Source organism: Anguilla rostrata, chromosome 6 (genome assembly GCF_018555375.3).
Source record: "Anguilla rostrata isolate EN2019 chromosome 6, ASM1855537v3, whole genome shotgun sequence".
NCBI lineage: Eukaryota > Metazoa > Chordata > Actinopteri > Anguilliformes > Anguillidae > Anguilla > Anguilla rostrata.
The window spans coordinates 57,243,465-57,382,044 of NC_057938.1; the positions used below are offsets into that span (position 1 = coordinate 57,243,465).

General features: G+C 46.5%; 2 protein-coding genes and 2 long non-coding RNA genes across 7 annotated transcripts in view; 2 read left to right on the forward strand and 2 right to left on the reverse strand.

The window, feature by feature from the left end:
* The first annotated feature begins 505 nt into the window (after positions 1–505).
* Positions 506–64,149, forward strand: LOC135257775 (uncharacterized). Of its 2 annotated transcripts, none has more exons than XR_010330741.1 (3): positions 506–1,042; positions 21,955–22,012; positions 33,358–33,820. It is a non-coding gene; the product is annotated as an uncharacterized LOC135257775 (long non-coding RNA). The 2 variants fall into 2 exon arrangements; XR_010330740.1 differs by lacking the exon at positions 33,358–33,820 and adding an exon at positions 63,134–64,149 and having other exon boundaries at positions 512–1,042.
* A 42,188-nt stretch (positions 64,150–106,337) lies between these two features.
* tfap2b (transcription factor AP-2 beta) lies at positions 106,338–123,839 on the reverse strand. 2 transcript variants are annotated; one of them, XM_064340883.1, is made up of 8 exons: positions 123,731–123,801; positions 121,243–121,281; positions 120,186–120,641; positions 117,568–117,622; positions 114,422–114,641; positions 113,756–113,874; positions 112,690–112,831; positions 106,338–109,756 (listed from the first exon to the last, which is right to left on the reverse strand). In XM_064340883.1, exons 1-8 carry the CDS (start codon positions 123,776–123,778, stop codon positions 109,459–109,461), a joined length of 1,377 nt encoding a protein of 458 aa, XP_064196953.1. In that variant the 5' UTR covers positions 123,779–123,801; the 3' UTR covers positions 106,338–109,458. The 2 variants fall into 2 exon arrangements, with proteins under 2 accessions (XP_064196953.1, XP_064196954.1); XM_064340884.1 differs by lacking the exon at positions 121,243–121,281 and having other exon boundaries at positions 123,731–123,839.
* Positions 123,840–128,821: 4,982 nt separating this feature from the next.
* LOC135257776 (uncharacterized) overlaps positions 128,822–138,580 on the forward strand; it is a 25,026-nt gene continuing 15,267 nt past the window's right edge. Inside the window, exon 1 of the long non-coding RNA XR_010330742.1 lies at positions 128,822–129,121. This is a non-coding gene — a long non-coding RNA (uncharacterized LOC135257776). The remainder of the gene's footprint in view (positions 129,122–138,580) is intronic.
* The window catches only part of tfap2d (transcription factor AP-2 delta (activating enhancer binding protein 2 delta)), a 15,356-nt gene continuing 7,712 nt past the window's right edge, over positions 130,937–138,580 (reverse strand). For both annotated transcript variants that reach the window (XM_064340886.1, XM_064340885.1), the window contains exons 5-8: positions 136,822–136,940; positions 135,280–135,421; positions 133,852–133,965; positions 130,937–132,554 (exon numbers count right to left, since the gene is read on the reverse strand). In XM_064340886.1, coding sequence (XP_064196956.1) covers positions 132,335–132,554; positions 133,852–133,965; positions 135,280–135,421; positions 136,822–136,940 — 595 coding nt within the window. In that variant the 3' untranslated portion in view covers positions 130,937–132,334. The remainder of the gene's footprint in view (positions 132,555–133,851; positions 133,966–135,279; positions 135,422–136,821; positions 136,941–138,580) is intronic.

Below are 138,580 nucleotides of genomic sequence, written 5' to 3' on the forward strand. Positions count from 1 at the left end.
TACCTGTCCCAATTAAGCAACAACTCCTGGAGGGTTCAAGCACAGACTCATCACTAAAGACTAGACATAACCTGTGTTGTTTGTGTGCGTTTGTGTGTGTGTGTGTGTATGTGTGTGTGTGTGTGTGTGTGTGATGCAGAGGTAGGTGACACTTCCAAACCTCCACTGCTTTGGGAGTTCCCATTACAGACACATCGACAGGGTCAGGGGTTGACTTTCCCTAAACTGGGACTGGCTTACTTCGTCTTTCAGATCTCTGAATAAATCACAGCACATATAGCGCTACTCACACCATGACGTACGACACAAACGGGCACAGGTCCGCTAACAGCTTTGGGCTCATACATGAGAGCGTTTATAAACCCCCAGGTAATTTACCTGGCAAGTTTTTTTTTTTTTTTTTTTTTTTTAAATTAAATGCCCTCCCGCGAACAAGTTTTTTCTTGCAACTGACCTACTGAACTTCTTCCACCTTTAATGAAACTTGTGAACAAAATGTTATGGTCTTTAAATTATGTTAGGCTAGATTAGCCCAGGGACGGTGATGAAGGGCTGAGTTGGTTTCGGTATTCATGCCAGCAACTGTTTCTAAATAATCAATTCACCAAGCCATTCATAGCTGCACAGAAACCCACTCTTGCCCTCGGGAGAACCACAAGTGGTCGCCACAATTATCTGAATAATTACAGCGGGTGTGATTACGCCGGTAACTCCCCCCACCTGCGTTCTTGGGTCTGAACTACAAGCCGAATTTAAGTTGGGAGGGAAAAAACAAAACAACAGACGATTCTCCAAGGAAAAGAGCAAATTCCAGCGCCGCAGAGTCGTCATATGGCTGCTTAAGATGGCTAACACGCCAGGCTGTTGTAAGAGTTGGAGCGGCTTATTTAAATTGAGCTAATTAAATTGAGGTAACTCACTACCTCGTTTTCGCTCACTTAACGTTCACCAAACACACGCGGCAACGGTAGCTGTACGGCAAGTCCTCCAGGCGGCTTCTCTCTCGGTTTCATCTGGCAAGCGGATGACCTGAGCTAAAGTGGTAAGAAGCTACATTATCTAACACTACATTAATCTTAACTGCTGTAAGAAACCAGGTTTATCTTGGCCTGCCTGGCGTTTAGCAAACCAGCAGGCCACCATGTTGTGTGGGCTAGTGGCTGGAAATGACAACTGTAGATGACAAATCAAACAAGCCAGACATTAACAGTTTATTCGCATTATGTTCTCTTGGGGCTGAACGGCCACACTGCTAGTTGTGCGAAGCCTACTGCAATCTACGCGGAGATTAATCGTCTTGACAGGGCAGTTCTCTGGTGGAATATTTCCGCGCCTTGCAGTTTGAATTGATTTGATGCAGCACTTGGGTAATTGGCTACACCGCCATCTGTAATCCCTCGGCTCTTGTTATTCGCAATCTCCCTTCATTCTTGGCCGCGTTTCCCGAGCGCTGGCTGGATTACGCGCGTGAAGGCCTTGTCATTTCATTCAGAAGTACATTAACCAGGCAAGCGCACGTGACACGCAATGACAAAAACCGTCCATGTACAATTTCTGATTACATCAATTGAGTGCTGGAGACGAGGAATTTAAATGATTTCGGAAAATATGAGATGATAAAAGATTATATTCGGCTATAGTCTGTCCTGGTATTTTGGTAATTCATTTGACTCTGTCGCACATGGTGGTTGAAACTGCTTTCCTGAGCAGGTTATTCCGATGGGTATTCCCTTGCTGTTCCAGTATTTTCTTTCTTTCGTCACGAACCAGGATGCGCAGCCTCGCAGGCAGTGTTGCCCTTGTGAACGCGCGTTCAGTGGCATTGTGGGTACGGCATCAAAGATTTGTGGAACATTTGAAATGGGGCAATATTTCGTTTTTGAATATTCTGAATAGGGGTATATATTTGCAACATTTGGAGTTGTGAAATGTATTTGGGACATTTGGGGTAGGGGATATATTTGGAACATTGGGGTATTGGAATATAAATTTGCAGAATGTGCATTTGTTTGGATACAGAAATGTTTTATCTTTGTAGAAGATACCCTGCCCTTCCTATAGTGACAGTTCAGGGCAGTTTATTTTTTTAATGTATATTTTCTTTCTTGAATAAACATGTGAATGTTCAGTAAGGTGGAGTGTGTGGTGCAGCCCATCTGCTCTCACTCTTAGCACTCAGACTGAATCGGTCTGGATGATTCCTCTGAGGACTGACCAATCGGGTGCCAGGATCAGATCCATCACGATCCAGCCGCCAGAAATCTTCAATAATGTCTTGTCTTCGCTACGGAAAATAAATACCCTCTCCTATTATTCAGTTTACTTGCATTTAGTGTTTTATACCGGTCTGCGTGTATTGGTCATTGGTTTGCCCTGGATCCAGTTGACATTTGTCCTTTGTTTGAATTTCATTGTGAATCATTGTAATTTTAATTTCCGACACAATTCGGTGACTTCTACTTTCGCTGAAATTGTATTGACTGACTGTTCAGTATTCACTTACCAGTCAGCTGAACATTTTTAAAGAAATATCTGCACTCCTACGGTACAGCCACACGATGGCAGCACTCAACCATGTATAAAAGGATTTCATACATTTAAAAAAAAACTAAAATATTGACTAGATACAATTTCCACTTGTTTCAGAGCCTCTTTTCCAGGAGACATTTCAGATATTTCGAGAAATAAGACATCTGCTGCAATATTGAATAATCCGATAATTTGTGAAAGCAGCCGGCTCCTGGTCGCTCATGATGTGCGTGCGCCCGGTCTGTCCGATAAGGACGGGACCAGAGGGCGGAAATGGCCCGGGGCTCCTGATAACCGAGACCGGAGTGACCGATCTGTCCCCGGCAGAGCCTGTCTGCCCGTCGGGTGGGTTCCGGTCCCGTCCGCGCCGCTGTGCATCACGTGACGGTGGAAAGCTGTACCGACGGTCTGGGGGCCCCTTTCGGGAAAAGTCGTTTATTTTTGTTGATAGCGGGGATTTGGATGTTGGCACCAGACAATTGTTTCTTTTGAATACGGAGATTACGCGCGATTTATGTTTTTAAAATTGTAATTCGTTTTTTTCCATATTTTATGAAAGACCAGATGTATTCCTGGCAGATGCTACTCTGAAATCGTAGGCCTAACTGTCACCAAGTGTTTTAAATATAAATGAACACTGGATTTCTAATCCTCCGCTCCACATTAAAGTGTGTCCTTGTAATTGAGAATTACCATTACAATCTGGAATGTGTGAAAGCCACACACTGTGACTTTACCGTGTCTGAATTGGCTGTCTGACATTCAGCCAACAAATTATTTTATGATGATTTGCGACAGTCTAATTACTCACTGCATTGTGTCTGGGCATTGTTTTTTTTTTTTTTTTTTTTTTTTTTAACCCCATTCACATATTTAAGGACCGCTTTCCTGGCAGAGGTAAAAACAAAAACAGCTTTAAGCAGACGAACCAAATAAAACAAAAAGCTGGATTGCAATTCTGTCGCATACTGTCTTCTCAAATCTAAACTTATTTCTGAAGGCTTTTTCCTGTTTTCTTTGCTCTCGTGTATTGCGTATTTTAGAAATGCCAAAAGTTGGAACTGGTTCGTGATGAACTTAAAAAAGCATCTTTAGAATGTTTTATAATGTAGCTCTTGTGCATAGATACACTGTGCCATTGTACACAGTGTTTTAGCAGAGTAACGTATTGTCATCAATTCCCCTTTAATATATAGCAAACGCATGGCTTGGTAGTAAGACATCATTCTGATCAGTGGTACATAAAATGGTATAGGATTATCAAATTGGTAAAATGAATTTCTTTTCAAAACGGTACATTGTTTTCAACACTATAGGGGAAATTGGTTAAAAATCTAATGTAAATCTTAAAACAAGTGCTTTTTCTCTTGCCCAACAAAACCCATTTTTCTATATTTGAAGATCCCGTATATCGGCAGTCTTGATCTGAGTTTTTTTCGTCCAGCGGAAATCTGTTAAGCTGCGTCTACAACTGAGATGGACTTATTTACAATAGATTGCAACTTGCGTTCAGAAATTTTTCATATCTAGAAATCATGCACAAAATACGCCAATGATTGTTACTTCAGCCTAAGTAGGATATTTGAATCTAATCACGTATGTATTGTATTATGCAAAAAGATGTTAAATTTAATTTAAAATACATTTTTAGTACCTCAAATGTATTCAGCATATTATGGTATACTTATCCATAAGACGGTACGTTTTATTGCGTGATGGTTATTTCAAGCTTTTGCGTTCAGTATAGAAGTTCATAAATAAAAATAATACAGTGACTGCAGTTATAAAATCGTCTGTTAAGGTTTTTTTGTTTAAGATGAGGCTAGAGATTTGGCATATTCCGTTCATCAGTGAAGCTGCGTTTTGCCGGTCTTATGTACTGAACTCTGAAAGATCGTCACCGGTGTCTAAGGCCGTTTCTTTGATATGAGCACTTATTCTGAAATATTTGGCCTCCTCTTTACCGAAGAGCATGGAGTGCAAATTTTCTGAAGAACTGGACAACATGACAGCCTGTGGGCCAGGTTGGGGCATTCGGTCATGTATAAGATTATGGAAAGTACTAATATTAATACAGATAATATTAATACAGATTTTTATTAATACAGATATGAAATGGCATACTTAGCAGTGGAGATGTTCTGTATCTTTACAACCCGCCCCCCCCACTTTATGCATGCGGTGTTCACTCAAAACTTTCCTTGGGGTGAACTCATCCCCCCCCCCCACCCCCATAGAGATTGGGTCTGACTTCACTGCTTTTTGTGTCCGGTAGAGAAATGGCCATCTTGGGGTTACGCCTGGGTTGGGTCCTCTGAGGGTAGAGGTCAGGGGTCACTGAGGTGTCACAGATAATCACATGATCGCTAGCGGGGTGTGAGGTTCGCTAACCGGATATCAGTGTGCGGTAGGCGCACGGTTAGCGCACAGAAGTCACCGCTAACAAAGGGCGTGGTCTCTGGGGGAGGCAGGGGGGGGGCATACAATACAATAATCACAACTGGGCAGCACCCCCCCACCCACCCAATAAAATGTTATGATGAATATAACACACTTAAATATTTGCCTTTCTGAGTTTTCGGCACAGATGTGTTCTGCCATGTCATCGCCCCCTCCACTTGGAAACCGAAAGCACTTGGCTCTCTCTAAACACTGAGTACGCCCGCGTGGCTCGCTGTCCTCCCCACATTCTAACCCTGAGTACGCCCGTGTGGCTCGCTGTCCTCCCCACATTCTAACCCTGAGTACGCCCGTGTGGCTCGCTGTCCTCCCCACCTTCTAACCCTGAGTACGCCCGCGTGGCTCGCTGTCCTCCCCACATTCTAACCCTGGGTGTGGCTGTCTGTCCTCCCCACATTCTAACCCTGAGTACGCCCGTGTGGCTCGCTGTCCTCCCCACATTCTAACCCTGAGTACGCCCGCGTGGCTCGCTGTCCTCCCCACATTCTAACCCTGAGTACGCCCGTGTGGCTCGCTGTCCTCCCCACATTCTAACCCTGAGTACGCCCGCGTGGCTCGCTGTCCTCCCCACATTCTAACCCTGAGTACGCCCGCGTGGCTCGCTGTCCTCCCCACATTCTAACCCTGAGTACGCCCGTGTGGCTCGCTGTCCTCCCACATTCTAACCCTGAGTAGCCGCGTGGCTCGCTGTCCTCCCCACATTCTAACCCTGAGTACGCCCGTGTGGCTCGCTGTCCTCCCCACATTCTAACCCTGAGTACGCCCGTGTGGCTCGCTGTCCTCCCCACATTCTAACCCTGGGTACGCCCGTGTGGCTCGCTGTCCTCCCCACATTCTAACCCTGAGTGTGGCTGTCTGTCCTCCCCACATTCTAACCCTGGGTACGCCCGCGTGGCTCGCTGTCCTCCCCACATTCTAACCCTGAGTACGCCCGTGTGGCTCGCTGTCCTCCCCACATTCTAACCCTGGGTGTGGCTGTCTGTCCTCCCCACATTCTAACCCTGAGTGTGGCTGTCTGTCCTCCCCACATTCTAACCCTGGGTACCCCCGTGTGGCTGTCTGTCCTCCCCACATTCTAACCCTGGGTACGCCCGTGTGGCTCGCTGTCCTCCCCACATTCTAACCCTGGGTACGCCCGTGTGGCTGGCTGTCCTCCCCACATTCTAACCTTGGGTACGCCCGTGTGGCTCGCTGTCCTCCCCACATTCTAACCCTGAGTACGCCCGTGTGGCTGTCTGTCCTCCCCACATTCTAACCCTGGGTGTGGCTCGCTGTCCTCCCCACATTCTAACCCTGGGTGTGGCTGTCTGTCCTCCCCACATTCTAACCCTGAGTATGCCCGTGTGAGCACCTTTGAGAACGGAGACGGAGAGACGTTTCCACTGTAGCGGCCGTTGTCGTCGTCGTTGGTGCAGACAGGGAGAGAGATGAAATGAATAAACCTTTGAATGTGTGCAGTTCATTGATCTGGTCACGTGTGGCTGTAATAATGCACACCAGCTCTGATGAGGCTTCCCTCTCGGTGCTTTAGTGTGTGCGTGTGCGTGTGCGTGTGCGTGTGCGTGTGCGTGTGCGTGTGCGTGTGCGTGTGCGTGTGCGTGTGCGTGTGCGTGTGCACAGGCGAGCAGTGATTGTTTGTGTTCAGCCCAAAGTTATGCCCTGTGCCCTAACGGTGCGATGTGCTAGCCGCCCGCAGAGCAGGCTCTGGCCGTCCGGTTGCCTTAATGAGATTGTGTTAAATCCAAATCCAGTTTGGCTCAAGCCAGGATGCTTTTAAATCTCATTTGGAGTGCAGGCTAACTCTTCTCTGACGACTCCAAACCGATAAATCTTCATTCCCCCCCCTCCCTGCACGGGAGAGGGGGGTAGAGGAGGAACTTGAAATTGCAGTGAAATTGTGCTGAATGTATTTTAATCAAAGTTTTAAAAACAGTGCTGTAGATCATGTCAGGCCGGCCCTGTGCGTGTGAATGTGGCGCAGCCTGTCGCATCCTCTCTGCGTGGAGTTTGCGTGTCCTCCCCGCGCGTCCTTTAGCCTGAGTGGGGCTGCCCTCTGTCCTGCCTGCTCTGGAAATGCTGGGCCTTTAGACTGAGTGGGGCATCTTCCCTACCTGCAGAATTCCATGGTTGCCAGGATACCCAGGTTAAAGATGGTCGCACAGTCGACAGTAACATTTTTTTGTTGCCATTATCAGTGTGAGACTTAAACTTATTTTGACAGTGCCGCGCACTCACACTCATGCACTCACTCGAACTTGCTCACTCATACGTGCACTCACAGGTGTTTTAAATAAGGTGTTTTCATCAGCTGCTCCATCAGTATGAAAATGAATGGCACTTGGACACTCGTGCACCCCACATCTCAGATAATGTTTAAGGGCAAAAGTATACCCTGTTTGGCCCCGCCCGGCCCCGCCCTGCCCCAGCTCCTCCCCACCCCACCCCGCCCCGCCCGCCCCACCCTGCCCGCCCCGCCCCGCCCCTCCCCTCCTCGCCTGTCTGCGTTTGTATAGGCCGCTAACGGTCTCTCGGTGCGCGGGGTGAAGCGGTCTCTCGGTGCGCGGGGTGAAGCGGTCTCTCGGTGCGCGGGGTGGGTCCGTGGCGGGGGAAGCGTTTAATTTCCGCGCACCGCAGACACGAGCGGAGCAGAAGGCACAAACAAGGCGAGGGAAGAGGAAACAAAATGACAGAAATTTGCAAAGTTTGACGGATGGAGGCGCAGAGTCGCCAGCAGCTAATGCCTCTCAGTGATTAATAAGCGCTGAAATAATTGCATTTCATTAAGATGGATGACACCCCATTTAACCTCCCCATTTCAGCCCTACAGTGGAAAAGCATGAAGCCCTCATCTATAACGGCTTGCGTAGCATCGCTATGGCAACGTGGGCAATGATGGAGAGGCGCTTTGGTCCAACATCGGGCTGAAGATTACCGACACGCCGACCGGCAGCCTGCCGCTACCTGGATTAGCACGTTACCGCCCCCCCCCCCCCCCAGTCTGATGGAAGGGAATACGTAATGAGCTCTTGAGTAAAGCAATTAGACTGTTAAAGGAGAATCGCTGCGAGTGACATTCGCTTTCCTCCTCTTTAAGCATATGCTAACATCGGGCATTAATAAAAGTTTACCCTGCAGGGAAAGCAGCCCCCCATCCATTTAGTGTACGAGTGCCCGGGAGCCTTTAAGGGCTGTTAGCGTGCGTTACGCTGTAAGGGCTGTTAGTGTGCGTTACGCTGTAAGGGCTGTTAGCGTGCGTTACGCTGTAAGGGCTGTTAGTGTGCGTTACGCTGTAAGGGCTGTTAGCGTGCATTACGCTGTAAGGGCTGTTAGTGTGCGTTACGCTGTAAGGGCTGTTACGCTGTAAGGGCTGTTAGCGTGCGTTACGCTGTAAGGGCTGTTACGCTGTAAGGACTGTTAGTGTGTGTTACGCTGTAAGGGCTGTTAGCGTGCGTTACGCTGTAAGGGCTGTTAGCGTGCGTTACGCTGTAAGGGCTGTTAGTGTGCGTTACGCTGTAAGGGCTGTTAGTGTGCGTTACGCTGTAAGGGCTGTTACGCTGTAAGGGCTGTTAGTGTGCGTTACGCTGTAAGGGCTGTTAGCGTGCGTTACGCTGTAAGGGCTGTTACGCTGTAAGGGCTGTTAGCGTGCGTTACGCTGTAAGGGCTGTTAGCGTGCGTTACGCTGTAAGGGCTGTTAGTGTGCGTTACGCTGTAAGGGCTGTTAGCGTGCGTTACGCTGTAAGGGCTGTTAGCGTGCGTTACGCTGTAAGGGCTGTTAGTGTGCGTTACGCTGTAAGGGCTGTTAGTGTGCGTTACGCTGTAAGGGCTGTTAGTGTGCGTTACGCTGTAAGGGCTGTTAGCGTGCGTTACGCTGTAAGGGCTGTTAGTGTGCGTTACGCTGTAAGGGCTGTTAGTGTGCGTTACGCTGTAAGGGCTGTTAGTGTGTGTTACACTGTAAAGGCTGTTAGTGTGCGTTACGCTGTAAGGGCTGTTAGTGTGCGTTACGCTGTAAGGGCTGTTAGTGTGTGTTACGCTGTAAGGGCTGTTACACTATAACAGCTGTTAGTGTGCGTTACGCTGTAAAGGCTTTTGCTCACTCTTGTTCACTGGCTCGATCGCTCTCTCACTGGCTCACTCGCTTGCTCACTGTCATGCTGAATAGCTGATCAGAGCTTTTCCCCCTCAGTGCTGAACGTGTTGAGCTCAGCTTGCTGGGTTGGTGCTGCAGTGCTTTAGAGGGGGTTACTGAAGAGGATTTTAAAGCCCGCATGCGGTCCATGGGTGGCTCATCACTGTGTGGATACCTGCTGCTGCTGTCTGTACACTTAACAACCAACCCACAGACCCCTGGCCATGTTTGAGCGAACAGTGTTAGACTTGGTTAATTTGGGGGAAAGACTACCTTGTATGTGACCTTTAACTTGCTGAAATATAAAAAAAATATATATATATATTTTATATGTGAAATTCTGTGGGTGCAAATTTCATTCTGCTTGTATGTATGCTTTAAGCACTGAGTCACACAGATCTTGTGTGTCTCTTACCAGTGAGACATTAGTCAAAGCATTCAGGAACAAACACTGACTCAGTAAAAACATTGACCAGCAAGAACCCCACTGAGCTGTGGAAATTGCCCTAACTGCCCCCCCCACCCCCCTCGTACATCTGCACCCGACTGAGCCCCCCTGTACGTCTGCACCCGACCGAGCCCCCCTGTACGTCTGCACCCGGCAGAGCCCCCCTGTACGTCTGCACCCGGCAGAGCCCCCCTGTACGTCTGCACCCGGCAGAGCCCCCCTGTACGTCTGCACCCGACCGCGCCCCCTGTACGCCTGCACCCGACCGCGCCCCCCTGTACGCCTGCACCCGACCGCGCCCCCCTGTACGCCTGCACCCGACCGAGCCCCCCTGTACGTCTGCACCCGACCGCGCCCCCCTGTACGTCTGCACCCGACTGAGCCCCCCTGTACGTCTGGGGGAATCTGCACCCTGTTGTTTGGTGGGCGGGGCATCCGGACGGCGAGCCCCAATCGGACGTCGGCGAATCCTGTGAGGTCCTAACGCGCTGGGCGTGGCGAGTGGGACCAGGGGACACTTATCGCGGATTAAGATGGTATCGGCTCTGCAGAGGAACATCGCCAAGGTTATTAAAGAGGGTGTAGCGGGAGGCGAGATGGCCGGGGCGGTAACCAGCGGCAACGGCGGGAGATAAATGGCTGACCCGGGCGAGTGTCAAGCCAGGATTGATGCCGCTATCAGCCCCAGTGCTCTCCCAATGATTTCGCAGACCTCTGATAGAGTGTGTTATCTAGTTACAGCCACAAGGGCAAGAGCCTGGGGCCCAATGCAAGGTCAATCTGTGAGGACAATCTTTGTTGGACTAAATGAGAAAAAAGGCCGTACAAAAAAAAAAAAACGAGAGAGAGAGATAGAGGGAGAGGGGGAAAGAAAGCAGCTGCTCGGTTGCTGGGATAGGATAAGCTAAATGACTTCACTTTAGTGGGATCGGCCTCAGGCAGAGTTGACAAATTTTCAACAGAAGCGTCTGAAGTACAATGACTGAGTGTACCTGGAGCCCCCCGCCACCTCACACACACACACACTCGCGCACACACGCACGCACGCACACACACACAAACGCACACGCACATACACGTACATGCACACACAAACCCCTACGTCCACACGCACACACATGCAAGCTCACACACGTACATGTACGGAAACACGCACGCACGCGCGCACACGCGCACACGCGCACACACACACACACACACACAGACACATTTTTGAATAAAAAAAATCATTCAGCCCATTTTTTTATTTTAATTTTTTTAGGTTAAATTGCCGGAGCATCTCTGGCAAAATTCCCTGTTCAGGAATCAAACCTATAACCCTCTGGATAAAAGCTAAGTTCCTGAACACTACACACTGCCCCTGACTGTCAGGAGGTGTTTTCCCAGGAAAGTGGGGGTGTGCTTGCGGTGGCCGTCGTAAATTTTATAACCCCGCCCCCCCCCCCCCGAAGACCCTGCCAGTCACTGGAGAAGCAAGAAGACGGGCAATAAAATGAGATGAATTTCATCACCTGGACGATTTAATTTTATACAGCCTCTTCTGGACACCGTCTGATTCCCCCCACCCTCAGCCCCCACAGACTGCTAAATCTCACCTCCTGCTCGACCTGTCTCCTTCCTGTCCGGTACCCACAGACTGCTAAATCTCACCTCCTGCTCGACCTGTCCCCTTCCTGTCCGGTACCCACAGACTGATAAATCTCACCTCCTGCTCGACCTGTCCCCTTCCTGTTCGGTACCCACAGACTGCTAAATCTCACCTCCTGCTCGACCTGTCCGGTACCCACAGACTGCTAAATCTCACCTCCGGCTCGACCTGTCCCCTTCCTGTCCGGTACCCACAGACTGCTAAATCTCACCTCCTGCTCGACCTGTCCCCTTCCTGTCCGGTACCCACAGACTGCTAAATCTCACCTCCTGCTCGACCTGTCCCCTTCCTGTCCGGTACCCACAGACTGCTAAATCTCACCTCCTGCTCGACCTGTCCCCTTCCTGTCCGGTACCCACAGACTGCTAAATCTCACCTCCTGCTCGACCTGTCCGGTACCCACAGACTGCTAAATCTCACCTCCTGCTCGACCTGTCCCCTTCCTGTCCGGTACCCACAGACTGCTAAATCTCACCTCCTGCTCGACCTGTCCCCTTCCTGTCCGGTACCCACAGATGCTAAATCTCACCTCCTGCTCGACCTGTCCCCTTCCTGTCCGGTACCCACAGACTGATAAATCTCACCTCCTGCTCGACCTGTCCCTTCCTGTCCGGTACCCACAGACTGCTAAATCTCACCTCTGCTCGACCTGTCCCCTTCCTGTCCGGTACCCACAGACTGCTAAATCTCACCTCCTGCTCGACCTGTCCCCTTCCTGTCCGGTACCCACAGACTGCCAAATCTCACCTCCTGCTCGACCTGTCCCCTTCCTGTCCGGTACCCACAGACTGCTAAATCTCACCTCCTGCTCGACCTGTCCCCTTCCTGTCCGGTACAGCTGTGTGCTGCAGCCGTTATGGCCCAGTAGTGCAGGTATCACCCCTCGGCCCTGCTGCAGTGATGATGATGATGATGATGATGATGATCTTGTTCTCCTCTTCCTCTTTAACCCATCCTGCTTAAAGGTGCTCTGACTCTCTGCCCAGCGTTTGGCAGAGCTCCTCCTGTGTTGGTCCTTTTCCGTTTTAAACATCCTGAATGCTGTTAAAGTCTTCTGTGCTGCTGTGCAGTCCTCCCTCACGCTGGGCTCTGTCTCAGGACTCTGGAACTTCATTTCTTCACAGTGCTGGCAGCGTTATTTATGCTTTTTCCAAGTGATTTTAATGTACAGATGACAGCAGATTGTGCCGAAAAAGAACCAGTTACAGTAGAACCTCTATTATCCGGCATTCTACTTTCCGGAATGTTGTACTTCCTGGATTTTGGGCTGAGGGTTTTTTGTTTTTTGTTTTTTGTTTTGGTGTGCATTTTTCCTCCTCCTCAGCGGCCGATGTCATCAGCCCTGCCAAACCTAGGAAAGCTCTGTTGTTGAAGAGGGACTTTCTGCTGAATAGAGGAAATGTTTTTAACACTGATCTAGCTCTGCCTGTTGCATTACTCCATGGTCCTTTAGTAAAATTAATGGGTGTGGGTGAGGAGAGCCCCCTGGTGGCCAGCATGGGGTACTGTTCTCTCAGTTTGAAGCTTTACTCCTGATGTATGACTGCAGACATTTTACAGACGCGTGTTGTAATGAAGTGCGCCGTGTGCTTAAATATGGATCACCCTGACGCTGGCAGGTTCGGGCTCTGTAATTAATACCGGCTTTAACCAGGACGTGCCGAGGCTGGGCCAAACCGGCCGGGGAGGGCTCATTAAATGTTTATTCATGAAAACCCCACATTTGCATGAATGAAATTACAATTATTTAGAGACAGGCCTTCAGCCTGCAGCAAGCAATTATTATTTTTTCATTGACAAGTGTGTCAAGCTGTTCGGTTGGCTCAGGGTGCTCGGAGACGGTCGGTAAGTCCGTTTGAGTTGTCAGGACGACAGACGGAGAGAAGGCCTGGTGCCAGTAAGACTCTATACATGCCGCAGAAGACATGAAGTTCTGTTTTTAAGTTTTGAGAACTTGAATTGAATTAATTTTTAAGACTAGGCGAGCGTTTTTCTGTTTGATGTTTATTCTAAGTTTATTCTAAACTTGTTGACACAGCTCTGTGGCCCTCCTCCAGTTTTAGGGGTACAACGCTGGCCTTTTCACAGCGACGGTGTTCAGAGTTATAGACTGTGATCCATATCTGCAGTGTCCAGGGACTGGTGCTGTTACTGAAACGTGTCACAGCAGTCTCTGTCAGGCACACGGCCAGACATTTTACATTCTGTACGCCAGACAAACAGGGAATCTCATCAATACCAGATTTCACATCCCAGAGGAACACCTGCAAGGGCAGACCTTTGTTTAGGTTACTTTACAACTAAATATGATACAAGTCACACAGCCGTTATAACCTCACGCAATCATTATAATCTTATCCAGCTGTTATAACCTCATGCAGCAGTTATAACCCTCAGGCCAAAGTTATAACATTGCTAAAAGAGGCTCTCCTCTTCCTTGAGTTGTTTTTTGAATTTTTTATTTACTTATTGCTCTTGTGTTTTTTGTGGGGCTCGCTCTCCGCCTCCTGCATTGATTGGCGGGTGAACTGGCCTGTGCACAGCGGTGCATTAAACGCTGACCCGTCAGACGGGGGGAAACGCTGACCCTGTCAGGCTGGAGACGGAGCTGTGACCCGGAGCGCACCGGGGCGAGGGGGTTCTGTCCGAAACGGGAGAACCTCATTATCCGCCCGCTCCTTCCGTCCGAGCTCTTACCTCCTGTGTTCTCTTCTGTCGGAGCAGCCGGAGTGCGGTTTGATTGCTCTCGGTGTGGAGCTGTCCGGGGAGAGGCGATCTGTCAGGAGCGCGCGGCAGCGCTGGCCGCGGCTAGATCACTCACCGTGCCGATATTTCTCACGTAATTTGACAAATAATTGAACAAGTCTGCGAGCTGTTGGTCTCATGCGTTCTGTTTTTAATGAGTCTGTTAGGAGGAATAATGCCTTCGTAGTTAGGGGCCTGTAAGATTAGAAATGGCTGACAACACAAATGCCTCCATTGAAGTTAATGAATCCGGAGACAATGGGCCTCGTTCACTGGAACTAAAACAATTAATGGACACCAGAAAAAAAGAAAAATGCAAAAAGTTTTTTTTATTGCTACTCCATTAACCCCCCCACGCTCCACCCCCGCCCAATGTCATTAGCCTGTAAACTATTCCTCGTTAGGTGATGTCCCCCACAAACCAGATTAATTTTGCGTCTGATATTAATGAACTATTCGATTAAATCAATTCCAGTTCAACAGATTCCATAAGCTGTTAAGTGTTTTCAGTTTGGAAACAAAACAACAGAAACTCTGCTAAGTACAGCGGGATTGTGGGATTACAAAAGCAGGAAAAACTTTAAACTCCCATCAACGAGCCGGGATAGTGAACTGCCCCCAGTAACCCAGGGTCACTTTAACTGCCCCCAGTAACCCAGGGTCACTTTAACTGCCCCCCACCAGCCTGCGGGCGTGGGCAGCTCACGCATGCAGGGCTTACGGAAGACGGAATGTCAGAAATGTGAACCTGGCGTGCGGACGGGTTTCTGACGCCCTGCACGTGCGGCTGTGCTGTAGTCCAGGAAGAGGAGCGCGCTGACGCTGTGACCAGCGCGTTTTTGCGTTTTTGGTGCATTTCCTGCGGTGTCGCAGTACTGCGCCCGCACAGTCCTGCTCCACACACGACCGGGCAGCCCAACACATTCAGGAAGGGGGGCAGGCGGGGGTTTGGGTGGGGGTTTCAGCAGGGGAGGGGGGCGAGGGTGTGGGATATGAAAGGGGGTTTTGCTGAAGGCACTGAAGACGGCGCAGACACAACACAGAGAGAGAAAGATCCTCAAAAACAAGTTAAATGAGGCAGGGAAGTGGGGGGGGGTGGAGCGCGGGGGGGGGGGGGTGTGACGCGGCTGCGGTAATGAGCTCCCCACAGCGGGGACAGCGGACGGGTAAAATAAAGGAAACTGCGGGACTCTGTATTTATACTCCATAATGAACCTGCCTTCATTAGACCCATCTCTTAATTACCAGTGTCGGGGGCGGGAGGCAGGAGGGGGGGGGCAGTGTTCAAACGGCTGTACTGCCCAGGAGCATCATGGGAGTGAGCAGGCGTTGTCCGATTATAGCTGTCCCAGCAGAAACATCTAACTGAAGAGAATTCATCATTATGAGGATTGCAACGAAAACTTTAATGTTACTGCAAACCAGAGTGTTGAATGTATTCTGTGTGTGTGCATGTGTGTGTGCGTGCATGCGTACGTGAGCGCGTGTGTGTGTGTGTGTGTGTGTGTGTGCGAGCTGCTGTAAGTGGTATTTAACAGGTGTATTGAGTCTACTTGGCGTGCTTGTCTGGTGTTTTGCCACAAGATGGCGGTAAAGCTACAATGGTCCAAAAAACAGGAAGAAAAGAGAGAAGAGAAGAGAACCCTGAAAGAGCCCGGCTGTGTCGGAGTGGAGCTCCTGTGGACTTCGCTCTGTGACAGGAAGTGCCTCACTCCGTCTGAGCGCGTGCAGACAGGTTTCCTGCAGTCATGGCCCATCCAGCAGAAGGCTGATCACTCGGTGAGCTAGGGTATCAGTGACATGGTAACACAGGGCAGAAGCTTTCCCAGAGCCCAAGAGGGCCCAATGATAACCGTGACGACCCTGGCGGGCGAGGGCAAGGTGGCGACTGTGCGTCGCGGGTGAAGGGCGTCACAGGTTGGAATAGCGGTAGGAGATGGAATAGCGGTAGGAGATGGAATAGCGGTAGGAGATGGAATAGCGGTAGGACGTGGAATAGCGGTAGGAGATGGAATGGCGGTAGGAGATGGCGTTTTGCCCCTGGTCCTCAGACAGATGGCCTCCCGCAGGCCAGACGCTGCCAGTGGCTCCGGGCCGTCACGGCGAGGCCTAGTTACACCCCAGCGTCCTGCATTCCTCCCCGCCCCCCCTGAGCCCCCCCCCCCCCCCCCCGAGACTCCCCCTCCCTGAGCCACAGGCTGAGACTGGGTGACTTTTTACCGCCACACACAGCCTGAGGACGAGACGCTCCAGCCTTGTTCCATTTGTCAGCCATTTTCTGTTTTCCTGCACTGTGTGTGTAGCCCACAGACCCCGCCCACAGACCACTCCCACAGACCATGCCCACCGACCCCACCGACAGACCTCGTCCGCAGACTCGATGTTCAAAAAAACAAAAAAAAAAGTCCACTAGGCAAGGTCGTATCTCGTGGGGATCTGGGGAACTTCATAGCCTTATAGACCTTCGGTAATTTATATTTATATTCATTTAAAAACCGATTTTAAAAGCTTGATTTTTACAGCTGCCTTAGCTTTGTTCAGAGTTGCTCTCTGGAATCACAATATGTTACATTACTATCTTTGTGAACACGTTTGTTATGATTTATCATGGACTTAGACGGCAGTTTGTAGCTGGTAATCTAACGCCAGCTGGAGATTATCACCCACAGTGCGGGCAGCTTGGCTGTCCTACTGCAGTCTCCCGTCTGTGGTTAAATGGGAAGAAGTAGAGTTTACGGGGATTATGGGATAGCAGTCCTCCTTGCTCTCATTTGCGGTTTCACGTGGGACATCTGTCTGGCATTACCAGGGTATAATTTGTGTTCTTTTGCCTGAATGTTGTTTGTTTAAGCGGAATTGCGGGATCACTCTTGCCCCCCACTCTAGCCCCCTGCTCAGTAATTGCCCTAAATAAATCCGCTTAGTTTTATTACCCAACAGCCTGGCCGAACGCTGTCTTCCTCAGAGGGGTCCTGCAGCCTTTCAGTGGTTTTACAGTAATAAGACTATTACAATGTAAGACTAATGTGTTTCCTCAGACTATTAAATCAGTGGAAGCCAGAGGAAGAGGAAGGGGGAGGAAGGTCTGAGAAATCTGTGATTCCATTTGTCTCTGACTTCAGGATCGGCTCCCTGGTCAATCTAACCACATCCCTATCTGTATGCTAGCCACATCCCTATCTGTATGCTAGCCACATCCCTATCTGTATCCTAGCCACATCCCTATCTGTATGCTAGCCACATCCCTATCTGTATGCTAGCCACATCCCTATCTGTATCCTAGCCACATCCCTACCTGTATCCTAGCCACATCCATATCTGTATGCTAGCACATCCTATCTGTATGCTAGCCACATCCCTATCTGTATGCTAGCCACATCCCTACCTGTATCCTAGCCACATCCTATCTGTATGCTAGCCACATCCCTATCTGTATCCTAGCCACATCCTATCTGTATGCTAGCCACATCCCTACCTGTATCCTAGCCACATCCATCTGATGCTAGCCCCTCCTGTATCCTAGCCACATCCCTATCTGTATCCTAGCCATTGTATCCTAGCCACATCCCTACCTGTATCCTAGCCACATCCCTATCTGTATGCTAGCCACATCCCTATCTGTATCCTAGCCACATCCCTACCTGTATCCTAGCCACATCCCTACCTGTATCCTAGCCACATCCCTATCTGTATCCTAGCCACATCCCTACCTGTATCTAGCCACATCCTACTGTATCTAGCCACATCTCACTATCTGCATCCTATGTCCACACATCCCTACCTGTATCCTAGCCACATCCCTATCTGTATGCTAGCCACATCCCTACCTGTATCCTAGCCACATCCCTACCTGTATCCTAGCCACATATCTACCTGTATGCTAGCCACATCCCTATCTGTATCCTAGCCACATCCCTGTCTATATCCTAGCCATTCCCATTTTGCGATGATGTGAAAGCTGACCCTCTGCCAGAGCTCCTGGCCGGAGATGTGTTCTGAATAAGGGCCTGGTTTCGGAAACTAGCTCTACTCTTCAGATGGTTATACAGAGTGCATCTTTTCTTTTTCTGGAGAAGTGAAAGCAATTAACTGGATGTAGACAACACAAGCCACTGGTTCATATCGCAATTAACCAGACGGTGAGCATTACTTGGGAGATAATATAGTTGAGAAAATGCATCCATATTTAGAAGGATCCCTTTATCACATATTCCCAAAATGTCTTGATTCATTAAGGGCTAATTAAATTCAGCCCAAGTTAGATTAAGAGTGACTCTAATTAAAGCAAGTCTGCGTTAAGCACTCCATCTCCACGTATCCTGCGCCTTGATCACAGACTCAGTCATGAAGACATCACAGCGTGACACACTTTTTTTCCTTCTCTCTTTCTTGCCCAGTGGTGGCAGTCCAGTGAAAGTTTTGGCCTGGCTGATCAGACAAAACCGGCCCTTACCCCCCCAAAAAAAGAGAACCCCCCCCCCACAAATCCCTGACATCACACTGCAGATTTGTTTTGAAGTTAGTGGTGGCTTGAATTAAATTATCTCCTGTGGCAAGAACAGCTTAGAATTGTTTTCCATGAGAAGAGAGTATTAATTATTAATCCATTGGACCAGGCTAAGCAACGAAAGAAAGCACTTGGACACAATATTCTCATTTGGATGAACGGAGGTTTGAGATTAAAGAGAATGTGCGCTCTGTAAACTTGCTCTTCCTTTAGCAGCTTTCTGTTGGCATCCTGCAGCAACAGTACGTTAGCATATGTGGCAATATGTTAGCATATGTGACAATATGTTAGTATAAACGGCATACGTTAGCATAAGTGGCAGTACCGTTGGCATAAGTGGCATTATGTTAGCATAAGCGGCAGTACCTTAGCATATGTGGCAATACGTTAGCATAAACGGCGTACGTTAGCATAAGTGTCAGTACCGTTAGCATATGTGGCAGTACATTAGCATATGTGGCAATATGTTAACATAAATGGCGTATGTTAGCATAAGCGGCAGCACGTTAGCATAAGCGGCAGCACGTTAGCATAAGCGGCAGCACGTTAGCATAAGCGGCAGCACGTTAGCATAAGCGGCAGTACCGTTGGCATAAGCGGCAGTACCGTTAGCATATGTGGCAATATGTTAACATAAATGGCGTATGTTAGCATAAGCGGCAGCACGTTAGCATAAGCGGCAGTACCGTTGGCATAAGTGGCAGTACCGTTAGCATATGTGGCAGTACCGTTAGCATGTGTGGTAGTACTGTTAGCATATGCAGCAGTACGTTAGCATGTATATGCTGTTCCTGTCCACATTAGAGAGCTCATCACACGGACTGTGTGTGTGTGCGTGCGAGTGCGTGTGTGTGTGTGCGCGTGCGCGTGTGCGAGTCGTCAGTGAGCCTCATAGCCAGAGAACTGTTGACGTGATTCTTCGGCCACCCTGTTTCTAAATAAACTCACCAATTTGGCTGAGGTGCATAAAACAATGGGGGAGGGGGGGCAGGGGGGTGCTGCTGTAACACTTTACAGAGACAGGACCCTGTGAACACTGGTCTCTGGGCTGGGACAGGACACAGGCACCCCCCACCCCCCACACCCTCAGGGCTTACAGGGTGGGCCCACATGACTGTGTCGTTCCCCCCCCATCGGCCCCCCCCCCCCTCAGTGTGGAGGTCTGAAGTTTCAGGGTTTTGAGGGGCTGCGTTTGGTGGGTAAGGGGGAGTTGGAGTGTTGGTTAAAATACTTTTATTTTATTCTTCGCTCAGTCGTTGCACATTTGAAAGTCATTCAGAAAAGTCTGGACCCTGGAGGGGGCGGAGGTTAATTGGCGGGGTAATTAAGATAAGTAATCATTTTACTGTTCTCCCTCAAACATCAAATAGCCCCCGTGTGCTTCTCCTTTGGTCTGCGGGGCTTTGCTGTTAAAGCCCCTCCCGCTCTCTAATGATTACAGTCCGCTTTGCTCTGGTTACCCATTACCTACGCAGGGTCAAGGTCTTGTGCCTGGTGTCGGGGTCAGTGGAAGGTCATGTCTTTCTCTCTCCACCCCGCCAAACGAGTCGCTGTCGGTCTCGAGCCGGAGAACCTTCGGCGTCTGGTTATTCGGAGTGAGCGTGTGCGGACAGCGAGCGGTCTGCACACAGTTGTGTTGACACCGTGTGCAGGCCTCTGTGTACACAGGTTGTTGAAAATGAAATGTCTGGCATTTGGCCAACACCTGTACTCTCAAAACATGCTGTTGATCTTCATGTTAAGGACATTCTCCAGCAAACTTTGACAGTTTTGGTGAAGAGCAAATATTAAAATGTTCTTGTCTTATTAGCTTTTTCTCTTTGTCGGTCACGGCTGTTACTGCTGCAGACTGGCTGATTAAATGCTTTTATCCTCCTTAACCTGCTGTTAGTTTCTGAGTTCTCACGCATGCACTCTCACTCACTCACACACATGCACGCACACACACACTCTCTCTCTCGCGTGCACACACACCCTGCAGTGTGTCTCTCTGTGACACAGAGCACTTCGTTGCTAACACAGAGAGAATTCTGGTTTCCGTGGGGTATTTATTGACTTGGTGTCCCCGGTGGCTTTGCATGTTTTGAGAGGTAATTTTGTGTATAAATGCAGGGGAAACGCGGAGGCCGTGTGACCTCTGAGCTGATTGGCTGGGCCGAGGGGCTGTGGATGGGTGGTCCTCCCTGTCCCAGGGAGAGATGGCAGGGGGAGATAGCACATCTCCGCTCATTGCTAAATAAAACATCACCCGTGTAAGATTAGATCTGCTTATCATCCTGTCAACGAGCTGTGCAAATTGACAACGGGAAAGTCAGGAGCTCTGGGTCACATTGCGTATTCCATGTGTCCTCCCGCTTTCCCACAATCCTCTGCTCCTTCACACTGTCCTCCCGCTTTCCCACAATCCTCTGCTCCTTCACACTGTCCTCCCGCTTTCCCACAATCCTCTGCTCCTTCACACTGTCCTCCCGCTTTCCCACAATCCTCTGCTTCACCACCACACTGGCCTCCCACAGTCCCAGAATCCTCTGCTCCTCCACACTGTTCTCCTACTTTCCCACAATCCTTCGCCTCACCACGGTGTCCTCCCACAGTCCCAGAATCCTCTGCTTCAAACATATCGCCTGTTTTGAGCGTGTCCCAGGTTTCGATGTTTGCACGCACACCTGGAGTTTAGTCGGACCTCCAGTAATCTGCTGCTTCCTGTGTCCTGTAGTTTGATCTCTCGGTCGAGCCCTGCTTTTGGTGTTTTTTCCAGGCACATATAACTTTTCTGTAAAAACAGTGCCTTGGGTGGAATGCTTCTTTTTTTGTTCCCTTTTCTTTTCATTGCATTCAGGCATTTAGCAGATGCTCTTATCCAGAGCAACTTGCATGCAATTATAATTTTAAATGTACAATCCATTTATACAGCTGGTTATTTACTGAAGCAGTGCAGGTTAAGCACCTTGCTCAAGGGTACAAAGGCAGTGCCCCTCTGGGGAATGGAACCTGCAGCCCCTCGGCTGCTCTCGGCTGCTCTCGGCTGCTCTCGGCTGCTCTCGGCTGCTCTCGGCTGCTCTCGGCTGCTCTTGCTGTGCGTAAACGGCAGGGCGCTGCCTCTTTAAGGCCGAACAGCGTGATATCCCACAATGCCACAGAGCACCTTTCTGTACCTGCACTGTGGACTTCAGAACTTTAGTTTTCTCATTGATTAATGGGTGTTTCTGAGGGGTGATGGATGGTTTTATACCTCCATACTGACACCCCACCCCCCCGAGGGGCTGCACTAACCCTGTCTGCCTCGTCGGGAATAACCCCCCCGGGTTCTGGTCCTGCCGGGGTGGGGGTAGGGGTGGGGCAGCGGGGGGTGGGGGTGCTGGAAGTAATCCTCTCAGGTTCCGGCTGGTTCTGCCGGTCCTGCCGGTATGTAGGAGGGTGTATGTTTATATGTATGTTTGCATGCCTGTACATACTGTATATATTATTTTTTATTTCTCTTATTTTACCAGGTGAGACCCACTGAGATTTCCATCTCTTTTTCACGGGAGCCCAGAGAAGCAACAAGCGGTAAGTTTACTGCCTAAAACACCACACAGGAGAAACGTCAACAAAACCACAAATTCATACATGATCCATTTCAGGTAAAGCAATTACAAATGTCCGTTTTTAAGGTCTCCAGTAACCTCTTAAGATGAAGTCCAGCTTCATGCCCTTCTGCAGCTGATTGCAGGACCATGGGACATAATGACTAAAACATCTTTCCTAATTCTGTGGATGCAGAGGTACCATTTATAAACTTTTTGAGACCTTGTGTATCAGTTAGGAAGGCAGTTTAAATGGCTAGGGAGTTCCCTGTTGATTGAGTCCAGGTCAGTGGATTTATTTGAGTGTGGACAGGAAGTTATAGGTGGTCTTTATGATGTCTTTGCTAAGATGTGCTGCTGCCGTGTTAAAGCAGCTCTATGGAGACAGGAACTGCCTCTCTGGTGTAAACCTGCTCCTGGGTGACCAGTCTCCTGCGCTGCAGAACAATCTGGAAGCTTGTCAGAAACGTGTTTTCTGCAGATCCAATTCCTTTGAAAAGGACAGAGTGGACATTTGTGACGGGATGGGGGGGGGCGGGGGGCGGTCTCAGACGGGGGGGTTGACGGCGAGCGCTCGACGTTGATAAATTTCCCGCCTCGCACGGTCGATGGGTCTGGGGCCCGTGGGCTGCAGCCCCGGCTCGCACCCGTGACACGGTGTCATAATTACACTGTCAAAATAAGTTCTTTTGTGGATTGACTGCAGCAGCCCTCTCCCTCGCTGTTAAAGTGCCGTTTGACGGACAGGTCGTTTATGAGCTGCTGCGGGTGACTGGCAGCCCTGCCGGCTGAGGGGGCGGGAGACAGGGTGGGGGTGGACTGCCCCCCCCTCCCCCCCTGGGCGATGGTGTCAGGCGGTGTTTGCGCTGGGACCCCACCGTCACCTGAACACAGCCGTCTGACAGGACACGCTGAACAGTCTTAGCTCCGCTGTGGCTCTGCAGCGTTTCTGAAAGGGTCAAAGGTCGTCTTCTGGATTGGATTTATCGGGAAACAGCCAGGCCTGAGAACTCGGGTCCCAGCGCCGTGTTGCTAACTAGAGAAATGACTTGATGGAAATTTATTAAGGATGTTGACAAACCGCACGGTTTTGGAGGGTTTGGAGAGCAGCACGTTTCCGCTTTGCCAGATGCGCTGACCCTGGAATGAAGGGAACGTGCGTTACTGCTCACGCCGCGTTCCGCGCGGTCCGGTCACGTGTCAGACGGACATCCTGGTGTCAGGTGGGAAAGGTCATTTCAGCTGGAGCAGAACCCCATTTCACAGAAAAACTCTTTCAGAGCAGAGTCCGACAGGGCCGAGGTCCCCGAGCGCATAATGCCCTTACAGGTGAGCGTGGGACGAGTTCCGCAAATTAAAGGTCCCAGTGGGATTCTGGGAGAACAGGTGGCAATGCATCATGGGTTGGAATAATGGCGTATAGGAAGTACCCTTTCAGAGTGGTGTTCTAACATGCATCCAGGTTGCTTTGGACAAATTGAAATAAAAAAGTAGGTATGTTTATCAAAAATGCACATAATGAAGTTGCTTTAATCTCTCTGGCCTCATGTATAAACTTTTACACCAGGGGAGTTCATTGTGGATCTGGAAATTCAACATTAGTTCAAGATGTGAACTCGGAAGGTTTTTGCTTTTTCATGTTTGCAATGTGATTTACATACATACATTTTTATAGTGTATTTCTGCGTGAATTTACTTGTGAAAACCTTCATAGCCATTTTATCTTCATAGAACAAACTGTCTGTTTTAAGCTTGGTAAAGGAGCTGTAAATTACACATTCGAGAGTCGCCAGCCCCGGCTGAATCGTGGCTGTTGTGCGCGTGTGTGCGGCTGAATCAGGGCTATTGTGCGCGTGTGTGCGGCTGAATCAGGGCTATTGTGCGCGTGTGTGCGGCTGAATCAGGGCTATTGTGCGCGTGTGTGCGGCTGAATCAGGGCTATTGTGCGCGTGTGTGCGGCTGAATCGTGGCTGTTGTGCGCGTGTGTGCGGCTGAATCGTGGCTGTTGTGCGCGTGTGTGCGGCTGAATCGTGGCTGTTGTGCGCGTGTGTGCGGCTGAATCGTGGCTGTTGTGCGCGTGTGTGCGGCTGAATCGTGGCTGTTGTGCGTGTGTGTGCGGCTGAATCATGGCAACTAAAGCCAGGTCTGAAACGTTTTCTTGAAACATACACCAGACAGGAGGTTTATCATATGTTTGTGACCTATTTAAATAGGAGCATTAACCTCCAAATGCTTATTTGTTGAGCAATTAAATATGTTAGTCTGAATCAGTGTCTGTAGTTAGGGTTAGGGTTAGGGTTAAGGTTAAGGTTAAGGCTAAGGTTAAGATTAGGGGTTAGGGTTAGGGTTAGTTTAGGGTTAGGGTTAGAGTGTATCTGTGAGCTCATCTGAGCAGCAGCATGCCGTTTTCATCCTGAGCTTCTCCGTAATGACACCTCTACTCACCTGTATTAACGCTGATTAACGATGTGTATTAATGTTGCATAATGCTGTTATTAATCCGTTATGAAGCCTTTATAACTGCTTCATGTCCTAAAGTGTGACCCAGAAGACTGAACCTTCTTCCTGGACATGTGCGGTGTCTGAAAATATTTTTTATGGCGTATAACATGCAGCGTTTGTGCTGAGTTTTACTAACCCTTTTGGCAAGTTGTTCAAAAACATAATTGGGTATTTAGGGTGGGTGAATAAACTTTCGTACGTGGTGAAAAACGGCACACACATTGGCCGTATGCTACAGTGGGAGCGATACCATGTTTAACATCCACAGACTTTGTAAATCTTGGGACTGGATCGATTGTTTTTCTTCCAACCGAGATTTCACAGAAATCCTGCCTCCATATTTTAGGTAAAATTTTGTGTTTCACAGAAAATGACACGAGCCGTTCCTATCCAGGGGTTATTTAAAAATCCCCAGAGTAAATAATCTCAGCGTGACAGCTGTAAATGGGAAAGCTCTTCCAGTATTTGTTTTGAGATTAGGGCTTTCTGTCAGACAGACAGAGGTCCCACAGAGAGTGTGTTGTTCTGGTTCTGTGTGTTTTACTGGAGTAAAACATAATCACTGCAGTTCTGCTGCAGCCCTGGCTTTGGGGGAAATGGACAGTGAAACAGAGACGGTGGGTGAGACTGAAGGGATGCTGCATTCATACAGGCTCTAAGCTAAAAGTGCTACAAATGTGCAGCTGTTAAATTCAGTGTCATTTGGGATTTTTATTTCAAAAACATTATCCAAAAAAAAAGTGTGTCTTCCACTGAGCTGCTATAAAATATTGTGTTATGGTAATTGTAAGTTAAAATGCTCCAATATTAAGTTGGGGACAAAGGGGGAAGTGGGGGGTTCAAATGTTTTAATAATAATAATAATAATAATAATAATAATAATAATAATAATGTTATCATTATTATTATTATCTTTTAAATTATTGTTAGTATTAGTATTATTAATATTCTCTGCACTGTGAATAACATAAAGTGGACATGATCTTTAATGAAGAGCTGATGACCGTCCCCCCCCCCCTCCCCGTCCCCCCCCCCCGGTGGCCTTGGTGCTCTGCTGGCTGCTGATGTAGATTTATTGCTGCTAATGTACAGTTTAATGCACTCTGGGAGCCAGCCCCTGCCCCCCCTCCCCCGGTCCCAGTGTGGCACAATAGGGAGGGTCAGGGTACCCTGACCCCGGGCAGAATGTACCATTATCTGGGGGGTTTGTGGGGGGGTGGGGGCAGGCAGCTGATTCGGAGCCCTCCTGCAGGGTTCTTTTGGGGTATCAGAAGGGGGGGGGTGCTGTCTCAACCCCAACATGAATAATATCATGGGTGACCAGGCGCACGGTCCACAATCACCCCCCCGCCACAAAACCAGGCAGCTGCTCCGATTGTTTCCCCAACACCCCCCCCTCCCCCCCCCATCGTCAGGGAGACCGCCACCCAGCCCACCCCCTCACAAGTGGGCGATTGTTCCACTGAAGAGCCGAGAGATCTCATGCTAGTGCGAGTGTCCCAGCTGCCCCCGGAGCCCGCCAACATGCCAAGCGCCCCCCCCCCCCCCCCCCGCCACCACGCACGACACGCACCCCGACAACACCACCCCCCCCCCGAACACGCACCCCAACCAGCCACCCTGACATTCCAGACCTTCTGCAGAAGTCAAGTGGGAACAAATGGCACCCCATCAGGGAAGGGAGGGGGGAAGGGGGGGGGGTGAAATATTGTCTCAGAACATCCCTCTTTGCTATGGATGATTTTGGCCAAAGTGTGGTGATGGCATCCTCATCACCACCCCCCCCACAAAAAAATAAAAGACTGAAGAAAAGAGCTGCAGGAGCTAACGACCCCCCCCCCCCCACTGTACCCCCCTGATCCCTCTTCTAAGGGGTAAAAGACCATTTTGTACGAAGGTCTAAATTTGGAAGCGTTTGTGAGACTTCCTTGTGTGTGTGTGTCGGACGGGCGGGGAGAGCGTGTAATTCAGAATTACGCAGCGAGGAAGGCCTGGTGTGCGCAGCTGACTGCCCTGTGCTCCCACCAACCCCCAGCCCCCACCCAGCCCCCCACCCCGCACACCCGCCCCACGCCCGCCCCACCCCCCCCCCCCCCCCCCACACACCCCCTCACCCCCCACCCGGTTGGCAAGTGGTTTGTAATGTCTTCAAAGTTTCGAGAGGAAAAATATGTTGTATGTTCTGTGTTTTGCTGGTAGACAGAATGTTTACAACTCAGCTGCAGTTAAAACTAAAAATGCTCAGTGCCAAACCGTTATCCTAAACAGACAGTTACATCACTCCCCTCTGAGAACAGAACCCTGACTATTCACCTCTATATAACACCCTGACCATTCACCATCCATATAGCACCCTGACTATTCACCTCTATATAAACCCTGACCATTCACCCCTATATAATCCTGACCATTCACCATCTATATAACACCCTGACTATTCACCCCTATATAATCCTGACCATTCACCATCTATATAACACCCTGACTATTCACCCCCTATATAACACCCTGACCATTCACCCCTATATAACACCCTGACCATTCACCCTCTATATAACACCCTGACCATTCACCCCCTATATAACACTCTGACCAGTGTTTTTGTACAACATTGCTCTCAGTAATAGTATTAAAATAGTGATGAATAAACTGTAGGATAAAATAGAGTAGAATATATTAGGCAAGCCAAATCAGAAACTTTGCTTGAAATGTTACTCATTTAGGAGGAGCTGAAAATAAAGGGAAAGAGGAGCTGCACTGTGTGCAGTGGCTGGTTTGCTGCATATACCTCACTAGTGCTGAAGCATTCTGAATTAGAGTATTGCAACTGCATTTTCTCTCCTTTTAAATCAACAGAATATTGAGTGTATTGTGTAATATTTCATTATTTTAAAAAAACAATCATTGTTTTCACCTGAGGACAAAGCCGGGGTATTTTTACTTTATGATCCATTATTTAAGTGTTATTGTTTTTTTGCTAAAATGCAGTAATGTGTCCTTAATGGCGGCTCATTGGGTGGATTTAATTAAGATGATTCTGTATTAATCTGTAATGGAAGCGGCGCCGGCTGTGTTTGTCCTGGCGTGGCGAACGGCCCGCAAACGAGCTCGCAGCTCCTCGGTGGCGGGAAATGTTCGGCGTAGCGGGCGGGAGAATTACCGCCGCTCTGCGCGCTCCCCTGAACGCCGCTCTGCGCGCTCCCCTGAACGCCGCTCTGCGCGCTCCCCTGAACGCCGCTCTGCGCGCTCCCCTGCACGCCGCTCTGCGCGCTCCCCTGAGCGCCGCTCTGCGCGCTCCCCTGCGCCGCTCTGCGCCCTCGCCGTCTGCGCCCTAGCCGCTCTGCGCTCCCCTGAACGCCGCTCTGCGCGCTCCCTGCACGCCGCTCTGCGCGCTCCCCTGCACGCCGCTCTGCGCGCTCCCTGAGCGCTCTGGCGCTCCTGCACGCGCTCTGCGCGCTCCCCTGAACGCCGCTCTGCGCGCTCCCTGAGCGCCGCTCTGCGCGCTCCCCTGAACGCCGCTCTGCGCTCCCCTGAGCGCCGCTCTGCGCGCTCCCCTGAGCGCCGCTCTGCGCGCTCCCCTGAACGCCGCTCTGCGCGCTCCCCTGAACGCCGCTCTGCGCGCTCCCCTGAACGCCGCTCTGCGCGCTCCCCTGAGCGCCGCTCTGCGCTCCCCTGAACGCCGCTCTGCGCTCCCTGAACGCCGCTCTGCGCGCTCCCCTGAACGCCGCTCTGCGCGCTCCCCTGCGCGCCGCTCTGCGCGCTCCCCTGGCGCCGCTCTGCGCTCCCCTGAGCGCCGCTCTGCGCGCTCCCTGAACGCCGCTCTGCGCGCTCCCCTGAGCGCCGCTCTGCGCGCTCCCCTGCGCGCCGCTCTGCGCGCTCCCCTGCGCTCCCCTGAACGCCGCTCTGCGCGCTCCCCTGAACGCCGCTCTGCGCGCTCCCCTGAACGCCGCTCTGCGCGCTCCCCTGCACGCCGCTCTGCGCGCTCCCCTGCACGCCGCTCTGCGCGCTCCCCTGAACGCCGCTCTGCGCTCCCCTGAACGCCGCTCTGCGCGCTCCCCTGAACGCTCTTTTGTTGCTCCATTTTTATTTTTAGACAATCTTGATTCAGAATGAAATGCTTTCTGTACAAACACCTCTGGTGCTGCATACTGTATTTTTATATTCTTTGTAGGTGGAACAGGCAGGTATGGTGATGTGTATTTTTATTTTAAGGAGAAGAGGTCGGATCTGATTGGTTCATTCCTGAGCTGAAGTGCTGGTAGCCTTTGCAGACATGGCAGTATGGAGTCAGGGCGTCTGCGTGAGGAAGGCCCTCTGGTGTTCCTCATTAAAGCTTCGCTTTGGCCTTCTTTATCCTTCAGAGAAAAAGTTAAAAACTCATTTGGCTTTTGAGCCCTTAAACGTTTAAATAATTTAGTTTTAAAGATCTATAACTGCATCTTTCAAAAACAATGACAACAACAACAACAAAAAAAGCCCTTTTCACAGCAACTTTAGATTGCTCCCAGCATTGGCCAGGAAACCTGTCCTCTTAAGAGCAGTTCTGAAGAGGACTTTGATGATCGGGGCTTTGATAAGTTTGGTGCCAACGAGTTTGCAAGGAGGAAATCTCCATAAATGGCAAAATAGACATCTGTCCTGTGAAACAATCAAATACACAAACCGAATGCATTGTGGTACTGAAGTGTGCTGTTTCGGTGCTAAAGGGTGAGTTTGTTTAGTCTTGTTTAGCTGGCTAGCAAAGCAGGAAGCTGAAGGTTCGGTGCATCTCAGCAGATTACCATGGTGACGTTCGGAAATGATTCATATACAGTATCGTAGTATAGACGGGTGAAATTATGCACTTATTGTACGTTGCTTTGGGTAAAAGTGTCTGGCAAATAAAAAGTAATGCAATTAATGTTATTATTACTATTGTTATTATTATTCTATCCATCCATTATCTATACCTGCTTATCCTGGTCAGGGTGTGTAGGGGGGGAGGAGTGCTGGAGCCTATCCTAGCGTGCATTGGGTGAGAGGCAGGAATACACCCTGAACAGGCTGCCAATTTATCACTGGTGCAACACACCCTTCACTGCTATAATGCATATGAGGTAATATCTTTTTTTTTCAGCAGGACTGCGGTGTGTGTATCACGACTTCGTAGCTCTGGGCCAGACTAATAAATTGTTAAACTTAAAGAAATGAGAAATTGCAGGAGCCCAGCTGTGGACAGGTGGGGTGTGTTCTGTTTAAGTCCGCCTGTCTGTGGCTGGCAGGTGAGAAAGGTCAGCCCTCTCTGCGTGAAACAGTCCGTGTTTTTAAATGTGTGGCTTTCACCCTGCAGTCAGACGTGTAACACGCTGCGCCTGTGTTTGATTGGAGGACTCAGAGTAAATCTGCGTGGAGCGCGTTCGCAGCGGGGCGGGTTCTTCGGTCCCTAGGACTCTGGTCCAGTGCCAGCGGGTTACGACCATCTGCTTCGGGAACACTGCTCTCCATGGTGTCGGAGCGCTGCTCTCCATGGTGTCGGAGCGCTGCTCTCCGTGGTGTCGGAACGCTGCTCTCCGTGGTGTCAGAGCGCCCAGTTCCTGCATGGCGAGGTCAGTGCTTCTACGCTCTGGAGAGAGAAACAGATCTTCACCTGAGAGTGAGACTGCATGGTACCTGGACAACTTCACCTGAGAGTGAGTGAGACTGCGTGGTACCTGGACACTTCACCTGAGACTGAGACTGCGTGGTACCTGGACACTTCACCTGAGAGTGAGACTGCGTGGTACCTGGACACTTCACCTGAGAGTGAGACTGCGTGGTACCTGGACAGGCCTAAACGGTCCTGTTTTAATAAACATATCTGGCGGGATTTAGGGCTCCTCACCGCAGTATTTCCTGCATCAAAGCGGTAAATTCAGTCTTCCTTTAAATTGAGAGGGAGACTGAGCGGTAAGAATGGAGACGGGCTTTTCTCATCCCTCATATATTAGTATTTAATCAAATGCACATTTCCTCTAAATCTGGGGGAATGGCTGAATCGCCAGGGTTTTGAAATGTTCCTTTTCAGTTTGTTTTCTTTTCATCCATTCTATTTTGTCTTTTGACTTTTTCCAAATCCCTTTTTTTCCCCCTTGTGCGCACGAGCATGAGAACCGTTTTCTGAAGATTGGGGGGGGGGCAGGAATATTAGGGAGAGGTAGAGGTCTGTCATTTGAAACCATTTTACTTGGCTTTCATTAGACTCTGTGATTTAAACTGATTTTTTTTCATAATCCACGCAAGGTTTTTGGCATTAAAGCCATAATGCAATGTATGAATAGATATTCAAAGGGCTTTGTGACATCTATATAATAATCTGACAGTTTTAAAAACTTTACTTTTTCTTTCCTATTGCTTGCAGAGTGATGCTGCCGCAGGTCTGGTAGTATTTCCTGTGCCCACATCCTCCATGGTCTCAGTCGCTTTGTCTAAATATTAAAGAAACGGGGAAACAGAAATTTGTTTTTATATGAAAACAGCCAGTTCACGTCTGAGGCGGTGTGTCTGAGGCCCTGTGTCTGAGGCCCTGTGTCTGAGGCCGTGCGTCTGTGTGTCTGAGGCCGTGTCTGAGGTTGTGTGTCTGAGGCCGTGTATCTGAGGCCGTGTGTCTGAGGCCCTGTGTCTGAGGCCCTGTGTCTGAGGCCGTGTGTCTGAGGCCCTGTGTCTGAGGCCTGTGTCTGTGTGTCTGAGGCCGTGTGTCTGAGGCCCTGTGTCTGAGGCCGTGCGTCTGTGTGTCTGAGCCGTGTTAGGTTGTGTCTGAGGCCGTGTATCTGAGGCCGTGTGTCTGAGGCCCTGTGTCTGAGGCCCTGTGTCTGAGGCCGTGTGTCTGAGGCCCTGTGTCTGAGGCCCTGTGTCTGAGGCCCTGTGTCTGAGGCCGTGCGTCTGTGTGTCTGAGGCCGTGTGTCTGAGGCCGTGTGTCTGAGGCCCTGTGTCTGAGGCCCTGTGTCTGAGGCCAAGTCGTAGGGCCCGTCTGAGGCCCCAGATGTGAACACGTTGCGCTGAACACGCGTTATCGGTGATGGTTATGATGTCGGCTGTCAGCTGGGCTTATTTGTGTGAGTGCACCGAGCCGCCCGAGGCCCTGGGGCGGGGCTGGGGAACGGCGCGGGGTCAGCAGGGAGTTCTGGGAAAAAAAGGCATGCACCAGTTATGTGAAAGAAAGTGACACAGGAAGTGTGTGCATATGGCTCAGATTTACTGCGGCCTCGGCTTCCTGTTCAGATCTCATTATGTCTGCGTCTCTGAGCGTCTGTGTGACGGAGCTGCACAGTCTGGGCTCGGGGGGGGGGGTCGGGGGCAGAGCCGGGCGTGTGTGAGGGAGATGGGCTGATGTGGGGGGGGTGGGGGGCACTGGCCTGCTTTCTGGGAGAAGCATTATGAACCTGCCTTAAATAAGCTCCCTGTGTCTTACTGAGACCACGTCTAATTTCACAGCAGCACATTGAGTGTGTGTAATACAGATATGCATTTTTATTCATTATTTTTATCCTATTGTTTTAGCATTCATTAGTCTTTATTGCATTGCTGTGCTTTCCTCCCGTTGTTTTTGGGGGAAAAAAAAAGTACCACTGCTGGTGAAATGACAGAAGTACTGTAAGCATGCTCTAGTGCAGTTCTGTGAGATTTTTAGTTTTGGCTCTACTGACATCTCTATCTGACTGAAAGCTTAGTTATGGCTGTACTGTGACATCACCATCTGATATAAAGCATTTAGGTTCTGGCTGTACTGTGACATCACCATCTGATTGAATGCTTCTTATTTATAGTTCTACTGTGACATCACGGTCTGTTTGGAAGCTTTTAGGTTCTGTCAGTTCTGTGACATCATTGTTTGATTAAAAGCTTCATTGTTCTGGCTGTGATTGGTTGCCATCAGTGACATATGAACTGTGGGCCCTTCTGATTTGCATGGCCATTTACCCTCAGGACCTGTGGTCAGGAATGGGCGGGGCAGGGCAGCGACCTTATGCTGCCTGTCAATCATGCTCCCCAGCGTGTTATGAGAGCTGGCTGTGTGGCTGAACCCCCTTTCCTACCTCCTCTGAGGTGTCCCATGCACTATTGGGGTGGGGGTGTGGGGGGGACCCTCATACAGGAATAATCTAATTAAGTCTCCTTTGGTTCACATTGCACCCCATAACCCCCACCTCCCTTCACTCAGTTACTAATAGAATAAATGTGTTTTGTGGTTAAATCATATTATGTTGACTAAAGGTCAACAGGTTTTATTTCAAAGTTGCCGTGGAAACATCTATTTCTGGGGTTTTCTGGCACATGAAGGGAGAGTTTAATGGGAATTCTGGATCTCCTGTCGAAGATGCAAACTGCAGTTAAGTTTATGTATATAGTAGTAAAAGTTTGAGTCATTCATTTGGTGCCTTTTCCCAAAGATGTACACTTACTGGTCTCACAACTACATTGGCATTGTCTTACTTAACTAAATTGATATTGTCTTAGTTAACTAAATTGATATTGTCTTACTTAACTAAATTGGTAGATCTATTGTTCCTGTCTCCCTGCAGCTGTAGTTGATGATAATGTCTACATTTTTAAAAAGAGGGAGGGAAAAATGCTTTAATTATGCTATTAAAGTGTAATTTCAGAAACTCTGTCTTTAGTGTAATGAAGCCCATGGGTTTGTGTGTGTGGGTGTGTGGGGTGTGTGTGGGTGTGTGTGTGTGGGTGCATGTGCGCGTGTGTGTGTCTGGGATGGGGGGCAGGGGCGGGGGGGGGGGGGGGGGGGGGGGACATGTCTGCTCCTCTCCTCACTTCTGCTCTTCTCACTTTACTTCATTTTATTATTTCTTTTAGGATCTGCGCTCCCCCGTCCCAGGCTGGGGGCGGTGCTCCTTCCTCTCCCCCTGTGCCTAATCGTGTTGCAAACGATCCCTAAACTGGCTTTTGATTGTGTTTCCCATTTGCCGATCATCGCTGAATAAGTGAGATGGGGTCAGAGCGCCTCATTGGCTACGTAATCCCCCCCATGGAAGCCCCCCCCCCACGCTCAGGACGCTTTCTAAATTAATTCTGTTTTTTTTTTGCTGCTGTAATGGACTCCAAGTGAAGTGAGATGGTCCTTCCCCCAGTGCATGCTGGGTGATTCAGTGGGGCGATGGTATATCCTTTTTTTAAACATGTCACATGCAGAGTACTTAAGGAGTTGTGGCATGGGGAGAGTTTAGTGTGTTTGTTGAGCACTAAACTTGAGGAAACGGTAGAACTGATGATTGCATATCTCTTCAAATGCTGCAATAAATACTGAAAGTATAAAATACAGTTTTCTTGTGAAGTGATCTTTATTTTTCTTTACATGAAATTAGCAATCCTGTGTGTTGGTTTTATTTGTACAGATATTCTGCATAGACTTTTAAAGCCCGTTTTGTTACTTTGATTCAGTTAGAGCTGTTAGACATGACTCCCCGTTACAGTCTGTGGTGCACCGAGCTCTTAGTCTGAGAGGAGAACACATCCAGTGCTCTGTGAAATGCAGCCATGAACGGCCACAGCGAGAGGAAGTCCGAGGTCTGAGCGCCGTCTGTGTCTTCCCCAGTACTGGTGTGTGATGAGCAGTCCGTTCTTCATCATGCCCGTTGTCGTCGTCACCCTCAGTTTTTGAGTTGAAGTTGAGATTTGTGTGCATGCACTCGCACTTCCTGCCCTGTGACTGCATCACAGAATCCCGGGTAGGGCGTTCTAGAATCAGGTGCACATTAATCTGTGATGTCACAGTAGTGTGGAGTCACATGACTATATGCTAATTTATCATGAAAGAAAAAAAATGTAGGAGTGACTTTCATATAGCTTCATGTATTAATGGAATTAAAATTGATTAGTTCACTACTGTCATAACTACTACTAGTTGTAATGATGATGCTAATTATAATAGTAATAACACTCATAATTTAATCCTCATGAAGGAAAAAACATTGCAACACTGAATGTTTCTGCTTAACTTTACAGCTCAGAGGAAGTTTAATCTGTGTGATAAAATATGAGCAGAGGTAGAATTGCACAGAGAAGCCGGAACAAACATCCTCAGTTGCTGTCTAATTCATCAGATGCTGCAAAGTAATATCTGTATAATTTGGGGGTGTTTGGCGGGGGGCGGGTGTTCTCTAATGCAGTTTTGGGCTGAGTTATGGCGGCCGCGTGGCGCTGGAACACGCGTGTGCGGTGGTGGTCCGTGGCACAGGTGCTCCACGCTCCCCGTGTCGCTGAGCCCAGGGGCCACAGCCTGCATTAGGGGCTGCTGATTGGATAATGAAGGCACAATGACAAATCCCTGTTGTGTGCAATAAAGGCCTCTCACCCCCTCTTTAATATGGGAGCGCGCTGTAATGACGTTTGGACATCCCCTCCCGTTACCTAGCGCCCCGTCTGCGCCCGCGACCCAACCGTGCAATCACCTCCGAGAGACAGGTCAGGTGGTTCTCATTACCGCGGCAACAGACCCAGGAATCTAATATTTCCCCCCCGTCCCTCCCCGGACCCAATAAGGTGCGGATTGTGTAAGCTCGCCATCACCGCCTGGGCGGCTTGACTCAATTAGCGCTAATTCCAGCGATGTCATGATGTATCGCGATCCTCCCACTCTGCGGCGAGGGGGGGGGGAATCCCCATAATTCAGCCTAAATGAGGGTGTCGGCGAGGCTGCGGCATTAATTGGATGTCCATATTAAATGGGAAACGAGGGGGACAGAGAGGGAAGGTGGATGAGTGACTCTCTCGGCTGCGATTGACCTATGAGGGAAGAGGCTGCCCTTTTCCCAGCGCGCGCTCTCTCACCGCTTTCTCTAGCGCCCGTCAGCGTGATTGATTTTTAAAAATTCATTTGCTGACCTTTCACCCCCGAGCAGATTAAACAATTTCACTGAACAGTGCCATTAAGCAGGCCTCCCTGCCATTTTATGGTGATTTCTGGAGAAGGCCAGGGAGATTAGATTTTAAGCTAACAGATTTATTGCGCTGCTACAACACATTGTGAAAAGATTACATGCCCTGGGGGGGGGGGCCTTTGGGGCGGGCGCTGGGGGAGGGGTAAATGGAAAGTTTAAAACGGAAAGTCCACTTTTTTAAACCGTTTTTCAGCAGAACTCTGATGTGAAATGACAAGCAGCCATAACACAACTCCGAGTGTAAATATCTGCAATGTCACTGTGTGTGTGTGTGTGTGTGTGTGTGTGCGCTTATGATCGCATAAACTTTGAACAGACATGGAGGTTTTTCAACAAATTGCTTTCCTGTCTGTTAAAAGAAGCCAGAGTAACAGAAGAAACTCTTTAGCTCCAGTCATCTGTAACACAGTTCAGTCTCATGTATGCATGAATGGTGTTTCCCAGCATGCATCAGTTCCCTCTGTGCCAGTGTGATTGGTGGAGAGGAGGACACTGAAGGAGTGAGAAGCTCTCGTCCGCGGTGTTTTCCCCGTCTGGCCCAGTGGTCCTGTGACCTGTTCATCCTTTTCATAGATCCCAGAGTCAGGCTGAAGATTTTCTTAACTAATGTACTATATATCTATCTACAGGGAGAGGGAGAGAGAGGGAGAGGAAGAAGAGTGTGAGACACTCAGAGGGAGGGGGAGAAAGGGGGTGAGCGAAAGGGAGGGGGTTTGGAGGTGTGAGGTTTTTTTGGGGGGGTGGGGGAGGGGGTGTAGATACAGGTCTCAGACAGATCTGGGGGCTGACCCCCTACAGCTCATCCTTCAGCTCATCTCTCCAAATCTGCTGTGTCAGTGTTGAGCTGTGCGTGCATATATACAGAATCTGCGTTGGGTGCGTAGAAGAGGTCTTGTCCTCTCCTCTCCTCTTCTCTCCTCTCCTCTCCCCTCCTCCCTGGTAATGAGGTTAAGGAAGAGCATCTGAAGAATCCAAACCATGTGGAGGGGAGTGGGGGAGGAGGGGGGGCAGGCAGGTGGTTTGGTTTACAAAAAAAGGACTTTCTTTTTTTTTCTTCTACATGTTTAGCTATACGTTGCCGGAGCTTGCCAGAATTCAGCGGCCTAAGGACATGTATCTGTAGTAAATTAATTTACATTTTGACGATTTTCTTAAGATCCAAGCTTCCTGTGGCGGGTTCGAGATCAAAGGGAGTCATTCTGTCTGATGTTTGCTTTGAGTTTTAATGTGTGCTGACTTAGCTGGGCGTGAGAGGCCTCTGCGGGACGTCCGCCTGCCCCCCCCCCCCTCTCCTTCACGGCGGCTTCTCTGTCTGACGCTCAGCTGATTGCTGCTCTGTGATAAATAATAAATACCGCCGTCCTTCTGGGGGAAAAAAATCATCTTTTTTTGTCTATGTTGTGGTGAAACTAGCAAACCAAACTGAGTGGGATTGTGAGTTTGGATTCAGAGAAAACCAAAACCAAACGAGGGGACGTCATCGCGGTGAGCTCCCCCCCCCCCCCCCCCCCCCACCTCCATCCTTACTCACGCACAGTACCCTGGGCCTCATGCGCATTCTCAGAGCGGTTTGGGACGACCCCACTCTGTACCCCCCCACAGTCCCAAACGGTCTCCGCTTTTGCCTTTTCTGAAAAAGAGCAGTTTTTTGGAGTTGAGAGAAAGCAGAAGCTGCGTGTACTTTGAGCTGAACGGGTCTGGAGCCGAGCCCTCAGTCTGCGTGTGAACGACAGGAAGTGGTGTGACAGGAAGGAGACGCGCTATAACTGCGGAGCGCAGTCAGCATGCCCGCTTCAAAACTGGGGAACTGGAGTCTGTTACCACGGTGAATGGGAGTTTGGAACCGGAATTTGGAACCTGCACGGAATCGGTTGGTTGCCAGGACACCAGGGACACAGACTGAGCTGAACCAGATGGAGAGAATGCTGTCCTCCTGTCCACAGAAACTAACCACAGGGCTGTCTGACACTCTGATGGCTAGAAGACCCCAGGGCTGTGTTGGGGCAGTTTGTCAGTGTTGAGCTGGCTGTGTTGGGGCAGTTTGTCAGTGTTGAGCTGGCTGTGTTGGGGCAGTTTGTCAGTGTTGAGCGGGCTGTGTGTAGGAGGGGGTGTGTGTGTGTGTGTGTAGGGGTGGTGTGTGCGTGTGTGTAGGGGAGTGTGTGTGTGTGTGTGTGTAGGGGTGGTGTGTGGGTGGAGTGGGATGGGGTGGTGTGTGTGTGTGTGTGTGTGTGTGTGTGTGTGTGTGTGGGGGTGGTGTGTGTGTGTGTGTGTAGGGGTGGTGTGTGGGTGGAGTGGGATGTGGTGGTGTGTGTGTGTGTAGGGGAGTGTGTGTGTGTGTGTGTGTGTGTGTGTGTGTGTGTGTGTGCACGTGTGTGTGTGGGGAATGGGGTGGTGCTGGATGGTATATTGCTGGTGTCAGTGGCTTCCTGGCTTGAGTAGTTCCGTTTCTGATTGTGACTGACATGCAGCAGGGCTGGTGTCTATCAGGAGGAGGGAGAGAGTAAATCAGGAGGAAGGAGAGAGTAAATCAGGAGGAGGGAGAGAGTAAATCTGATTACATTTCTCTGTCAGGTCTGTTCATTAATCCTGTTTCTGCAAACCCTGCACTGCAAATCCATCTCTGTCTGTCCCACACCCTGAGCTACAGCCCTCCAGTCATTCATTCATCTTCTTCTTTCTGTCGAGCAAATGAATAGCAAATTACACAAAACAGTCAAAATGCTCTGTGTGTATTTTCCTGATGTAACAGTGGGAATGGGAAAGCTGTACAGAGATATTGGTTTGAGAAAGGATTGAGGATTGGCTGATTGGTTTGAGAGAGGATTGAGGATTGGCTGATTGGTTTGAGAGGGGATTGAGGATTGGCTGATTGGTGTGAGAGGATTGATGATTGGCTGATTGGTTTGAGAGAGGATTGATGATTGGCTGATTGGTTTGAGCTGGGATTGATGATTGGCTGATTGGTTTGAGAGGGGTCATCAAGTACTATTCCACACCAAGGTGAACTGCAAAATAAGGAGATTCATTTGCTAGCTAGCTGTAAGTTCAAAGAAGGTGACCAATTAGTCTCTCTCACACACACATGCTCTCTCTCTCTCTCTATCTCTCTCTCGTGAATGTGTAGTTCTCATTAAACAGGAGAACTGGGCTTCAGTTCTTGAAAGGAGAACGTACTGCCGCAGCATCAGAGCTGTGATCGTGTTTGTTTAGTTTTTCGTTTCTGTGGTGCAGACTTCACCGAGCCTTGTTCTGAGAGGGGATCCTGAATCCCCCCCCCTGTCCCACGCGTCAGATTCCACCTGTTCCGCTTTCAAAGCTGAGAGCTCCTCCCCATCAGGTGGCGGCTGAGAAGCTGCTGCAGACTGCTGGCAGGACTGAGGGCCTCCTGCAGCATGTCATGTCTTTTCACTCTTAAAAAAATAAATGATCTGTTTTTACAGCTTCAGAAATCAAACTTTCCTCATTTACGATGTCCTAGAACAGGGAAAGTGTTTTTTTCCTGTATTTGATGACTGGACGTGCTGGCAGTAAGATGCCATTTAATTGGTCCCTTCAGCCCTTTAAAGAATTTGACCCCAATTACAGCACACAAAACTGGGGTCTGGTGAAATGGTTTTGTAGAGATTTTACAGTGCTCTGCTGAGCAACGTTTGAACCACTCCAATGGATCTGGAGCAGTTCGACATTTAGTTGAATGCGTACGCTGTCAGATAAAGAAACGCACATTTGCAAAGGCCCCATAAATACATGAAATGCTACCGTAACAGGTGTACGTGTATTCATTATTCACCATGATTGTGGCTTCTGCCGTTCAGTGTCTCCTGTGCTTTCTCAGAAAGAGCTTGGCTGTTAGGCAGTAACTTCACTGTACAAATAGCTGCACTATACATGTGTATATCTGTTTGCATGTAGAACATTATCTGCCAAAATATGGACTGACCCTCCTGCTGGGTAACTGCCCTGTCCCGCCCCCTGTCCCGCCCCCTGACCCGCCCCTCAGGCTCTCCCCAGTGAAGGGGTGTGTAAGCACCGCTGTGATTCGCTGTGAGTGAATTTGCATATAATGAGGCGGGGCTTGAGGAAGGCATGTTGCCGTGGCACCTGTCCCGGTGATGAATGAGCTGCCTAGAGAGAGAGGGATGCTTTCTTTGTCTTTGACCACGGAAACGCATCAGCATTTTAATTTAGCGTCCCCTGCACACGCTGGGCCCCCCCGTGCCCCCACCCCCCACCCCCCAGCTCAGGGGGACCGGTGCTAAGTGGGAGTGACTGAATGTGATGGCTGCAGGTGACAGCAGGACTCTGCGCCGTTTCATATGTCTGTGCGCCACCGCTAATCGCATCGCCCGATGAATTCATGTCACCGAGCCGATCCTCCTACACGAGAACCCGCCTCTGCTGCCGCCTGGCACAGTCAAACACAGGCCCTGATCCCAGGACAGGTACAGCACAGTCAAACACAGGCCCTGATCCCAGGACAGTCAAACACAGGCCCTATTCCCAGGGTGGGTATAGCACAGTCAAACACGGGCCCTGGTCCCTGCACAGTCAAACACAGGCCCTGGTCCCTGCGCAGGTATGCAGGCATGGCTTGGTCATTAACGTTAGTCTTGTGTGCAGTAAGGGGTGGTTTTATCATTCTCAGCCTGACAGAGAGCCTTCCTGTCCCTCCAAAAACAAATAAAAAATGTTGTATCCGGTGCTGTTTCCTATTAGTAGATTACATTGGGTTATGTATATAACCCCCCCAAAGCCCTGTTCCTCCAAGGCAGCCCCTCCCCCAAAGCCCTGTTTCTCCCAGCCCCACCCCCCGTCCTCTCTCTATGCAGATTGCATGCAGGGCAGGCTGGGGCCTGTTGTTCCGAGCGGCTGCAGCAGTTATTGCTGCTAATCTTATTTCCCAAAGTCGCCCCAGGGGCTGAGAAAGAGGCTTCCTAACATCCCCCTCAGACGGGCAAGCCTACGGAGGCCACTGCCCCTGTTAACTGGCGCTCTCTCTCTCTCTTTCTCTCTCTCATCTTCCTTCTCTCTCTCCCCTATCTCTCATCTCTTCTTTCTCTCCCATCCCTTCCTTCTCTCTCCTCTCTCCCCTTTCTCTCCTCTCTCTCTCATCCCTTCCTTCTCTCTCTTCTCTCTCCCCTCTCTCATCCCTTCCTTCTCTCCTCTCTCTCTCTCTCTCTTTCTATCACTCCCTCTTTCTCTTTCCTCCCCAACAGCCCTCTGTCACTTCCTGAGAACAGAATAAAAGCCAAAGGGTCATAATGAAAATGAAAGCGGGTCAGGTTCTGAGGAGCAGAAGGGTTGTAATGAAATGAGTGGGTCAGGTTCTGAGGAGCAGAAGGGTCATAATGAAATGAGAGCGGGTCAGGTTCTGAGGAGCAGAAGGGTCATAATGAAATGAGACTGGGTCAGGTTCTGAGGAGCAGAAGGGTCATAATGAAATGAAAGCGGGTCAGGTTCTGAGGAGCAGAAGGGTTGTAATGAAATGAGTGGGTCAGGTTCTGAGGAGCAGAAGGGTCATAATGAAATGAGAGCGGGTCAGGTTCTGAGGAGCAGAAGGGTCATAATGAAATGAGACTGGGTCAGGTTCTGAGGAGCAGAAGGGTTGTAATGAAATGAGAGTGGGTCAGGTTCTGAGGAGTAGAAGGAGGCGTCTGTCAGCTGTCAGAATGCATCTGATTGGCTGAAACACAGGCAGCTTTAGTCAGCCGCATCTCATTATATAAAAGCCTTCTGGGTGTCTCAGATCTGCTCTTCTGTGCATTCTTTTTCTTGTTTCCTTTTCTGGAACATGTCCATTGTGGAAAGAATATTTGGTATTTAAAAAAGTGTTTCTCATTCTATTGCTCCTGATCAGTATTTTGAAACTATACATGGCTTTTGTTGCTTGCCAGGCCGCCATTGTAAATAAGAATTTGTTCTTAATGACTTGCCTGGTGAAATAAAGGTGAAATAAAAATAAAATAAATAAAACTACCAAGAGAGGGAGAGGGAAAGAGAGAGAGTAGTTCATATTGAGAGGTATAGAGTGTAGTCAGTCAGCAGCTGCTGTTTAAATGTGTCAGAGTGATGCCACCTAGTGACACGTCCCCCCTCCACACTGCCCCCCCCACGCTGCCGCTCTGCCCCCCACCCCCTCCCGCTGCCACTCTGCCCCCCACCCTACACTGCTGCTCTGCCCCCCCCCACGCTGCTGCCCTGCCCCCCCCACGCTGCTGCTCTGCCCCCCAACGCTGCTGCTCTGCCCCCCCCCACACTGCTGCTCTGCCCCCCCCCCCCCCACGCTGCTGCTCTGCCCCCCCCCACGCTGCCTGCTCTGCCCCCCCCCCACGCTGCTGCCTGCCCCCCCCCCCACACGCTGCTGCTCTGCCCCCCCCCCCCCACGCTGCGCTGCCCCCACCCCCCCCCCACACTGCTGCTCTGCCCCCCCCCCTCCACGCTGCTGCTCTGCCCCCCCACTCTGCCCCCACCCCCTCCACACTGCGCTCTGCCCCCCCCCACCCCCTGCTGCCCACCCCCCCCTACACTGCACTCTGCCCCACACCCCCTCCACGCTGCTGCTCTGCCCCCCCCCACTCTGCCCCCACCCCCCTCCACACTGCTGCTCTGCCCCCACCCCACTCTGCCCCACCCCCACATTTCTGTTTGCCCCCAACACTGTTCTGGTTCTGCTCAAAGTGCAGCGTCCGGCACAAATGCTTTTTAAAAAAAAGAAGGGATAGCCTCCTCTCCTCTTTCTCCTCCTCTCTTTTTCATCATCTCTTCAGGAACCCTGAGAGGATCTCTGCATGTGCCCCCCCCCCTTTTCTTTTTTCTCTTTTCTTTGTGATCCTTCTGGGCTCCTTGTTTTTAAATGTATCCTGTTTCATCTTGTTTCTTTTTTCTCTTGTTTTCCTTCATTACTGTATTGAAAATAAAGATCTGAGCAGGTCTAAACCAATTCCCTGTTTTTGGGGAATGTTTTGAATTTTGATGTTTGCAAAAATCACAAGCCCTAAGGATCGGAAATGTGTGTGTGTGTGTGTGTGTGCACGTGTGTGTGTGTGTCTGCATATGTGTGTACAGACTCGGGGTTCACACTGCGTGTGTGCGTGTGTGTGTGTGTGTGTGTGTGTGTGTGACCGTGTGTGTCCGTGTGTGTGTGTCCGTGTGTGTGTGACCGTGTGTGTCCGTGTGTGTGTGACGTGTAGTGTGTTGTGAGAGAGTGTGTGTGTGTGTGTGTGTGTGTGTGTGTGTGTGTGTGTGAGAGAGAGAGTGTGTGTGTGTGTGTGTGTGTGAGTGTGTGAGTGTGAGAGTGTGTGGGTCTTCTGTTAATCAGTCTCTCTCTCTTAGCAGCAGGGTGCAGTAGAACTCTGAGTGTGAGCAGCTCTCCCACCCACACTGCTTCAGAGAAAAACACACTCACACACACTCACTTACTCACACACGCACACACACACACACACACACTCACTCACTCACACACACACACACTCACTCACTCACTCACTCACTCACACACGCACGCGCACACACTCACACACTCACTCTCGCTCGCACGCACGCACACACTCACTCACTCAGCTTTTTTTTCTTTTTGCAAATTTAGGTGCGGTCTTTCAATATTGATAGTTCAAAGTCACATGACATTTGCCAGTTATGTTCTAATCATGTTCCTTGGTGCTTGATAGACACAGCTTGGGAATCAGATATTTATTTAGAATTAGTTCTACGGAACAAAATGGAAGCCAAAGACGGATAACGTGTAGCACAGGAGCACAGGCACAGGGGATAGCTGTGTCAGACTGCAGGGAAGACTGCGCGTCCATGAGGGACTGCAGTCACTGTGTGAGCTGCACAGCATGTGGGTCACTGGAACTGTGATTAACTCTCAGTCCCAGACTACTTTAAAAATACACTTTGTCCATAGATTTCAGTCACAGGGTCTCAGCATACGAGCTCTTAACATGAACTCTCAACATAAACTGAACTCTTAGCGTGAACTCTCCAGGTGAACTCTCCAGGTGAACTGCTGTTTTTGGTACTTGGCCCAGACGGTTTGTTTATGGGATGAGGAGGACAGCCTGTTGCTGTTAGATTGAACCTTCCCTTTGCGTTTGCGTTCTGATGTCTGCTCTCCGCTGCAGTTCGGTATCCAGACTGCTGAGTGTGTGCATCCCTTAACTGCTGCTCGGTTATTTAAAAACAGGAAACCGCTGCAGTTGCTTCCGTTCAGATGATGAAGGTGTGTGGCCTCATAGACATCCCACTGCTGTTTTCAGATTTAGTACATTTTAGTATAAAATGGATTCTAAAAAACTGACTCTGTAGAGCTGAATAAACTCTGTTTGTATTGTTTACATTTCAGCAGCAGAAGGTGGTAATTGTGAAAGGTTTCTTTTTTCAGATTCTGTTAGAAAAAGTTCTATTAACTAGATTTTAGTTTATAAGCAGAAACACGTGTACACACAGGCACAGACGCGCGCACACACACACACAGATACACACACACAGGCACACACAGATACACACACACAGGCACACACAGATACACACACACACACACAGGCACACACAGATACACACACACACACAGGCACACACAGATACACACACACACACAGGCACAGACGCGCGCACACACAGATACACACACACACAGGCACAGACGCGCGCACACACAGATACACACACACAAACACAGGCACACACAGACACACACACACACACAGGCACAGACGCGCGCACACACACAGATACACACACACACACACACACACAGGCACACACAGATACACACACACACACACACACAAACACACACACACATGAGTTATCCCGTGCATTATCTGACCTATAAGGCTAAGTCCTCTGAGAAGTCCTCCCAGTGCTGTCTGAAGTCTGTACTTGTACGATTATGGCATGTTGGCCCTGTAGTAGCTCATCCACGGTACCCTGCTTATATGCGTCTGAAGTTACTGTCAGTTATAAAATAAAAAGTTGAATGAGGGTGAGCCTGGGTCTGCTGCAGGAATCTGCCAGTGTGATCCGGTGCCGTCGAACGTCAGTATTCCCTGGAATCATCCCGATATCCGGTATTAGTGCCAACATTCCAGGCCATCATTCCTGTAGCCTTCCTGTGATGCACAGAGCCAGCGATGCACAGAGCCAGTTTTGCTGAAGGAAAGAGGCTTTAAAGGGTTTTACCTGTAATCAGCACGAGCCATAATTACTGACGGATGGAGCACGCACCGAGGATTTTCTTTAATTAAACGTAAACATGAATTAACGTTTGCAGCGTGCTCATACTTTGCGGTAATTCTGTCATCCGCTAACTGTTGCTCTTTTACACGAGGGGAGAAAACAGGCCTGGCGTCAGGTGTTTGTGTCGATGTTATCTCCCAGTTAAAGGCTTATCTCCCTGATCTTCCTCAGATCTCCTACAGGAGTAACAGGGTCTGCATTAACGCCCGAAAGCGTTCCCTCCTCCTCTTCTCCAGGGTTCCTTCTGCCTGCCCTGTGGCTCGAAAACAAGACGCACACACAGACACACCTTCATTAAAAAAACACTCTTTTGGCTGCTTCTACGAAAAAGTAAAAAGTGTTTGTTTGGGTGAGCTAAGAAATGTTTAACTGAGCCAGTAGCTTGTGTGCTCCACCTTCCCCCTGCTGAACGTTGCTCAGGTTTACATTAACACTGGTCTTTTCCAGGTGAAAAGATCTCATCCATGACACACTTCTGTTAGGTGTTTGCATTAAATAATTATGAGGTTAAACTTGTTGGCCTTCAGGCTGTTGGCTCTGAAAGCCCGAATGGAAATGGCTGCTTTTGACTGGAGTAATACTGTCTATGGAGCAGTGCATTCTGGGGGATGCGCAAGTGTTTTATTGCCTGAAGTGGGCCAAAACAAAAATAATTTTAAATTAGCACCTGACCTACCTGCACACACACACACACGCACACGCAGACACACCACCTGACCTACTGCGCACACATACACACACGCACAGCACCTGAGCGTACTGCAAGCTTGGATGTGTATTTGTTTTTGTGTGAGCATGCGTGCATGCTTGTTTGTGCACGCACACGCACATGTACATGTGTGTTGGGTAGATGTGATTTCAGTGTGAAAAATCCCCCCCACGTGTTTGATAAATTGTGCCTTATGATTTTGGGATTTTCATGAAAGGCCCGTTTTAATAATGCAAGTGAAACAAAGATCAGACAGATGTGCTTGATGGGGAAAAAGGCATGATTTTTTAAAAAAGCTGTATGATTTACAGCAGCATGAATAAAACCGCAGATTTCCCTCTCATAAAGTATGTACACATCCTCTCTGACTGCTGTGCTCACATTAATATTTTGCCTAATATGTATCTCATATGCCTGTTCAATATTTCCTCTGAGAGGCTTGCAGTCGTTCTTTTATTTAGTTTTTTGGGAATGTAATTTTTACGATCCTTGTTCAAACGCGGACGATTATTTTGCATGAATTTGAATTCATGTTGGAAGCATTTGTGACGGTGGCTCTTCTCTAAGAAATGAAAAGAAAAACCAGCGTGGAATGAGGTGGGAGTGATGGAGTGACTTGCTATGCCCCATGTTCTACAGCGTGTGTGTGTATGTATGCGCGCGTGCGTGTGTGTGCGCGCTTGTGTGCGTACTTGTTTGCGTGTGTGTGTGTGTGTGTATGCGTGCGTGCTTGTTTGCATGTGTGTGTGTGTGTGTGTGTGTGTGTGTGTGTGAGAGTCGATATGGCTGTATGGAGACTGCAGCAGCTGCAGGGCTCAGCAGGGACACTGTGCCGGCAGATGTCTATGCAGCCCAGCTGTTCAGTGCCTGCTCTTCTCAGAGTGGACACTGCCTATATCTGCGCTAACCAAACGCACCTCTTACCGCTAACCAAACGCACCTCTTACCGCTAACCAAACGCACCTCTTACTGCTAACCAAACGCACCTCTCACCGCTAACCAAACGCACCTCTCACCGCTAACCAAACGCACCTCTCACCGCTAACCAAACGCACCTCTCACCGCTAACCAAACGCACCTCTCACCGCTAACCAAACGCACCTCTCACCGCTAACCAAACGCACCTCTCACCGCTAACCAAACGCACCTCTCACCGCTAACCAAACGCACCTCTCACCGCTAACCAAACGCACCTCTTACCGCTAACCAAAAGCACCTCTCATCGCTAACCAAACGCACCTCTCACCGCTAACCAAACGCACCTCTTACCGCTAACCAAAAGCACCTCTTACCGCTAACCAAAAGCACCTCTTACCGCTAATTAAACGCACCTCTTACCGCTAACTAAACGCACCTCTTACCGCTAACCAAACGCACCTCTTACCGCTAACCAAACGCAGTCGGCTGCCTTCCTTCTGTCTTCCTGGAGGAAGAGGCAGAGGAAGTGAGTGATGAGTGTTGCCTCTGCTCTAAGACAGATCAGTGAGGAGCCCGGCTGGCTCGATAAGACGCGGCTAACCGTGCTAACCGTGTAAACCGCTGTGTTAGCCGAGCAGGCGTTTGATGGACAGGTGTTCGGAGCAGTAAAATGGGAGTTTGGCCTGCAGCTAGCGCTGGTCCTCGGGTTGAGTTAATTGGTAGAGTGTGGGCAATCAGTGGCGGCGTTCGGGGGAGCTGAAATCGTACAGTAAACGCCGTGAACATCAAAAACTATCAAACCGTAAACGGGATGCAGGGGCGAGCCAATTGTCGCTGGAGAGATGAGCACTGATAAGGAGAGGGCTTTATTTAGCGTTTATTACTTTATCAGACCCGCTGAAAATGCGCTACACTCGAGCGGCAGTGCTGATGGCATGTTTGGTGATGCTGAGTTGGGACGGGGAATTGTGTGTGAATCATTTTCTGGAAGATTGTGCGTTGGGTTTTGTGGCAGGGTGGTCCTCTGGTCCCTCCATGGGAATAGTGTGAATATATGTAGTAGTGTATAGTGTTTATATATATAGTCTATAGTGTGAGTGTGTATTGTATAGTGTGTGTGTGTATATATATAGTATATAGTGTGTAGTCTATAGTATGTATATATGTAGTGTTTAGTGTGTAGTGTATAGTGTGTATACATGTTGTGTATAGTGTGTTGTGTATAGTATGTAGTGTATAGTGTGTATGGTATATTAATGTGGCGGTGCTGGTCCATGTGGCAGAGTGCACTTGTTATCCATGCCCTGCAGATCTGCATGTTTGTCAGATGGGTCTGAGAGAAACAGGCTGCTAACATCAGATCCTCGTCTTCATCTTCATCTTCATCCTGAGCCAAAACAGATCAGCCAACATGTGCTGGGAAATCCCCCCCCCGCCCCGCCCCCCCGCACAGCGCTCCTGCTGCCACTCCTGCCCACGCCAACGCCCCCACTACTGCTAATGCCAACGCCCATCACAGCCAACACCCATGAGCACCAATGCCCACACTCATAACCAGCTCATTCATGCTCATGCCCACACTCATAACCAGCTCATTCATGCTCATGCCCACACTCATAACCAGCTCATTCATGCTCATGCCCACACTGATAACCAGCTCATTCATGCTCATGCCCACACTGATAACCAGCTCATTCATGCTCATGCCCACACTCATAACCAGCTCATTCATGCTCATGCCCACACTCATAACCAGCTCATTCATGCTCATGCCCACACTCATAACCAGCTCATTCATACTCATGCCCACACTCATAACCAGCTCATTCATGCTCATGCCCACACTCATAACCAGCTCATTCATACTCATGCCCACACTCATAACCAGCTCATTCATACTCATGCCCACACTCATAACCAGCTCATTCATACTCATGCCCACACTCATAACCAGCTCATTCATGCTCATGCCCACACTCATAACCAGCTCATTCATGCTCACACAAGGTGTTTTTATTGTGTTGAACATAATGGGTGTGATATGGGCAGGACACAGCTCGCCCTGGCTCAGTGTGTTACGCTCTTCCTCAGGAGGGGCGGTGCTGACCCTGGATCAGTGGGTTATGCTCTTCCTCAGGAGGGGCGGTGCTGACCCTGGATCAGTGGGTTATGCTCTTCCTCGGGAGGGGCAGTGCTGACCCTGGATCAGTGGGTTATGCTCTTCCTCGGGAGGGGCAGTGCTGACCCTGGATCAGTGGGTTATGCTCTTCCTCGGGAGGGGGGTCAATGGGTTATGCTCTTCCTCAGGAGGGGCAGTGCTGACCTTGGATCAGTGTGTTATGCTCTTCCTCAGGAGGGGCAGTGCTGACCCTGGATCAGTGGGTTATGCTCTTCCTCAGGAGGGGCGGTGCTGACCCTGGATCAGTGTGTTATGCTCTTCCTCAGGAGGGGCGGTGCTGACCCTGGATCAGTGGGTTATGCTCTTCCTCGGGAGGGGCAGTGCTGACCCTGGATCAGTGGGTTATGCTCTTCCTCGGGAGGGGCAGTGCTGACCCTGGATCAGTGGGTTATGCTCTTCCTCGGGAGGGGGGTCAATGGGTTATGCTCTTCCTCAGGAGGGGCAGTGCTGACCTTGGATCAGTGTGTTATGCTCTTCCTCAGGAGGGGCAGTGCTGACCCTGGATCAGTGGGTTATGCTCTTCTCAGGAGGGCGGTGCGACCCTGGATCAGTGTGTTATGCTCTTCCTCAGGAGGGGCGGTGCTGACCCTGGGTCAGTGGGTTATGCTCTTCCTCGGGAGGGGCAGTGCTGACCCTGGATCAGTGTGTTACGCTCTTCCTCAGGAGGGGCAGTGCTGACCCTGGATCAGTGGGTTATGCTCTTCCTCAGGAGGGGCAGTGCTGACCTTGGATCAGTGTGTTATGCTCTTCCTCAGGAGGGGCAGTGCTGACCCTGGATCAGTGGGTTATGCTCTTCCTCAGGAGGGGCGGTGCTGACCCTGGATCAGTGTGTTATGCTCTTCCTCAGGAGGGGCGGTGCTGACCCTGGGTCAGTGGGTTATGCTCTTCCTCGGGAGGGGCAGTGCTGACCCTGGATCAGTGTGTTACGCTCTTCCTCAGGAGGGGCGGTGCTGACCCTGGGTCAGTGGGTTACGCTCTTCCTCAGGAGGGGCGGTGCTGACCCTGGATCAGTGGGTTATGCTCTTCCTCAGGAGGGTTTCCTCAGCGATGGCCCTGTCGTGGTGTGTGGGTGAATAGCGTATCTGTGCTCTCGCTGGTCCGCATCGTAACGCACGTGTGATGTCCCGTGCGTAATGCCCCCTGTAACGAACAGTCTAACGTTACTCAAGGTTCAGTTCTGTATAATTAGTTCTTAGCAATGCCTGCATTAATCCTGCTCACAGCAGGTGTGGATTCACAGAATCTGTGCGTTTACGGAAACCGGTCCCTGTAGGCTGGAGTACTAACTGCAGTGCTAATGGCTGCTGCACTGGGCATGCTCAGAGAGAGGAAAGAGTATTCTCTCTGAATGGACACACAGCACAGACTGCACTGGGTTTGCAGTTTTTGGGAGGTTCGTGGTGTGGGGGTATTAAAAAATATACTTTTTTTTTTTTAAGCCGGAATTGGAAGTTATCCAGCAGCTTGGTTTAGTTCTGTGAACCTCAGACAGAATTTTTTTGTTGTCTCCAAGGGATGTATAATTTTTTTTGAAAGTACCAGAAGTGCATGCGTGTGAATGACAGAGCGAGAGAGAGAGAGGGAGGGGAGCAGACAAAAAACCAAAATAATTAACCGCTGGTTCCCTTTCCTGTGTGTGTGTGTGTGTGTGTGTGAATCTATAAACTTTCCTATCTTCACCATTTTCTTTGATAGTTATTAAGATTCAAGATTAGAGCATTTATATTTCAGCAGGATGTGTTGCAATGTGGGCATCTCTTTCCGCTGAAGCATCTTGTTTGTCGGCCTGTATTTTCAGTTGTACCTGAAACATCAGCACTTTGGGCTGATTGGTAATTATCTGCCGTTAAAACTCTCTCCTGCAGATGATGGGGAATTAATGAAATATTACCTGTGAAATCGGCTGCCTCCGTTAAACTGAATGCAGCTTTAAATGACGTGATTTGAGTCTTCTTTAGCAATGGAAAGGGAGAAAGCCCTGAGGAGCTATTCTAAACTGAATTCCTTTTTCTAACGCGCTCATTAACCATCATTATCATGTGTGTACAGGCACGTTAGAGAGGCAGGATGATTGGCTCTGCAGTTCTTAAATAGTTGGGGAATCAGTGGGGTAATGGCTTTAAGGAGACAGTGTGACTGTACTTAAGCCTCAAATGAACTCTTCCTCTGTGGACCCGGGCCTTCCTGAGCAGACCGTGTGTGTGCCTCTGCTGTAGGTTTTCCGCTGTTTTAATGCTTTCTCCTGCACAGGAGACCTTTATAATTACATTTGTGTTAGCGTAGATTACAGTTCATTTTCATTAAATCAACATTAACAGATTTTCACAGACTATTACAAGTGAGTAAGATTAACAAAAAAAAAAACAAATCTAATTTTCTCTGTTTAGTGACACATACGGAAATCAAAGTAAAATGTCAGTTCATTAGCATCAGTGACACGATAAGCGCAGGTGTGACATCACACCGTGTGCGTTTGTTTCCTTTGATTATTTCTCCCCCAAAATAAAATAACTAAGAAAAAAGCCATTGATGTTTATATTTAGTCGCACTTTAATTTAAACTGATTGAGCTGCGGCCTCGTCTATCGCTGACCTGAAAGCCAACAATCAATTTTTTTCCAGCCTTATCTTTCCTCATTTTTCCTCTTTTCACACTTTTACCTGGGGCAAAGTCTTATGTAAAACACATTTATTTTTAATGGATTTTTTAATGAATTTTTTAGGTAGGCTATTAATAATGCCATTAATTATAGGCAAACCCCGCATTAAAGTGCAGGCCTGGCCTACTAATCCTGACCCCCAGCTATTGGCTGGCAGCTAATCCAGGCCGCGGCTGCAGAGGGAAGAGCAGGCCTCAGTGTGGGGGGGTTGGGCGGGGGGGGGCGCTGCCAGAGGGCTGGAGTTTAAAGCCAGATGATACGTGGGTGTTGTGGGTCTAGTCCAGAAGACGGGCTTCACGCACTCAAAAGTAGCTCCCTACAATCCTGCTCCCTCCCCCAAAACACACAACAGCACCCAGCCCCAAAACCACACAGGACTATTGGCCTCCCGCAGGCCGGCCTTGCTTGGGGAATCCCCGCTTGTGTGGCAAACGCCCCGCAGCGTTCGGCAGTGGGGGGACCGCTCTACTTGAGATTTGGGCCCCAGCAGCTCGAGGAGAAGAGAAAGGGTAACGCTGCTTAAAACTTAATGTTTCACTTACAGCTTGGGTTGGCAAAGGGTGTTAATTGTGTGAGGTTAACGGGGAATTAAATGTTTCCACAAGGATTACCTTTTTGCTCAAGTCTGCGTGTGTGTGTGTGTGTGTGTGGGATCACGGTTTCCGCAGCAGGTACGCTTCTGTCGCTGTGTGTGTGTGTGTGTGTGTGTGTGCGCACGTCTACGTGTGTGTGTGTGTGTGTGTGTGTGTGTTGTGGCGCCTACGTGTGTGTGTGTGTGTGTGTGTGTGTGCGCGTGCGTCTACGTGTGTGTGCGTGCGTGCGTGCGTCTACGTGTGTGTGTGTGTGTGAGTGTGCGTGTATGGAGAGTGTGTGAGTGTGAGTGTGTGTGTGTGTGCGCATGTGTGTGTATGGAGTGTGTGTGTGAGTGTGCGTGTGCGAGGCAGGCTGGTGGATTCATTCATAAGGAATGTTTTGGCCCCTGCAGAGTGCAGCTGACAGAAGGCAGTGAAATCTCCGTCTTGGGCAGAGTCCACGCCCCTGAATCAGCCAGAGATTTCAGAGCAGACTGTCTTTCCAGAGTGTGTGTGTGTGTGTGTGTGTGTGTGCACGCGCGCTTTGTGTGGGTGTGTAGCTGGGTGTGTGTGTGTGTGTGTGAGTGTGGGGGGGGGGGCAGTTCTGGGAACAGCAGTAAAATAGGGTGACTTATGGCTTTCTGGAAATCCTCCCAGTCTGAAGATAATCATTGACTTGCACAGAAAACTCATTTACACAAACGCCCCACACACACACACACACAAAGCGCGCAGACACACACACACACACAAAGCGTGCAGACACACACACTCATGCACACACACAGTGTGGCCCTGTATCTATGACATGGTTGTGTATGTTCAGGCTACTGCATATATTTAAGCTCTGCTTTGCAGACAGATGCTAGTGGAGTGTCAGTTGTAGAAATGTCAACCTCAAACCAAACAGGCATGTGTCTTCCTGCAGAAGTTTCCGAAATGTTTATGTGGGTGGAGCAGTTTTGGGTTATTGATTGGTGAGGTAAAAACACAAACACCTACCATGTTTTTCCTGCAGTAGATGAATGACCTCTCCCCATCTTATGTAAAAAGGAGCTTGTGTGGGTCCAGGTTCCAGTTCTAGCCCTGCACCAAAATACCTGTGTGAACTACTCAGCTTCCTGACTGTGAAACCACAGTAACTTCCCTCTTGGCATGAAGTGTTCGGCTGCAAAAGACTGCAGACTTTAAATCACACACATTCCAGCTTTTGAGTTTTCCATTATCATCTAGTTTTACCGCGGATGTTAAGCATTTTCTGGAACATTGAGAAAAAAATATTTGTTTTTGTTTCGGTAGTAGTCTGTAACCAAACAGTGAAGTTCAATTATGTGTAAAACTTATCACAGTCATTTTCAAACTGTACCATTACATTGCAAGGACTATCATCATCTTTTCATAAAATTAATAAATATGTTTCAGCTGCTGAAGCTTAAACGCATCATGCAGAATGTATGATATGATGCAAAAGTCTTGTGTGGCACTGCAATAAGCATGGCATTAATAACCCATTATTAATAACCCTTTATGCAGCTCATTTACAGCGTCTGCAGCCACACACGCTTCCCTCTGCAGACCCCGCCTCCAGGAGAGGACGATTCTGACCCTCGATTGCTTTAGTGAACTGTCAATCAAACAGCCAAGTAAACAGCTCATTCATTTTCTAAGTTTTTTGTTATTTTTGATGCTGAAACACCATTAATCTGTCACTGGGTATGGTTGTGTAATACTCCAGTGGAACACTGGAACGCTGACTGAAGTTTGATGCTCAGAACGAAGTGCACCTATATAATATACACTAGGACGTGCTAATATACTGTAGTGACTACTTTAGTCCATAATGTAACGCACTACCTGCACTAATATACTGTAGTGGGTAGAGTAGCGCATAACGTAATGTACTACCTACACTAATATATTATACTCTGCACTCTGTCAGTGCACAATAGTGGAAGCTCTCCTCCTGTGTTAAGGAAGGCTGCCTAATTAGGTTGGTCATGCTTTTTATACAGAATTTACAGAGCTTCTCTTAAAAATAAAGTGGTTAATAATTCATCTGGAAAAATATGATCTGTGAGGAAAAGACTTTTCTGAGCGGGAAAAGCAGGCTGTTCTGTAAACCTGCTGTACTCAGTGATCCTGTAAACCTGCGGTACTCAGGGATCCTGTAAACCTGCTGTACTCAGTGATCCTGTAAACCTGCTGTACTCAGTGATCCTGTAAACCTGCTGTACTCAGTGATCCTGTAAACCTGCTGTACTCAGTGATCCTGTAAACCTGCAGTACTCAGTGATCCTATAAACCTGCTGTACTCAGTGATCCTGTAAACCTGCTGTACTCAGTGTGCCTGTAAACCTGCGATACTCAGGGATCCTGTAAACCTGCTGTACTCTGATCCTGTAAACCTGCGGTACTCAGGGATCCTGTAAACCTGCAGTACTCAGGGATCCTGTAAACGTGCTGTACTCAGTGATCCTATAACCTGCGGTACTCAGTGATCCTGTAAACCTGCAGTACTCAGGGATCCTGTAAACGTGCTGTACTCAGTGATCCTGTAAACCTGCTGTACTCAGTGATCCTGTAAACGTGCGGTACTCAGGGATCCTGTAAACGTGCTGTACTCAGTGATCCTGTAAACCTGCTGTACTCAGTGATCCTGTAAACGTGCTGTACTCAGTGATCCTATAACCTGCGGTACTCAGTGATCCTGTAAACCTGCGGTACTCAGTGATCCTGTAAACCTGCGGTACTCAGTGATCCTGTAAGCGTGCTGTACTCAGTGATCCTATAACCTGCGGTACTCAGTGATCCTGTAAACCTGCTGTACTCAGTGATCCTGTAAACGTGCTGTACTCAGTGATCCTGTAAACGTGCTGTACTGGGTAATCCTGTAAACGTGCTGTACTCAGGCAGGTTTATGTGTCTCTAGCAGGTAAAGCTGTACTGAGGCTCTGTAAAAAGGCGGGATCTGTTCTCACAGTCAGTGACAGATTAGCGTCACCTGAAATGGAGTGTGGAGATGACTTATATCTGCCTGAATATGCTAATCAGGCGATGGCGCTGCGCTAACAGCAGTCCCCTTTGGCGGGGGGGGGGGGGGGGTCAGCGTCTGGCGCTCCAGAGCCCCCGGCTCGTGTCACTTTTACTGACAGGCAGGTGCCTGGAGCAGAGTCCCGCTCAACAGGCAGGAATTATGACAGGGCTACGCTAACGCTAACGCTAACACTGCTCCGCCCCACACCCACATACATCACAGCTAAGGCCAGCACAGGATCAACGGCTAGTAATCTCTCTCTCTCTCTCTCTCTCTCTCTCTCTCTCTCTTCCTCTCTCCCCACTCTACCTCACTCTCTCATATCCTGTTTTCCTCTTCCTCCCTGCCCCCCCCCCCCCCACTCTATATTGTGTCAGGCTCTGGGGAGGCTCCTCCTCTTCAGGCTGTTTATAGACTGAGCGCCCGCATGCCACACTGTTTTCACACTGATGGAAACGACTGAAAGGAACGTGTTAACCATCTTAACCAAGACTAAAAAGAAAACTAGAAAAATGATTGATTTGTTTTTTTCAATACTCAGTACGAACAAATGTTTTTGCTTTTCGCTGACCATGCAGGTGTTTTACTGGCAGTCCGTGGGTTGAGTTTTTGGTCTCTACCTGATGTTTCCTTATTCACCTTAACCTCTCAAACTGCAAAAAAAGCATTGAGTGGGATTTATAAATGTATTGTTGATGTTATTTTATTTTAAGAGAATTAGAGTATTTTAGAGAATTTACATTTTATTTTAGTAGTTTCTCAAATATAAAATAACCGAGTAGAGAGAATTTGAATATGAGAGTGAGTGTGCATGTATACAGTTTAGATTTGTCAGTGACTTGCATTAAAAAAAATACATGATTATGTATAAATACAGCATTCACTCATCTCTTGTGAAAAACATTTTCTGAAGGAAATGTGTATTCATTTGACGTTTTCCGCCTGTGATACTCATAGTATTGCGGTGTAGCCTGCGAGCTATGCGGAGCTCGTGCTGCCCTACGTATATCCTGTGATAACCCAGCAGCTCGTGCTGCCCCACGTATATCCTGTAATAACCCAGCAGCTCGTGCTGCCCCACGTATATCCTGTAATAACCCAGCAGCTCGTGCTGCCCCACGTATATCCTGTAATAACCCAGCAGCTCGTGCTGCCCCACGTATATCCTGTAATAACCCAGGAGCCCGTGCTGCCCCACGTATGTCCTGTAATAACCCAGCAGCCCGTGCTGCCCCACGTATGTCCTGTGATAACCCAGCAGCTCGTGCTGCCCCACGTATATCCTGTGATAACCCAGCAGCCCGTGCTGCCCCACGTATATCCTGTAATAACCCAGCAGCTCGTGCTGCCCCACGTATATCCTGTAATAACCCAGCAGCTCAAGCAGACATGTTCTGTTCTGGCCCCCAGAAATAATATCTGAGCTCGGCGGGTGTTATTGAGATGAAGCTGGTAATAACTCTGGCAGATGTGTGGCGAGGGCAGGTAAACATCTCAACCCGTCTCTCTGCTTATTGAGCCCTTCTGGGTCCCAGGCGGGGATGCACTTGCTGTGGTACTGCTGGCATCTGAAGGTCTGTGTGTGAGACTGTAAATACAGTATGAGACAGTACACATACAAACAGGTACACGTACAAACAGGAAACCTGCTCTCCATAAGGGAACACACCCACGCCCACACACACACACACATGCACGTGCACACACGCTCGCTCACACACAGACACACACAGATTCATGCACGCCCACAGACACATGCACACACGCTCACACTGATTGGTTGATTTTGTTGTGGTTTCAGCCTGTTACCCAACGGTTACCCATGATTCCGCAGGGGCAGGGACTCTTAGTAAACCATCAGTCATGGAGGTCTCTCTGGTTAAGAGTGGTGCATGCGTGTGTGTGTATACGTGGACGTGGGTGTAGGTGTGTGTGTGTATGCATGCGTGTAAACATTACTGACAAGGTCTGACCAGCCAGGTCAAACCCCTAATCCTGCCTTATCCTTACACCTAACCACTAACCCCTAACCCCTAACTGTAACCCTGCCTAGTCCCTCCCTCCCATCCTGCTCATTAAAATCCCATATTCTCCCTTTAAAAACAAACTTCACTCTTTATAATAAAAGCTAGCACCTACGCACATCTTTGGTGCGGTTGTTCGACATTCCGTTTTGGGCGATTTAAGGGAACATGCATTATCGGATTTTGGGTGAATTTGAGAGACCATACTTTATCGGTTTTGGGCGAATTGCATTATCGGTTTTGGGTGAATTAATTTTGGTTTGATTTCTGTGACACATTTAAATGACTCGGCCCCCACCCCCCCACACCTCGCAGCTTTTGTCAGATCAATTGCGTCTTCATTTCCGCGGTATGAAGACGGATGGCGCCCGGCCCGTTCTCCATCACCCCTACAGAAGCGTTCCCCCGGCACTGTTTTGGGACGGAGCTAATTAATGACTCATCTGCCCCGCGCACAGCCCATACATCACCCTGGCAGCTGCAGCTCCGCGGCGGTTTCCCTGCAATAGCATCCTGTGACCACAGGTGGCGCTCCGTAATTAGACTGTTCAAAAAAAAAAACATTTTTTTCTTGTTTAATTTAATTTTTCTTCTCATTCTCGGTATATTAACAATTAGGAATAACAGTTAATATGCTTGTGTGACGTGTGCAGTGGAGACTGTTTTCTCTCCTTCCCTGTGAACCCCAGAGAAAGGACCCAGGGGCGCTCTCTTACCTTAAACAGCCAGAGTTACAGCCGTTTTACCCAAAGAGCCGGGCGCTCTGCTGTAACTCTCAGGTTTGCTCTGCTTCAGGTACAGCTCATAGTTGGGGAATTGCGTTTGGGCTCTGGGAGGGTGCGGCTGTATTTCTGTGTTGGGGGGGCGTTGGGCCCCCCCTCCAGCGGGCCTCCACGGGGGTCTGTTAAATAAGTCATCCCCACGCTGCCGAAGCCTGCGAATCGGCGTGATGCGCCAGCGGCGTCGTCTGCCGCGAGGCGCAGCGAGGCATGCTGGGATAGAATGCATCCCTGACGGTCTCTTAGTGACAGCGTTAGCCAGGTTAGGGGAGTGGGGGTCCATTCTCATTGTCCGAGAGCACAGAATATCATGTCATCTCGTTGCAGAATGAATGATCTTTGTTTAATGTGAGTGGGGCTGCAGAGGTCTTAACACCCAGTAGGGTGCACAGGAAACACAGTCCTGCTGTTCTGCCATCTCGGTCATCAAAATGCAGAATCAGACCTTTGAGTTTCCCACGGTCATGTGACTGCTCTGCAGCAAACCTTTTCCCATCCTGGATTTACCTCCGTGTCTATCTGTCAGGCAGAAACACTGTCTGAGTCATGTTTGTAGGGGAACAGATGCAGAGTAGTGGACCTGGGGGATCAGGAATGCTAGGGGTGGGGAACGGGAACGCCGGGGAATCGGGAACACTGGTGGGACGGGAATTCTGGGGGATGGAAAACCTGATCGCTGCGGTTCCTGCCGGGTTCACCCAGGTTTATCTATGAAAGCTTCATCCAGCTGTGGGGCCTGAGTCATCAGCCAAGGCTGGCCCGACCAGCTTTTAGAAATAAGAGTATATGAATATGGTATAATGTGTGTGTCTGTGTGTGTGCAGGCATGTGTTTTGGGGGTGACATGAGGAAATGAAGCTCTAAAGTTTGGCAAAGTGTTGTGTGTGCGTGTGTTGGCGTGTGTTGGGGGTAAAGTGTGGCATTGTGTTGAAAGTGCCTGAAAGGGACTTGTGTGACAAAAGAAAAGCGTGAGAGGGAGAGAAAGCGAAAGAACGAGAGAGAAAGAGAGACATTAATTTTTTAGTCAGAACTGGCTTCACCCTCACACAAGCTGTTGAGTCTACACGAGCCTCATTCATTTTTCATTCTCCCACCATATGCGCTTCCATAGCGATGAGGTCGGCATGATGTCTGCCCGCTGATTTACATACAAGCGCTTGTAAACATTCATAATTCATCCACTCGGGCTTCTCTGTGTAGCTCGTGGAACTGTGTGTGCCAGAAGCCAAACCCACAGAACACAGGAGTGGGTGAAGGTAAATGTAAACATGAACGTGTATTAAATATTTTCGGTAAATGCATTCAGTATATGTGCAGTAAGTGCACTGTTAACGTTTGGTAAATGTGTTGGGTAAATGTACTTGTTAATTGTTTTAAATAACAGCTGTTATTTTTCATGGTTTCCATTACAAGGGCTTGAAGACAAATTATGAATTTATGTGAAACTTTGCAGCAGAGGAATCCTGCTGCATACTGGAGCGGGTTTAACGTCTGCACGTTTAAGTCAGAGAGGCCTGCTGTTTCAGTATGAGGGGCCTGCTGTTTCAGTCAGAGAGACCTGCTGTTTCAGTCAGAGAGGCCTGCTGTTCAGAGCTGGCTAGTTACAGCTTTCGAGGGGCTGCTGTTCAGTTGAGGCTCGTCAGTCAGAGAGGCCTGCTGTTTCAGTATGAGGGGCCTGCTGTTTCAGTCAAAGAGGCCTGCTGTTTCAGTCAGAGGGGCCTGCTGTTTCAGTATGAGGGGCCTGCTGTTTCAGTCAGAGGGGCTTGCTGTTTCAGTCAAAGAGGCCTGCTGTTTCAGTCAGAGGGGCCTGCTGTTTCAGTGATGGCTAGTTAAAACGGCTGCAAGGGTTGCTGTTTCATCAAGAGGCCTGCTGTTTCAGTCAGAGGGCCTGCTGTTTCAGTATGAGGGCCTGCTGTTTCAGTCAGAGAGGCCTGCTGTTTCACAAAGGCTCTGTTCGAGGGCCTGCTGTTTCAGTCAGAGGGGCCGCTGTTTCAGTCAGAGAGGCCTGCTGTTTCGTCGAGGCCCGCTTCAGTAGAGAGGCCTGCTGTTTCAGTCAGAGGGGCCTGCTGTTTCAGTCAGAGAGGCCTGCTGTTTCAGTCAGAGAGGCCTGCTGTTTCAGTATGAGGGGCCTGCTGTTTCAGTCAGAGAGGCCTGCTGTTTCAGTCAGAGGGGCCTGCTGTTTCAGTCAGAGGGGCCTGCTGTTTCAGTCAGAGGGGCCTGCTGTTTCAGTCAGAGAGGCCTGCTGTTTCAGTATGAGGGGCCTGCTGTTTCAGTATGAGGGGCCTGCTGTTTCAGTCAGAGGGGTCTGCTGTTTCAGTCAGAGGGGCCTGCTGTTTCAGTCAGAGGGGCCTGCTCTTTTAGTCAGAGAGGCCTGCTGTTTCAGTATGGGGGCCTGCTGTTTCAGTGAGCTGGCTTTGCATGGCTCAGGTATGAACCTCTTTTTCTTTTCTCCTCATGTCTCCAAGGGTATTTCTCTGTTGATTCATGCTTCATCATTAGCCTGTCCAATAAAAATGCACACATTTAAAGGATTAAATCACTGGTAATTATTCACGGTTTCTGAGAGGAAAAATAAAAGAAAGGAATGTTTGGATTCAGACAGAAATGGCCCTTCTGACATCTGAGTGTATGTAATGTTTCCAGGTAATTGTCACAGCACAGAATGCTTTTCTTTTTCCCTGAGTGGCAGTTAAAGAGCTTTGTTCTTAAATATCTATTGAAATAAATGTATTATCCCAACGCTGTGCGCTGCCCCCAGGGGGCAGAGATGAAAACTGCGGCCTTTGGGCCCATCAAAACCTGGAGCCCACAGAACAAAGAGCTCCTTCCACTGTGCGCAGACTTGGATTCACACAGCAGTCACTAATGCAGGCTTTCTGCTGCTGAATACATTTTTCACAAAAATTATTGGATTTCTTTCTTTAGTTCTTTATTCTTTTCTGTGTTTTGCATTTTGCTGAAGTACTGGCTCAAGAAGTGCTCTAATTAAAAACAGAAATGCAAAAAAAATGCTTTGAAGTGATTTGTTTACAAATGAAAAGAACAATAGATTTAATCAGAAATGTAATATGTTTGTGAAACCATGTCCCTTTCCCCCCCCCCCCCCGTCTTGGAGCTCGTGTGCATTCTGCTCTTCAGCAGCGAGAGAAAAACACATTCAGAGATTCTGATTCAAACAACCTGTTTTCATTGCTTCACAAAGCAGAAACACATTTTTGTAACGTTAGACACCTAAACACAACTAACACCCTTAAAAATCGCATATAAATGTTAGTTTTAGCACTTCAGAATATAAGACTAACTTTAAACTGTAATGACTGTCCCATGCACTTTATTCTCCAGAATGGAAAGGTAAATAAATGGGGTTTGTGTGAAGCGTGGGGAAGGGCTGACCTGTTGTGCTGAGGAGCTCTGCTGTATTTAAGCAGTCCTGACGCTCATGGAAGTTGGAGATCCTCAGTTTGTGAGTTTGTTGGGGTTTCATAGTTTGTATTCCAGCTTATTGCTTTGGGAATAAGAGGTAAAGAGATTCATTTAGAGTCAAAGGCCCTCTATCTAATTTGCTTTCCTGGGGGTAGTTAAACATCGAGCTTTCAGTAACGGACGAGCCGCCACTCCAGACGGAAATGAACGAGCCTCTGAAAGGTCAGATCGGCCCCCACTTCCCCGCTGCAGGAAAATTAATTCCCTCCACTTCGCCTTTAATGTTTCCGCGGAAACGTCTCGAGACCCGCCACTGGGGGTGGGGGGGGGGGCTACATTACATTTCGCCCCCATTTACATAACAAATGGAAAAATCTTTGGAGAAATAATTAATTGCAGCTGGAGCGTTTGGTCTTTATACTTTTTCCCCTGGATTCTGTTGAAGATCCGACTGTCCAATCGGGCCTCGACTCCAGCAGCCATACCCTGTGTGCTAACGTGCTAACGCGCTAACGCACCATGTTTAATTTATTAGCCTTTTCGTTATTATTAATTGTGTATTGTTTTATTTGTCTAACACAGACGTCCTTCGTGCATTGTAATGTATCTGACAGTGCCTCCCTGTCGAACCCGGGGCTTGGGAAAAGCGTGTAGGGCGCGTCTGGCTGTGAGCCAGCCTGCTGCTGTGGCCTCAGCACGGCGCTGTGGCTGTTACAAATTTCCCCACTTCTCAACTCGACAGCCTCCATGGGATGGGCGGCACCTGCGAACACTCGACGCATTCAGGACTCATCGCCTCATGCCGTCGCCAACCATGCGACGTATCATACCCTGCGACTCCCACTCCTCGACCACCTCCCACCCTGCGACTCACTCTCGACCCCGCCCCTACCCTGCGACTCACTCTCGACCCCGCCCCTACCCTGCGACTCACTCTCGACCCCGCCCCTACCCTGCGACTCACTCTCGACCCCGCCCCTAAGCGCTCGTCCCCTGTGAGCTCTGATGCGTTAGCCCAGCTGCTGTGAAGAGGAACAGGTCGGCAGCCAGGACAATTCTGTATAAAAATAACCCCTTAACCCGGAGGAGGAGGAGAGCTGGAACACACAGAGCTCCACAGATATTTAACACCTTTAAGAAGCAGAGTAGGGTCAGATGAAGCTGCCATTTCAACACCTTTTACATCTTCCTCAGAGTCAAGCGTGTTCAGCCCACAAAGCGTGCCGTCTGCACTTAAAAAATGATTCTCTTCCCAAAACAAACCCCCCCCCCCAATCAAACCTCATTTATCACCCCCTGCCCTACCCCTCATGAATTAGCCGCTGATGTGTCAGGGCTGTAGACACACTGCCCCAGCTGTTAATGACACCGTGCTGCTGAGTCACCGCAGCACAGTGGCCTGTGTAACTGAGGCTCCTGTAAATAAAGGGTACTGGGGGGGGGAGCTGGTGCTGCCCGGTTGGTTTTTGTTGTTGTGGATGATGGGGATACTGGACACGCGCGGTCCTTCCCCATCATCCACAACATTACGCTTTCATTACGCTGCACCCAGAAACCAGAAGAGTGTTCAGAGTCAGCTCAATCTGACCCTGTTTAAACCCTAATACTATACCTGTGGAGTGGGCCTGTTTTTAATCCTGCGAAGCCTCTCTTATTCACCTGTGTGTGCGCGTTGTGTTTGTGATGCTGCTGTTATAACTGTTATAATGTGAGGCCTCTCTTGAAAAAGACACATCAGTCCCAATGGGGGTTTTCTGGTAAAATAAAGCATTACTAAAGTAAAGTACAATGTAAACCATGTTCTAGCAAGGCACTGTAATGTGCACTATTCGTTTTTTTTAAAGGGACTTATTACCAAATGGTTGATTCTGAAATGTTTAAAATAGTTTCTTACTGTACTGTGTCCCTGAGGCTGTTTCAGAGCTGAAATTTACAGCGAATTCTTTCTGTTTAACACGCGGTAAAGTGTAGGATAGTTAGCCTTACGGGAGCCCCGACAAAACATCGCGTGTTTCTCCGCTCTACCATCATCACCATCATCATCATCTCTCTCTCTTTTTATATTGTTTATAGAAACACATTTCTCATCTCTTTCTATCTCTCGCTCTCATCTCTTTCTCTCTCTCTCTTGCTCTCTCTCTCTCTTTTTCAGCTTCTCTATCTCGTTCCTTTCTTCCAGACACAGCAGTTTTCTGCGGTTGGACCCAGCGATTGGTGGGCCAGGCTCCTGTGAGGCTGAGTGGGACAGATCAAAGTCATATGGAGGACAACAGGGGGTTTCATTAAAATCTCCCCCCTTTCCGCCCCAGGAAAGAGAAGCAAACACCGGGTGAAAAATCATCTGGCCTAAACTAGTTTAAAAAAATAAAAAAAAGAGCAACCCACCTGTGGTCTCCCTGGAAACCGGCTGCCACCCCCTCCAGCCACCTTTTAATGAAACCCCAGAGCCCCCTCATTAATTTATTAAGGAATCTATTTTGTGATGATTCATAAACTGCGCGCGGCGCGGCTAGCGCCCTGACACGCCGCCGCTATGCTAATATGAAATAAAAGCCATGAATAATAAATAATTTAATTAGTAACAATTAGCCGTTCCGATGGGTCAACATGCCGGAGCTGACACATTGGGCTTTAGAAGGGAGCGCTGGCTCCAGAAGACAGGGGGCGCATTTGGGGGGGGGGGGGGGGTGGACTTTGAGGGGTGAGGGGTGGCGTTTGAAAGGAGGAATAGTGGGGGGGGGGGGGGGGCTAAGGAGTTTTGGGCAGGTTGAGAGCGCGCTGACACTTAAACACATTATTAAACTCGCTCCCGTTCTACAAATACCGCTCCTGCTCTCCCGTTTTATTGAGAATTCATCTGGAAGGTGACAGTTTGGGAGACGGGCTGTTTATTTTGTCCTAAGAGGCAGACCGTAGAAAACAGTCCCAGTTTAAACACTCCCAGACTCGGGACAGAGGACCCACTGTGATGCTGGTTTTCATTCCAACGCTCATTCCAACCTGTGAATTGTACCAAGCAGTTAATCGCTCTTAATGAGACAAATTTTAAATGGCTAACGAGGGGGTAATTAACCAACGCTATGAAGAGTAGAGTGTTTTATTTTCACCTCCCAGATTATCATAAATACGTGACAAAATATTCGCGAATTAAAAATGAAATAAAATCAATGTCTTGAATTCAGTCATTTTTCCGTGTAATATTTTAGGCATCAAGATGTGATCGTTATGTACCCATAATTTCTGCTATGATTAAAAAAAACGTGTAGGAGCAAGAACCGCAAGAATGTTGAGTATTCTTTCTCTTTATCTCTCTCTCAGGCACACACACACTGAATTGGTATTGTGCAGATGCCTCCGGGAGGTTATTTCTGTGCATTTGCAACCCAAAAAGGTGTGAAATAAGGATAAGAAATGAGGAGAGAAGAGCAGCTGTGTGGAGGCGCTATCTGTGAGTGAGATAAAACCGGTTTCATGTGGTGAGGCGTTCAGCGGAACGTTAGCACGTTAGCCCTCGCGGCGTTCATTGAGACGTTAGCACGTTAGCCTCCCCAGTGCTCAGCTCAGCCTTGTACCTGCGAACACGCCCTAGCGCTTTAGCGGGACTGTGCCTGTCACTCTGCTGATGGGCTCCTTTCATTGGAGGGGGCCTGACGGGCAGTCCCGCCCCTCGTCCTGGAGGGCTTGGGGTGGGGGGGGGGCGATGTTCCTGTGGGGAGAGTTATGCTGTCATAGGCTCAGAAGAAGTGTCCCCCCATCATCGAATCTTACACAAAGGCCCCCCATCACCTCCTCCTGAGGCTGTCTCGTTGTCCTCTAAATGAAAGAGGGATGGGGGGGGTTCTAGATTAATATTAAAAATTGTGGGAGTGTCGGGTGTAATGTGCCCCCCCCAGCCCCCCCCCCCCCAGCCCTTACTGACACGGTTTCCAGCATGTCTGTCCCATGCAAGCCTCCTCTATTTAAAAGCTTTGAGGCTCCATCTCTTCCCTCTTCCCTCCCTCTTTGTCATCTCTCTCTTTCTCTCTGTCTGCACCTCCCTGTCCAATGCTGGGGGAAGCTGAAGGAGTTTTTTTTTTTTCCTCCCGATTTTGGGATTTTATTGTTGATTGGCCAGTTTATGATTGGCTGTGCTGCCATTTGTAGCGTGCACATTTTTATTCGATAGAGAATTAAGTCATTATGGATTATGGACACAAGTTTAAACGGGTTCATATCCATTAATATTTTGGGCACAATAGATGACGTCTCAGATTTTTGTAATTTTCTGATTATTTTTCATAAACGCTGAGATCATGGCTGAGTTCAGGTCCAGAGGGGTGGAGTGCTGAAGGACCTGTCGCTCTGACGGCGTTAAAAAGGTGAATTCTTCGCCTGTCAGTGGGCCGGTGTTGGGTTACTGATGACGGCTCTGCAGGTGTGCTGCTGCAGGCGAAGGTGGGCCTGGCTGCTCCCTCACCTGGCCTGAGCTCACCTGGGCAGAGCTGTGGAAACAGGGCCTGTTTCGAGTAGAGCATCAGCCCCAGACCCTGTCCTGGGTCCTGAGCAGAGACCTGAGGGGGGGGGGGGTTGCTGTGCCCTCATGCCTGATTAATCTCCCAATCAGCCTCAGATATGAGATTACCCAGCGAAGCCCCCACTCGCAGGGCTGCCTGGACGCCTGCCTGATGCCACGTTATCTCACATCGGATTAAAATTGATACGAACACTTGAATAAAATATGAAGGGGTATTTAAAACATGCCATTACATAATGTTTGAATACTAATGGGAATTATGCAGCTGAAGTGTCTGTTAATAACAGATTTATATTAATAACACATACTTCTGCTTGCATTCACAGCAGTTAAGTATGTTTGCTTTGTATTTTTAATATTTAAAAATGAATCACTTTTTCATTTCTTTTGGTATTTTGTAATGAATGTAATGCAGTTGTAATTTAATGGAAATGTTGCAAGATTTACGAGCGTGAATAAGCAATCAATCCTGGTTTTACACCCACATCTCTTTAGTTAGACCTGCATGTGTGAGACCTGCATGCGTGTAAAACCTGCATGCGTGTAGGACAATAATAACAACATGCTTTAAATTAAGAATCCATTTAAAAAAGAAGGGCGTTATAATTAGCACTTATAGAATGATGCACCTATGAATGAGTTATTCATGTTCATGTCAGAGACCAGTAAGGGTTAGGGTTAGGTAAGTCTGCTTCTGACCCTGCAGCAGAGACGCTCCTCCATGAAAGGGCGGGAAACGCTGCTGGGAGGCGGAGCCTAATCAGATCGGCGGGTAACCCGCAGTGCCACACGCGGGCTGCGAGAGGACATGTTTATTTAGTTTAATTTAAGTCGGTTGGTTAATTTTATTTCTCCTTCTTTGGGTGATAGTAAGGGGTTGATCTGGGGGGCGGGGGCATTGGGGGGGATTAGTTTTATGGGCAAAATTGTTTTCACATGTTTTGCAGTTATTCATTTTTTTGGTGATTATTTAAATACTGCAAATGAAGCTCAACGTCCGCCAGTCCAGTGCGCTACAGGCCCTCCGCACGGTTAGATTTTCTTTCAGATGCTGATCATCGCAAAGCAGCTAAAATACTGTTGACATACATTTTCTGAGAGAACAGAAACTTAATTAAACCAGAAATTGAGTTTGCAGAAATTCTATATAGGTCCCTTAAGTGCAAATATTAATATTTATATGTGGGTTGATATGTCATTTATTTCTGGAAAAAAAAGGCAGAATACAAAAATATTTTGAGAAAAGGTATGATGGTGCATCTATAACCGAAATAAATCTGCGCTGAAGTATTAAAATGATTTGTCGCTGTCAGAACACTGCTGATTCAAATGCAGTTGTCTTCAGAATGCTTAAAAACCGTTTTTATTCAAATAAATAAATAAGATCCTTCCTTGAGGGGCCGAGTTCATTACTGACATGCAGTAACAATCGAACCGAACTCTATGGTAATTATGAACCTAGAGGGTGGGAGTTGCCTGGCAGCAGCCAATCACAGCCTAGCAGGAAAACATTTTTTCCACAGTGAAGCTTACTCCTTATTTTCTTTTCTTGTTTTCTCCTTTCAGAGCTGGCTCAAGGCTTTAGTGGCCCTAAACAAGAATAAACCGGGGGGAGACATTTGAGGCCGGGGTGGGGGGGCTGGGGGGTATGGGTGGTGGTGTGGTGGGGGGTGGGGGGGTTTTGGGGGGGTGCAGATGCAATCGTGGACTGTGTGGGGGGGGGATTTGGGGTTGTTGCCAGTTGAGGACCTGGAAACCACCGCAATACATTTATAAGAATTGAAAAGCTGAATTGTGTGGCCCTACTGATGGTTGTGACCCTGAACAACCACCTTTAGCCTTTATGCCCACAGCCAGCTCTGAACCAAACTTATCACCCGGGGAAACGGTACAAGTGGTTGGCCCCCCAGCATCAAAAGTCTTGATTGGCTTGTTTCAGTTGATGACTGACAACACATGGGAAGCTCCACCCACTATTGAGAAAACAAATCCTCCATTCCCTTGGACTATAGATATAGCACTGATCGTGTGTGTTTATAGATGCTGGTGATGTTGTGCAGAGAAGGGCTCACACAGGCGATGTTCTGTGAGTGTGTGTGTGCCTGGGTAACAGGGAGGCCATGACACGTGTTGTTGACCTTTGAACCCCCCTGAGCCGCGGCTAACGGGTCTGCCGCTGAACCTGTGCGGGTTTATTGGGCGGCTCGGTCTCCATGGCAGCGGGGCTGAGAGCTCGGGCTGCCGTGGCGACCGGTCTTCAGAGCCGCCCTGCGTGCCCAGTGATCCCCTCCTGAGTGAACGTGGGGAAAAAACATTAAAAATCCCCCCAATCTCACAGCTCTAATGCGATCTCACCCGTGTTTGAAACCAGCACGCTCAGAGCTAACGCTGTGCTGCAAGCGTGCTGGTGAGTCAGATTCTCATGAGTGAGGGCATTGTGGGATACCGTACGGTTTGTTGTGGTTGTCGTTTGTTGCGGTTGTTGTGGTTGGTTGCGGTGGTTGTCGTTTGTTGTGGTTGTTGTGGTTGTTGTCGTTTGTTGTGGTTGTTGTCGTTGGTTGTGGTTGTTGTCGTTGGGGTTGCGGTGGTTGTCGTTGGTTGTGGTTGTTGTGGTTGTTGCGGTTGTTGTGGTTGATGTCGTTTGACATCGGTGGGTTCCTGTGTAGAGAGATGCAGACGGTGAGTTGTCTCAGATGCTAACAAAACAGCGTCTGCCCGAATGCCTGATGATTTCTACACCTGGTCACATGATCCTGGTCAGTCCAGCTGAGCTTGGAAGTGACAGCCATGTTCCTTCTCTAAATGTCTTTCACAAAGAAGATGACTGCTCTCTCTCTCTCCACCAAAGAGACCCCCCCCCCCCACACACACACACACACAACAAAGCAACACCAACACAGACAACAGAAAATATGTGGGGGTGAAGAAAGCTGTCGCTTTAAGAAAACAGTTACTGAAATAAAAAAAAATTACTTTAGCAGCAAAAACTAATAATTGCAAAGCAGCCAATTAAATAGTGAGAGAGAGATGAAACCGGTCTTATTTCCCCTGGTAATTTCATGCTTTAAACTCGCATCCGTGCGCACATGAAAAGAAGAGAGAAAATATCATTTCAGACGCTGACAGAACTCATTGTTCGTGGAATTTTAAATTCAAAAAAGTTAATAAAGCAGCAGTATAAGATGAAGAGAATTTGCATTTCACAGATTAACAGCATGTACAGCAGGCAAGGCAATCCGCCTGGCCCCGGGTGATCATTTAAGAAACCTTTGCATATTTTATTTAAAACTGGGCCCGGTTTGGCTGGGTAATAAGCCAGACAGATAGTGATTAGAAGGTTGGACCTCCAGGGCACGCATCGCCAGGCCCAGCAAATACCAAACAATGATCCGGCCGCCTGACGGCCCGCAGATTAGACTAATTGCCCACCGATGGTTTATGAAATGTTTTCCGAAGGTTTTATTATTGTTGTTGTTTGTTGTTGTTGTTTTTGTTGCCCTTTATTACTTTTATTATTGCAATTATCTCCGACTTGGCCTTCCCTTTCTCATCATGCCTGTGTGTGTGAGCGTGTGTGCATGCATGTGTGCGTGTGTGAGTGTGTTATATGTGCGTAGGCGAGTGTGTGCCTGTGAGTGTGTGCGTGTGTGTGTTTGCGTGTGCGTACGTGTGTGCATGTGTGTGCGCGAGTGTGTGTTATATGTGCATAGGCGTGTGTGCACTATATGTGCGTAGGAGGGTCTCTGTGTGTATTATACATTTAAAGGTATTGGGATGGTGATATCATTTTTATTGTTTTGGCACTGTGTTCTAGCATATTTTATTTGAAATAAAACAATGAATTTGAGGTTAATGTGCAACTTTAATTTGATATTTGCATTAATTTGTGTATTTACATCCGTATCAGGTGATCTGTGCAAGAATTACAGCCCTTTTTACGCATAGGTCTGACAAAAGGTCTGGAGCTGATTCTAGGTGCGGAATTAGCATCTAGCGCCTGCTGTTTCCCAACATGAGCACAAATAAGAGTCAAAGCCAGTAAAGCAGGGCATCATGGGGTGGAAACGCAGAATAAACCGCTCATTTAACTGTGTCCACAGGAGATTCAGTGTGTTTATTGTTGTGCAGTATATAGACCTTTCGTGTGTGCTTTCGACATGCAGTCCACGGGCCCCCGACTGGCCAGCAGGGGTCGATAGAGAGCAATGAAACCCTTCCACGGGTCACCAAATGGAGCTGTATGAAGCTGCTGGCCACGGTCGAACCCAGACTCTGGGGCTCATCCATGCATCACAGCGTGCTGCCTTACCCGAATGAGCCACCCAGCAGCTTTACTGCTCTTTAAACCCAGACTGTGGGGCTCATCCATGCATCACAGCCTGCTGCCTTACCTGAATGAGCCACACAGCACCCCTGCTTTACTGCTCTTTAAACCCAGACTGTGGGGCTCATCCATGCATCACAGCCTGCTGCCTTACCCGAATGAGCCTCCCAGCAGCTTTACTGCTCTTTAAACTCAGACTGTGGGGCTCATCCATGCATCACAGCCTGCTGCCTTACCCGAATGAGCCACCCAGCATCCCTGCTTTACTGCTCTTTAAACCCAGCTTTTAGATATATACCGGGCTGCCCAACCCTGCTCCTGGAGATCTAACATCCTGTAGGCTTTCACTCCAACCCTAACAAAGCACTCCTCATTCAACAGCTAGAGCAGGGCTGCTATTTATGTTTTACATTCACCGTTTAAAGATGAAAATATTATATTAATTAAAGAAGCCATTCTTTTTTTGGCTTGGGAATATGTAACGATGTTTAATGCAAGCTGTGTACACCCATTTGTTATTTTGTAATAACCTCTTTAATGATGTTGAAATTCTAATTATATGGGTGATAGATAATTACGGTGAACTACAGCAAGCCCAGTCAGTGATGTTAGTCGACCTGGCAGAGCCATTCAGTACTTCTGCTCTCACACAACGCTCGTTTTAATCTACACTCATTTGCATGTTTTGGAATGGAATCAAGACAGACTGTTATGCAACTCTTATTTTATTTTAAGGGAAAAAAACGTCTTGATTATAATGTACGTCCTGCAGCGGTACTTAGCCGTTGGTTTTTGGCAAACCTTTCCCTCATAATCCCACCGCAGTAATCGAACAAATACAGAATGACAAAAACAGCAGTAAAAAAAATCCCCGCATATGCAAAAAAACAAAATGAAAAAACAAAAAAGATGTGCCAAGACCGTCGTCCATGCTGCCTGCCGAACTCGGTGCAGGGTTTGACTGAACTCGGTGCAGGGTTTGACTGAACTTGGTGTGGGGTGCGGGGTCATTTTCCATGACACCTGGTCTGGAGGGGGGAGGGGGGTTGCAGCGGGTCTCTGGGCTCAGCCAGCTTGGGCCCTTGGAATGTGGGGGGTGCAGCCCGGAGACTCAGGGGGTTGGGCGGCGGTCGGGCGGGGGGCAGGGGTGCACCTCCGAGCGCTGTCCCAGGGTTCCCACAGGGTATTTGAAGAGTTAATTTGAGCGGGAGGTCAGGCTGCCCTTGGGGGGATGGGGGGGTGTAACAGATTAAACAAGGGAGAGGGTTTAGTGCGGTTCCTCCATCACTTTTTCCACCAGCCGCACGCCTGAAATGCTAATTAGCCTGGAAGGTTCTCTGCTCTGTCCGTACAGCAAAATCAGTGCGTCTGGCAGGGTTTGTGTGGTGCATTTCATTTCAGTTCAGTCAATACGGAAAAATTGGTTTCAATTCATATCATGGACAAGGCCCAGAATGTTCTATGGTTTTTATTTTATCTAATTAATGTATTAAAATTAAAATCTGTTCCTGAATTGGCTGAATTGAGATGGAATTGCTCCTCCTTGGGTAAAGTGGGTTTTGAAATCTTTCTGTCCCTCAGAACACGGTTTAGTCAGCAACAGCGTCATCTTTATTATTCAACTGCTGGGATGTGGAAGATAAGACGGTGTCCTGCTTTTACCCTGCCTCAAACCACCCAGTTCCCTGCATCCCTTGTGGTCTTGTTGTGCAACTCCCAGGAAGTACTCCAGGCTGATGGGAAATGTAGTCCTGGGAGAAGACTTAATGAGGCATGGAAACAGATGGAGCTGCAGTGTTATCAGTGGCTCATGAGCCAGTCATATATACTGAGCTGTTACAGAAAACAGATATTTTGATTGGTTCATACAGATGATTGACAGCATGTGTTCATGAAGCCCCACCCCCCTGCATTATTGGATTGAAAAAAGCTCATGACACAGTTATTCCTCCTTCCCTTGTGTCTTCTGACTCCTTTGGAGGACTGCGCATTGGGTCATTGGGTTTTGTGTTTTGAACACTCTGTTGTGATTGTGGGTTGGGGGGGGGAGTGTCTGGGGGATGGGGGGGCGTTTGTAGGATGGGAGGTGTTTGGCGGGGGGATCGAGGTGGGGGTTTGGGGGGTGGGGGGGTTGCCTGTGGGGTGGGGGGGTGTTTGGAGAGTGGAGGGGCTTTGGGGATGTTTTTGGGGGTCGAGGAGGGGTGTGGAGGGTGGGGGGGGGTGGGGTGGGGTCGAGGCGGGGTGTGGAGGGTGGGGGGCTTTTGGGGGGTGGGGGGGGGGTCAAGGGGGGGTGTGGAGGGTGGATGGTGTTTGGGGGGTAGGGAGGTGTCTGGGGCAGTCGCTGTTCTGCTCACACAGATTTGTTCTCTCGCGAGCAGCGCTTGTGTTTCAGTGGGACGGTCTTTTTGAGCGCGGGATGCGCTGGCGTCCCAGGGCCTGAGGACAGGGTCTGGGCCCCAGCTGTCCCGAATCGGGGCGTGCGGGGGTCACCTTGGCCTGCCAGGACAGGCGCAGCCGTCAGGCCCAATCAGCTTTAAGATGAGACTCACTGGAAGTGGCCAGGGACCCAGATTTCTTTATTTACGTACCCTTTTCATATCTCAGCTAACCTGTTTTGCCGCTTTGCACCTTAGATTGCACTGATCCCCCAGATCGCGCTTTGCCTTCCTTCCTGTAATTATGGTTTGTGGTGGGAGGGAGGGGCACAAATAAACCTGTTCCACATTTTTGTGTGAAATGGTACGACCCGACATGGCTGTTCTGAAAGTCTCTCCTCTCGCCCTGGGGCATGATGGGAGATTCATGTCATCTAAGGAATGAAGTGGGGGGGGGGGGGGGAGGGGGAGGAAAGTGCCTGGGGTGGAGGAGGGGGGGGGAAGGAGGGGGGTTTGGGGTGAGCTGTGATTCTATCACTCCAACTCTAAATTCGTTACACCAGTTTATCTGTTGCAGGCAAACCAATTACAGTGTGGCTCAATTTTCCATCCCCTGTCTGTGCTGTAGATCAAAGTATTGTAACAGGAGTGAAAAGATTATTTTACTGATTTTCTGCTTCATTTAGAATGCATTGTTAAGTGGCTTATACCTCAAAGGTTCTGATAAGTGTATGTCCCAGGGTTCAGTATCTTTAAAAATCAATGTCTTTATTCCGTACTGATTCACACACTGTTGGTTCTTCTCCCAAATGAAGGTCTATGACTGGGTACAGATTCAGGTAATGAAACCCCTGGAAGATTAATGCAAAAATAATGTATTATTTGTGCATGATTATTTATGCACTCACACAGATTATGTGGAGAGGTACAGTACTCTATTATAAGTAAACTCTACTTAAAAATTGAATATATTCTATTTGGATATGTATTCCAGTAAACATCAGAATATTGTGTAGTATCATAGTTAAGTTACTGGGATTGGTTAAACAAGACAAATGTATAAACAGTAATGAACTAATATGTGAAAATATAACAAATTTCCTTCTTGCACAGTATACTATGTGTTAGCAGAATGTGTATCTGTCTGAATAACTTTGTTTTTCTGAGTTGACTTGTTGGCTATACTGCAAATCACAGAAGAATCCTCATCATCATCAGAGTGTTGTTTTCCAGCCTGACGCACCTGGGGAGAGATCGCCGTGTGTGGCAGAGTGACCCCTGACCCCCGACCCCTGACCCCGTCCTGCACCTGTCTCTGCTCGCTCAGGTAAAAGTGCCACCTGTGTGCTGGTCAGAGAGGCAGAGCAGTTTTGGGGAAATAACATTAGGAGCACCCAGGGGCATCAGAGCAATCGCAGAGTCCGTTCAGGGGCTTTCGACCAATCACAGACATAGTTCTGAGGCTTCTGACCAATCACAGAGGCAGTGCTGAGGCTTCCAACCAACCATATGGGTCTGAGGAATTGACACTCTTCTAGAGTCCTTCCCTTAATTTTGAAATCATTTGTCCATAGCTTTCACTAACAGTTCTAAGGTATTTAATAATTCACCAGTTCAGAGAAATGAAGCAGAATTTTATTTATGATTGACATTGTCATTGTGGATTTTGTGACTGTAGTTTCCACTCCGGCAGGTAAGTGGTTGGGTAACGGCAGCTTTGATGATCTCAGCTGTCAGTCAGCGGTGGTCAGACTCCGCCCCCGCCCCCCTGATGGAAGGGAGGGCGATAAAGAAGATGGAAGGTAATTTATTGGGGGCCAACAGGATACAGCTGTGGAGTCTCCCCCTGCCCCTCAGCGCTGGAGAGATGAATCACTCCATCAGCCGCGTAACAGCAGGTATGCAAAACTCCACTGAGTGACGATGGATCATTCACTACATAAAACAGCGCATCCGTCTCCTCTGTGACAGAGCCCCAGAACAGAGCCATATCACTATCTGCTTCATACTTCAGCCTGATATTTATTTGTGTGCGTGTGTGTGTATAAATATATATTCATATATACATGGTTATTTACATGCATTCTTCAAAATAGCGGGTATGAGTTTGACATTTTTGTGGGTGAGTAAGAGAGGAGAGCATTACTGAAACTCCAGCAATGATCTTTATGAAATACTGCAGAGCTGAATGTCTGAGCTATTTACAGGGAAACTGCAGTTATGCTGGGTCCACTGGCTTGGCCCTGCACTTTATCATTTATGATGCTTTGTGCATAACACAGCTTTGCACAGTGTAAACCTGAGTGTTCGACACAGTTTTGCACAGTGTAAACCAGAGCGTTTGACACAGTTTTGCATGCTCCATGCAGTGTACTTTGGTTGTGTGGTAAGGTGGAAGGTTAGTAGCTAACATTAGCTAACTGGCTACCAGATTAGATCTGTAGCTAATGTTAGCTAACTGGCTACCAGATTAGATCTGTAGCTAATGTTAGCACACGGGCTACCAGATTAAATCTGTACCTAATGTTAGCTAACTGGCTATCAGATTAGATCTGTAGCTAACGTTAGCTAACTGGCTCCCAGATTAAATATGTAGCTAACCTTAGCACACAGGCTACCAGATTAAATCTGTAGCTAATGTTAGCTAACTGGCTACCAGATTAGCTCTGTAGCTAACATTAGCTAACTGGCTACCAGATTAGCTCTGTAGCTAACATTAGCTAACTGGCTACCAGATTAGATCTGTAGCTAACGTTAGCTAACTGGCTACCAGATTAGATCTGTAGCTAACATTAGCTAACTGGCTAAAACACTATCACATGATTTTATTTTCTGTGTATGTGTGTGTGTGTGTGTGTGTGTGTGTGTCGCTGTTCAGCAGGCATTATTTTGCATGTGTGTATGTGTGTGTGTGTGTGTGTGAGTGTGTGTATGTGTGTGTGTGTTGCTGGTCAGGGCGTTGTTTCGTGCTGTGCGTGTGTGTATGTGTGTGTGTGTCGCTGGTCAGGGCGTTGTTTCGTGCTGTGCCCTAAGGGGGCGGGCTCACAGACGCCAGCCCCTCTCATTAGTATGCGCCGCAGTCCGCTGCCATGGCGACCTTTAGTCACGGCCTGGAGGTAGCAGGGTGAACATTACAACAACGTTCCATAAATTATTCATCCACATTTCCTGTCCAAAGCCGGCCGCAAAGTTCCTCCTTTTTTTCTTTTGGGTGCACCTTTAAAAAATATGTTTTTATTTTTCCCCATCTCCATGGCAGGCTTAGCATGCATATTAGATATCTTCACAGGAATATCTCTTTATTAAAACGCTGGACGTGAGCCTGTCTGGAGCTGGAATGAATTTCAGTACGCTGTGTGTTGGTACCTTCAGAGACAGAGGAAGGTGCTATAGTATCTTATAATATCTCTGCTTGTTGGGAGATGAGATGTCAAAATACAAATTTATTCACTTTTCTGGACGCATAATGTGATCCACCACACCGTACACTTCTTCTTACCCTAGGGGTAGTGTTTTCCTTTGTCTAAATTAGGTTAATTATAATCTGAAGCATCACTGATATTTTCATAACCTGAAAAAAAAAATGCTAATTATAGTGAGAAGACTCAAATGCTCTGGATCGTTAAAAAGAATATCTCTGCCATGATTGCCTATGTCTACAATATCCATGATTACCTGCTTTAAAAATGCAATAAAGATTTTGGGCTTGTGAGTGAATATCTTGGCATGGCTGGTGGGATCTTTTCTGGTTCACAGCCTGTCCTCATGTGACCAGCATGCTGGCAGGAAGAGGAAATAACGTGCCAACCAATCAGAAAACTCCTGGTATTGATTACTGATTGATAGCTCTATTGCAGTTGCAAGGAATTAACTGAAACAACAGCAAAGTGTGGGTATTGAAGTCCCATCAAACAGTGTGATGTAGAGAGGGCGTGGCTTTACAATGGCCCCACCCTCTTTCCTATTGGACCCCCTCTGATTTCACACACTGATTATGGGGGAAATGGTGTGACCCCCTCCTGAGCCCCTCCTTCCCACTACCCTAATGTATATTACTTAGTATGTTAAATGCATCAATTACCTGATCATATGTATTCATTTGGCCTGGCCCTTGAACCGTGGACCCTGAGGACGTAGCCCCTCCCCCCGTGCTAGTGCACTGCTGGGAGCGGCTCTGTTTATGAGCTCTCAGCGGCTACACCAGCACGTCTGCAGCCTCCGAGAGGCCTGCAGGATAGAGGTCACCTGCTGGAACACCTATTAGGACAGAAACCAGAAATGCTTCAGGATTTTAGTCATCAAGCAGAATCAATTCATTTAAAAATGCCACATATGGACACATTGAATTATGAGCCTAATAATGATCACTGTTATGGTGGAAATGCACAGGAATGCTGCTGCAACAGCAAGCATCTCATCTGGAGGAAAATTAGCTTTATCATTACCATACATATCAGATGTGATGAAATGTATTTATGTTGCTCGAAATGTTTGTCTTGAACATGTAGAGCATTGCTTAATCTATTTCTGCATTTTTAAAATGACAGCACACACTGTACACTACCATAGCCATGTTAGCAACCCACACACTAAGCACAGTCGTGTTAGTATACACACACACACACACACACACACTGAGCACAGTTATGTTAGCTGCGTTAGCCGTGTTAACATGCACACACACACACAAAGCGCAGCTGCATTCGCTGCGTTAGCCCCGTTAGCATGCACACACGCACACACAGCCGCATTAGCTGCGTTAGCATGCACACACACACTAAGCACAGCCATGTTAGCTGCATTAGCTTCATTAGCTGCGCTAGCATGCACACACACACTAAGCACAGCCATGTTAGCTACGTTAGCCACGTTAGCGTGTTAGCACGCACTCAGCATGTCCTCACATTTTCGGCGTGCCTTCTCTTTTTCGGAATACTAAAGCAGCTTCTTTTTTTGCGAGCGGAAAGGCTCAGCAGCGTCTCCTTGCATGCTAACCCTGGGGATATGGCAGTTGTCTTCAAGTCCATGACCATAAAAAATCATTATCTCTGTGAAATACAGCAATTTGGGAGATAATCAAGCAGTGACCAGGGGGCAGAACTGCCAATCTGAAGGATTACTCTCCGCCTGCCTGCTTCTGTCTGACCTTCCTCCCAGCCAGCTGTCAGCTCACCAGCGCGCCGGGCGACCTCAGGCACATTCATTAGAATATCTTCTGCAAAAAGTCATTTGCATAAAATCCTGGCTTTTCTTAATTAGTGCTTCATTTTTCCCTCGACTTATTTTGCAGCAAAGTTCAGTTTCTTCCCCACAGTTTTTTAAAGCAGATTTGAAGCAATGTGACTTGCAATTAGTTATGTAGTGATTAGCCAATTACCAGTTTATTGGCTCTTTTGGTGATTTTAAATAAAATAAGTGCAATATATTTGTATTGCGACATCTAACTGTTTTTGTGATTCTAGGTAATAAATAAGCCTTTATATTTATTATACACTTCACTGTAATGATGAACAACATCAACATTGGACCTGCAAACAGGCATGATAATGTTTCTTCCAATGATCGATCCATGCCTTAGACCTTTAAATGTGCTCATTGTATCCTGGATAACACTTTCTAACAAACATTTCCAGTGAAACGGAGAGTAGATGAAGGCACTTACCTGATCAGGGCTCCTCGTCCTCCTCACAGGAAAATCAGGTTGACGTGATTATACAGGACATTTAATAAATACACCAAAGCAAGCAATAATACAGAGAAGGCAATCATTTTTGCAGATTATTCTGTCAGTTTTTAACTCTTATTGCCCTTTAAATAGTTTCACTCAAACCTTCAGGTATCCAGAGGGAGCTGGTGTTACATGACACTGATGCATTTTAGTCCCCATTTCTCCTCATACAGGCCTGTTATTATTTCATTATTAATTTCTTGTGAGGGTAGGGATCCCATAGAGTGGCTGGGCCCTGTAGAGCGGCTCAGTCAGTGAAGACTAGCATTAGCCTTACTTCAAAGGCTGGTGAGTCTACAGGTGTAGGGAATGCTCGCTGTCTTGGTCAGGCCCACTGACTGTCTCTCACTATTTCTTCTCTCTCTCTCTTCCTCTTTCTCTCTCTCTCTCTCTCACATTAATTCAGTGCTACAACTGTTTTTTACTTCTACAACTGTTTTTGCAAGTTAACTTTGTTAATGCTGAACTTTTGATGACAAAACCAAACACTTCCCTACAAATTTGCCAATACATTTAAAGTTGCCAGTGCTAATGTAATTATTGTTATTTGTCGTCAGAACCAGTAAGAGATGTTTGTTGAATCCAGGCCGCTGTCTCGGTTATTGTTTGCATTTCAGTTGTAAATCAGCACTCCTGGAGACGGGTGTGAATAAACTGGAATGGGCTGAAATGGGCTGGATGGTGTGAATAAACTGGAATGGGCTGAAATGGGCTGGATGTGAGCAGCGATTCGTCGGCCAGGTTTTTAAACACCTTGACTGGCGAGGAAATGAGTTTACTGCAGCCCCCTCCCTCCTGGGCCGGCCCTGCGGGGGTCTGAGTCCTGTCTCCAGGTTATCTGCTCCTCCGCTCATTTCCATATTCCACAAGGCTAATGCGCCGTGTGCGGCTGTTTAGCCAGCTAGCTGGCTGCCTCGATAAGTGAATGATTAAACCTTGCCGTGCAGCTTTACTCTACTCAAATGAGAAATGTAAACCTATAAAAGCAATATCCGTGGTGATATTAAGTTGAAATATAAATTTGATTTTTTTTTGCCCTGAGGTAAACATACAGTAATCTGTAATGTAGGAGGTTAATAATCGTTATCATTACTACAGCTGTTCTTATTTGCTTTGATCAAACGTATTTCACTGATGTATGAAACGTTCTCTCAGACAGCTGGCACTGTCTTTCCATTTGTGCGGTTTAAAAGAATGAAGTGTCTTTATACAGCAAGGCCACTGTGAAGTGTTCATACCTCAGATGGCAGTTTTTCTTATTTAGAGAAACATGACAGTGATTGTCTCTGCAGCACGGTGTCTCATCTTCTGTCATCATTTACAGTCATCATTCACATATGAACAGAGCTTGGGCATGTCTTTAAAATGATTTTACTCCTCTTAAAGATTTAGTTATACGGGGCCCTAGAAAATGTATTTTTATGATTTAGTCAGAACTTTCTCTCAGATTCTACATGCCCTTACAGAGTGCGAACGTCCTGGAATGTATTTTTGTCTGTTTGCTAGATTTGGGTGCGTGGGCGGGGGTGCAGGTGGAGAGTTGTTACTGTCCCACCTGCACCCAGTCCCAGCTTTGGGCACCTCCCTTTGTCACCCTGCTCTCTGCTGCCCCTGCTGGGCGGATGCAGCCATTGAAACTAAATGTCATTAACATTTTATTTTCTCCATAGAATCACAGAAGAGGCACTAAATAATTGTATATGACTAAATAATCACTATAAGCAGCGCTAAAATGGGTCTGTCTGATTACATCAGCCAGTGGAGGGGCACACGGTCTCGGAGGGGGGGGGGTGTTTATGTGAGGGGGGGTACGCCCCTCTCAGATTGATTTTGGCCTCTCCTCACAGTTAGCTTTGATCTGCCGGCCATGGCGTCAGGCAGGCTACACGCGTGTGAACCTCTGTTCCAGAGGTTTCCGTGATGCATTAGTCACAGCTGGCGTATCGCACAGATACAAACGTGAACTCCCCAACACGCATTCTCACACATCCGCTCCCCAACACGCATTCTCACACGTCCGCTCCCCAACACGCATTCTCACACGTCCGCTCCCCAACACGCATTCTCACACGTCCGCTCCCCAACACGCATTCTCACACGTCCGCTCCCCAACATGCATTCTCACACATCCGCTCCCCAACACGCATTCTCACACATCCGCTCCCCAATACGCATTCTCACACATCCGTCCCCAACACGCATTCTCACACATCCGCTCCCCAACACGCATTCTCACACATCCGCTCCCCAACACGCATTCTCACACATCCACTCCCCAACACGCATTCTCACACATCCGCTCCCCAACACGCATTCTCACACATCCGCTCCCCAACACGCATTCTCACACATCCGCTCCCCAACACGCATTCTCACACATCCACTCCCCAACACGCATTCTCACACATCCGTCCCCAACACGCATTCTCACACATCCGCTCCCCAACACGCATTCTCACACGTCCGCTCCCCAACACGCATTCTCACACATCCACTCCCCAACACACATTCTCACACATCCACTCCCCAACACACATTCTCACATGTCCTCATCCTGGTGCCTTTTAATGAAGCTGACATTGACTGGGCCTGCCGGTGTCATCACAATGTACTGGGCCTGTCTAGTGTTACCAGTTAATGACCCCAAGTGCTCAAAAAATAAATTAGCTGGGTAATAGCTGTGTGAAGTAGCTGGGCTTTAAAAAACCAAGAATTTCTCATCTTCAACTTTCCGATCATAAAGAACTCTAAAAAAAAAAACCTGTGGGTGGCTTTTGGACACACCCACTCACAAACTGATTGGCTGTTATAAATGAAGGCCAGCAGAAAGCCCCACCCTGAGTCTTGTGACTTCACAATGCCTGAGTCTGTGACATTTGAAGGACAGAATGTCAGGGCGTATTTCAAAGCTCATGTTGTCCCCAGTTTTTAAACATGCCATAGCTGGGCCAGAGTGGGGAACATTCCACACTTCACTGAGTCAGAATACTTCCCACACACTAGTGGTGACATCTTGGCATATTTAAAAAATTTGTAAGAATCACATTGGTAACACAGAGTAACCACATTGTCATTGTATTTGGCACGGGGCAGCTGGGGTGGCAACACTCCTGCTCTCTGGTGTTCAGTTCTCTCTTTGGACAGTGTGCAGATTGTTCTAGAGCCAGGTGAACAAGTTACACTGGCAGAACGTTGAAAATAATTGTTCAATATAACAAGCACTTGTCCCATTTTCGTTCAATATTTGTCCTTTTTTATGTTCCTTATTTGACTTGAGGTTAACAAGTACAGTTTGTACTTGCTCACTAAAAACACCCAAGACATGGTTTAAACAGAAGACTTTAAAACAAACAAAAAAAAACATTGTCTCTCTATACTTAATTTAAGTTGCTCCATGGATTACTATTTGCCCCTTGAAAGGAAATTAAAGTATAACAACTGTTCCTTGACAAACCTAGTAATTCCCCTCTTATTTTCCTTCCGTCTCAAAAAAATAAAAAATAAAAACTCCAGCAGAACATCTTCAAAAGGAGAGCGTGCCCGAGCCCACCGTGGGCTGTGTAGCGCGGAGGAAATCCAATCTCGTTTGATCTCTGCTCCTCGGCTCGGCTGGGACCGGGTAACAATTGGCAATCAGGGTGTGCAGGAGTTGAAGGTGCTGCAGACAGTCCCAGGGCCAGAGGTTCCGCCGCACATTGTGCCTCCTCCATACGGCACAATGGCAGCGCGTCAAGTGTGACCATCTGATAGGGCCTCAGCTCTCTCTGGCATATTGAGTTTGAATTGAACCTGGCACGCCTGTTACAAGGTGTGTCCTGTTCTTTATGGGGATGATGTGAATTCTTTTTTTTAAATTTAATTTTCTTTTTTCCTTTATGAATGTGATTTGTTCACACGGTGGCTGTCGTCTGGAGCAGGGAGCAGTGGGATCTGTTCAGTCTAACTGTGGTGCACTTTGAGGTTCACATTGAAGAACTATTCATGGCTCCACTTTCCTTTACATCTTTGCATTTAGCCTTTTTTGACCTCCCTGTTTTTCCTTTCTTTAGAACCTGGTGCTGTATTTACATGCTGGGTCAGAAGCCTGGCTGTACAGGAGGTCACAACAGAGGGGGTCATCAACCCCCCCCGCCACACTGAGATTACAAGGGTTTAATTAGTAGTATTGGGAGGGGCATGTGAATGCATGCATTAGTGGTAGCAGAATGGGGGGTGGGGTGGGGTCGGAGGGTGGGGTAGGGGGGATTGGGAGAGTATGGTTTGAGGAAAAGAATTTGGACAGAGAAGCGGACCCCAGACTTCAGGCGTGTAATTGGCTAAATTCTGCCGAAGGGCCTGGTGCAGAATGGGATCAATTTATCCAGGAGGCCCCGCTTAAAAAATGACCTGACCCAAAATAATCACGTCACGTAACGGTCCAGCATAAACAGCGCTACCTGTGATCTCTCTGAGCTGCTCTTCTTTACGTTATGCCCCACAATGTTCCAGTACGGTTCTGAAAATGCTTTTTAAGAAACGCTTTTCTAAAAAAATATCTTTAGGGAAAATAAAAGTGAGGGCACCCATTGCGGTTAGATTGAACCTGGGCCAGAGACTGTTGCAGCAGTGACAGACGCAGATGGCCTTGATTGAGTTTAGCTCAGCCGGGCTCGGTTCCTGCATCTGGAGTTCTTATCACACTGATCTGAGACCAGTTTCCTGTTTGTGCTTTGTGGCTAATGCTTTCTGGCCTGTGCGTCTGTTCTGCGAATTGCTCTTCTGATTTTTATCTTACTCTGTTCCTCTGCTCATTATTATTTTAGTCCTCTTTTCAGTCTGGATTTCGCTGTATGACTAATTTAAGTGAATGCTTCCTCTGTTATTCCGTGGACATATTTTGCCAGCCATATCGGCAGTTGATGAGCAAATATTGTTACATATGGAACAGATGAATTCTGTCCACTCTTATATGAAATAAAGCGGGAGTCGTGTATTCATACACTTCGTCCTGATATGCTGAAGTTCTCATAAGCATTTATTTGCCAATGTGTAGTGCGGCTACCACAGAGTGAGATTATTCTAACGCTGTGTTGAACACTTTAAAACTGTCCAATCATAACACTCCATGATTGTCTGCAGGATGTCTGCAGGATTTCCATCCAATCAGAGAATTCGCTGAAGTCATGTGCAGAATCTCTGCCCTGTTATGGTACTTGTGGATGATGTGGAAACCCCGCCTCCTTCTACTTCACCTCCCCTGACCCCGCCCTCACTGTTGGGGGGGGGCTGCTGGCTGCCCATATGCTAAAGAAAGAGTTTCACTCTGAACTAATCACAGGAATCTGCTCACAGATGCATCGTTATATCAGCTCCAGTAACTGGAGCATGTCAGGATTTGTTTTATCAGCAGGATGTGTCAGCGTTTGAAAGGTCTGTTCTGCATGGGGATCACTCACAAAGCGGGGTCAGAGATTCTTAGAGAAAAGTCACATGACCCACACTCTGAGCATGCCCAGTGAGGCAGAACAGTGCCTGTGTAAATGCGCTGCAGCAGGCAGGCCTGTGTAAATGCGCTGCAGCAGGCAGGCCTGTGTAAATGCTGCCGGGAGGCCTGTGAAATGCGCTGCAGCGGGAGGCCTGTGTAAATGCGCTGCAGCAGGCAGGCCTGTGTAAATGCTGCAGCGGCAGGCTGGTAATGCGCGCGCAGGCCTGTGTAAATGCGCTGCAGCAGGCAGGCCTGTGTAAATGCGCTGCAGCAGGCAGGCCTGTGTAAATGCGCTGCAGCAGGCAGGCCTGTGTAAATGCGCTGCAGCAGGCCTGTGTAAATGCGCTGCAGCAGGCAGGCCTGTGTAAATGCGCTGCAGCAGGCAGGCCTGTGTAAATGCGCTGCAGCAGGCAGGCCTGTGTAAATGCGCTGCAGCAGGCAGGCCTGTGTAAATGCGCTGCAGCAGGCAGGCCTGGGTAAATGCGCAGGGTAGCTGCAGCTCATCTGCGGGGGCGGGGCTCCTAAACACAGCTATATTTCGCAGATAACAGGATTAGCCGGGATGTGGATAATAAGTTGGCGAATCTCCCCCCCCCGGCCCTTTCTTAACACTGCGAGAGCGCTAATCCTCGCTAGCTTTGATGTGCTCCAGCCTCCATCAGGTGCGTATAGCCTGCCCCCCCCCGCCCCCCCGGCATCCTCACGCACAGCCCACACTGCTCATGCCCCCCCAGGCCTCCTCATGCACAGCTCACACTGCTCATTAGTTTTGCCTGTTTAGTGAGCTCGCCCCTTGTGAGGGAAACAGTCAAATGCTCATCTTGTTGCGTTTTTCATTTATTCATACTTTTTACCAGTCCATGCTTGAATATATATATATATATATACACACACACACACACATAAACACACACAGGCATGCACACACACGGATGCAGATGCGCACACGCACACACACACACACACATCCCTCCCCAGTAAAAATCACTTCTGCTCCCTATTTGATTTCTTGTGTTCGATAAATGCTGAACTTTGGAGTAATTGTTAAGTCTGTCTGGCCAAAGCGTGTGTGTATACATATGTAAATGCATGTGTATGTATAGTGTGTATGGTGTGTGTGTGTGTGTGTGTATGGTGTGTGTGTGTGTGAGCAGTGCAGCTGTAGGGGTAGCTCTGTATTTATGTCCATGTTGGTTCCTCTGCTGGAGTGAAAGGATTGGATGCTTGGGGTAAATGCTGATCGGTCCCCCCCCCCAAAACCCGCTGTGCTCCTGTCCTGAGCTTCAGGTGTCCCAGGTTATTTGAATGCAGTATCTGGGGCAGATAGCGGGGTGCTGCCTTGTACCCCTGTTCCCCCCCACCCCCCCCTTTATTTCCCCTAGAGCTGAGCGCTGTCTGTGCCCTCCTCTGCCTTCCTGCAGAGGATCATGGGATACGCGCTGCCATGCTTCGCGCATGCTCCAGCCGTCGCCGCGGCGACTGACAGGCGCAGCTCATTCATGTGCTGATTATAATTAAAAATATCAGAATAATTAAAGCCTTCAGCTTGACAAGCAGAGCCATAACTTTGCCTTCAGACATTCCTCTCTAATTAGTTAATTAATCCTAACGCAAATTATAAGCAATAATTAGTCAGTCAAGCTTAACGTGAAGTCTGCCGACGAGCAGCTGAAAGGTTTTTTTTTTCCTCATTGATTTGCATCTCTTTTCTGGTCCTGTGCCTCCCTGTGAATGTTTCTGCAGCCTTATCAGATGGAGCCTGCGCAGCAGCGCGATCCGCATCTCTGAGTAATTTACCTGCGCTCCACCGCGGATATGGAAATGTGCCATTTCCTCGGCCTTGGTAATTAATTTTAGCCATGTTAATGTAATTAGCCAGCAGCTTTTTTTTGCTGTAGCTCTCACGAACACCGTTTCCAAGACTAACACGCATTCAACAAAGCTGGCGCCAATTTCATGTCAGATTTAAAACATTAGCAAACAGACGCGTCGCGTGTAGTAACAGCCATTAAGGAATTATTTAGCATATTCAATAAAGCGAAAAATTGCAGCGCATGTCTCGCTATGTGGCTGGGTGCTGTGCTGAAAACACGTTAGCAGTGGACCCTTGTTTTGTGTGCCCCCCATTTCATTACAGGAGAGTCCTGACTGCAGGGGGGCTGGCCAGTGATCTGTGCTGAACACGGGACCCGTAATGGGCTCAGGCACGGTGGAACCGCTAAAAATAAACGGAGAGGATGGAAAGTTTGTTTAAAAGCCATTCTGTAAAAGAACAATAATGTAATTATCATGTGCTAGCCACCGTTACTATGTAGTAATACAGTAGCAGTGTAGTAGTAATACAGTAGCACGTCAGTAGTAATGCAGTAGCAGTGTAGTAGTAATACAGTAGCAGTTTAGTAGTAATGCAGTAGCAGTTCAGTAGTAATGCAGTAGCAGTTTAGTAGTAATACAGTAGCAATCAGTAAAGGGAGATAAGGAGGTGGAGTTGATCATTTTGTGAACACCCTTGTCACTCATAGAAGTGCTGGCAATTTACTTGTGTGTGTGCATGATGTGTGTATGTGGTGCATGGTGTGTCTGTGTATGTGATGTGTGTTTGTTTGTGTGTCAGTGTGTGTGTGTGTTTGAGTGTTTGGCTCTAGGGAACCCCTTCCTCTCTAACCCCTGCCCTACCTGCAGTACTCTATCCTCTGCCCTACCTGCAGTACTCTATCCTCTGCCCTACCTGCAGTACTCTATCCTCTGCCCTACCTGCAGTACTCTATCCTCTGCCCTACCTGCAGTACTCTATCCTCTGCCCTACCTGCAGTACTCTATGCTCTGCACTACCTGCAGTACCCTATCCTCTGCCCGGCCTGCAGTACTCTAACCCCTGCCCGGCCTGCAGTACTCTATCCCCTGCCCTACCTGCAGTACTCTATCCCCTGCCCGACCTGCAGTACTCTATCCTCTGCACTACCTGCAGTACTCTATCCTCTGCACTACCTGCAGTACTCTATCCTCTGCCCTACCTGCAGTACTCTATCCTCTGCCCTACCTGCAGTACTCTATCCTCTGCCCTACCTGCAGTACTCTATCCCCTGCCCGACCTGCAGTACTCTATCCTCTGCACTACCTGCAGTACTCTATCCTCTGCCCTACCTGCAGTACTCTAACCTTTTTTTTACTGTTTGTTTTTTTCCCTCAAATATACTGTATGCCACCGTGGCTTTATTGAAGAGTAATGTTGCTGTTCATATCGTCTCACCACTCTGGGATAAAACCTTTGTAACTTAAATGTTGTTGATTTCCTTGTGCAGGTGATTGTTAGCCAGCTGATATGTGGTAAATGTGCACCGAGAGACATTTTAGAAGCTTTTGTTTGTTTTTTTTATCGTGGGCTTAAGGCCTGTACCGTCTGACGCTGTCGTTTCGTTCTGCTTTGAGTGACGTGCCTTCGCACTGAGGAATTCGGAAAGCGATACCCATCACTTCCCACAGCTCAGCCTTTGTTCCTCAGTTCTGCCCCAGGGCTTCTTCCTGTCAGGGAAATTGGTTTAAAAAAAAAAAAAAGCAGAGATTTAAAATCTGACGATTGTTCATTTACTGCCACAACGTTTCTGTGTTTTTTCCCCCCTAAAAAAGATGTAATCATCCTGCTTATTATTCCAGTTTCCGTAGTGCCATTTATTGGCTTAGATAACTTCAGAGGGGATCATTAATGAAGCGATGGTGGCTATGCTGTGCAGCCTGATCACATGGCTGATACCTGCATTGTGATGTCACAATGTGTCACTGCCTGCTGCCTCACCCTGGCCATGGCTGACACTATGTAGCAGGGCTGTACCTGCATTGTGATGTCACAATATGTCACCGCCTGCTACCCCTACCTGTTTGTATGATAATAAGTACTGTGATTTATACATGTTTAAATGGCTGTACAAGATGATAGTGCTGTGAAAATGTTCTATTGTGTTTTTAAGTGAAAACTGCAGTTTTCTGCTCTGTGCTGCTGAAGAATAGTCGATTATGCCCTGCTTCTGACACCCCGGATCACCTCATAACCTTCAAGCCACAACACATCCTCCAAGGGCGACATGATGTTTTTCTGAAGGTTGGAGCGTGTTTGTAGGAGGGTTTCTGGACAGCCAGTGATGAAGGTGAGCTTGGTTCATTGATCTTTGGCCGCTGTGTTGAAACCGAAACGGACCACAAGGCCTGGAACCTCAATCAGGGGAAACACACGAGCATTAATGGGTCTATGCTGCTCCATCCTATCACTGCACGGCCAATTTGTGTGCTGTTCCTGCTGAAAAATGCGCTGGCTCAGTAGTGTTCTGTGAGAGCAGAGATGGGGCTCGAGCTCAGTAGTGTTCTGTGAGAGCAGAGATGGGGCTCGAGCTCAGTAGTGTTCTGTGAGAGCAGAGATGGGGCGCTGGCTCAGTAGTGTTCTGTGAGATTAGAGATGGGGCGCTGGCTCAGTAGTGTTCTGTGAGAGCAGAGATGGGACTGTGGCTCAGTAGTGTTCTGTGAGAGCAGAGATGGGGCTCGAGCTCAGTAGTGTTCTGTGAGAGCAGAGATGGGGCTCGAGCTCAGTAGTGCTCTGTGAGAGCAGAGATGGGGCGCTGGCTCAGTAGTGTTCTGTGAGAGCAGAGATGGGACTGTGGCTCAGTAGTGTTCTGTGAGAGCAGAGATGGGCTCGAGCTCAGTAGTGTTCTGTGAGATCAGAGATGGGGCGCTGGCTCAGTAGTGTTCTGTGAGAGCAGAGATGGGCTCGAGCTCAGTAGTGTTCTGTGAGAGCAGAGATGGGGCGCTGGCTCAGTAGTGTTCTGTGAGAGCAGAGGTGGGGCTCGAGCTCAGTAGTGTTCTGTGAGAGCAGAGATGGGGCTCGAGCTCAGTAGTGTTCTGTGAGAGCAGAGATGGGGCTGTGGCTCAGTAGTGTTCTGTGAGAGCAGAGATGGGGCTGTGGCTCAGTAGTGTTCTGTGAGAGCAGAGATGGGACTGTGGCTCAGTAGTGTTCTGTGAGAGCAGAGATGGGGCTCGAGCTCAGTAGTGTTCTGTGAGAGCAGAGATGGGGCGCTGGCTCAGTAGTGTTCTGTGAGAGCAGAGATGGGGCTCGAGCTCAGTAGTGTTCTGTGAGAGCAGAGATGGGGCGCTGGCTCAGTAGTGTTCTGTGAGAGCAGAGATGGGACTGTGGCTCAGTAGTGTTCTGTGAGATCAGAGATGGGGCTCGAGCTCAGTAGTGTTCTGTGAGAGCAGAGATGGGGCTCGAGCTCAGTAGTGTTCTGTGAGAGCAGAGATGGGGCGCTGGCTCAGTAGTGTTCTGTGAGATCAGAGATGGGGCGCTGGCTCAGTAGTGTTCTGTGAGAGCAGAGATGGGGCTCGAGCTCAGTAGTGTTCTGTGAGAGCAGAGATGGGACTGTGGCTCAGTAGTGTTCTGTGAGATCAGAGATGGGGCTCGAGCTCAGCAGTGTTCTGTGAGAGCAGAGATGGGGCGCTGGCTCAGTAGTGTTCTGTGAGAGCAGAGATGGGGCGCTGGCTCAGTAGTGTTCTGTGAGAGCAGAGATGGGGCTCGAGCTCAAGCCTGGGAAGAAAACCTGGGGAGGATTTAGCGGATATTTAAACTTCATTCCGCAGGAAATTGTGCGGAAATGCAGAGGTCTGGAATTAAGAGCTTTCCCTCGGAACGGAATTATGCCCTGACCTTACCGAGGCGAAGCATGTGACTGGGGCCTTCCTGTATTATGATTATTATTATTATTATTATTATTATTATTAGTAGTAGTAGTAGTAGTAGTAGTAGTAGTAGTAGCAGAAAACTTGGCTAATTATTTTATTGTACAGTATGTACTACTAATGCAGATGTAATTACACAGAATATTTATTTTAAGTCATATCAAAGCTTTTCTTTCTTTCTTGCTTTTTGAATAAAGCTAGTAAATATAATAACTAGCCCTGTATTTAGTTTTTGGCTGGACAGAATAAACATTGGACTGTTTTTCAAAGTAAATAGTTTTGTGAGATTTAATTTGCTAAAACAATTAGCAAATCTCCAGTTAATATGAAGTACAGCAACAACTCCAAAAGCAGTGATCTCAAAAATATTTATTAATTTTTGAGAAGTTAGTCATGTTGCTTGTTCATGTCCAAGCACATGTCAAATACATAATGTTTATTTTTGCTTTTTTGATTTTCATTGTTCTGTGTTCTCTGCTCCTGACCTGGGGGGTCAGGAGCAGCCAGCCCCCCCCCTCCCCCCTCCTCTGGCGATACCCTTTTAGTGGCTCTGTGTTTTTTTTTTGGGGTGGGGGGTTGGCAGGGTTATTCCCCCTCCTTGCCCTTGGTCCTGTGGCATTTCTGTATCTGGGGGGTAATGCGCTTGTTTTGTTTATGTTGAGTGACACCCAGCAGCACCGCAGGCAGGGAGCGATTGTGAACACTGTCAGAAGCATTTGGGGGACGAGTGAGAGGGGTCCCCAGCCCCCCCCACCCCCCCCCCCTCGGTGGTATCGAGGTTGATGCTGGGATGCCTTTCGCGGATGTGGTGGTGGGGGCCGGGGGGGGGGGAGGTTAGGAGGCTGGGGGGGCTGGGGGGGGTGGGGGCTGGGGGGAGGACCCCGGTGCTGCAGATGGGAACCTCACGTGCCCTCCGCGTCACGGCGACTCGGCCGCCAGTCACAAGTCATCACATCCCGCCGGGATCCGTGAGCCACCCTTCAGCTCCCATACCCGTCTGTCTGTCCGTCTGACTGTCTGTCTGTCTGTCTGTCTGTCTGTCCGTCCGTCCGTCTCTGTCTGTCCGTCCGTCCGACTCTGTCTGTCCGTCCGTCCGTCTCTGTCTGTCCGTCCGTCCGTCCGTCTCTGTCTGTCCGTCCGTCCGTCTGTCCGTCTGTCTGACTCTGTCTGTCTGTCTGTCTGTCTGCCTGACATATCCAGTCTAGATCTCTCAGCAGGAAATTAGGATGGTACTATGAGCTCTGTGTATGGAGGCAGGGCTGTAAGTCTGTGCTGTTGTAGAACCTTTAACAAAACTATCTGAAAATGGGGAGGCTGGCTAGCCTGTGTCTTTATTCATAACATGTCCTGTAATCAACAAGATCCTGTTTAAAAACCAACAGGTCTGAAGGCTGAAATGACACACACAGCACTTAGTTGTTTATATTCTTATATATTTTTTATTGAGTGGGTAATCTTCACTGAAAATGAGAATAAAAAATAACAAACTAGATTTGGGCTGTACAGTAGGCGGCACATTTCCCTGTAAACGTATGAGCCGTTCTGCGGTTTAATGTTTAACTCCTGTCCGTGCACTTTCTGCAGTCTTGTTCACAAGCCGATGTGGTTTTTTTTTGTTCTCGGTATTGAATTACTAATCGAGATGCCGCCATAAAATGCAACCTTTTCAAATCCCTGCAACAAACTCTCTTTTTCTTCCCCGCAGTAATCCAGGATTCACGTTGGGCTGAAATGGTACTGCAGCTGGTGGTTCTTCTCAGAGTAAAGAAGCGCTTCGTCTCAGTTGTTGTTTTGCAGATGGACCGCAGCTCAGAGGCAAGGGCCCTGATTAAGCTGGGCTGGCTGGAACAGGACCTCCTGCTAGTGAAGTATTTGGAAGTGGTCTGACAGCAGGAAGCGCTCTCTAATTAGCGGTATCCGTCCAGGATAGTCCCGCTCTCAGGTAATTTCCCCTCTGTCCGCTCTCATAGCTCATATTAATTCATTACAGAATTCCAGATGACAGAAAACCCAGGGCACACTTTTATTTAGTTGCTGCTTTTCTCGATGTTGACATGTTAATTTGCTGTATTTATAATAGTTTACATACTCCATTATTACATTTCTAAATGTTTACATACTCAGTTTAGGTATTTATAATTTTTTTACATACTCATTTCCTGCTTTTCTAAATGTTTGCATACTCAGTTGTTGTCAAATTAACTGGCCTGGTCTTTTCTGTAATTGCATTTGTCTCACAGATGTGTGCAACTTTGGGACTTCTTATTATCCAGTGTACTCAGTGTATGCACACACACACACACACACACATACACTGACTCGCAAATATCCAGCTCATTCAGGTTGCATCCTTAACGACCACCCAATCAGAATGAAACTTTCACTTCTGGCTCCTCCCCTCACACAGTCACTCCTCACTGGTCCAGAGTTTCCCTCCAATACATGAATATGTTCATATTGTGTTCTAAATTATTAATAAAATGTAATACATGTAAGAAAGTATTACATCATAATAGCCTGGTCTAGGAATGTGTACTCACTGACTCAAATGAGTTTCTGTAGACCTGAGCCACATGGCTTCTTGTGGGTCCACGTGCAACTAGGAATATGATTGGTTTACCAAGCTAAAGACCCTGGTTGCCTTGGGAACTCATTTCACTTTTATTCTGCCTCTAGGGGGCGACAGATCTGTACTCGGCCACACATCTGAAAGGTATGTGCAGTAGCTGTGCTATTTACGGTTTGTAACATGTTGTTTGTGTTGTATATTATATGTTGTATGTGTTGTATATTATATATTGTGTGTGTTGTGTGTTATATGTTGTGTGTGTTATATATTATATGTTGTATGTGTTGTGTGTTAAGTGCATGGCTGCTTTGTGCTACTCTTGTGAGGTCAAGGGAAATGTGCATTTAATGTCAAATTCCTGTTTTTTTTTAGTTTTTTTTTATTTGGTTTGGTTAAATATCTAAAGAAATCTGCATATTCATGCAGTTTATGACCACTGTACTGAAGAAAGAAACATGTACCACTGGCATTTTATCCTCATAGAAGCCTAGAGAATGAAGTATGCAAGCTCCCTCTTTATTCTTTAACGCTGTGGCTCGAAAGGCCGTGAAGCCTGTGTGAGATGCTGCTCTGCTGATGAACCAGCCGCTGATCTGAGGCTGTTCTGGAGATGGGAGTAGCAGGTGCTGCACACGCACCCCGATGGGACAGGAACACTTCCAGAGCTGGAATCAAAACTTTGTGCGGCTTCCTCACACGTGGGTGTGGAATTTGTGAATTTGCCCAAAGGCAGCCAGTCATAGAAGAGCGTTGTTGTTGAAATAGAATCTGAATAAGGGGAGATGGCCTTTTGTTGAAAGGAAATGGTGAGATTAGCATAGAGCTGGAATGACATCAGCTGAGAACATCCGGATGGAGTGGAGTGTGCTGGTTTTACACAACGCATTACAATTTCTGTTTTAACCATGTACAAGTGTGTACACAAATGCACGCATGCACACACACACACATAAACACAAACGCATGCAAACACACACACACAAACTCAGATGTCTGGGTAGATGCACCAGTTGTGATTTTGCAAGTGTGGACGACTCTAAACACAGTATAGAAATTTTAAAACAAAGGGCCCTGTAATGTTTTAATAATACAACAAAAGATACCACACAAGCTTTCATCGCACAAAGTTCACCTTTAGGTGTTTTTAAATGAACATCTCAAACAGGGTGCACTGAACCCTGTGCTTTTGCCTCTGATTAGTATTCTTTTTTTTCATTTTGTGCTTTTCTTCTTTTTCACTTTGAGCTTTTCCATAGCAACAGTGTATTCCCTCTTTCCCCAGTTAGACGCACAGAATGAATCTTAAGAACAGCACATGCACCTTTTTGATGGCCATTGTGTGGGTTTGTTATCTTTTTAACCAGCTACTAATTTTAAACAGTTTGGTTAGCTAATGAGGTCATGTTGAAAAGTTGTTGCTGTTTTTTAAGGCACTCTTGATGACGTCCTTGAATACCCCCCATTAATGCAAGCATGAAGCAGGGCAGTAACTCATTTTAAGTGCATTAGAACACATTTCCGAGCTCATGGTCTCGAGTTACCTTTAGCTCAGACTCATCTCCTTTCCATTACCTCACCGTCCTCCTAAACCGGGGCTTTTCCCGCCGAAACGCATCCTGAGCTTCCGCCTGAGCGTGCGCCCCCTCTGTGGGGCTGACGGCCCGTCCTGCGGCCCTTCTCCCCAAACCTCCAGGGGCCACAAACTTCAGCCCAGTTCCTCCACCTGCTCCCTCTCTCCATCTCTCCGCTTTCTGTCCGTTCTCTGCGTTCTGCACAAGATTATTATTATTAATATTATAAATAATATAATAATAATAATAATAATAATAATAATAATAGTTATCAGTCATAATAATAATAATATTAATGTTATTATTTCATCACTAGTTTATTATACAGTGAATCAGTCTGAGAGAGGCTTACCTGGTTTAGTTTATAAAGACTTGTTTGTATAAAAAGGTGACTATTTTCATCTCTTCTCTGAGGAGCCATCAGTCCTCCTCCTTCTCCTCCTCCTCTTCCTCATCCTCTCTAAATCTGCCTGTTGATGGAGGAACTGACTCAGGCAAAGCTTTTAAAGGTGTTGAGTGATCCGAGCACATTTTCCGCTCCGCTGTAGATGATGAAATGGGGCTGTAATTAGCGCCTGTGCTGAAACTGAGGAGCTGACTTCAGCAGAGCGGGATCCTGCTTCCAGAAGCTGCCGCTCAGCCCCCAGCAGGGGCACAAAGCCTCTACGCGGGCTCTGAATCCGCCTCTGCCAGAAAAGGCTGCTTTTACCACCTCTTCTCTATTTATTCAGATTTTGTATTCTGAATCGAACTCCAGCTTCTTACCTTCTCATTATCCGCGCCGGTTTGGCACTGTGGTTCGTAGGTGCCAGAAAGCCCCCACCCACGGTGCATGTTTTTAAACCGCTCTTCTCTGCTCCTGCCTCTGCACAATACCCACAAGTCCATGCAGCAGAGACTGTGCCGGGAGCACGTGTGTGTCTGAGGCTGGGAGCGATGTACCTCTGCTGCGTTTCTGCTAATAACCCTGACCTGCTCCCCCCCCAATCCCCACCCCCACCCCCACTGCAGCTGCTGTGTCTCTACAGTTTAGCATCAGTTTGGCAATCTATCCCGGACAGGCCCAAAATCTGCCTCTCCTTCCTCCTCCTTCCACAGACCCACCTCACACACCCAACCACTCTCTCTCTCCCTCTTTCCCTCTCTCTCTCGGTCCCTCTCTCTCCCTCTCTCTCTCGGTCCCTCTCACTCTCTCTCTCTCTCTCTCTCCCTCCCTCCCTCTCTCTCTCGGTCCCTCTCACTCTCTCTCTCTCTGCTATTCCTGGTCTCTGACTGATTATTTCTCTCTCTGTGACCCCTCTCTCTGTTCGTCTCTCGCTAAAGGTTAGTACGAGTGTGTTTTGCGATGTATTAAAGTGGCCCGTCACGGTAACGGTGTTCAGTTTGCATCGCGTTAAAGGGGTTAAGTAACAGTGTTCAGTTTTGCGCTGTATTAAAGGGGTTAAGTAACAGTGTTCAGTTTTGCACTGTATTAAAGGGGTTAAGTAACAGTGTTCAGTTTTGCACTGTATTAAAGGGGTTAAGTAACAGTGTTCAGTTTTGCACTGTATTAAAGGGGTTAAGGTTGGAAAGAGGGACAATATAATAAATAGTACTTGAATTAATGTTGATAGTTTATGAACACTTCATGAAAAACCATGGGAATAATATTACTAATATTCCTCTATTCCAATGCCAAGCTAATGGGTTGAATGGTCTGAGCTGGCCAAAGATCAGGCCGTATCAAACCCATGGTGAGCTCCCAGGATCCTTCTCTGTGACCCTGAGCAGTGGCTGTTTCCAAGCTGTTTAAAGTCATAGTGTGGTTTCAGTTTGGCCCCTGATCCACAGCGTAACCTTTAATTCAAGCGTGAAAGTCCTCGTGCAAATGTTCACAAAAGCAGCATCATCCCGTCTGGATCGCTGCCAATCTGCAGCTAAGATTTTATCCATTTCAGAATTATGAGTTATATTTTTTTGCTGATATTCAGTTAGCTTAGTTAGAACTCCTTCAAATCCACTAGTCACATTAGCCCTAGGAGGAGGTGCAGGTGGAGGTGGAGGAGGAGGTGCAGGTGGAGGCGTGGGTGGAGGTGGAGGAGGAGGTGCAGGTGGAGGCGCGGGTGGAGGAGGAGGTGCAGGTGGAGGAGGAGGCGTGGGTGGAGGCGGAGGTGCAGGTGGAGGCGGAGGAGGAGGTGTGGGTGGAGGAGGAGGTGCAGGTGGAGGGGAACGTGGGAAAGACAGCTGACACGGTAGCGCAGCTCTTCAGTGAGCGCGCTCAGAGAGGGCAGGGAGATCCAATCAGGACTCAGAGCTTTAATAAACGAGCCCTGGTGCGTTAGAGCCGCTGGTCCCGCCCGAGCGTCGTGCTGGGGGTGATGAGTGAGATTACCGCCACTCAGCCGCGAGGGGCGGGCCTCCGAGCCGCCCGTTCGGAATTCGGGGACCATGGCGACGTGTCCTTCGCTCTGGGCGAGCGCGTATCGGTAAAAATTTGCTGGAAAATCGAAAGATTATCGTTACCTCGGTCTGGCAGAGAAAATTGATACTGATGACCTTGAAGCTCAGACTGATGAGGAGAGGTAAGATTGCTGGTGGGCGAAACCAGCCAACCTTTACAATCAAGACAAAGCACGAGTGCTCTTTCCCCAAAAGCCATGTGATTCAAACACTGCCCAGACCAGGCAGAAGAGCACTGCTATTTATCTTCAGCAGTGATCTGGACAGGAGACGCATGGACAGGAGACGTACAGAGTGGAGACGTACGGACAGGAGACGTACGGACAGGAGACGGACGGACAGGAGACGTACGGACAGGAGACGCACGGACAGGAGACGCACGGACAGGAGACGCACGGACAGGAGACGCACGGACAGGAGACGTACGGACAAGGCCTCTTCAGCGCTGACTCGCTCTTGCTAATTTGAGCAGCCTTCACTCGGTGCTGTAATTCCCCTTTCCTATTGATTAATGAGTAAAAATCAGTTTCTTTCAGAGCAGGCTGGTGGGTGTTATGCAGGTGTTGTTATGACAGCTCATAGCTGTAATAATGATAAAGTCATTAGCGGCTGCCCATTAGCCTCGCCCAGTTTAGGGCACAGAAGAGTTTTGGCTGCATTCATAAGAAGTGGCTCCGGCTGAAAGACTAATTTAATGACTCCAAATTTATTTAATTATCACTGAGAAACAAATTAACACGCTTTGGGTGGAAGCTGCCTAACGTGTGTTATGGGAGGAAAAAGAAGGAGCTTAGAAAGTTTTCACTGTCCAACTGAAACTATAGAGAGAACAATCTGTTGAGTTAGGGACATAGTTACCTAGTGACCAAATACACGGCCATCTTATCCTTCCTGCAAGGCAGGTGTGCGTGCGTTTGTGGATGAGGTGACTCTTTAGCCTTGGTGTCATTTAAAGGCCTCTCTGCTCCAAAATCAAATATCATATCTCATAATTGCTCAGGAGTAAATAAAAGCGCTCAGTTATAACCCCACTCATTCCTGTGTTCATATTGTGCGTATAAAGCACACTGTGCTGCAGCTGGGTCTGAATGGGTTTAGTGTTCTCTGAGCGTAGAGGGAAAGAGTAATTAATTGTGAAAAATGAAGAAAATTATGTCACTGGAGTCTCTGACGGTCGCCTGGAGGTAGATGATGAATGCTGAAGCTGTCAGAGCTTAGAGTTAGCACAATAGCATTATAGCACGATAGCATTGTAGCACGATAGCTCAGTGCTTGCTAGTTTTTTAAGCGTATTGTGCTCCCCGGTTGTGGTATTTACCTGCGGAGGGAAGGAGAAGATGGCGATGTGGGACTGAGCTGTGGAAGCCTTGTGATTTGATCATATTTCATATCAGACCGTTTCTATGCAGTGTATTAATTGCCGTCAACTTTCAGAGGGAAAATATTTTAATTATGATTTTATCCGTCGGCCTCTGTTCAATCTGTCCATTTTGATTGATGCCATTACTGATTAACTTTGAGCACAGTGTTTTGGCCATGCTTGGGCTCGCTCACTCACTCATTCAGTCACTCACTCATTCACACTCATTAAGTCACCCACTTACTCATTGCATTACAGTCAATCACATGAAGGAGTGGAGAAGCGTGCTCTCGCTCTCTGACTTGCTCTCTCTTTGGCTGCTTACATGCACAGAACTTTGCTCTTAACTTTTCTGGCTATCTAGCCGCTTCCCTTGTAGGCTCAAGAAAAACCTCTCCAGCTTTTTAACAGTTGATGGGCTAAATGGAGTCTGGAGAAATGCACTGCTTTTATGCTTAGTCTAAAGATGAGGGCCAGAGCCGTCCCTAGATTTTTGGGGTTCATAGGCAATGATTTGGGGACCCCTCCAAAAAAAAAAAAAGGCACCATCTGATTCTTTTGCTTGGAAACCAAAGCTGCTGCTACCATGCTACTTCAGCGTTTGGAAATAAGATAAATAAGCATGCTGATGTTTAGCGGGTTGGCGGGGGCGGGGGCAGGGGCGGGGGCAGGGTAGGAATGAAACGTGGAGCATCTCGCTGTGTAAGGGGGCCGGGGCAGGTTTGGGGGAGCCGGGCGGTTTTGGGGGGCACTGCACCGAGCCTCCCTGTGTGGGACCTGGCACCAGGCTGGGCGGGGCGTAACTGGCACGTCCGAGCGGCATGCAGGCCCTTTCATTAGGCTGCACCCCTCTCTGCGGCCCCCCCCCCCCCCCACGTCCTGACGCAACTCGGCCTTAATTATCTCCGATGGCATCGGGCCGAGGGCCGAGGGGCGAGTTTGTTTTTTGATTTCCTGTGACGGAGTGCCCCTCGCTGTGCAGGCCCGCCTCCCCTCTGCAGAGTTCTGAGGTTCGTGGGTCACTGCAGACTGTGCTGCGGGACCCTGCTGCTACCCGCCCCGTATAATCTAACTGTGTCCGAAACTGCGCTTTACAGCATAGTTTCCTTAGTTATCTTAAAAATAAGGCCAGAATAATATTTAATAATTTTGAGTATGATCTCTAGCTTTTGCATTGAAGTGTCCAGAAACTGAACATGATGGGTGGACATTGTGTACATAATCTCACTTCTGTTATTACAGAGTATATGCCCTGTACATGTATTATGATTAGTGAATTAAGCTGTATGTCCCCTATACACATTACCCATTCTATCTTATGTCTTAATGATATGAAAGAATATTCACACACACACGTACACACACAAGCGCGCACACACACACACACACACACACACAAGCACAGTACTGTCTGTACGTATTTGGACTGTGACATAAATGTTGTTTTGGCTCTGTACTCCAGCACATTGGATTTGAAATGAAGCAATGAATATGAAGACTGTCAACTTTCATTTGAGGGTATTTATATCCATATTCAGTGATCTGTGTAGGAATTACAGCACTTAAATAAGTCCTCCCCCCTATTTTACGAGACCAAGTAATTGGACAAATGAACAGTCTCCAATAAAGTTGTCATGTTCTAGTATTTGGTTGCAAATCCTTTGCATTCAAAGACTGCCTGAAGTCTGCAACCCATAGACATCAGCAGATGCTGTGTACCTTCTCTGGTGATGCTCTGCCAGGCCTGTACTGCAGCCATCTTCAGCTTCTGCTTGGTTTGGGGGTTTTGCCTTCAGTCTTGTCTTCAGCAAGTTGGATTCAGGCCGGGTGATTAGCTTGGCCAGTCAAGAGCATTCCGCTTTCTGGCCCTGAAAAACTGCTTGGTTGCATCGGTGTGTTTGGGTCATTGGATCATGAGCAGTTCCTTTTTTTCTTCCACACTTTTCTCTTTCCATCAATTTGGTCCAGGTTAATACTTTTTTTGCAAACTCAGCTGGACGTTCTGTTCTTGCGGTTTAACTGTTATTTGCATCTTGCAGTGAACCCTCTGAGGTTATGCTGGTGTAGTCCTCTTTATTTTAGTCTTTGACACCTCTATGCCTACATCCTGGAGTGTTCTTGATCTGTTCGACTGTGGAAAAGGGGTTTTTCTTCTTAATTGAAAGCACTGTTCAGTCAAAAAGGGTTGCAATTTCTACATGGTTCTCAGATAAATGTAAATACCTGCTAAATAAAGCTGATAGTCTACACGTTAACCTCATGATCATTATTTCATTCCAAAGCCAACATCCCGTAGTACAAATCCAAAACAACAAAAATTGTGTCGTAGTCTAAATACTTACACACACAATGCAGTTTGTGTGTGTGTGTATGTATATATTTTCATATTACGATTTCATATGCATATATATATATATATATATATATATATGAATGCACACACATGCATGCATGCAATTACAATTCGACTTAGATTATTTTTTGGGAAATGATATAAATATAATAAATATAAAAGTATTGGCAGTCATTTAAAATTTTCCTCTTTATCATTTGCATGTGAGCGAGGGCGAATAATGTACATTTGACCAGAGCTGTCTCCAGAACTAATTCCTATTAAAGTGATGGGAAGAAGCATATGTTGCGCCCGAGGCGGTGAAAGTCCAATCACCCCTGCTGCGCGAGCCGCCATTTGAATACGGGACAGCCGGGGTTTCATCCTAAACGAACCCGGCGGGGGGGCTGCCCTCAGAGCAGCGGATAACCCTGCCTCTTCAACCACGCCACTCAAGAAAGGGCTAAACGGTGCCGCCTGAAAGTTACAATTTATTAACCGTGCCTGTGAGGTCCGGAAAACGTCCTCGCGCGCTATCGCAACTGCCGCCCGTCACAGATTCTATGGGTTTCACTGTCTCGACTTTCGGGGGAAAAAAACAGGGATCAGTTGCGTTGGCTTATTTAAAATGAAAATAAAGGAAGAAGGGGCGCGCGCGCTTTGGTCCCAATCTCCTTTGAAACGCGTCGGTTTTATTTGACCTCTTTAAGAGCTCGCGCTGTCTTTCATCTTCCTGTACCTCCTGGAGGCGATCCCTCAGATCTGCCAATATCACTGGATTATTTTACTTTAATTTCAAATTATTATTATTATTATTATTATTATTTTAATAGTAGTAGCAGCAGCAGCAGTATTATTCATTTTTATTATTTCTGTTGTTGTGGTTATTAATAATAATAGGTATCAATATATTCATATTTTTATTCTTATTTGATAATGATCCTTTATTTGAGCTGCCTATTGACAGCATGTAAAAAGGTGGGTGTGGGGTGCTAAGTAACATAGCTGATGTATGAAATTCAGTCCTTGTCACCTGTACTTTCATCAGTAGATAATGCTGATCATATTTGCCCACCTATGTAAATATTATAAAGATATATTTGGAGAATGTTCTGTCACAGCGGTGTGTCCACGCCCAGTGGTTCCTTTTCTTCTCGTTTGCATGTGACTTTGCACCTTTTTCACTGTCTCTGTTGACTTGGAGCTCTTCAGATGTTTTTGCCTGCAAAACAAACAGTGGAATTGGGGTTTTCTCTCGCGGGCTCAGTGACAGGTTTGAAGTTTGCGTTTCTCATTGTTTGATCTGTTGAAAAAAACAATAATTTTTTTTCTTTTGGAAAAAAGGGTGGAAATTATTGCATATTTATCCATTGCTTTAAAATATAGCATTTTTCCGTTTACTCCTGCTTGCAGTGCTCTTCACAGCTCTGAAGCTTGCAAGGCTTTGTGCGTGTTGGGAGGTTATTGCTCTGAGGAGTTAGAGATACAGGTTTATATAACGCGTCTGCCATTCTGAAGAACTCTGGGCACTGCTGCACTCGTATGCCCCTGAATTGCACGGCCTCCTTCTCTGAGTGTTTCTGGTCCTGCATCACTCCACTGTGAGAAGGAGAACACGGTTCCTTTTGGGGGACCTGAATCGGGGATTGTTTTTCATCTCTTAAATGATCATATTCATTGTTGGTCAAGAGTGTTTCCAACGATTCCCTGTTTCCATACAGATGGTAGAGCCTTTCAAATCTGGTTCCTCCAGTAGCACAATAATCATATGCTGAAATATCTTTTACTTCCTCCTACTCCACAGTTATTTGTGCGTAGTGTATAATTATGAAAACATATTAGCCATGTGCATGGACTTTACTTTTTGCCAGTGCATGGCGTTATGACTGTGGTACTGCATTTGAGAGGCTGAAGTTCCCATTGGCCGGCTGGTACAGGCCTGAGGCCTGAGGCCTGCATAGACACCCTGTTCTGGTGTCACAGTAATCTCATCTTTCACTTCATCAGGGCCGTGCAGTGTGCTGAACGCCACTTTCTGAAACATCATCCTTATCATCAATGCTACATCACATGCGGTATGCGCAGTTAGCATGTGGTACGAGGGAGCAGCGCAGTTAGCATGTGGTACGAGGGAGCAGCGCAGTTAGCATGTGGAACGAGGGAACACAGCGCAGTTAGCATGTGGTACGAGGGAACACAGCGCAGTTAGCATGTGGCACGAGGGAGCAGCGCAGTTAGATGTCGAGGCAGCGCAGTTAGCATGTGGAACGAGGGAGCACAGCGCTGTTAGCATGTGGAACGAGGGAACACAGCGCAGTTAGCATGTGGAACGAGGGAACACAGCGCAGTTAGCATGTGGAACGAGGGAGCAGCGCAGTTAGCATGTGGAACGAGGGAGCAGCGCAGTTAGCATGTGGAACGAGGGAGCACAGCGCAGTTAGCATGTGGAACGAGGGAGCACAGAGCAGTTAGCATGTGGAACGAGGGAGCACAGCGCTATTAGCATGTGGAACGAGTGAACAGCGCAGTTAGCATGTGCATGTGGGAACACATAGCGCAGTTTGCAATGCTCTGGCAACATTTTCACCATTCTAGCAATAATGGAATTTGTTGTGATTGTGTGAATTTCAGACAACTAAAAATACTTTTATTCTAAAAATTTTATTTCTTACTTTTTTCTTAAATTTTCTCTGAGTTTACTGGAAAGCAGGATTAAATCTCGGCCAAACCTGTGGCAGAGACTTCATTCCGGTTCACATGAATATTCACTCTACAGATTTGTTAAAGGCTTTCATTGTTCACAGACTTGAATGCGCATGTTAACTTATGTTATTTGAAAGCTTGCAAATAATCTGGCTCTATATTTTCCCTCTCTGTAGTCAGTAGGCTAGTTATAAATACCTTTAACGTTGTGTTTTTCTATATAGCGTCTTTGTGCACCCTTAGTAAAATTTTGCTGATACAGAAACATTTAAAAGATTTTGAACACAAATAACCCAAAACTATGCAAGAACAGCATGCTTTTCCTTATAACCCGAGTACAAAGGAATTGTTTTATATGCACCGAATAGAATGAAAGATGCCATAACAACATTACAGATATTAAACAATGACAGTGCAAAACGTAATAAACCGGGTTCACGAACCATAACTCTGGCGCGTTTTTTATTTGTTTTCTGAACAACTTGTTCTTTCATTCATTTTTGGAAAAAATGAATGAAAGATCTTTCTCTGTCTCTCTCACACACGCACATACACACATGCATCTTACAGCATTACCAACAAATTTAAATTACGTTGGTTGTGATATTTACTATTAATTACGTAGATTGTAATATTGCTATTGTTAATTGTTCGAAGTAATTATTTGTGAGCTAATTTATTTGAGCACAGGTATTTTAATTTTCTTATTTGTTCTAAGGTCTTTCGTTTCCAGCTTAACGCCGTTACAGGGCACAGGTCTCTGTTTATTCTCCTATAAATGCCCTCGCTGGACTGTTGTTTTGATTGTTTTGTTTTGTTCTTTTTAAAACGATATAACCCTTAACACCAAAGCACGCGAGTGTAGGACAGATTGACATTAACCGCATTTCCCTTAATAATGTAATTTTTTGTTAGGGCTGTGTCATGGTTCTCAGTTCAAACATGGTTTCCCTCCTTATTATTCATGGGCCTCTTTCTCAGTTTGTGATGTTGAATAAAAAACAGCCCAGGATCAAATAGACCAATTCTCCACGCCTGACACCAACTGCTTCTGTTTGTTGGATTCTGCCAAGCGTTACCTCTGATAATGAGCGGGATTTGTTAAACAGTAAATTAATGAATAATGAAATATCCAGGTTGATCAGTTAGTGAGCGCGCTTGCCTTGCCCTCGGCTAACCGCCCGGAGCGGGAATTACTCTCAAACGCCACTTGGTTGTCTGCTGGGCTGGATAACCTTTTTACAGCCCATTGCTTGACAGAATACTAAGGGAGTTTGTTCCTAAACTAGGGGGCCATGAAGGACAAGTATTTAATACGAGAGACAGCGCCCATTCTTTATTGCTAAAAGACTTAAGATAAAACCTTAATTTCGTGCGGCTAATCCTAAAACTGAGAGCCTCGCTCGCGTTCTTTCATGGAGTTTCTTGCATTTCCCGGTCCAGTCCTTATCTCTGTCCTTGTATGTGTGTTTATATAATAAATAAACCTGTAGATATATCAAATATCAGTAAACAATTCCAAACAATTGCAAATACAGCGTAATACATCTGTTAGTAACAGTGACTAAGGTAGCTTTTGTGACTAAGGTAGGTTTACAGCCTGCCAGAAATATATTTTTTTGTAAATGTGCAAAGACATGTAAACGTTTGTCGTGTCTTCAGAATTAAAGGAAATCGTAGTGTAATCTGGTTTACCCATAGGTTTGCAACGAGCCAGGGCCAGGCTAGGTGTTATGATTTAAGAGCGGATTTAACTTCACCGCTTTCGGTCTCACGCGACTTCAGCTCGAGAGAATACAGAATGGTCCTGTATGCTCGGCTGCACGAGGCGGGGCCAAATGGTTCATTTTTTTTACTTTTATTTATTTATTTTTATGACAGAAATAAAATAATACAGGTTGCCTGCACTATGGGAACCAGGTAAAATTGAAACTGTCGAAAATATGTTCACTGTGTCATAAGTGGAGAGTCCCTCCACTCCTCTTTTTCCTCTTTTGTGAATGGATTGCAACCTTTTCGTATTACACTTTTATGAAGCGCCTGTAGAAAAAAAAAAACTTTTAAATATCTTCATATGCAATTACCATGAATAATTTCCGAGAATCACACAATCCAAAAATGTCATATTTACCAGAAAGTAACGCTGTTTGAGCGCAATTGTTTTATTGGTGCTTTGATTAAAACTTTTGAAGGTCACATAGGCTAATTCAGAAGCGCCAACCGAATCGCATCGCTGGGCTAGGATTTATGAAAATATTACGACGTAGGCTATTTATTATTTAATTCTGATTAACAGAATTGTTTTGTTGTATTAAAATTCGTGTTTTACCCTACTGGCCATTTATTTAAACCACCACGATCCTGCAAATACGAACAGTTCGGGGAATATGCGTGCAGATATTGTCATCTGTCCGCAATATGACACCAGAACTCACCCTTTGTTTCTTATGAACTGAAATCATTGTAAAATATTTCTTCCCTCGCGGACATGTGGGTGCTGAACTCAGCACCTGGGTTACAATACTTTCCGCTTGATCGGGCGCGCGGCCGGACCCGCAGGCTAGTTTCTCTCCGCATTAAATATACCAGTTGGCAGTTTAATTCATAGCGGCAATAGGCGACTAGTCGGGAGACGGAAAATGCTAACTACACAATGACTGTTTGTTTATCTCGAACCGAGAAGACCAGCATTGTAGCGTGTAACGCCGGTAACGTCCCTATCTTCTCAATGATGTAAAATGCAGATTAAAGATTATTTGCAGTTTAATTTGTTAAGAGCAGATTATTTGCAGTTTAATTTGTTAAGAGTGTCAATATAAAAGTGAGGTGTTTCCTTCGGAAATAAACGTAGGGGCCTACCTGCGTAAAAAGGCAACAAATTATTGATTGACTTTAAGAGAAAGCATAACAGTTGACTGGTCAATGTGAACATGCAGCCGGATCTGGTTTAAGTTCGTTTTGGTTTGGGCGAACAATGTACAGTATCATAGGCTGCTGTTTGACAACCCACTTCGTGGTTGTTTCTAAAAATGATCAATTTAGCTTAGCTTAGATGTGGCTATAGGGTAAAGAAAAAAATCACGAAGCTACCTGCTACACGTGGGAATATGCCAAACTGTTCTAGAGGAATATGGTTTTAAAAGCATTCTTTCTTCATGTATGTTACATCAAGAGTTCAGAATGAATTGATTTGTGTTTAAATCACAAAAAGAAAGCGAACACAATTACTCTAGGACTCAGTGCTCATGGTGACGTGTCTTTAATTTACACCATCGGTTTAATTTGCACAGCAACTCTGCCTGAGAATTGCATCAGTTGCATATGTTTTCCTTCCTTAATTTGTATCTATTTAAGCTTTTCTGTAATTCGTGGTTGATTGTTAGAGTTTGGTACTCTGCGCTGTTTGTAAAGAATAAACTTTGCGCTTTTGGATCACTAATATCCATATTTACCTTATTAAAAGATTAATCTAGGGTCACTGTGACACTGTAACGTTTATTTCCCTCCGCGAGCAAAGAAATGTTACCCCAAATGAGCAAAAGTGACCCCCAAAAGACCCTAAACAAGGTCAGAATGCAGCAGCACTACTAGTGACACACGCACAATCGCGCACAGTACTCGCAATGCTTTCGGTTGTTCATCACGCGGAAGCCGTGCGAGCAAATAATGGATTCGGATAATCTAGTGAAAATTAATTTGATAATATTGATCAACTGCCGGGGCCTTTTTAGTCCTGGATCATTCTATCACGTCTCATCTGCTTCAAATGATGTGCCCCCCTTTGTGTGTCAATGACAGCTATTCAGTTCAATCCTACCTCGTTGCAGTCTATCCTTAACTTTGACTAAATAAACTTCGACAGAGCATGACCTGTGGTCGCTAATGAAAAATGTGGAAGAAACGAGAGAGAATAAACAGCGTTAAACTCTATTAATTTACTTAGTGGAGGCTGAGCACAAATCGCACTGAGGTTAGACTGATTCCTCCCCTAAACTGAGGCATTGTTCAGTGCACGGGTTGATTGAGAATTCTGAATGATGCCACGTTTATGCACGTGGGCGCGGGCACCATCACCGTCACGAGCGGAATGGTGCACGCCCTTGTAGATGAGCTTGCATATCAGATGCGAGGAAATTGATCCATTCTGTTTACATGCAGAATTGACACATAATTTCTACACGTTTCCATAATGTAATTCTCTCAATTTAATGCCCAAACAACACAATAGTGATCTAGAACATAATTTCAGAGAAAAACGGGTACAATAAAACACAAAGTTTATTTTATATATATTTATATATAAATGAAATCACTGGACAAGAACCAATTTCTACCCATCACCATAACAACTTGTCTATAGAACAGAAAAATACAAGATGCTATCTAAAGTCAAGCGTTTTCACCCACTCACAGAGGTACACAGATAAATAACCCGAACTGTTCGCTCACCATATTTACAAACTCCCATTAAATTAGGCATAAATAAATATATACAAACATAAATATCAGCCTCTCACAAACGAAGGTCTGCTTTGACAGATGTTGAAGTTCACAAAGTCATTAAAATGACATTTATTGAAGGGATATATTCTGGCATAAGTGTGGTTTGTATTATCATTTTTTAAAATCCAAGTCTGTATACGTGTGGCAAGTTCTGTATCTGCCTGGCTACATATCAAAGTAGGTCAAATTTATGTCACCGTTTGTTGAATGGGATATTTCAAACGCTTCATATTTTAATTCGCGAGAATTTTTATTGTTGTCTAAACGTACATTGTGCGTCTCTGCCATTTTATCAAAGTAATAAAAACGAATCGCATATGGATTTATGCGAGCAGTAGGCTAGCACATGCTTTTTGGGAAATTGACTTCAGTAAACTCAAAACACCTTAATTTTTTTCGAAGGGTTATAATTTGGAGAACGCTTAAATAAAATAATAATATAATTCTAATCATAATACTGTAAGGGAAAACGAAATTATTGACGCGCGTGTCTGTAAATCTCAGCATAAAGCCATTCAGGGAGGATTTCCTCGTGCCTCGATAAACCGTCTCGTGCAGGTCCGCGCCCACGCTCCGGGGCTCACAGATTGGGAAAGAAAACTTACAGCAATAAATAAATAAATAAATAAATCATAAAAGCTATTGCACTAAACCTGCAACGGTTAAGTGGATTAATGGGGAATCGACGCGAATGTTGTTATGCTCGACGAACTACTCTCCAATCATCAAATCATTTAATTTTATACTTCAGTCCCTACATCTGAAACCCGCACCGATAAACAATAAATGAGTATATTGGAGAAAAAATGGATGAAATGAAACGACATCAAATAAGTACAAATGACTATTGTTTAGCCTGCGGTTTAGACTAAATGCATTGTTTTCTCCAGTCGCGTGACTTTGGTGCAGCGGTTTAGCGATCATTCCGGTTAATGTGTTTCTTTTGCTTGTGTGTGGTTAATATCTGTTAAGTATTAAAAAAAGACCGGTATCGCCAAACCAGAATTTATTTTTAAAAAACCCAGGTGAGTGCACACTCTGGCTTTGCTGTGACGTAGGAAACAACCCAAAAACACTTGTAACAATTAAAAATATTAAGTTCTTAATTTAGGTTGTTTTCCTGATGTGCTTTAAACACGAAATGTATGCCTATATGAAATGTGTGGGTCGGGAGGGATTGTGTCCAAGACCAAAGGGATTTGACCGAAACATTATACGAAGAATTAAGGGCTGTAGTTTATAGCATTTCAAAAACTTCTAAATTTTGGTTAAATTAAACGAAGTGGGTTAAAACAGGTTAGTGAAAGTGTCAATAACGTAGTCCCGCGACGTAGTGGTCATTGTACCATAATGATTAATGGGCATATGCATGTAGTGGCCTAAATACAGTGCATCGCCTCGGTGTCAGCAGTGTAAAAGGTATACGCGTCGGTCAGCAGAGTTTTAGAAAGTTTTTTTTACAGTCATGTATTTCTTCGAAAACAATTCGGGAGACAGGTTTTACAAATTGTTTTTTAAGCAAAGCCTTATATTGCCTGCATGAAAAGAGCTATATGGACGTAATGCGAAACGAAATGAAAATTTAGAATTAATTAATGTTTTTTGTCCGCTGTTTTTTTAACTGACATTGTACAGTGTTCTGTCCGGAGGCATGGCTATGGCTTTAATTTCTGCGGTTAAATTTATTACACCCCATAAACGATAATTAAGATGCAAGGAGATTGCATAGAATTCGTGAATAAAGCAAATACAAATTCAAGTAACACGCGTTAGATATAGCTACAGACTCTTGGACGCATTCTGTTCTCGTAAAACTACAGGCTAGTTTATATGTTCATGTGAAATACTAAGTGTCGTATTGGATCTCGTGCTCTCTGACTAAACGCTGTTCTGCGTAACAGTGCCTTTGAAAGTTTCCACGTGCACAGTTATGCCAAGATATAACTTCACCCGCTACGAGGATAACCGCGACGCCGCTTGAAACGAAATTGCGCTTAGTTATAAATAAACTGAACAATTTATCAGAAATATGCTTTCTATATGATGTGCACAATTTGTGGCCATCCCTTGCCATCATCCTATTTTCTTTATCTACCGGGATGGCCGCGTGTGTTTTGTGGATATATTTAATTTAACTGAACTTCGTGGAACACAGGAAACCGCGGGAGCCAGACGACTTGGAAGAATGCCAGTACATTAAGTGAACGGCGCTATTTTGGCCGCTCCCCAAAGCAAACACGCGGGTGACGAGGGCTTTTTTTTTTTGCATGAAGGCAAATCGCGACACAAACAAACCGAAAATAAAATGATCCCGACCAAAAAAGGATTTATTTTGTAAAGTGACGTCATACCCCCCAGGCACAGAAACACGTGACTTCTGGAGCCTTGAGCAGGTGGCAAATCCTCAAGCGATTGGACTTGGGGGGTGGGGGGGGGGGAGCTGGATGGTCAGAACTTTAATATCTCCATCTTCAAACGTGTCTTGGTCGAATGACGAATACATCTGGTCCCACGAGTAAAAAAAAAAAAAAAAAGGTATATATATTTTTTTATTGGTGCAGACTCTTTATTGAGTGCTGGACTGAGAAGCTAAATGTACGTAGAGTTCAGATGAGAAAAGGCATCCTTGCTAAGACTATGAGCAGTTTTGCGCTTTCTTTCTCGTCATATGCTTGATCTTTTTTCTTCTTCTTTAACTGTCTTCTCTCCCCCAGAAAGTAATGCAACGTTTAAAGCTAGAATATAAAGGATTTATGATTCAGATGTTAGTTTTTTTTTTTTTGTTTTTTTTTTTGGTAGTTTTTTTTGTTTTTGTCTGTTTTAGTTGGCTTTTTTGTAGCAGTAGTAGTTTTTTTGCTTGTAGTTTTTCTGTTTTTGTTTATTTCCTGTGTTTCTCCTCCTTGTCTGCGGTTTTGGAGCCGGGTCCGTCTCCCGACGTGTGTCTGCTGGTGCTGTTGTTGAGGAACATTTTGTCCAGTCCTTTGAGCGCCTCGGTCAGGTAGTTCTGCAGCGCGGTCAGGGCGGCGCAGATGGCGGGCGAGCCGAACCCGTGCGTGATGAAGCTGAAGTGGGACAGGCAGCTCTGGATGCCCGGCTCCAGAATGGGGGAGGGACGGCTGTTACCCAGGGGTGTCCTGTCCTGGGCCAGGAGGTCTGTGAACTCCTTACAGAGCTGCCTGGGGAGGGGGGGGGGCATAATGATTATCTTAACAGTCTCTGGAAGAAACAAAAACAGTAAAAACTCAAAAACCTTCTCTTTGCCCAACCATCAGGTTACTTTTAACTTTGAGCAGCAAATTTAAGCAACTGCTAGGCCTACCCTTTCAGTTCCAAACACACACACACATACACTCGCACACACACACTCACACATCTGCACACACTCATTCTAAGGATACACATGCATGTGGACAGGCGCACACACAAAATTTCTAAGTTGTTGTCACAATGCAAACACATCCACACTCTCGCTTGCACACACACGCGTTCACAAACGCACACGCAAGTACACACAAACACACATACACACACCACACACACAAAAAAGGAACAAACAAACAAAACAAAAAAAACAGTCCCCATGAAGTCATGACTAAATGTTATAGAGAGTACACTAGGCCGGCTTAATAGAATTTTAGTCTGATGGTTATTTCTGAATATTTTTGTCAGTTCAAAGGTTAGTCCTGCATATTTTTGTCAGTTCAAAGGTTAGTCCTGCATATTTTCCATGTGTATTCATGAAAGGGTCAGCCTTAATGACAGGCTCCCTCTCCGGCGTTCAGAGCAGAGAGAACCACCAAGTTATGGGAAAATGAGGAAGTCCTCCGAATGTGTTTAAAATCTGAAGACAAGTCAGAGACCGGGAGCCTCCAGCCTCTCATCCAATAACCTTCCAGTGTTTCGCAGACTTAATCTGCAAACAATTAAATAAGCCAGACATCCCCAACCAAAGGAAAAGGGCAATCTAAGTCGTGTCACATTTACAAAACATCTGGACAAATTTCGGCAAATGATTTTTTCTGAAACCCACCACGTCCCTAGCCCTCTGCTTGAGCGGATTAGCAAAAATTTCATTACAGGAGAAAATATTCATATTTCAGACCAAACCTTCTACCATACTGTTTTCCATATTCCTAGTGTGTCAAAGGGTGTAATGGGAAACCAAAACATAATGGCTGGACTGCTCTGCCTATATGCACTGATTCCATACGCACTGATATACATTGTGGCTGCTGCGCCTATATACACTGATTCCATACACACTGATATACATTGTGGCTGCTGCGCCTATATACACTGATTCCATACGCACTGATATACATTGTGGCTGCTGCGCCTATATACACTGATTCCATACGCACTGATATACATTGTGGCTGCTGCACCTATATACACTGATTCCATACGCACTGATATACATTGTGGCTGCTGCGCCTATATACACTGATTCCATACGCACTGATATACATTGTGGCTGCTGCACCTATATACACTGATTCCATACGCACTGATATACATTGTGGCTGCTGCGCCTATATACACTGATTCCATACACACTGATATACATTGTGGCTGCTGCACCTATATACACTGATTCCATACGCACTGATATACATTGTGGCTGCTGCACCTATATACACTGATTCCATACGCACTGATATACATTGTGGCTGCTGCGCCTATATGCACTGATTCCATACGCACTGATGTGGCCAAAGACTGGCTTTCCTACATAGATATGATAAGACCTGCAGTGACCAACTGATTGAATCTTATTCATAGATTCTGTACGATCTGCTTAATAGAATGCACTATTCAACAAAACAAACATAAATATGCACGAATCATGGCTACATACATACATAAATATGTGCATGAGACACATTATCATCGCAAACATTCCTCCAATGCTATTTCAGCTGCAAACACAGTTTATAAAGAATTCTAAATGCATAACATGCACTCTTTCAGAGTTTACTCAACACTTTTGTTTTGTGTATTCTGCACCATCAAATTATATTCAGGGAGCTTCTCTTTGTTGTTGTTGTGCGGCCCTTTCTCGCGATGAATTCAGCGGTTTGGCCAGTTGCGCATCACACGAATAGCAGACAATATTGATCACCTTGTTTTACTTGTGACATACAGCTGACAGTCTCAGCACAAAACCGCAGAGTGGCTCTACACAGCAGCCAAAGCTTCCCACAACCCCCTCTGAAACAAAATGGACTCTGCTTTCCATTACAGCCCAGAAACATCACCACAGCTCGCATATCCAGCTCTCTGATGGGCAAGCTTTGACAGTGACGTGAAATCTGTCATTGAAAGTTGAGGCAAAACCGCTTTGAGAAAATCCTGTATATATAACCGCACGAGCTCGCCCATCAGTGTTAGATATTCGAGCTGTGGTTTTTTTTTTTTTTTTTTTGCTTGTGTGTGTATATAAACACAGGATTTACTCAACTTAAAAAATATATGTAGCCTATATAATATTTTTTGTTTAAAGAATTTATTTTAAATGATCAGTCTCTTATAACTCTAACAATTCCAAAACGGCACTTTTTCGCTATTCGTGCAGAAAATCACACTATTTTTGTACATTAAATAGGGACAGAGCGTTTTCCCCGAGGCGACGGCTGAGCTATTGATTGACGGGAATTTGACAGTTGAGCGAAGATGAAACGGGACGAGGAGGGAAGCCGTCTCCAGGCTACGCCGAAGAAAGGGGAGCTGGTATTTTTAGACTAGAAACATTTCACTTAAATATAATGAGTTCATAATGCATTTCAAAGCCAGAACTGTTTAATGTTAGAAATTCTTTCAAATTTAACGGTGCAGAGAACAGCTGTGTCAAAAGACAGTAAAGGGTCTATCGACGAAGTTGACAACCTATCGCGATAAGTTCCTCATTTTTAAAAAAAAATCTAACTTCAATAAAAGAAAGGCCTGGCGTTCTGAATAAATGAGCAGGGCTTTATTTAACTGACAGTTTCTACAAGTGCTTCTCATTCATAATCGGACTTTCAAGCAAACAATAAGCTAAATTTGGTTAATGTTTTATTGGTGATTTCTTGCGGAAATGCAGATATATCTGTGCCCAGTACATACGTACTTTGTCGCCAGAAGCATGTTTTTCCTGGAATGCAGCTCGTTGGGGTCCGTGTGCTGTCTGTTCAGATATTCGGATACCGCCTTCGTTGGAAATTCAGTTTCACAGATGTAGCCGAAGTCTCTGGCTAAATGGACGGCTTCCCCTGGGACAGACGAAATTGAAGGGCAGAAATCCGTTAGATTCTAGGCAACCGCACATTTTTGTGCTTAGCGTTACATAGCCTAGTTAAAGTACCATTGCCGTTGTGATGACTATAGCCTAATGGTCTTTCCCATACTACTACTGCTGCTATTACTAGCCTGCTACAATAAAACTACAGTAACTTTTACTACTACTACTACTACTACTGCTACTACTACTACTACTGCTACTACTAATAATAATACGCCCATAACTGACTGACTTAAAATACACAGCCATATTATCTAACAAATTATGCTACTCGATTAAATTCGGCCTACTTATCCAAAACATCTTAGCAACAATTTCTTATAGTAATGAACATTTCTAAAACACTTATTTTATCCCGCAGCACTTGCATGTCAGCGGAATTCCGGAACTTTTTAAACCTTAAGAAAAGCTCAGTGGCAAGATGCAGAATCCAAGCTGTAGGGGGATTCCTGGAGGACTATGCCCTCGCCCACGCGGAATGAACTATCGGAATAGGCTTATATATCGTGATATTCATACGTAACTGTAAAAGCATGCATTTTCCGGTTTAATTCACGTTATTTTCGATTAATCCGAAAATCCCAGTAATTGTTCTGGTGGTTGCTCCGCTGTTCACTGCAGCTGCGCAGAGACACGTGAGCCTGTGTAATTGTTTCCTCGTGCTCTCCCGCGCTGCACAGTGGCGCTTACCCCACCTGCTCATCAACAATGACATTTTTAAATCGCGTGGCCAGCCCTCCTTCAACCTATTTGTTTTATTGTAACAGATGATGACTTCGAAAAATGAGAACTTGCTACTGTAGGCCTGCGTTTCACCGCAGGCCTTCGGTGATATGCAGACGAAACAAACAGTTTAAAAAATGTTATTAAATTAAATTGCACTGTTTTACCTTACCTTCTACAAGTGACGTTAGAAGAGTGACGTTTGCGGCTTTGCGCCTACCAGCAGGTAAATTCAAACCGATTTTTTCCAGTTTTTCTCTCAATGATCTTCCCCCATTTTTGGATTTTGCTCTGGAAAACAGTTGATAACAGGAGATATTAGAATGGGATATTAGAATTTATTTTTCCCCTTATAAACTTATGAATGAAAAAATAATACACTCTCATGTGAAGCCCGTGAATCGTCAGACAGGAGAGATAGAGTAGGCCTATACAGTCTAAATAAGAATTACATGCATTGTTATGAAGGATTTCAGCGAGAACAAACCCGTTTAGCTGCGGTGCTCGTTCTGTCAAATCTGAACATTTGTGGGGATTCATTTCAGTACGATTGATAAGTGTGACATGAAAACGGAATAATTTCAAGGACAATGCAGGCTAGTGCGAACGCTCGCGTGAACGGTGGCCCCATGTAGCCTTCCAGTTTGAAAAACTTTGAAAAAGTAAAATATTTATTGATTTGTTATATTTTTCTTTCACAATGATTATTACATGATACGATGACTTCGTACTAATGCTGAGCAGTTTGGTTTGGCATGCGCGTGTATTGGGCTGCGTAGACAGTAAAAGTAGACTGCAGGTGTTGGCTAACGGCTATGCACGCGGGGAATTGCCTTACCTCCGTAGAACGCCGCCCAGCAACGAGGCGTTGAGACATTCTGGCGGGGAGAGGCGCCGCTGAACCTCGCCAACGGTCACTTTGTATTTGGAGGTGGAGCTGAGGAGGGACAAGCGGCCGGGTACGGAGCAGAACACCTCGTTCGCGTTCACACTTATCCCGCCGATTAAACCGTCTTTGCTCATCATAAGAGAGGCCACGCTCTTTTGAGGCACTGGAACTAAAAACCAGAGGGTGGAAAATCAAAAGCCGCGTCAACATCGGGACACACTCAGTGCAAATACTACACAGCCTACGCGTTTACTACACTTCATAAGGCCCTGTTCAACCCAATGCATGGCGTCGCCCTTATTTAAATCAATAGTGAAATTGTTGTCTGGCCTAATTTACAGGCCGGGTAAAAACAAGCGCAAATCGGTTTGTAATGGCGTATACAGCCCTCAGCATAGCAATAAAAACACAGGGCTTTACTAGGGACATAAACATAGGCTATGAAGCTCAATGAAAATATAATAGTTTGTACATTGCAACAGAAAGTGCTTGATTTAACATTTTATCACGCTTTTGTTCTTTCTTTGTTTGACCTTTTTTTAAATAAACAGAAAGCATTAACGACCGTGTTTTGTAATAATGGCAATGTCGCTGCAAATGTATCGAACTGAAATGAATATCCAATGCTGGATATCAAAGATGTTCTATTGCGTTAAAGTTCGTCAGCACAGAGGATTCACTCTTATGAGATGGATCAGCATCAATTATCCACTTTTAAAATGTGTTTAAAACATCACATATGTCATTTTTAAACGTGCCTCCAAGTCTAGTTAAGGAAAACACATTTTGTGTTATTTTCAACGCAATCTGTATTAACAACGCTCCCTTTGCTACACAAACTGTAGTAGGCTATATTTGTGACACAAAAGTAATAACTTTAATGAAAAATGTGTTGAAAGTAAAAGTTACTGCAAACGTTGTAACACAAAAAGCATGTTGGATATTAACACATCCCGTTTGGGAGTGTCCGTTCATTAGAAATCATTTTATGGGTCCTGTTATGTACACTGCACAGATAACGCAATGACTTAACCGTACGACGGTGTTTGTCTAAAAACATTTTTTTCCAGCGACAGCAGCTGCGCGACTTGAAGCCTACTAGTCTACATGGGCTATGAAGTGTGCTTTTCACTTACTTAGTTTATTTCTTTAAACCCTGGTGAGATAACGGCGCTATATTCCATTAGCGCCCTTTGTAAACTGGGACAATTTGTGGATTTATTTGCCAGGGTATTCCTAAAGCTTGGAACACACCCTGGCTCCATTGAAATGATACTCTCTGGTGTATGTGTAACGGCCTGTCGCGTTCATTAACAACGCACTCAGCATATAGTTGGAAAGCACGTGACATAGCGATAGTTAATAACAGGATTTTATCTGACCGTTTTGTCATATAATGCCGCGATATCACAGATTAAACACCTATAATGAACCATTTAAACTAATATTGAGACATCAAGTGATGATATTGTGAGGGTTTTAAAAGTTATAAAGCCTGGTGTACGTTACAGTATTTACACTGAAAACGACACTATCTGCAAATATACCCTATAATTCTAAGCTCTCGATAGGACGACACTGTGTGTGTGTGTGTGTCAGAAAGAGAGAGAGAGAGAGGGAGAGTCTGCCTGATGGAAAAAGGTCCATTAAGCTATAATTTGTACGAGGGCAAAACACTGCAGAATTATGCCTGCCTGTGTGTGATCAAACGATGCAGCCTAATACGGATACAGCCTTAAACGAGCCACCGCAAATGCCTCGTGCTGCTCTTTTGTCTAACCCAGAAAGTCTTTAGCCTGCTAATGTTGCGCAACATTCTCATTATAGCGTTATTGATTGTTGATTGACTCGCGCCTTCAAATCGCATTAACCACCCTCTGCCAATTTTCAAATAGCACGTCATTACCATCCCATCGGCCTTCAAGCAGTATGTCTTAATGTTTGCTCTAATAGGGCAAGGAGAAGACGAGAGACCCGGGTCCACGGCTATTGTATTAATAGCTCAATGGGGGATAATACCGAAAATTAGCCTTAAACGAGCTCAGGAGATCTCCGCGTGCAGGACCCATTCATCACGCAGGCTGCTTTAACTCCGCTCGTTCCCGCTGTCTACTGGGAACAACTCATTTTCCTAACTAAACCACCTCAGAAATGTCAATCAGTCCATACAAATATTAACAAGGGGCTCGTGACTCCTGATGAGGATGTTCTGTGGAAAGGCGGGCGATCATTTGCAGCCACGACAACCCACCCTTTTATTATCACAGTTTCAGTGCTGCTGCACGAGAGCAGTGTCCACATTTAGCATTGAACAGTTCGCAGAAGAGACGTATAACCTTAAAGAATTCCTTTTTTGTAGGTTGTACAGTAGCTTCGCTTTTCTCTAGCCTCAAACACGAGGCCTATAACAAACATTCTGAAAGGAACCGGCGCCGTCATGTCAGTCATTAACGCATAATTACTGTGTATTCAGTGCAAACCCGAGAGAAAACATTGTGACATACCATCATCCTACTAAATTAACAGATACGGATTAGCTCATTTGATCATCAAAAGCATTACACACTACTAGGCTGCTACTACTATTACTACTGCTACTACTAATAATAATAGCTTCAATTACGCACTGACAGAAAATGCTCTACATATGCCCATATTGTACCTACTGCAATATATGGGCAAGTTGTAGTAAGGCCATTTGCTGTGTTATAAGGAATAGTTAGGCGACGTCGTTCTCTTTGATGATCAAATGATTGATTCCTTATCTATTTATTTGGATGATGGTATGTCACATTAATATATTTCTCTGGTTTGCACTGAATACACAGTACTTATGCGTGCATGACAGGCATCTGACAGCGCTGGTTCCTCAGAATTTTTGGTCAATATGATTTGCATTTCAAGTAGTATGGACGCATCACCGCGAAACACCAATGCGATACGCGTTTAGACGCACTCAACGCATGCGCATGCGTAGTTTTTTGTAATCTACCTGTTAGACTGATAAATACACCGCTCGTGCCGTTTTAACGTGCGTCCAAGAAGAACTGGATTGTCAGTCAGTGCGTGCGTGGTCTGAGTCTTTGTATATTTACCTTTTTTAATGACTGATTGATCCAGTAAATTCATCCCACTGCCATCTTCAACGGCCTGAGGAAAGCACAATGACACACGATTAGTTACGACCGTTCAAAATGAATGTCTGTTCTTTGCACATAAATCATGTCATCCTGGAATCGCCACCCTGTTATTTGCATGTATATACTATTACTGTGAGGAAGCGTTATCTTTTCAAAATACACACATAAATAAAACATTGTTGGGAATATCTGTCCTATATGATGAACAGAGTAACAGTGTGTGCGGTTGGCAGGGACAGCTTTATCTGAAATTGACTGTTTAAATAAATAAAACCTAATCTATAATCTGTAACCCATGATATAGAAGGCCCTGAATTGTTTATTTCAGTGCACTCAAGATTCAAGTTCCTCTATATGTTTTCCCTACTAGTGTCAAAGTCATACGATTATTTATTTAATGCAGATAATGCTTGATAAAAGTGCCCAGAATTGTCTCGCACGCCGTGCGGTGACGGAAGCGTGTGCACGACGCTTAGTCGTCCTGTCAGATGAATACAGCTCAGGTATATCTGCAAATTCTGTGAAAGCTCGCGTTCACCGTAGCAGTTGGTAACTTAACCAACAGAACAAGGAACTTTTTTTCCCCAACTAATTTTACAGAGCACATTCACTCTTGTTTTTTTTATTTTTAATTTAAAAAAAATACTTATTCCTTTTATGTAACTTTATGCGTAATATTTCATGGTCTACGTCGTGATGTATAAGGCTGAGATATAATGTATCTAAAATACATTTGATAACTCTGCTATTTCAGCTTTTGGATATTAGGCTTTTAGGACAGTGTATTATTATTATTATTATTATTTCATATAGCAGACACTCATATCCACATCGACATCCAAAACTGGAGAAACGGAAGTGCATCCATCTGGTTGATATGAGCTATAGAGCCAGAGCTGGCTACAGCCTACCCACTCCAGCGGGTAAAGATGTAGTATCGCCACAGCACGAGTGCATCTGAACTGTTAAACAGCCTGAACACAAATAAAAAGCATCATTCTGATTACATATTATTATTATTATTATTATCTTTAGTGCTCAGTCAACACAGATTACAGAAATATAAGCGCACAATAATTTGTTTCTCGATTTCCATAAGTGCTGCACGCTACAGGGAAAAACCGTGTCCAGCTGTGATATTCTTTGTTCGAAAAGATTTAGCGAGCCAGCGGAGAAGCGCGCCCCAGATCTCGGCTGCAGTTTTTAGAGTAACTACTGCTAATGAGACTGCGCCTGTCTGATTCTGCGCGTAATTACGACCACCTGCCGTTTTCTGTACAGGATATTCACACAGCGTGTTGGCACTTAATAGTCACTGAGAGAATAGTAAAGATTTAATTATAACTGAGCACAGAAATGCGGAAGACTTACACAGTTAATTGCGGAGTTTTTTTGTTAAAGGTGATAAATTCACCGGGCCGTTTAAAAAAGATCAAGAGCCCGTTTTGTTGTCGTTGTAGTGGGCGGATGAGCGTCGTACAAAGGTGACCGAATTTCAGACAACTGAAGTGAACTGCATCACGACTGCAGGGCGTATAACACACGGACTTACTCTGTGGTGACATCGCTCACCTGTCCAGTCTGAACATTCAGGTGAAATAATTAATTGGCTTTGTATGGATTTATAGCTTTTAGCCGTGCCTAGCCTAAAAGTCACTGACAAACTCAGCTGAAATAATTACGGATACATGTGGTGCATTTCCCAGACCTGGAAAAATCTTACATTTTCTAAACCATAGCAGCCCAACCGGACAAGAATAAGAAATAAAAACAATGTTTACAGTGTTTATACAAGTACTCGCCGCCTTGTCGACACCTCCCAAACCTTTAAACTTTTTAATGAACTGGAGTAGGAGGAGGAGGGGGCTTCAGTGAATTCAAGGAGCAGGGACAAGATAAAAAAATAATAAGAAATAGTTTCTGTTTATTGAAATACATTGCAAAGGATATCCGGTTTCGTAAAAAAAAGAAGAGTGATTGACTTGCTTGATTTAGCTTTTTGCACGTGCATTCGAACTTGATTCCACACATAAAATATGATTTGGTCACGTTCATTTAACGGAATTATTTACAAACTATTCAGAACGAATTTATCAGAGCTTGGGAACGAATTGCGTCAGTCTGTTGTTATTATCGTGACATCCTGGCTAAAATTATAGAGCCAGAACCGGTATACTTAAAAGGGCTCATAGTAAAGCTAACAGTGGTTATATTTAACCAACGCGCGCCGTCTGAAAGCCAATGAAATAAGGCTCGTGCTGCTCTTATTGATGAGCTCATTTGCATGTTGCTCGAATGTTGCCTGTATAGGCCCGTGGATATAGGCTAATATTTCCTCACTGCTAACCGGCATAAACTGAAGAGAAAGAACATTAATCTATACTTGGCTAAATGCCTCTAGACTGTACATTTTCAAATTTAAATGATTAATAAATTGCTATTATTAAGACGTGTAGGCTACTGTACATGGACATAAAAAATGTAAATAAGAAGTGATTCAAGGTGAAAATAATTAAAATAATATCAATTATTATTAATATTAATTTACAAAATGGAAAAGTTAGACCAGTCACCTGCACGTCTTCCATTCCATGCGCGAGGCCATGGAGCGACAAGCTGTCCCCCATTCCAGAGTCGATCCCGTGGTGGGCGGCGTGCAGGAGCACGTCCGGCCGCCGTACGGAGGCATAGTCCCGCCTGGGGTCGAGTCCAGAGAGCTGCGGCAACGAGGCCCGAGGCTGGGGCAGCAAAGACCCCGTTTCACTTCCCACTTCCTGTCGCTGTCTTTGGCCCCAGGGGTGCTGCTGGGGTTGATGCAGGGGGTTCAGGGAGTAAGGGTCATTCACGTGGGAGTACGGGTCCTGGCTCTGGTGGTACGGAAGCGGCTGATAGGGCGGCGGAAAGTATGGCGGCTGGAAGTCCGACGATGGCGTGTGAGAGAGCGGCGGCGCGCTGGAGTACGGCCCCTGCGACACGGAGCCCAGCTGGGACAGCCTGGAGCTGTGGCTTGGAACTCCATCGTGCCGGTCCTTCAAAACAGAAATACAGACGAAATTTAGAGTTTACAAAGCGTTTCCTGTTATTTAAGCAGTATAAGCTCCAAAATTGTACTTAATTAACTAATTAGCTAAATGTAGCTGCAATAACTTGTCAGCTAGAATGTAAGATAGTCTTCTCGAGAAGACCAGCAGTATAGCCTGCAGGTGGCTATGGTCAAATACATTTTTCCATAATAATTTTTAAATGTTAAATTATAATTTCTCGAAAGGCTTAAATGTATAAAACTTGCGTTTATTAAGTTGGTTTCATTTTTTATTTTATTTATTTCGGTACTGTTTCCTGTCAGGTTTTAAGGCAAAGCAAACACTGAACCGTTTAAACACACAAAACACGACGCAGTCAAAACATCTTAACAAAACGGCTTAAATTGTCTTTCTAGAGAAAAGCGCACATCACCGCTTATACTTGACAAAAATTCGAAACACAGCTTAACGGAAAATACCCCATTTGTAGACAACTGCTGTCGATATTTCCCCTGTTATTACGCAGCCTGCACCAGTTCATCCATATTTTAAATGTGTATACAAGGTAAAAAAAAAAAAAGCAACATCAAGCAACGAACCAACTCACCGTAGCTGAATACGTATGGACTAACATCTGGGAGACCGTCTGTTCACAGCAAAAACAATAAAATTAAGGGTAAAAATCAAGAAAGACTTGCAGAAGAAAAATATGTTTGAAGGATTCCTGGACTTTCCATCAACGGCTTCTCCAGACCGCCGTTAAATATTTGTTTGTTTTATTTATTTTAATATTAGTATGCTCTATATATGATTCGATCCTGAGCTCCGGACACGGTCCTCTTCGACCCGAAGCCAGACTCAAACTGTTCGCGCGTACCTTCCCCCGGCGTCTCTACACCACCTCATAATAATTGTTATTCATGACTATTAATATTACAGGAATACTTTAAGGGAGAACAGAGGGCAAATGGAGCGTGAAGCTGCAGTCAGCTCTCGCGCTCCCCTGCTATTGTAAATGACGTTCATTCAGCTGAGAATTACCAGATGTAATCAGACAAGGGGGCTGGCGAAGGAAGACTTTCAGCAAAAGTTTAGCAAGTGAGAGTGAATAGGAAAGCCCGTGCAACCAGTGCAGCTCCTTTTCTGTCACGCTGCTGAGGGTCTTTTGTCGAAATTTTCTGGATGGCACTTCGCTGCGTTAGACATTTAAGGGGTAATGCTTGCGTTTTTTGACACGAGACATGCTTTCCCCCTTTTTCTTTTGTTGAGCAGATGTTACCGTCACTGGGCATTATTTTAAAAAAGACTTAATTCATTTAATTTTTTCGTATTTGTTTCTGTTCAAACAACGCGTTGGGTCCACTGACAACAACAATAAGATAAACCAATAACAATAAATGCACTTTCTTATCACGTTGTCAATCCTAGCAGTGATCTAACTCACTCACTCGTGTCTCAGTCTGCCAATACCCCCTCAGGACTAGACTAGGAAATGCGAAGGAAACGCAATGCCTTGTTCAAAAAGCAGTTGTGACTTAAAGAATGCGAGTAGTTTTAACTATTTAACTTTTTGTTTTTCATATAAAGCGTTCTCATACGAGGGCATTTAACAAAGCCTTAAACACAATATACAGCGTAGCCAATATCTTTTCTTTCTGCCTGGTTGGTGTATATTTATAGTGAAAAAATGCTGCCAACACGCTGCCGTTCATTCTTACTTTCAGCTCAATGAGATTTTTTTACGCGACAGCGCAGAAAGGAAGATATCGTCGGTCCACGAGAGTGTGTCGGAGTTCACGAGCTCGCCAGCTGATTATTAGTCTGACGGCGACTGTGAGAGCGAAGACATGTGTGGTTATAGAGGGCGACGACCCGCTAGGCTGAACTAAAGGCTCCATAAAGACCCTCTGACTCTCATTCACGAGCTTGCTCGCGCTCCCACATAAGCCAGATTTTAAAGTTCTTTGTGCGTTCCACCCCGTTCACAGCGATCTGCAGAATACCTCGCGACATCATTGTACTCCAGCGCGTGCCATTTCTCTGTTTTATCTCGCCGCGTCGCTGATCCGTCCTTTAATGACTATTTATTGACAACTAGCTCGTGTTTTTGTCCTGGCGTTATTTTGTTAAAAAATACACCAAAATAAAAGCAATACATGTTTTTAAAAATGTATTTATTATTTATCCCTTCTTTTAGCCGATCAAACTAGGGCACTTTTAATGATAATTCTAAATTATCATTAAAATTACCGTTTTGTGGAATCAATAGAAAACTGGTCTTGTTCACTTATCCAAAACTATCATAAGTCTGAGATTAACTCTGTCCTTTGAAATTATTTCTTCTTTTGAAAAAAATGAAATTTAGATATTTTTTTAATAACCGGCATATTTCTTTGAGAATGTAGACATTTTAAATGACTGCTCTTGCAGTTTTATTCATTTCGACTGTCTGACTCTTTACAATGATAGCTGTTTGACAGCACATGCATTTAATAATTATTTAGAACATGGTAATAGTTTTAAATATATATATATATATATATACATTTTCCAAATGCAAATAAAATATATACTTTTCAAAATCAATCCAAATCTCTCATTTTAAGGCTGAAGTGGATATGCTGAGTTGACTACGCAAATCTTCAAATCAGACAACGTAAAATTTCCAAATGCCTTTGGCTGTCATTTAGATTGTTTAGAGCAACATTTCTCGAAAAAAAATCCCTTATTCGATTTTCATTGATTGAAATATAAATATAAACGCCGACATTTATGTCAATACAACTTAAAATAAAACAACAATACTAGGTCTTCTTAGACTGGTTTGTTGTGGAACTTACTTGACTTTTTTTATCATGCAACTAATTTGTCGTTTGGTATTTATATTTACTCCTATAACCACCAACCCAAAACACGTATCGTACTACCTCAGATTTTTGGGAAGTAAACGAAAATCCCTCCCTGGTTTAGGAAAGATTGGAAACTACTCCACCTTAACTCCACAATGCAGCGAAGCCAAAACAACATAAACTTAGAGATGCACAAAAAAGCAATCCCCCACCATAATTATTTGAAATAATCGCCTTGAACATTACCTCGTAAATATCTTCATACTTGACATTTTCTACTAGTTTCCAGAGCATGTTTGCGGACTGATCTCTGCTAACTGAATGCATTCATGTGCGGAGTAGCTTTCTGAACTCTCTCTCTCTCTCTCTCTCTCTCTCTCTCTCGTTTAACGGCCCTTCTGTAATTGGAGGAAAGGGGATAGCTAGGCTAACAAAATCCAGATATCCTTCAGAACGAGAGGGCCGCATTATGCGCAAATCCCACGAACGCCTGTGTATATTTTTAAAGATCTTGGGGAAGAGGCAGAATGGTGAGAAGCTTTACGCGTGTTTATGTCTGTTTATTATAATAGGGTTTACTGGGAAACTCTCATCTGACAGACGAATCGGGCCCTGTGCGTTAAGCTTGCTTTTGCGCTTTAATAAAGCTCTTTGTTGAATCAGTTGACAATTAGTTCTGAATGACACTCTACAGTGTTTGGGTGTGTGAAATACCTCACTCTCTCAAAAGGTCTGGATTTAATCAACATTTATTCTTTGCTTTCACTCATTTGAACTCACACAGTTTGTTCAGTAAAGTCATAACGAAACACGCACGCGCAATTTTAAATCAGATTCTAAGTTAAGAGTCGACTGAATCCTGGACCAAAGCTCAGTCATACTCTGCATTTCTAGCGACTGACTGCAATTGAACGTTGGCGGCATCGTGGCAGTGAGGCTAGTAGTTTTACTTCCGGCATATTATATTCCTTTGAATACGACTATTACGGTCTGAAGGAAGTTGACCTTAAGAAACTGCCCGCTTACGCTGGTGTAGATCTGCGTTAAGGTAATGTGCATATATGACCTGTTAATTGGTTGAGGCAAATTTGACTTATATACTTGCCCTTTACATACAGTTGGATATGCTGCTGTGTGCATGTAGTTCTGTGTACCTAAAAATACCAAACTCATTAAATTTAAGCTTGATTCATTGATAGATAATGGCCAACTTTATTATTTGGTATTTGTGCAATGTCTGTAGGCCTCATTAATGACGGGACTGTACATTCCGCTCGCATTTTATTACGGCCGGTGTGCCTGGAGCAGGAAGATTTCCAAATAATCAGTGAGCATAAAGGATGCACTGGCATTTCTATTATGACGTGTTTGGAGCGCCCCCTTCTGAAAAGCTGTATCTTCGCCTCTGCGACGAGAGTTTGGCTAATAATTTTAATGAAAGTTATACAGGATGAAATATGTTTGATTGTAAGCTAAGAATATTAAAAATAAGAGATATCCGAAAACGTAATCCCGAGGAATTTGGACTGACAGGGAAATACTTTACGCACCAAAGTGTAGTCAGTCAAACTGGAAATTCTTTGGTCTGTCTTTAGTGCCCCCCTGTGGCACTCTATAAAATAGCATCTTAAGGAACTTTGTGGATTTAGAAAACAAGCAAAATAGAGCATACGAACGGTGTGTGTTTGTGTGTGCGCGTCTGTGTGTATCAGATTGCTGTAAATTCAAAAGAAGGTGGTCCAGTCTTAAACAAATTATGTGAATAGTAAAAGCACTATCGTTGTCCGACTGCATTTTTGTCATGTGCAAGAATGCAATTAAAACCAAATGCAGATTTACTTGGAAGAACGTATTGTTCAATAGGCATCGTGTGCATGATGAACCAGTAACTAGAGCTCGCATTTTCAGCATGCTTCGACCTTCGGCAGGGGGAAAGTACAAACCCAGAACAATTTTAAGCTCTCAGAATTTTTTTTCTCATCAAATATCAATAATATATCACAGCTTGTTGAAAACAACGGCTGACACAGCCAGCCTGCTGTGCCCTGCTTTGGCGTCAGTATGTCAGTAATGCAGTGTAGCAGAGCCGTGCGAGGGGGAAGCCCCCCCCCCCCCTCAGGGCCTGCTGCCTTCACAGAACTGGGACACCCCCCCCCCCACACACACACAAATGTGCCGTCTGTCTCCTCTCTTTTCTTCCCTATCTTTCTGAAGGCTGCTGTACTGAGCTGAGTACTTTCAAAATACTACAAAAATTTTTGCTTTTTTGTTTGTAATATAAATTCAGTTCAAAAGAGTAACCCTGGTTATTTGGAGATTTTTTTTGTGTGCAAATACTAAAAGAAAAGAATGGAATGGGATGGGATGGGATGGAATGGGATGGGATGGGATTGAAGGGGATTTCCCCGTCAGACTCCCTCTTTCGCTCTTCCCAGCTGTGGCCACAGCTTTGGCGGAAGGCTGGGTCTGTTTCTGCATTTATTTTTAACTCCAGACTGACTGGGGTCAGGGGGGCACTCCATCTAAGCACAATGTGCTTTTCCTTAGTTTTGAGCACAACAACATGTTTGGTCTGTGAGAGTTGGTCTTTGGTCTGTGAGAGCTGGTCTTTGGTCTGTGAGAGTCTTTGCACCACTTGTTGCTGAGAGCCAGAGGGGAAAGTGGAATGTTGTTGTTCATGTTTAAGACAGGAAGAGTACCCAGTGCTGTGACACATGAGAGTAAATCTGAAAATATTTCTTATTTCCTGTCTTGTGTTTGACATGAAGCCCTTACTGCGGGCCATGGCTAAAGGAAATATTGGAGATTCCAATAACCAGCTTTGAAATGTCCCCCTCTGCATTGCTTCTTATAAACCTGTCTGATTACTATGGTTACTGGCCCATACCTGGTTTCTGCAGTGTGTTGTTCACTTCCTGTTCGAGGTCCATCAGTCTCAGCCATCATAGCTAGTCCATGGCTGGCTGAAACATGTGGGGTTTTTGGGGTTTAGTTAGCACTGACCTTTTCCCTGCTAGCACAGAAATTACACCTAATGAGTCCTCAAGTTCTCCTGCAATGCAACAAGGCCCTAAAGTAGCCGTAACGTGGCTGTAACATAGCTGTAAAGTAGCCGTAATGTGGCTGTAACATAGCTGTAAAGTAGCCGTAACGTGGCTGTAACAGGGCCCTAAAGTAGCCGTAATCTGGCTGTAACAGTGCCGTAAATTATCCATAATGTGGCTGTAACATAGCTGTAAAGTAGCCGTAACGTGGCTGTAACATAGCTGTAAAGTAGCCGTAATGTGGCTGTAACAGGGCCCTAAAGTAGCCGTAATGTGGCTGTAACAGGGCCCTAAAGTAGCCGTAATGTGGCTGTAACATAGCTGTAAAGTAGCCGTAATGTGGCTGTAAAGTAGCCGTAACGTGGCTGTAACATAGCTGTAAAGTAGCCGTAATGTGGCTGTAAAGTAGCCGTAACGTGGCTGTAACATAGCTGTAAAGTAGCCGTAACGTGGCTGTAACATAGCTGTAAAGTAGCCGTAATGTGGCTGTAACATAGCTGTAAAGTAGCTGTAATGTGGCTGTAACATAGCTGTAAAGTAGCCGTAACGTGGCTGTAACATAGCCGTAAAGTAGCCGTAACCTGGTGGTAACAAGGCCCTAAAGTAGCCGTAACAGGGCCGTAAAGTAGAGGTAACTTTGATGGTGTCGGTGGGGAATTGTGATGCAGGCTGCTGCTCCTGGGTCTGGGCCCCACTCATTGGTGGGGGAGTAGGGTGGCATGGTGGGGGGGCAGGGTGGAGTGGTGGGGGCCCTGGCGCGGTCTCTCAGAGCTCAGAGCTCCGGGCACAGACAGATGTCTCTCCGAGTGCTAAAGCCCTGAGCCAGAAATCCCTGTTCTCTCCTCCATGTTGAAATCCCTGTTCTCTCCTCCATGTTGAAATCCCTGTTCTCTCCTCCATGTTGTTTTCATCGATTCAGAGCGAGGTTTCCTGCTGTAACACACTGAGCGTGCCCCTTGTCTGTGTTGCGTGTCCCCTGTCTGTGTTGCGTGTCTCCTGTCTGTGTTGTGTATGCCCTGTCTGTGTTGCATGTCTCCTGTCTGTGTTGTGTATGCCCTGTCTGTGTTGCGTGTCTCCTGTCTGTGTTGTGTATGCCCTGTCTGTGTTGCGTGTCTCCTGTCTGTGTTGTGTATGCCCTCTCTGTGTTGCGTGTCTCCTGTCTGTGTTGTGTATGCCCTCTCTGTGTTGCGTGTCTCCTGTCTGTGTTGTGTATGCCTCTCTGAGTGGCTGGTCTCCTGTCTGTGTTGTATGCCCTCCTCCTGTTGCGTGTCTCCTGTCTGTGTTGTGTATGCCCTGTCTGTGTTGTGTGTCTCCTGTCTGTGTTGCGTGTCTCCTGTCTGTGTTGCGTGTCTCCTGTCTGTGTTGTGTATGCCCTGTCTGTGTTGCGTGTCTCCTGTCTGTGTTGTGTATGCCCTGTCTGTGTTGTGTGTCTCCTGTCTGTGTTGCGTGTCCCCTGCCTGTGTTGCGTGTCTCCTGTCTGTGTTGCGTGTCTCCTGTCTGTGTTGCGTGTCTCCTGTCTGTGTTGTGTATGCCCTGTCTGTGTTGCGTGTCCCCTGTCTGTGTTGTGTGTCCCCTGTCTGTGTTGCGTGTCTCCTGTCTGTGTTGCGTGTCCCCTGTCTGTGTTGTGTGTCCCCTGTCTGCGTTGTGTTTGCTGTCTGCGTTTTCTGTTGTTATGGTATCATCTGGACTAGCTTTGAATTTTACCTGGTATGTTCACTGTCATGGTGAATCCACCTTCTTAACACACACACACACAACTTTGAGGAATGGATCTTTCCATCCATATGAGGCAGTATAATGGGTGGCTGCTAGGAACAGGAGTTATTTGCATTCTGTCGACTGCTTTAAAAGAAAATACCAACCAGCAGCACATCAACAGCAGAAAACACATTACGAACAGGCTTTATGTTTTTGTTAAAAAGCAAATCATTAATCTGCAATAAATGACAGTGTGATTTATTATGAATAGATGGATGGAGTATTTTATGGGATACCTGTACTAAAGTCCTTCTGCGTTATTGAGTGCATATTGCTTGGTTGCCACAAGATGGCGCTTTGGTTCCATTTGTAATGCATGGGTCTGGCTTCTTCAGAGCAGCAGAATCTGTTGTAGAACAGGAGAGTTGATTTATACAGGAGATGACAGAACGAACGAAATTACATTGTTAATATGGTATAATTACATAAATTCCAAGGCGTGAGAGAGTCAAAATGTTAATTTAGTTTAGTACACAGAAGTATGAGTTTGAATTATGAATGATCAGTCGCTGTTATGGGCTACCTGTATCTTAAATGGAAGGGCAGCGCCACTGGAAATGCGATATAACTTCCCCCATTCAATCTTTATTTCTCACAAAGGATTTAAGACCTCTTGATAAGCCTCATTCATAACTAACCGTACCCTTGTTAACTGAAACAAAATGAAATTAAATATAATACTAATAATCGCGCAACCAATGACAATGCCAGTGCGCACATCGCGCCTCGTTCCTAGTCTATATAAACGCGACAGACTGAGCGCGCGCGCTTCCCTGATCCGTCCAGTGTACCCGGAAGCGAAGCGACGGAAGTGAATGCAGACCTGCTCTGACCGGTAAATACAAATTATTTTACATTATCTGGCACCAGCGTATTAATGCAAAAGGAGTTGCGATGACCTATAAATACCAACAAAAGAATATGACGTTGTTGTAGCAAATGTTTAGATCTTTGCAACTTTCTAACCCAAACACACAGTGCCGAAAGTTGTGAACATGAATTATATGTTAGGAAATTCTATGAAATGTTTGCAAATGCATTGACATGATTCAGACGATGAACATACAGACGATAATGTCGGTTACGGCAGACACTCGCGGTCTCGTCGTCACTCTTAGTTGCTCATTATTCACGAATGCTGAGGATACATAGACCTGGGCCCTGCTTCACGAAGCGCAGGATAGTAAGCTGGATAACTGCACTGAGTAAAACCCGCAACCCTCCCAAACCTAGAACATGGACAGAAGTTTAAAAAAACCTGTTCCGGGTTTCACTCGGCCCGGATATCCAGCTCCGTAATCCTGCTTCGTGAAATGATGCTGATTACGTTTTTCATCCCATTACTTTTAGTTTGTACATTAGAAAATAATTTACTCAGGTGCATTGGTGATAAATAACAATATAAATTCCATTAATGTTTATCAAAGGCTCGATGAAAACAATTATGATCCATTTGTTTTAGTTTGCAGTGAAGTGATTTCTCACGTTTTTCTGTGTTCCTATAAAACTGTTTATCGTGAAGTTTTAGCGAATAATTTCAGCATGTTCTATATTTATTTATATTTGTTTCCCTCAAAATATTTGATGTTAACTTATGCCACTGCCACAGTGGCAACATTTGCTTGTGCATATGTAAATGGATTTGGTATGCAGGTGAAATCCTACCGAAACCGAGGCTCGTACTCAATGCTGCGGTTCTGATTTCTTTTTCATTTGCACTTATTTTTCATTCATCTCACGCTTAGAGCTGTTAAATTTGCAGTACTGTCGGGGCAGCTGCAGAAGAGTCACTGGTGCCGAGTTATTTTCATAGCGTATTAAGGAGGGAGGGCTTTGCAGGTTAGATTGAACCTGGACATCAGCCCTGGATTAAGTCCAACCGGGAATTCTTCATAGCGTGCTATTGAATAAAAATAAAAAGATGCATGTTTGCACATATTATTACAATGCCACTTTGTGTCTTAAGATGCTACCTGGTTTCCATGTGTCCAGTGGACTCTATCTGTGCATTGTCTATCTGTGCATTGTCTCTCAGTGTGTAGTCTGTGTGTAGTCTATTTGTTTGTAGGCTCTGAGTGTGTAGTCTCTCAGTGCGTAGGCTCTCAGTGTGTAGTCTCTCAGTGTGTAGACTGTGTGTAGTCTCCCAGTGTGTAGTCTCTCAATGTGTAGTTTATTTGTGTGTAGTCTCTCAGTGCGTAGTCTCTCAGTGCGTAGTCTCTCAGTGCGTAGTCTCTCAGTGTGTAGTCTATTTGTGTGTAGGCTCTGAGTGTGTAGTCTCTCAGTGTGTAGACTGTGTGTAGTCTTTGAGTGTGTAGTCTCTCAATGTGTAGTCTATTTGTGCGTAGTCTCTCTGTGTGTAGTCTTTCAGTGCGTAGTCTCAGTGTGTAGTCTCTCAATGTGTAGTCTATTTGTGCGTAGGCTCTGAGTGTGTAGTCTATTTGTGTGTATTCTCTGTGTGTAGCCTGTTCAGATAATATAATGAATGAATTAACTTGCAACAAAGTCCAGATGTTGTGTATTCCGAGCAGCTGAGCACTAACCATTTGAAGGACTAAATGAATAATTTATTTAATTATGTTACTAATCACTTACGTTTGTACACAATCTTTAGGGCTTTTGCAGAAAATGTTTAAATAAATGAACATTACACTTAGAACAACTTGCTTTATTGACGAGTGGCATTTGCTTTAGGTAAGGAAGATTCATATATACTGTCTTTTAAACCTACAAGAAAAGTTGTCATTTATACATATTTTTACAGATGTTTTGGAACGGTCATGTGACAGTGTTCTGCTGTAGAACTTGAGTTGATTATCTGTTCATAAATAGTGTACAAATAAGATTAACATGCACAAAGTACAGTAGGGAATGGCAAAAAGTGACATCTTTACAAGCTTACAGGTGTCTGTTCTTCTGCAGGGTATTTCACAGAGCACTTCTCAGACGGACTGTAGAGTCATGCCATGTCCGCACATCCACGGCTTCTGTCTGGATCGGTACATTCAGCCACAGCCTACATACAGCCTTTAAACCTTAATCCTGCTGCTTATTAGTCATGTGATATGAGACACTCTCAGTGGTTTGAGACGTCAGATGAATCGGGTGGCTGTAGGAGGTTGTTTGCTCAAGGTATGACTCTCTCTCATGATGTGAAATACCCCAGTAACTGGGCCGGTTTTAGGGTTTGGGGGTTCAAAGTTTCAGAGTGGGGCGCCCCCCTCCCCCCCCATCACAAAAACGATGGGGGCAAAGTGGGGGGATGGACGTGGGAAATGGAGTTGTAGGTCTGGGAGATTCTCCACTGCCTTCCATAGCTTATCTGTGTGTTTGGGGGGGCTGTTGTGGGGTCGGGGAGGGGGGGGGGCAGTAGGCTCTGACAATATATCCTTCCAAAAAACTTAGATAAAATAAATGAGTAATAAATTCTTCAGAGTTAATTACAGTTTTTTCACCCAGTATTCCACCTAATACTGCTCATCCTGTTCTGAGCCAAGCAGTGACTAACCTGTTGCCAAGCAGTACACTCCAAATGAATAATTATGACTGCAGTTGCTTTTATGCCTGGGTCTGAGCACAGCTGTTTGCTTTCATTTAAAGAACAGAGCACAGGAAAAGCTGAATTTTTCTTTCAGAACACGTAGGAGTAAACAGAGGAGTGGAGCCCCTCCCAGGCCTATGTTCATTTTCAGCGCCCCCTTTGGGAGGGGAAGGGTAATGCAGGGATGGCATTGTGTTTGGGCCTGAGTGCCTGTGTGACCTCTCCACACGCACAGCCCAGCTCAGCTCCCAGCTGCAGTGCTTCTCCTCACACGTACACACAGGAGGAGGTGTGGGGGTTTTGGGGGCTCATAGCTGAAGGGGGGGGGGGGGTTCTAGTTGGGGGACCCTGGGCTTTCTTCTTCCCCCATCCTGCTAAAACCGACCCTGCCCAAAAAGGAGTTTGGTCCATGTTTCCCAGAACTATACATTTTCAGCAGCATGAAATCCCCCCCCTCCCCCCACACCTGCGGCCCCCCATTCCCAAACGGCTTTCCCCGGAAAGGTGTAGTTATTCCATCTTCTCCAGCTTCCCGTCTTTAGACTGAGATTCTCCGGTTTTCCGCAGGGCAGTCTTCTCTGCGGCGGAGTTCAGCTGTGCGGAGTCCGGCGTTCCCGTGTTCTTTCCCGTCGTGTGCTTCTCCAGGTAGTTCAGCATTTCGCTCAGAACTGTCTGAAAGGTGCTCAGAGCCGCGCAGATGGCTGGGGTGCCGAATCCGTGAGTTATTAGGCTGCAGGAGAAAGAGAGGAAATAGTGTTATCAATTCTGTACATCATACACAGTATACATCCTGCTAATCTACATCATACACAGTATACATCCTGCTAACTAATATACATCATACACAGTACATATCCTGCTAACTAATATACATCATACACAGTACATATCCTGCTAACTAATATACATCATACACAGTACATATTCTGCTAATCTACATCATACACAGTACATATCCAGCTAATATACGTCATACACAGTACATATCCTGCTAATATACTTCATACACAGTACACATCAAACACTTCACTTCCCAAACCCCAAAGCTTCACCTCTCCAAACCCCCAGAGCTCCACCTCTCCAATGCCCAAAAGCTGTACCTCTCCAAACCCCCAAAGCTCCACCTCTCCAAACCCCCAAATCTCCACCTCTCCAAACCTCCAAATCTCCACCTCTCCAAACCCCCAAAGCTCCACCTCTCCAAACCCCCAAAGTCTCACCTCTCTAAACCCCCAATGCTTCACTTCATCAAATTCCCAATGCTTCACTTCACTGAATCTCTTCACTTCAGCAGTTCTGTCCATTGGCTGAGCACTTTACAGAGAGCTTGTAAAACTCTGGACTGGCCAGCTGCAGTCTAACTACAATACACTTTGGTCTTCCTTCCAGCAACGCATCAAAGCAAACCCTCTTTTTTCTTTCTTTTTATTTTTTGCATTATTGGCACCTGGTTGAATTTCTGATCCAGAGCGACTCACATTTTGGAGAACATCCATGTTACCGTTACGGAGCTCAGATACATGGCGGCACCAAAGGAAAGGCACGGCTGGCATCTTAATGAAGCCGACAGCTGGCACTGCCAACTTAAAATGCTATCATTAAACTAATTCTACTGTAATGGTACATTTTTTTAAATGATGGCGCATGATCAGAGTAGGGTGAGGGTTGGGTGCAGTCACTGCGGCGGGTGGGAGGCTCTGCCCTTTCTCAGCCAGCAGAATGGCCTGAATTCAACCCACAATCGTCCATAAATTTAGCTCACAATTAATTACATACAAATACTAGTTTTTGTTTTTTGCTCAGTGACATTATGTTCTGAAATCAGTCATTAATTCCTTAAACTGTATTTGTGAAGAAAGTCAACTAAGAAAACTTGCCTTGTTTGGAAATTACCATTTACCATTTACCAAATTACACTGAAGAATCAACGTTACTCAGTCCAAGATTCAGTGAGTAGCCAGTCTTGAGCAGGTCCTGGGGTTGTGTTCTTTACATCACAAGCAGTCACTAAGTTAACAGCTTCTCACCTGAAGTGGGTTAGATGTCTCTGGATGTCGAGGTCAAGTATCGGCGTCGGTCTCGAAGACCCGAGAGGCGACCTGTCTTGGCTGAGTAAGTCTTGAAATTCTTTGCAGATTTGTCTGAAATTTGGAAAAGGACATTGAGGATTTTGCACTATGACATCTTTCATCTTTGTGTAACCTCCTGTTTCAAAGCACCTTCTGTGGAACATATTGAGACCGCACAAATATAAATGAATGAAAATGCGCAAAAATGATTTTAAATCCTTTTTTTCAGAGAAATAATTTATTCAGTCAATGAAAAATATACAAATATGGAACATGCACAATTCTGTTTGACTGGAGTTAGCAGTGTTTTGGTAAAGGCTGTGCAGTCCTTGTGTAAGTGGGTATATTAGGAGCGGGTAAGCAGGTAAGCAGGTAAATAATAAGCAGGTAAGCAGGTAAATTATAAGCAGGTAAGCGGGTGAATTATAAGCAGGTAAATTATAAGCAGGTAAGCAGGTAAATTATAAGCAGGTAAGCAGGTAAATTATAAGCAGGTAAGCGGGTAAATTATAAGCAGGTAAGCGGGTGAATTATAAGCAGGTAAGCGGGTGAATTATAAGCAGGCAAGCGGGTAAATTATAAGCAGGTAAGCGGGTAAGCAGATAAATTATAAGCAGGCTAGCGGTTAAATTATAAGCAGGTAAGCGGGTGAATTATAAGCAGGCAAGCGGGTAAATTATAAGCAGGTAAGCGGGTAAGCAGATAAATTATAAGCAGGCTAGCGGTTAAATTATAAGCAGGTAAGCGGGTGAATTATAAGCAGGTAAATAATAAGCAGGTAAGCGGGTGAATTATAAGCAGGTAAGCAGGTAAATAATAAGCAGGTAAGCGGGTAAATTATAAGCAGGTAAATTATAAGCAGGTAAGCAGGTAAATTATAAGCAGGTAAATTATAAGCAGGTAAATTATAAGCAGGTAAGCAGGTAAATTATAAGCAGGCAAGCGGGTAAATTATAAGCAGGTAAGCGGGTAAATTATAAGCAGGTAAGCGGGTGAATTATAAGCAGGTAAATTATAAGCAGGTAAGCAGGTAAATTATAAGCAGGCAAGCGGGTAAATTATAAGCAGGTAAGCGGGTAAATTATAAGCAGGTAAGCGGGTGAATTATAAGCAGGTAAGCAGGTAAATAATAAGCAGGTAAGCAGGTGAATTATAAGCAGGTAAGCGGGTAAATTATAAGCAGGTAAGCGGGTAAATAATAAGCGGGTGAATTATAAGCAGGTGAGCGGGTGAATTATAAGCAGGTAAATTATAAGCAGGTAAATTATAAGCAGGTAAGCAGGTAAATTATAAGCAGGCAAGCGGGTAAATTATAAGCAGGTAAGCGGGTAAATAATAAGCGGGTGAATTATAAGCAGGTGAGCGGGTAAATCGGCAGCGGCTCACTTGGTGGCTAACACCATCTTCTTTCGTGCCGCCTGCTCCTTGGGCTCGGCGTGCTGCCGGGCCAGGTGCTCCCCCACGGCTTTGGTGGGGAACTCCGTCTCGCAAGTGTAGCCGAAATCCCGGGCCAGGTGGAGAGCCTCACCTGAGACCACCAACCAAACAAACAAAAGAAAGAAAGGGATGAGGGAATGAACGTGTGCGTGTGCATGCATGAGGGACCGGGAAGGGCCAGTTCAGTCTAAACGCAAAATACCCTGGATGAGAAAGTGCTGTTCAATCACAAGAACATTTCTCTACACAATCAATTCGGGACCCTGTTATGATAAATTACCCCTGTAAACCGAGGGGGAAGTCTGAGTCTGTGTCTGTCAGCGCTGCCAGGCCGCATTACAAGGGAAAGTCTGTCTGTAATCAGAGCTGCCAGGCCGTATTAAAAGGGAAACCCTGAGTCTGTGTCTGTAATCAGAGCTGCCTTAATAAAAGGGAAACCCTAAGTCTGTGTCTGTAATCAGAGCTGCCTTAATAAAAGGGAAACCCTAAGTCTGTGTCTGTAATCAGAGCTGCCTTAATAAAAGGGAAACCCTAAGTCTGTGTCTGTAATCAGAGCTGCCTTAATAAAAGGGAAACCCTGAGTCTGTGTCTGTAATCAGCGCTGCCAGGCCGTATTAAAAGGAAACCCTGAGTCTGTGTCTGTAATCAGAGCTGCCCGGCCGTATTAAAAGGGAAACCCTGAGTCTGTGTCTGTAATCAGAGCTGCCAGGCCGTATTAAAAGGAAACCCTGAGTCTGTGTCTGTAATCAGCGCTGCCCAGCCGTATTAAAAGGGAACCTCACTGAAAATGGAAGATATAACTTCTTTATAGTCTAATGAGAAAATTTTAAGGAGTCGCCTGTAATTTTCACTTTAACGTCTAAACAGTATTAATTAGCCTTGACTTTTTTTTGTCTTATTGCTGTTTAAATATTGTCATTGACTAAGCAATGTTAAGTCCACAGTCAGTCCCACGACAATGTGCATTGAATCCTTATCTTGCTGTGAGAAAGTAATATGCTTAATTTCTTCAAGCAGTATCTTAAATATTTGAGGGACCATGAAACCAAGAATACTTTGTAAAAGGACAGTCATAAGTGAAAGTGGGGTAAACACATTGCATTCAGATTAAATCAGAGCTTGAATCTGCAGCAGACAATCAGTGTAAACAGCAATGAAATTTACACTTGGCTGGATGTGAGCCATTCAGTCTAAACATTACAGATCTTTGTCCTCAACTCTTCAACATTTGTACAGGTTACTAAATTAAAAAGGAAATTTGAATTCTGATCACTAAATTTATTTGTTCTTGCATGCTAGAGCAAATATGATGGCCGCTGAATTTAGGAAAAAGAAAACAGGACTGATAAAGAAAATAAATTCTTGCCGAGTTGTTTTCGTAAAAATGAATGAGAGTGTGCTGGCCCTTTGTCTGATTGCCCTCAGATGTAGTGCTTTAATAAAAGCGTTAATGAAAGCTTTAATGGAGCAGCTGGCGGTCTGTCGGTTTACCTTCCACCAGGGAGGTGAGCAGGGTGACGTTGGCGGCTTTTCTCCTTCCGGCTGGCAGATTCAGCCCCAGCCTGTCCAGTTTCTCCCGTAAGCACCGGCCGCCATTTTTGGATTTTGCTCTGTCGGCACAAAATAGTGGAGAAAATGAAATTTGGGGTGGGGTGGGTGGTTGTCCTTGGAGTCAATCTTTTTATTAGAATGAACTATGAGCATGCAGTAGTATAGTAATTATTGTTAGCAGTCGTAGCCACAGAGGTAGCAGTAATAGTAGGAGTTGCTCTAGTAGCAGTAGTCGCTGTTTTAGTAATAACTGCAGTAGTAGCAGCAGTTTTAGTTCTAGCAGTGGTAGCACAGTGCTATAGCTGCCTTTAGCTCAGTAGCCCAAATAGCCATCTGTCTGTCCTTCTCTTAAATTCTGTCTTTCTGTTTCTGCTGCGGCTCATTCTGTCGTTCAGCAGGCTGGCCCCGGCTCCTCCGCTTGGCCTCCTGTGTCATGCTCTTCCTCCCTTTGCCTAGAATTTCTCCCTCAGTCTAGACTAGGATTCGGACCTCCAGTCATACGGCTGGTCTGGCTCTTCCATGCTTAACTCCGCTATTCAAACCCACAATTACAAAACTGGCATGGAACAGAAGTGCATTTTGAAACAAGCCATCAGGTAAAGGCTTTGGCTTTATTATTCAGGACTTCTGCATTTGGTTTGAATGCGTGACATACGGAGAACCCGCCATATCAGCAGCGTTTGGTTTGAATGCGGGACATACAGAAAACCCGCCATATCAGCAGCGTTTGGTTTGAATGCGGGACATACATAAAACCCGCCATATCAGCAGCGTTTGGTTTGAATGCGGGACATACAGAAAACCCGCCATATCGGCAGCGTTTGGTTTGAATGCGGGACATACAGAAAGCCCGCCATATCGGCAGCGTTTGGTTTGAATGCGGGACATACAGAAAACCCGCCATATCGGCAGCGTTTGGTTTGAATGCGGGACATACGTAGAACCCGCCATATCAGCAGCGTTTGGTTTGAATGTGGGACATAGGGAAAACCCGCCATATCAGCAGCGTTTGGTTTGAATGTGGGACATACGGAAAACCCGCCATATCGGCAGCGTTTGGTTTGAATGTGGGACATACGGAAAACCCGCCATATCGGCAGCGTTTGGTTTGAATGCGGGACATACGGAAAACCCGCCATATCGGCAGCGTTTGGTTTGAATGTGGGACATACGGAAAGCCCGCCATATCGGCAGCGTTTGGTTTGAATGCGGGACATACAGAAAACCCGCCATATCGGCAGCGTTTGGTTTGAATGCGGGACATACGTAGAACCCGCCATATCAGCAGCGTTTGGTTTGAATGTGGGACATAGGGAAAACCCGCCATATCAGCAGCGTTTGGTTTGAATGTGGGACATACGGAAAACCCGCCATATCGGCAGCGTTTGGTTTGAATGTGGGACATACGGAAAACCCGCCATATCGGCAGCGTTTGGTTTGAATGCGGGACATACGTAAAACCCGCCATATCAGCAGCGTTTGGTTTGAATGTGGGACATAGGAAAACCCGCCATATCAGCAGCGTTTGGTTTGAATGTGGGACATACGGAAAACCCGCCATATCGGCAGCGTTTGGTTTGAATGTGGGACATAGGGAAAACCCGCCATATCAGCAGCGTTTGGTTTGAATGCAGGACATACAGAAAACCCGCCATATCGGCAGCGTTTGGTTTGAATGCGGGACATACGTAGAACCCGC

Coding starts and splice junctions, on each gene's coding strand:
- tfap2b (XM_064340883.1), bottom strand. CDS start 123,778: ATGCTCTGGAAACTAGTAGAAAATGTCAAGTATGAAGATATTTACGAG. Junction 113,875..114,421: donor CTGGGCGGCGTTCTACGGAG/GTAAGGCAATTC, acceptor ACTGTTTTCCAG/AGCAAAATCCAAAAATGGGG. Junction 109,757..112,689: donor AACATGCTTCTGGCGACAAA/GTACGTATGTAC, acceptor CCCCCTCCCCAG/GCAGCTCTGTAAGGAGTTCA.